The 135,199-nt window shown below is 38.3% G+C and overlaps 5 protein-coding genes across 7 annotated transcripts; 1 reads left to right on the forward strand and 4 right to left on the reverse strand.

The window, feature by feature from the left end:
• Positions 1–5,478: 5,478 nt before the first annotated feature.
• klhl4 (kelch-like family member 4) lies at positions 5,479–31,161 on the reverse strand. Of its 2 annotated transcripts, XM_079479270.1 has the most exons (13): positions 31,025–31,157; positions 28,990–29,325; positions 28,242–28,891; positions 18,340–18,507; positions 17,627–17,763; positions 15,630–15,826; positions 13,265–13,477; positions 12,710–12,896; positions 12,277–12,501; positions 10,340–10,502; positions 8,731–8,943; positions 7,211–7,382; positions 5,479–6,599 (listed from the first exon to the last, which is right to left on the reverse strand). In XM_079479270.1, exons 3-13 carry the CDS (start codon positions 28,658–28,660, stop codon positions 6,540–6,542), a joined length of 2,154 nt encoding a protein of 717 aa, XP_079335396.1. In that variant the 5' UTR covers positions 28,661–28,891; positions 28,990–29,325; positions 31,025–31,157; the 3' UTR covers positions 5,479–6,539. The 2 variants fall into 2 exon arrangements, with proteins under 2 accessions (XP_079335396.1, XP_079335397.1); XM_079479271.1 differs by lacking the exons at positions 28,242–28,891; positions 28,990–29,325 and having other exon boundaries at positions 31,025–31,161.
• A 262-nt stretch (positions 31,162–31,423) lies between these two features.
• On the reverse strand, positions 31,424–64,012 carry ahnak (AHNAK nucleoprotein). Its single transcript, XM_079480545.1, has 5 exons — positions 63,693–64,012; positions 51,201–51,263; positions 50,829–50,985; positions 50,361–50,566; positions 31,424–50,204 (listed from the first exon to the last, which is right to left on the reverse strand). Exons 3-5 carry the CDS (start codon positions 50,983–50,985, stop codon positions 32,418–32,420), a joined length of 18,150 nt encoding a protein of 6,049 aa, XP_079336671.1. The 5' UTR covers positions 51,201–51,263; positions 63,693–64,012; the 3' UTR covers positions 31,424–32,417.
• A 12,747-nt stretch (positions 64,013–76,759) lies between these two features.
• Positions 76,760–87,346, reverse strand: eef1g (eukaryotic translation elongation factor 1 gamma). The gene is made up of 10 exons (XM_079479945.1): positions 87,254–87,346; positions 86,333–86,491; positions 86,196–86,259; positions 85,976–86,118; positions 85,422–85,565; positions 80,624–80,753; positions 79,868–80,084; positions 79,587–79,759; positions 79,297–79,421; positions 76,760–77,056 (listed from the first exon to the last, which is right to left on the reverse strand). Exons 1-10 carry the CDS (start codon positions 87,263–87,265, stop codon positions 76,898–76,900), a joined length of 1,326 nt encoding a protein of 441 aa, XP_079336071.1. The 5' UTR covers positions 87,266–87,346; the 3' UTR covers positions 76,760–76,897.
• Positions 80,004–97,273, forward strand: neurog1 (neurogenin 1). The gene is made up of 2 exons (XM_079479946.1): positions 80,004–80,104; positions 96,539–97,273. The coding sequence occupies exon 2, from the start codon at positions 96,549–96,551 to the stop codon at positions 97,209–97,211; it is 663 nt and encodes a 220-aa protein (XP_079336072.1). The 5' UTR covers positions 80,004–80,104; positions 96,539–96,548; the 3' UTR covers positions 97,212–97,273.
• polr2g (RNA polymerase II subunit G) lies at positions 87,492–90,602 on the reverse strand. Of its 2 annotated transcripts, XM_079479734.1 has the most exons (9): positions 90,452–90,602; positions 90,242–90,351; positions 90,003–90,162; positions 89,792–89,842; positions 89,243–89,308; positions 89,074–89,145; positions 88,951–88,984; positions 88,609–88,665; positions 87,643–88,461 (listed from the first exon to the last, which is right to left on the reverse strand). In XM_079479734.1, the coding sequence occupies exons 1-8, from the start codon at positions 90,461–90,463 to the stop codon at positions 88,652–88,654; spliced, it is 519 nt and encodes a 172-aa protein (XP_079335860.1). In that variant the 5' UTR covers positions 90,464–90,602; the 3' UTR covers positions 87,643–88,461; positions 88,609–88,651. The 2 variants fall into 2 exon arrangements, with proteins under 2 accessions (XP_079335859.1, XP_079335860.1); XM_079479733.1 differs by having other exon boundaries at positions 87,492–88,665.
• Positions 97,274–135,199: the final 37,926 nt, after the last annotated feature.

Raw genomic sequence — 135,199 nt, forward strand, 5'->3', positions numbered from 1 at the left:
CACAATAAATTCCTATATGCAGTGTTAATTAAATAAGACTACCAAATTAAAACCCGTTAACGCACAGGTAGCTCAAGTCAGTTTGATTACATTAAAAATGAACTGACAAAAAAGTCATTTTCACCGGTTTGATCTAAAGCTACACTGTTAACATCAATAACAGCTTTAACTTGGCACATGACCATGGTATAAGCGGGATAACCTTGTTTCCTTCAAACGGCTTCACCGCCGACTTGAAACCACGATGGGGTATGACTTTGTATCTGAATGTGTGCAGTGTGTATTTGTGTTGATGTTTTTTGTGAAACGCTGACAATCACAGAGTTGCTCTTGACCCAATGACATTGCATTAGACAACTTCAAACTGAAAGGAACTGTAGGGGTAAGAATGTAGAGACGCTTCCTGCGGCTAAAACACACGTGTAATGTTTACACATATGGCTAAACAGAGGGTGTGCAGACGTGGGACATTTTGGAATAATAATAATAATAATAATAATAATAATAATGCATTTTATTTCATGGCACCTTTCACAACACCCAAGGTCGCCTCACAAGCAATATGTAGAACACATAAAACAAAACAAACAACAAATCAACAGCATATACATGTACAGTGCAGATAAGTCTCAGTAAAACATGTTATAAAAAAGCCTGTTTAAAAAGATATGTCTTTAGACGCGTTTTAAAAGTAAGGAAGCACTCACTTTTGCGAACATCAAGCAGATTTGCGTGGAAAAGTGTTTTGGACAACTTCGATGAACACGTTTGCATGTTGAAAGATATTTTTCTGTATGATTGTGGCAAGACACATTTCGGATAAACACGCCCTAGCGCTAAAAAATGCAATACAAACTTCCAATAAATCTGTCCTAGCATTTAAAAACTGAATACTAACTGTGATTTTGGATGGTTTTTGATCAAACTGTGCCAGAGTTGATGCAGATAGTCTGGCTAAACGTGACTAATTGGGGGAAAACACTCCAGAATAACCAAATATCTGTGGGAATCAACGAGGGAGTTGTCTTATCCTGTCGGAGGTCTTTTTAGAACAGTTAAGCATTGCATGTAACCATTTATTCAAGCAAAGTAATGGCCTGGAACTTTAATTGTCGTGGGTAGTTCATCTTCACCAACAAAAACAACCAACAATGAGGTCTCTGTAGAATCACCTACACTGATGATTAAGCTCCTTCCTGCCACACAGAAATTAACATGTTGATCCATCGACTCATTTCATAATGTACAAGCTAATATTTAATTAATACGTAATTCTTCCATCGCTGAACCTTCAGCGTCCTTGGTAAAAACATTATTACATTTATCTTCAAGAGGACGGCTCATTAAATGTGCTTATTGGGCTGTTATTGTAACCTATGATTAAAGTGTTCCAGTTTTGATCCTACCTCATAGTTTGACCTCATGGCAGAAAATAGAATTTACTTGCTTGTCTTTTTTCAAGCTATTTATATTTTTGGTTGCTCTGAAAGTGTGAGCGTGAGACATATTCTCCTGCACACCGCTCTTCGCTGTTCCTAAAACTGGGGTAAGACTACAGTAATAGATGATTTCAGAAGGGTGTTCAATTAATAACAGCTGTTTAATGACTCATCTTCCAACCTGAGGATCGTTACTGATATTGTCACGACCCGGGTGAGACACAAGGACAGAGGACCCAGATGCAGACAGCGGGTTAGGGGTTCATAGACATTTATTGACAAAAGTACAAAACAAAAATCCACAAGGGGTAAAAGAACCCTTATAAAACATGATGGGTAAACAGGAACACAGACTAGACTAGACTAGACTAGACTAGACTAGACTAGACTAGACTAGACTAGACTAGACACAGGAACTCACCCACACAAGACAAAAAACACAGGGGCATTAAATAAGTGGACAAATCAAGAGGGTCAGCTGCGGGGCACAAGGTTCTAATGAGGAGACGAGGGGGCGGGAACAGAGGCGAGACCGGAGAGAGTATATGGTAAGCCATAAGGGCCAAAAATGCCTCTCTCCACATTAAACATGAGGTTCTGTCATGATCCTGCCTTTAGACCAAGAGAAATATGACGCGACAGAATCATGACAGATCTAAAAGCATTTTTTCTTTACTGAAATTAATTGCAAAACTGTTAGTGTATTAAACGGTAAACATGTTTATGTTCTTTTATGGACATTTTAATGGTTGATTTCTATAATTTGTATCATTTTTTTCAAGGTGAATTTTGGTATTCCGTTATTGTGCTACCAAAGGATAAAATACAAACTCAGTATTTTAGTAATAGACATTATTTTGTTAAGAGAATGCTGCTTGGTTGCACTCACGAGTGTTATTATTTGTGTTTTATTTATTTCCCAAGATGTTATGAATGAGCAAAAATGCATTGCAAAACAAAATCAAATAGTATTACTCTTTGATACTATAGCCCACAATAGAACAGATCTGTGTTCTTTGCAGTACTACTTTGATGTTACTAATGGACAAAAGGTTAGGTTTAGGGGCGGTTAGAGGTGGGGCTTCAGTATATCTTTTTTCTTCACAACGTACAAATTCATACGCATAAGCCACCTCCTAAAATAGTTACGAATTCCTGTGAGATCAGGTAGGAATGATTTAGCAATCGCTACATAGGCACATTGATGTCAAGCTGTCATACGCCAATGAAGTATCATAAAAGTTGCCATAATTCACTGATCTCTATTCAATTGTGATCATTGTTTTTATGCACTCATTTCTGAAGTGTCATTATTTGTGTGTTCTGCTGTATTTCCCGCATGAGCAAAAATGCATTGCAAACCCACTGTGTTGATTTCAATAGGCTATAAGGTTTCCCGCAGATGTGCTCGATACGCTTGTCATTCACATGTCCCTGTTAAAGTTCAGTTACAAGCTCGTCTCGAAATTGGCATTCGTATTTGTGGAGGTTGAGTTGTCTTGTGTTGGTTATAGTGACTCAGTGTATGCAGTCGCTGAATTACAGAATGTCTCCCTTGGAAGTTGAGGCCCATTAAAATGATAGATTGCGCCGTGTCGTAGTTTATGCTTAGGGACAGTTTACACCCACAAAGCAGTCTAATTGCATTCATTCTGGTGAAAAATCCACAAGCGTTGGATCTGTGCTCTCAGGCGAGTTGGCAGCAGTCTACCTGACATCAGAAAACTTCCTTTGAGGGAGAAGAACGCAAATTTAAATTCTGACAATGAAAAGACAGGGTCTATAACATCAGAAGTCAGTGGACAAGCTTGGCATGCATAATTTCAAAGACGGCACAAAGCCAGTACAGCAAGCAGTGAATGGGTTCATTCCATCTCTACTACAGTGTGTTGATCCGCACGTTCCTGCTGTCATCTTGTTAAAATGAATGACAATCAGTGCATCATTTCAGCCTCTGAGATGAAGTAACTAGTTCACATTTGAAGCTTGAAACATTTAATGAATATTGCAAGCGTGCAGTTTTGTGCAATGCAGGGTAGCGTTTTCTGCGACTGTAAAAAATACAATATGTTTAAATATCAATAAAGACACCCTTGTTAAAGCGATAGTTCAACCAAAAATTTATATTCTGCCGTCATTTACTCACTCTCAAGTTCCAAACGTGCATGAATTTTTTTGTTCTGATGAACAGAAAAGAAGATATTTTGAAGCATGTGGACACCAAACAGTTCTAGGGCACCACTGAGTGTAGGAAATATGCATTGTCCTACTATGATAGTCAATGGTGTCCCAATGTTATCCCAGGGTAACAAACATCGTTCCAAATATCTTTCTTTGTGGTCAGGAGAAAAAACGTAATTTATTTTCATTTTTTGGTGAACTATCTCTTTAATAAAGCAGCTAAGATTAAGACAGTTCTGTCCAACAAAAGCAAAGGACCATAACTTTGTAGAGTTTGTATTTGTTATTTTCTCATGGGCTTTTTGATATGGGAATGGGGATCATTCTACGGACGATTATATTTAATTCAACTAAATGTGTTGTACAGTATACATATCTGAAGTAACGGTATTAGACAAATAATATGATATCACTATTCGTTATTGAAGCAAGTTTGTCTCATGAATGCATTAGAAGAAACAATATTTGTTCAAATGACGTAACGTGAGCTGTCAAAATGAGACGTTTTATATATATACATATATATAAATATATATATATATATATATATGTGTGTGTGTCTAATTTCGACATTTTTCATCAGCCTGGTCTAATAATTATGCTGCATTATTATTTCAATGATATGCCCTTGACCTAGTTGATGCAGGTTGACATTTATTGTTCAGGAATAGCAGGAATAGAGCTGGCCTTTATTTATTTTTCTGCAGGTACTAGCAGTGCAACAGCACCACCTGCTGTAAACACGTATAACGCATGCATGCACATCAGAATGTAAAGTCATGTTCGTGACAGCTGTGTTCAATATTTCTCAGTGTAAGTCATTGCAAGGTCTGCGGCAGCTTTTGCTGGATCTAGTCCAGACTGTCTTGTTTATATTGAATTCTTAGTGAAATCTGTATGGTAATTTGATGGCGCGGGCGATATTGACAGGGCCGTAGATTATGTGTATGTAATTTCTGTTTTCTAGAGATTAAATGAATTGATTAAACGTTTTGTGAGAGTTACTTCGTTTTGATTTCTAACGGACGAATAAAATCACATACATAAGGAAGTTGTTAATAAAATAAATTAACACAAAATTGTATGAGCCGGTGTATGTTTAAATATATATATATATTTATATTCTGTGTGTCTCTCTCTCTATATATATAGCTTTAGGGATTGATTTCTAAGTTGCAGGTTGGATGGAGTAGACAGAGCAATCCGTGAGGGCATGTAAGTCATGTAATTTCAGAAATCTTTTCAGATATTGCAATTTTCAACATATGTAGGGACTAAAACAACACCTGCACTCTTCTTGCCCTTTTATACAGGCTCTCCACTCGCCTTCTGATGCGTTGCATTATAATCAATTCTTATTCCCTCTGAAATGTTTGGTCTTTGTTTTTCTCGTGCTCTGTTGAAAAGCACAGAGTATTGCCTAATTGCAATCTATCAGTTTTTCTTTCGACAGCAAGTCTGTCCTCTCACATCACTTTCATCTCTTGACATTTCAGCACAAATAATGCATTAATTTTTTAAAGGTTACACTCCACCATTCTTTGTGGACTTGAGCCTGCTATAGGTGAACTAAAGTCACTGGGAGTATTGCTTGACGTGCTATTGCCTATTTTCCTTTTAGGTTTAATATTAGGTTTAAATATATATGATTTAAAAAAATAAAGAACGTATTATTATAGCCTACGCGACATAAAATAGCAAAATACACAATTGTAGAGTAGGCCAAGCCCTGTTAATGCTGTACAAACGGCAACCACTGGACGGCAGTACAGTACATATTCAAGCTTCATATAAATAAATATATGGGAAATCCAAGAACATGATATGCAAGAAATTTTCACACATTGTAGAAACAATACTCAGAAAAGACAAAAATCATTTTATTTCCTAGTTTTTCCTGCATGCCATAAACAAAGACAAATGTTTCAGTGAACACATAGGTATTGCAAATGTGTCACTTTAGTAAACATATACCTGATGAAGCATGTTACATTCCAGTAAGTCAGAGACAATAAACCATTTTAGTTTTGGCATGGTCCAAATGAAACATGAATATCAGTACATCACAAAAGCAAGAATCTTAAAGTTTTAAAGGGGCTGATTTTGATGATTTAATTATTTAAATTGGCATCCAGACATATTAAAGCATGCCAAAAAGCTATGATCGAAAATTATATTTAATAAAAATTACAAAACCTTTACATAATGGTGAAATATCAATATGATATAATAGTATATTTTCTACTGTAAACTGTATTACAATTAAAAGTCATTACTTACCAAGACGTGCTAATAACTTTGGCTTTTTTTTCTACTTCAAAGACAAGTTCTTAGAAAGGTGCTGAACCTAGTCTCAGAAAAAAATGTGTATTCAGATGAGAATTGTGCATGACAAATTGACAATGTCCAAATATTGTAGTCAAACCTAGTTTTGTTGCAAGCTTACAACTGGAAGTATTCACAGTGGTCTTTACAATTGCTTATCTAAGATCAAAATACATCTTTCACCAAATGTCACAAGTAAATAAGTATGCCGCTGTCTTTAAAATACGGTTGATTTTCATATTTTTAAAAGATAGAAATGTATGACGAGGTAAGCAAGATGCAAATATTAAAATGGTAAAGTTCAACTCAAAAAAGTCTGTTTGGATACATGTCAAAAGTCTCTCAATATAAAATATGAAATTGTCTCATAAAATTTCATTACCGTAAAATCTTATACACATTATTTATTTTTCAGTTTACAGTAGTGCTGAAATATCTAAACAAAGCAGAAAGAATCGGTTTCAATGAATCCAGTGTTTTCAATAGCTTAGATGAACTATGTGTGTTTTGCTATTCCAATTGTTGACATCAAAGGTGTCTTTCAGCGATGCTGTGAGTTCTTCGAGGGCAGTTCAGCTCAAGGAATCTGAGCCTTCAAGGCAGTTTCACCACCACCACGCACGCCCCAGCCCTTCCAATGTTTAGAGAGACCTCCTGGAATAACAAGAGATACAGAGGTTAATGACCAGTGTGCTACCACAACAAATTCCCTCCTCTGCTCTGCTCCCAGTCGCGCTCTGCGTGTAGTCCCTGTTTACAATCTAATGCATCATCGCAAGGAATGTTATAAAAGAGGGAAAGTTGACTTGTTACCCAAGCTGGCAGAGGAAAGAGTGCTTGACCTGTGCCATTGTGACCCAGTGGAAAATAGATATGAATGGGAGGAAATGCATGTACTTCCTGTTCACAGCCACACATCAACCGAGCATTCAAGGAACATTTAGAAAATGGCCGGTTTGACACGTATCCAATGTCGAAAACATTTCTAGGTACATTTTGTCATTCATCTTTGCTAAGAACACCAAATCGGTTTCAGACACATGCTTAGTAAAAAAGTAGTGTTATGTATTTGATTTCAAGTATAAGTTCAAGTTTAGTGATAGACAGCTACTCTCAATTGATGTGTTGAAACTTACATTGCTACTATAGCAGCCAATACACTGGAAGTTAACTTCACCAAAACAAACTGACTCACTTGGACTGTCAGTTCTCATTGTGTGGTGTGCGTGAACAAAGGCAGCCCCATTTGAACATAATGCACCCACCTCGGTCCATTCGCTGTTCTGTGCATCATAGGACTCAACACTGTTTAAGTAGGTCTGGCCATCGTAGCCCCCGACTGCATATAATCTGTCTCCCAAGAGACACACCCCGACCGCATCTCGAGGGACGCTCAGGGAAGACACCGTGGTCCATGTGTCTGTTTTTGGGTCGTACCTGTAAATGTAGCACAGATCACAGGAGGTGCGAATTTAATGAGATACTTAAATCAACATAAAGCCACGGAGTAACATGAGAGATAACTGCTTTACAGATTTATTTTCCTACTCAATAGTCCTTTATGGCTATGAAAGCCTTGGACACTGAGGTTATCCTCAACAATAAAATCTATTGAGGGTTTAGCACACAGAGCACTGATTATTGAGTAATGAGTTTAATTTCTACTGTGCTGCTCTTGGCTATTGTGCATTTGCATCATTTTTTACTTAATTTCGCTACATATTGTGTTGACTTTTATTATGTTATATTTTCATGTTTACACAGTAACCACTTAAGAGGATACTTAAGCCAAAATGAAAACTCTTCGTTATTTATTTACCTTCATGTCATTCCAACCCAGTACGAATAGCTTCTTTGTGCAGAACACATACAAATATAGTTTGAATAACGCTGGTAACAAAACAATATTGCCCCATTGACTTCCATTGTATGAACACAAAACCACTGATACATTTCTCAAAATATCTACTTTTACAGAGGAAAGAGTCATACAGGTTTGGAAAGGAATGAGGGTGAATAAATGACAGAATTGTTGGGGTGAACTATGCCTATACAAAGTGTGTGTGTGTAAACCTTCATACATTCAAAGATTCATTATTTTGTATGAAATATAATAGGCTATATAATTGTAATATTATCCAAATACAGTATAGTTTAACGGTTAATTTATTATTTATTATAATTTATATTCCAGCTAGTTGTGGCACAATTGTTTCATGTTTTTTTCAATGATTTGTATATTTTCAGATGTTCCACATATAACTGTATTATAGTTCCAGTCATCACCAGCAGGGGGCATCTCACTCCATGTTACTGAACTACTTGCGGCTTCCACCCACATTCCTCTGTGACCATGTAACAATGGTTTCACAGTAGCAAGGCATGTTCAGATTTGCTAATAATACAATGCAGGATTTACAGCACTTGGCATACACCTTCTATCCAACCTCACAGTCTACGTTTTATGGGCTGTTGTTGCTGATCGCAAACAAACAAACAAACATTCACAGACAAGGCTTGAGGCTGCTAGTCCCAGAATAAAGGGAATGTTCTTAACTAAAAAATAACTTGCCCTGACACATTTTAATGTCAGTGCCTTTGTTTTGTATCAAGATGCACACCAGTAATGTTTTTTCGTAAGCTTTTTAAAAAAGCGACTAAAATATCATCATTTAACCAAGGCATAGTCCTGATTTAAACTAAGTCTGGTCTGTAAAACACAGTTTTTATCAACATGAGTGTTTTATGTTTTTTCTTTTCAGAATTCTGTACAGTGGTAAAGTACCTCTCCACACAGTCCGAGAGGCGTGAGCAGTGGCTTGAAGCGGGGGCATCATGGCCTCCAACCGCATACAGGAAACTGTTGTAAGTGGCCACACCCACTCCTCCTCTCCTCTTTGACATTGGTGCACACATACTCCATTTATTGGTGTGGGGATCAAAACATTCCATGGATCGCAGGCAGGAGCTTCCGTCGCGACCACCTACAGCAAACAACCTGTAGACGAACAGATTTTAGTTACAATCATCATGAAAGACATCTTATGTAGGAAGTGACTTGATTTTATCCATCGGAAATTAAAGGAATAGTTCAACTTCAAAATGAAAATTCTGTCATTTCAAACCTTTATGGCTTTCAGATATTTTGAATAATGTTGGTGACAGAAAACCGTTGGTCACCATTGACTTGCATTGGTTTTGTGTCCATACAATAGAAGTCAATGGGTTTTCAAAATATCTTCTTTCTGCTCCGCAGAAGAAAGAGGATCACACAGGTTTAAAACGACAGCAGGGTGAGTAAATGATGCCAGAATTTATCATTTTGACGGTGAACTATTCCTTTAAGAGTTTTGGAGATTTCAAATGGGGAGTTTGGTTATTTAGATAACATTAACCAATAGCCTGCGTGGCCTTAGTGATGTCAATAGGAAAGAATGTAGGGCAAGTTATAACATTTTGATGAAAAAGGACCATTCATTTTTTCCTGTGGAATAACATGTATTGATGAATTGTACAGCAAAAAACTGGAACTTGTATTAACATTTTTCATTTGGACTTTGTCCTGGTAAAATACTGATCAATTAATCACTTTGAAAAGTAGGGCATTGGGCTCTGGAGGAAGCTTGAAGGGTTTTGTCTTTGACCTGCTTACAAAAGTACACACGTGTAATCATTCAATGTCTTCGAAACTAGCCTCTTTTTCTCTCAGACAGTGTCAGTCTCCCTTTTTCCTGTCTATGCCAGCTTACCCGACACTCATGTAACTCCAATGTAAAGGACACTAGAGATTCTTTGGTCTCAGAGCATATTTACTCCCGTCTGGCTGTTACAGCAAGTATTGGAAACAACACCTACAGACCTCACTAGGTCTGTAAAAATGTACATACTGTACAATTGATTGATTTATTAACAGGAATTCGATGTGAGACTGTGCTACTGAATATTGTGAATCATTGTGAATTCAGCCGAGAGTATATTCACAAAAGTGGTAAAAACTTATTGACAATTACTAAAATATGCAAATCATTTAAAAGTAAATCGTTTAAGTTTAGACGTTTTCAGCGGCAACAACATGAACAAACATTATGTGGCCCAAACTTCACTTTCGGTAGAAATCAATAACTGTAGTTTTATTTAATATAATTCAATAAATAGACAACACAATTTTCATATAAATGAATATTCAATATAAATTAAATATCAAATAAATAGTTTTATTATAAACAATTATTCAGGTTTGGAATGACATGTGGGTCAGTAAATGACATGAAATATTCAACATGTAGTATCCTCTCTCTTTAATAGGGTTATTTTAGAGATATTCTCAGTTTGGAACAATGAATAAATTGTATTTCTGCACCAACAGTCAAAAAATAAGAAGTAAAGATCCTTACTTTCCATTGAGAGCTGTGACGCCGACAGTACTGCGTGGGGTGGACATACTGGCCACGTAATTCCACTGCCTCGCCTGGGGGTCCCACCTTTCCACTGTGTTTAAATAGCTCCATCCGTCATGACCTCCCACCGCATACATAGGCCCCTCTAGCACAGCAATTCCTTTTCAAACAGACAAAAGAAAGAAAGAAAACTGGCTTCAGCTTTTTGAGCCACAAAAAAGAACAAAAGCACAATCCAATAGCCGAGAATCCGCCTGCATCTTAATGTGACTGTGAAATGTCAAAATTTAAATGGTAATAACATGGAATTAATTTTGATGAACATCAAAGGGCGCTCTCTCAGACCAGATATCAGGTGTTGAAAAATGTCCTTCCCGTCAGACCCGAAGCACAACGGCCCTGAGACGCTGTGGAAAGCATTAAGAATTCATGGTGCATCTCTCTGCACCCTTCACAGTAAAGGTTCTTCGTGCTTCTGTTATAAATCTCTGGCTCTTGCCAGTTTGGCTCTTGACATATAAATCGTCTCTTGACCGACATTTTGGTTCCGATATTGCAATGACTTTAAAGACCTCAATGTGCAACTTATAGTGTCAGTTTTATGGGGTTATTGTACAGTGCATTTTCACTTCGGCGAGTTTAAATTACCTGTCATATATTTTATTTAACTTTTTTATGGGTGGCCAAGGTTGCCTTTCTTGATTTATACACACTGTAGCTTTGATGTGAGTGCACGGTTACGTTATGCAACTGTATATAACATATATTTACTTCTTAAGCCAATGGTGTTTGTGCCAGTTTCAATAAAAGAATGCATACACTAGCTTGGATGTTCTATTTTCAACATGCATAGCAATAAAGTGTTATTTATTTTGACGTTATTTATTTGAACTTAGGTTAGTAAATTTTGTGCTTGAAATATTGCCTGGAATAAGTAAAAGATCATACTTTGTGAGGATGGCATTTTACATCATAGATTTACTGTTTTACTTTAGTGTTTTTTTATTTTTGTGAAGACTAGACAAATTTCGTAGGAAGGCTTTTGAGAACAGCTTATAAATAGTCTGCAGTGTTATACAATAAAATGTTAATATAAATAATATTAATATATTAAATATAATTAAGGTGGTTAAAGGATTAATCACAATAAATCACATCCAGAATGAAAGTTTGCGTTTACATAATATATGTCTGTGTACTGTGTTATTATAGTTTTGATATTAGTTTTATTTCATATTTAGTATTACGTTAATTTAGCTAAGTGCTTTAAATATTTTATAATTTATTCAAGAATAAGATTAATTACATTTTATTTTAGTTATTTTGGTGTTTGTTAAGTGTTATAATTTTAGTGCTTTAAACTCATTTCAGTTAAGGTTTTCTATCATTTTTAGGTCAATATTTGATTTGATTTCAATGAACAGAAACGTTTTCTACGTTTTCGTTTTAGTAAAATAAAATAAGCTTGATTTATAAACACATACACATACATTTAGAAAATATTAACATGTATTTTTTTATTTTTAACAATAGTAAACATTATATATAAATGTTGATTCATTAAATGTTTTCTTAAATATATGCATGTCTGTGTATGTTTTTATAAATACCAAATTAATATGCACAGTACACGGAAACATATTATGTAAACACGAACTTTTATTCTGGATGCGAATAATCGTGATGTATCGTGAAATAAACAATAAATATAGTTACATTAATAGCCAGAGCAATCATCAAACACAGACCGGAAGTTTACTCTGGGCTAGCCGTGTGTGTCCGATGAAACCGTCTAAATATGAAGCAAATGATGCATGATGGAAGTTATTTCCAAGTAATGTATCACTTTTTTGGTCATGTCATTTGGACACACCACAGAACAACACGCAATAAAAATACTACACAAAAACATCTAAAACATTCAAAGAACCCACCTAATCCATGTCTGTGGGTTGACATTGGAGGCATAGTGGACCAGACTTTAGTGATAGGGTTGTAGCATTCCACCATGTTGGAGGTCTTAAGTCCATCTCTGCCCCCAACAACATAAAGTTTGTTATCAATCACCGCCACGCCAAACTGAAGTCTTCGCCCATTCATAATGCCAACCTGGATCCATCTGTTTGTACGGAGGTCATATTTTTCTATTGTTGTAGATCCTGAAAGCAGACAGAATCTCGGTTTATTGTGCAGTCTGTTGCACGCTGCTAGGCTAATAGCTGACAAACTATCTCTCAGGGGCAAAATCAACAATGATAATGACTTGCATCCTGGCAAACACGTTTTGTTTTGTGATAAACCATATGAAATTTCTATTTAGAGATGCTACTGTGAGAAAAGTCTAGGGAAAGAATGAAAAAAGAAAACCTTTTGAGGCATCCATCCCCCCAACAGCATAGAGACATCCAACTGTGGATTTGCGTGGTTTGGTTCTAGGGCTTTGCAACATAGGACGGCGCTCTGGCAAAAGATGATACTTCATAGCTTCCATCAGGAGCTTCTGGCATTCCAAGTCCTCTGAAAACATCTTGTTGTTTTCCAGATCAGCAAGAAGCTACAACAAAGCAAACCAAAACGGTATTCAATTACAGAGGGAACTCATGTAAACAGTGCACATGGTGAGTAAACACTACATACTTCTATTGTTTATAAAATTGGATTAGCAAAAGTCAAATTAAACTGTTTCCGACCTCTGATTTCTAAACTACAAGGAATGAATAAATAATTCAATTCAATTTTATTTATAAAGCGCTTTTCCCCTGTAAAGCTGCTTTGGAACAATGCAAATTGTGAAAAAACGAAAAACCCAAGAAAGGGTAAAACACACTACATGGTGTTTTATATAGTAAATTAAATTATTCTAGTAAATAATATCTAATATCTAATAAATAAGGATGTTTGACATGGATGTCATTGGCAAACCTGAGGCGGTAAAAGAGGAAGTCGGATATATGCCAGTAACACTCCCAGATCCTGCTGTCGATGCTGCACATCATAGCGAACCCACATCATGAGCGCCTGGAAAATAGTTTCTTCATCTGGAACATTGATGTCATCACTGGCCAACAGCTTGACTATTTCTGTGGTTGGTAACAGCAGAAACTCCTGGTTCTGGATGACTTCTAAAAAGTGTTCCTGAAAATGTAACATAGCTGTTTGCTCATGCAACTTGCCTGTAAATGTGCGATGCAATATGACACAAATATCACCACGGCTGTGGTTCAGCCACAGGCACGGGATAAAGAGCCTAACAAAAGGATTGTGAGGTATTGCTTTATACAACGGTTCAACAGAAGTTTATATTGAGAAACGTATATTTTGCAAACCAACGTTGTGTTTTTACTATATGCTCTGCCAATAACAATAGTATATAAAAGGTTTATCAACTTTTGCTTGTCATTAAAATCCACTGTCATGAAGGACATCCTAAATCCTAGATAAGAACAAGGACAGATGAGCCTGAGTGGGCATGGGCGAGCACCCACAAGTGCATTGGAGAGTATGCCAAAGTCTGCAAGTGAAATATTATTCTTTATATTGGTTTAGAGCATATTTCATACTTCGTTCCAGCAATGTAATGATTTACTCGATTGTGTCCGTTAGGACACCGTATAGGTTGACTTTGATAAAACTGTGATAAGAAGGATGCTGCAAATCTTTTGAACAAGCTTGTTCATTACAAATGGCACTTTCAGAGTTTCCTTTGCGCATCAGACGGAATCTTCATCGATTCTCTTGCAAATAAGGGTAGTAAACATCTTATTGATCATTAATCAGATCTAAACAGCTCTCTCTCTCTCTTGTCTCTCTCGCAAACTCGTGCCTGCGCTCTCGGAGCTTAGCTCACACATAATTAAATAAGTGCCATACATTGATTTTCATCCCCTCCTCCATATAGATTTTTAGTCTACTTCTTCTGGTGACTTTGATATGGATTCATTATTCCCAATTACCATCACAACAACCCTGGCAATTAATTGAATACATTCATTCTGTTTCACTGCTTTGAAAGCTTCTTGCAGGCATATATTTTAGGGGAGGGCATCAAACTGAACAGTGACTAACTGGTCCTGCAGCAATATGCTGTAGGACTGCGCAGAAGGCTTTGCATGAACTATATGATTAGGTTGGAAAAAAAGTCGTGGGAATTTAATGGTTGTGCCAATTTAAGGGTTGTGTGTTCTTGAGTGGGGACCTTAAAGGTCCAGCGTATAAAATTTAGCAGCATCAAGTAGAGAGGTTGGGAACTGCGACCAATGCCTCACTCTTTGAAGAACTCCGGCGGCAGACACAGAACTACGATGCCGTCATGTTTTTGCTTCTTTGCCGAAGGTGATCATGTATTTAAGAAGCACGCTCTGTGCTATGATCTGAGTACCGCGCTGTATGTAGATAGAAATAGCTCATTCTAAGGAAAAAAAACATGCTACACATTATTTAAGGTCTTTATACACATCTGAAGACATATAGATCAATAGATCCTCCAAAAATTATACATTGGACAAGCAGCGTTTTAGGCCATTGATATCTTGAATCAAGACATTAACAGGTTCAAGTCTGCCTCTCTCACAAAAGGACAGAATGAGTCATAAAACAGGAAAAAAGTAAAAGTCTATCAAACTACGACTTTTTAATCTGACACCACAGAGAGTGAAAGGGGAAGCTCTGTTCAGGCTATGTTCATTACCAAAGTGATTGAAGGGGAAATCGTCTTGCTTGTGTTCTATGATTAGATTAACCTCTGTGCTCTGGAAAGCTCTTTGTAAACAGCCTGTGCAGATGTCCTCTCGGAGATAACAGCTATCTTCCTAAGTTGTTTCCGCACTTCGGCAGAGAAATGCCCATCAAAGCAAATGTGCTCTGTGGATCTTTGGGCTCCTGAGAATACTTAATGCATTGCCATTATTTAACCAAAGCCACTTTTTCCTACATTCATAATACATCAAAGAGGTTTGTAGACCACCATGCTGAGATATAAAATGTCACACCAAGTTCTATGCGTGACAAGGTTTAAAATCATGGTATGGATTTTCTCACTTTTTAAATAGACCGAATATAGTAGGAGAGAAGAATAAATTAGCGCTTTTTTCGTTGTAAAATTTTAAACATATACACCAGCCAAATTATCATTTTGTCAGTTTTTATAAATGCAAACCCAAAATGGAGTATAAGCTGCAAAACTCTTCACAAGGTCTTTGTAGTTCTCTGAGAACTGATAAATGTTGGCACTAGATACATCGTACGATATGTATGATTATATCATAGATTCTTATATTCTTGGTCGTACCATAGTGTAGTTGTGAGCAACGTTCAGAAGATCCACGCATCCCTGAGCATCAGCAAATGAGCGGATCCCCAGGCAGTTAGACGGGTGTAGTTGTTTCATCAAAAAGTTGCAGCAAACCTGAATGACTTGTGAGAGCTGGAGGAGACATGCAGCAGCTAAAAGACTTTCAATCGTCTCCTCTTTCAGCTCCAGGACTCCTGTAGATTTAGAAAACAATTATTTAATTAACAAAGGGTTATCAAAATAAACATATGATGTAGCCTATAGTTTTTAAACAATTACTAATGTAATAATGAATGGATTTGTGTAGTCATTAAAGCGGATGTAACACACGCAGTTTCTCCCAATCTCATATTAATCTTGAGCACCTTTAGAGAAGAATTGCATACTTCAAATATTCAAAGAGTCTTAGGTTGATCACATTTATAAAAGACAGATACTGCTGTACGATTATTTCAAAACACAGGCGAGCTGGAGGGAGGGCATCATTGCATTGTCCCTGCATAACCGTTGATTCACTATAAGGTTGTGTTGTGGTTATGCACGAACACGGCGATTGCCAACGAAACACAGACAATTGACTAGCGCACGTGGTTCATGTCTGGCATATTTTAGCGCTGGGATTGCTCCATCTATCAGTTTCAAACGATCTCCAAATCCAGCTTTATATCCACCGTTTATATAACATTCCTCACCGACATACAGTGAACAAACAAACACAGCTGAACTTCAGTACGACGAACGAAGCGCATTTATGGGCATGCTCGATCTTACACTCTCGCTGGTTGACGTGTGGTTTAGCTATTTTTCCCGCTCTCGATGGTTAACGTGATGTCGTGCTTTTCAGGGATAATTGCCCAATAAGGACCTAAGAAATGTTGTTACATTTTCAAAAAAACTTTGTACACTCGAAGTGTATCGAGCACAGAAATACTATGTCATACATCCAACTCATTTTTTAACAAGTTGACCATGTCAAGCATGAGAAGACAACACGTTTAACATTGTAAAATCAGAATGCATGAAACACTGTAGAGCCACCCCTTTAATAAATCTGTTTTCATGTTGTCTTGTGTAGCATAGGCCTAGTCATTCAAATTTGTAAACTGTTAATTCATACCCTAAAATTAGCATACATGGGTCCAAAAATGGTTTTGTAGTACCACTTTATAGTTAAACGTTAGCTGGTCTTTAGGCTACAAACTGTATCCTGGAGAGTGTAGTTCTTCACTACACATTTTGTACATTTTCTGTATGTTCTAAGTTTTACCTTTACATGGTGTTCCTGTCTGTGAGACCTTGTTTCAATGTTTACTAGAAAATAAATTAAATGGTTTTCCAACCTCAAACATCCATATTTCAGAAAAACACGTTTGGGGTTTTCAGCCGTATACTGTATATAAATAATTTTTATAATTATCAAAAATATGAGCCCGCCATCAGATAATCGCCAGTCATTTTTGGACCATTCCTTCAACGCTGGTTCTATATTGTGATTATAATTATAGACGGCTTCAAAACAACAACGTAACTGCGCATGAGCACGTTCGTGGACTGCCCTTAACTTCCGGTACACATTCGCAAATAATCGAGTGCCTGTAGATTAATCCTGTTAACAATCAAAAGAAACCAAGAAGTGTTACTTGACTAAACTTGCGTCTCCAACTTAGACTGCGATACCAACCTCAATCGCTAGATGTCTCATACGGTTTCTTTAAATGCAACTACAGGAACCAAATTGTTTATTTAATAAAATTAGTAAACAACTCAATCAACAAATCGTTTATTTAATACAATACAATAATTTTAATATTATACAATAAAATAATATTATAGATTAATATAAATTAAAACAAACTCAATATATAGTTATATTATTGGACACTAGCCAGACAGCTAGCTGGACAGCAATAAACAATCACAGACCCGAAGTTAACAAACGGTCTATATATGACTGTATTATATACTGCTGTACCAATAAAAAAATATATACATACCAGTATATGCAAAATGAACCAGCGCTCTCAACGCCTCCGGATCAACACCCTCCATTTTAATTTCCTCTTGTTTGGCCTCCAACACATCATTGGTGAACATGGCAGCAAAGTAGTCTGACACTGCGCTCAGGACGAGTCTACAAATAAATGTGCAGAATCCTTTATAGCATGCTTCACAATGTACCCAAACAATTTCTTGAAAGTTGTCTTCGTAGAAAATTCCTCCCCTACGAATCATTTATCTCAACGCAATGTGAGTAAGGCAGCTATTTTCACCAGGTTGTTTCATGCAGCTCTAGGGTGATGCTGATTGAGCTCAGCGTCAAACTGGGACGTGCTGTAGAGCGCCGGCTACAGAGAATTTTCCAACAGAATAGCATCAAAATACTGAGCGGCCGGGAGAATTCTTTTTGTAAACACTGTTTTATATTCCTTGAAGGAAGTTCAAAAATCATTTGGACTTAATACATTATACTGTGGAAGACAAACCGATCAAGCTTTGGAAAACAAATGGCTTCTAGTCCACTCCGATGTTTTTTTTTTGTTGAAAACATGAATGTTCAAAGGAAAGATAGACTATCAAAACAATACCAGTGCTATATAGCCTTGTCAAATGTAGTCTTTTTCCCATATTCCTGTCTTGTGTACCTGTCTTCTTGCAGAACGGCAAATGGAGCATTTCAAAGCATTTCAAAGAATCAGCGGAGACTCACCTGTGTGCAGGGATCTTGTGATCTCCAGCTATCAAAAGTACATCACACAGCTGCTTGTGCTGAAGATAGGTCTCCATCTTTCGGAAGGTCTGTTCTGCATGGTTTGTGGCCTGGAAAAACTCATCGGAGCAGTTGGAGCTCATTCCAGAGAAACTGCTCGAAGCCAACCTGTGGAAAAAAGGAAGACAGGAATTGAGCTGGGACTGAGCGAGGTGCGCCTCTGACAGCTTGATACGGCTATTTGATCTTCACCGGTGACGGGAAGAACTCAATTTACACCTGCACAAGCTTCTGTGACTTTATTAGTTATTTTCTACCCGATTGACTCGTCGGTTATGAAGGTCCACTGACATGCAGTGAGTGATCAAGTTGGAGAAAATGTGTTTAGATTGTCAGTATTGAACATCTATGGTGTTTATAGACCAGTTTTGCACCCCGTTTGATAAGGTGTGCGTGTGAATTCTAGACATTACCACCCCACCCCCCCCCCCCCCCCCATGCATCCCAGTTGGACATGAGTGATTTTCTGTATCTGTCTTTGCACTTGTCAAAGCTTAAATTGAAACCATTAAAGTTAAACTCCGTGAATAAGTGGATTGCAAGTTTTCCAAAGAGGCAGATTACCATTTGCACAAACTTGTTTATTTATTTATTTGTTTGGATGCACAGGACATGGGGATCTGGTCTCTTCATAGAGCTTTGATCATGTAAATTCGGAGCAGCTCTCCCTGCAGACCGGTAGATTACAAGCCATTGTGGTGCATCTAAATAATCCTTCTGACTCACGGCAAACAATCTAAACCCTTTATTTTGTTGTCCTTCACGGGAAAAAGATCCACAGCTGACATTTAACCAGTTCACGCTGTCTGAAAAGTCTGGCTGCCGGAGGGAAGTACAGCAAAGCTGTGCATTTTGATTACATTTTGTAGAGGGACGCCGTTTTACAAAAACTGCTCCGAAATTATGCATGGCTTTGTGCGGATGTTTACGGCTGCGGTTGCATTAATCATCAACAAACAAATTTGCATAACAAAAACTAGGCGTGACCGTTAGGATACTTTATGCGCCGCATTGTATTTTCGACTTCATCTTTTAATAAGAGGACCATAAAGACAAGAGGGAAATTAAGCACCACCTGATAAAATGTTATGACCTCATAAAAGCTTTAATTACTGAATAAATCCCCAGTGAAGCTGTGGTCATCGGATCAATAGTTTTGTGAACCTTGGCTTCGTCCTAAGAGGCAACACAAAAAGCAAAATTCCACCCGTGTGTCCTTAACTTTGAGAGAAGATGTGCTTCATCATTATTAGAAATGAGTTCTTCAGCATACCACAGCACAAATAAATCCAAGATATATTTACAGCTTGTATTATTGAGTTATATTTAGCAGAAATTAACCTGTGACATGTTCGTAGTTGCTCTGATCTAAAGGCTGCTACAGACGGTGCGAATCTGGGCTGTTTCAGACGAAAGATGACAACCGTGGCGATTTTGAGGTCGGGGCTCCTAAACGCTGGTCCTACGTCGTACAGTGAGAGAGACTGAAAGACGGCCATTGTCAGGGTCTTGCCAGACAGCCTGCAATCATTTTCTGGCAGTGTCAGAAATTTAGCTTGATCGTACGACCTACGCCTACTGAGTAGCCAATAAAAATGCAACCTGAAATGACATATTGATCAACGCCACAGAGGCGAAAAATAAATAAGATAATATTGCTCTCTTCCGCTGCCACCTCTTCTTTTTTCTCTAGCACACATGAAAAGCACAACTGTCAAAGTGTGATTCATGGTGCTGTGTTTGTTTGCAATCTGAGCACGCTGATGACGTTTGTAGCGAGGTTCTGGAGGTGTCATCATTGTACAGTGTACGTGCATGTCGTTCCCAAGTCAATCCGATTCATGTCGCGCAGTGTGACCTGTCGTGATATTATAAGGCTTAAAGCACCACATGCAAAGACTAACTGGCTGATGTAAATGTTATATATTTTTCTATTTTATAGATTTACTCTATTTCTATTATTTATCATTTTCTGTGATTATGTTGCTTTATGTAAGGGTCCATCCACTGAATGGTTGAACAGACACACTTTGTGTGTGATCCTTGGGCAGTTGGGTCTGAAGGAATTCAGCTACTGCAACACAATCAAGTGTCGAAAAAGATGTTAAATCTACATTATATTCTTTACATTTTGCAGCTGCAAGACATCTTGCCATTTATTACGGTGTGTCTGTATTGTGAAAAGCTACAAGGCTCATTCTAGAGTTGTTTTTTATGCTAAATAGATGGGTAATTTATCTCACTGACATTATAACTACATTTTGGCACAGGACTGGGTGCACTGAATAAGAAATAAGGCAACATAAGAGGGGTTGTAAAACCTAGAAGCATTACTTTGCTCTAAGGAATGCTGAGAGGACTTTTATGTCTACCAGTATCGTAGAACCAAATTGCTTCTGTATCACTTTCTGAAAGGTTGTAAATTTGCAGGAAATGTTTTGTTTCTGCCTGTGAAATTGGCTTTTTATATAAAGGGTAAGGTGTGTCATTACAAGCCAAAATGCACCTAAACATGATGTATAGAAAATGAAAAAGGAACATTACTGTAATACCTGAAAAGTATCTTTTGATTTGCTCATACAGTACAGTATATTTACATTCATTTTACCTAATATAATAAATAATAGCATGGAGTTCGAAATGCTCTATTGCAGTATGGCTTATATAACACGAGGATGAATGTTATGATGCTTCAGTGTGTTTTATCTGTTTTATCTTTGTTGTTGTAAAAGAATACAGTGGCCTTGGAATACAGCTGCTTAATAAATATGTGTGGTATTATGCACTAGGACCGGATAAAATAAACAGATGATACTATTACATTCATTCTGTTTACCCATCAGTTGCTTGCAGAATAAAGCTATTTGTTGTTATCTTGTGGTGCATTGCACAACCCATCATATCTCTTTATTGGTACGGCGTTTGAACAGTTATTGGACTTAATCTCAGGCACTCAATATAAACTGATCAATATGAAGTAAGCAGTTGGGACAGTTTCTTTGAAAGAACAGGCAACCAACAGAATCTCTGAATGCTGTTTCAAACATGTTGAGCATCTTGAGCGCCACAAGTGAATTTGAAAACATATGCCTATGTCTGAAATCGTATATTTATCTTGACAAATCATATTTTGTTAAAAAAGCTGATATGTATTCATCAAAAACACAAGTGGATACACCTGTTTTGATCAATACTGAATCAATACACAAAACGATTGAGATAAGACAAAAGCCTAACATCTTCAAATAAACAATGTTACAATTTCAGAGTGGAAAAGCATGTTGCTGGCAGGCAGGTATGAAATGATTTTTCAAGCATCTTAAAATATGTGTCAGCATCCCTCCCACATCTGCTCTGTGCATGTATATCGTTGACCTTTTGAGAAATAGCTGCCGGTGGTGAAAACATTCAGAAGCATCTCTAAGCCGTTTCATTTGGCAGGATCTTATTCCTCATAGAACAGCAAGTAAATGTTCCCTTTCGGAATTTTAAAGCATGCATAATTATTCAGAGATGCACAGTGTGGTGAAAGATCACAACAGAACCGGACTGCTTGAAAACAGAACTGTTGCTATTTTGCTTCTCTGCTTCAAAGTGTTAACATTAATCTGAAAATATAATTAATTTGATTTTAATTTGGGGCATTTTAGGTCTCTAAATGTAAGCATAAATATAAAAAAAGTATAAAAACTGCACAAAATAAGAAAAACATTTATCAGTAACACTAATTTATAAGCAACACCAAGGTTGTATTTGTTAACATTAGTGCATTAGCTAACATGAACCAAAAATGAACAATACCTCATTTATTCAATGTATTCGTGTTTATTACGGCATTTACTAATACATTTTAAAAATAAAACGCTGTGTTAATGTTGGAAAAACTATGTTGCTCCTTATCAGTTCATGTTAGTTAATGCATTTACTTATGTTAACAAATACATATTGTCCATATACTTCATAGCAGCCCATGTTTGTAAGAGTGCATCTGATATTCAGTGGAGCCCCGTCACAAGGCTATTCTTGGCAAAATGTAAAATTCTTTATTTTCTGTCCCTTAATGCCTCGCATATCCCTAAAAGGAGGAGGTGTTGTTCGGCATGCCTATAGCTTTTAGGGAAAGTTGGAATGCTAATAGTATGCCTAGCAGACGATTCCATAACAACAAACGAAGATGAATGAACCTCACTTCTAAAAGAGGATTACAGCTATCTGTGCTCCCTCACAGCCGTTAGTAGAAATCATCTTTATCACCCAGACAGCTTAGCTTGAGCTTCATTCCTCCAGCAATTTCACCCAGTGTCCTTTAAGTCTGATGTAGTGAGTACAGTGAGGGCTCAACCTTATTTTGAAGCTGGAACCGTATTCATGTAAGCCTCAGGATTTGTGCTGAAGGAACTGTTTTCATTCAGTGCAATTGCTTTTTTTCCAGCAATCGAAGAACAAGTCTGTTTGAAAAATTCATATCTAGCCATCAGCATTCGGAAAGAGCTCTGCATTTCTTTAGTCATTTATCATATGACCATTTGTCAGAATGGACACAAAGAAAAAGACTGAGTGTAAATGAAATAAACGTTTGCCTTGACTTTTATTTTAAGGTCGTTATTCACATCTATTGTGCAAGCAATATCTTATTTTATTATTTCTTTAATTGTTCTCTTTGTATAAGTAATGTCAAACAGTATGCAAAGATTGTGGCTTTTAGCCATATAAACCTCATTAACAAAATAACATAGCATTCCCCTATTGAATATTTTAGGCCCTTGTGACTAAAATTGATCCTTCTATAGCAATCAAGATAATATATGCGTATTGCTTTCATGCTCATTTGACATGCTTCCAAGCTTTTTGAAAACCACTTGTCAAAATGTTTAGTCTTGCCAACATAATTTTAATCCAGATTAATACATGACAAATGTGCCTGGTGTACCCGAAACCTGCATCTGAAATCTGAGTCAATAATGAAGTATTTCTGTTTGACATCAACAGATGATACAGTATGTTTTAAGATAAAAGGTAATTGTCTGAAATAGGCTTTTAATAATCCACAGTCTGTGAACAGCTTCCATAAATGCATTATTAATGAGATAGCACAAAAACATTATGAGAAGCAATACAGGCCACAGCTCTTCAGCATCTTAAATTAGATTGTGTTGAATATAAACACACTTGTTCGAGGAAAAACGAATACCCTGTGAAACAAAATGACAATATTCCTTTTATACAATTTGTTTCAATGAAGTAGTAAAATGTGTAAAGTGAGAGTTAAAAAATTCACTTTTATTTTATTTCGCATAGCTTTTATACACTCTGTGGAGATCTGGGCCTATTCACAAGAACACAGCACACCCATATACAGCATGTCTGTTATTTTTTCTCTTCTCTTGCCGTTTTAGCTGTACTTTACAGCAAAAAGCCCTTCAGAAGCTGAACAGGTGCAAAGATGAAAGCATGTTTTTCAAAGTGCCATAGTAGCCCCGGGTCAGGCCCTTTCTTATTATCATAAGCATTGCACTTGTTTTTATCCTTAGATGATGTAACTCTCTAGCGTCTCATCACATACAATTGTTAACCGTCTGCAAAAGTGTTCAATCGTGCGTACCTCAAAGATGCAGATTTTGGATAGTACACCAGTGTGGCACTTCTTAGCCTCAAAGGAAGAACTATAGATCAGCATCCAGGAAAGTCACGTTCCATTAAGAATTTTCAAGGAAGGAAACTAAAACGGAATGATTACGATAAATTCAAGATCTCGTAAAACAAATGATGCATGAATCAGTCACATGTTTCTGTTAGATGTGCATTTTCTTGTGATAACCTATACTCAGCAGATGCAAACTGCCATCTACCAATTATGCGGAGGCTAATAGACATGTTGAAAGGCTTTATTATAATTTGATTGAATTTGGAACACTCGGCATCTGTGTTAGGATAATGTATGGCCTGTCTTTAATGTGTTGACCTCATGTGACAACAAATTTTGATTAATCAATAGTTATGTTAATAGATGCATATGAGAATACAGACAACTATTAGCCTACGTGTACAGCATTTTGTGAGAAATGCACTTAGACTGTGAGGAATATATTGTGAGTTTTAACTTTGATTGAAATATAGACAAAAACTGTACTTTTAATAGACTATGTATAGGGTGAACTGAGTAGAGACTAACTGTTTCATTCTTGAATAACTGAATGCACCATATTGTGAAGCCTAAAGAGAAACACACATTTATTATATTATATTATTCTAACATTATGCCCCCTTTCAAAAGCAAACTAATTTTCTTCTTTGTTTTTTGTCCTTTGGTGTTGCTTTTTATTAGCTTTTAAAAACATCCCTTGTGAATTTGTAGGCTTGTTTGATGTTTTAATTTGAACACATTAAAATCCAATTCTCTAAATTATTACAAAAATAGAGCCTCAATCCAAAGTCTATTAAAGACTGAAAAACGATTTCACCTCCTTCAAGAACACTTGTTTAATGGCAATATTGTTCAGTTGTATTTTTTCTACTTTGTCTGATTAATCTTTGATGTTTGATGCTTCAAAAGCTTTTTCGCTGACACATTCAGCTTTCATCTAACCTGTGTGGTGATTTTTTTCTACACGCTCTGCTTTTCAGTTCTCTGTCTGGACAATATCTCCTGACCTGTCAATGCTTTATGAAGACACTACAAATCTCTCCATTTAATGAAGATCTCTAGGACAAGATGGTATCATTATTTTCCAAGGCAATTGACAGGGAATTGAGATATCATTCAACGTAACAGCTGCTGACTCGAGTATCTGCTGTTTCCTTTTTGTAGGGTCAGGGCCAAAAAAGTCTCAGATCAAACACAAAAGATGATATGCACTGAATTTGTTTTATACTTTCTTTTTGTTAGACAAGAGTTTTACGCAAATTCTAATTCAGGCAAACACAGAACTACATGACCTCTACGATTTCAGCTTATATTATATACATTTTCATCTCTCTTTCTGTTTGAAAAATTAATATTTAAAAAGATGGATATGTCATCAATCCCTTTTAATTATTTATGATAAGCAGGTCTGCAGCCTTACTCTGATATTACAGAACAGAACACAGTATTCTGCAGTTTTCATCCATTCCTGTAGTGATAGAGCTTCAGGCTGAATCCTGATTCATTTTTTTACCTACATCTTTTATTCATTACTGCTTTGGCCGCCTCGTAAGATTTTGACATCCCACTGTTTGCTAATAATCAAATCTACTTAAGGTGTTATAGAGGGATAGATGCATGATAGATAGATAGATAGATAGATAGATAGATAGATAGATAGATAGATAGATAGATAGATAGATAGATAGATAGATAGATAGATAGATAGATAGATAGATAGATAGATAGATAGATAGATAGATAGATAGATAGATAGATAGATAGATAGATAGATAGATAGATAGATAGATAGATAGATAGATAGATAGATAGATAGATAGATAGATAGATAGATAGATAGATAGATAGATAGATAGATAGATAGATAGATAGATAGATAGATAGATAGATAGATAGATAGATAGATAGATAGATAGATAGATAGATAGATAGATAGATAGAATGGATAAAACTGTGCACTAGGGAACTCTATCTGATCTGACTATTTACACACACAGCGATTTGCAACAAAATCGTCAGTCTAGAGGCAAATGAAAGGTCTAATTTCCATCACATTGTGCCTGCAAGGCACATTTACACTTTATTTATGCATACTAATGTTAAAAAGAGAAGAAAACACAGAATAACATATAAACGTAGAAGCAGATGTATCATTATATTCGTACCTAGGGGCTCTAAGAGCTGTGTTAATGTAAAACTCATGATGGGGAATCTTAAGGGATCGAACCTCTATTGTTTGTATCTAATTCTGATTAAATATTCATAACACAATCTCTAACAGTCTCACCATGCGGTTCACGAAAACAGCACTTATTTATCAGGGTAAACAATCATTTGTGTATGTGTGTGTGAGTAAACCTATACAATTTGTTTTCTTGTTGTAGCTAATATAATTTCAGTCAAACAGGAAGGAAGAGTGCTTAGGTAATTCAAAAGATATATCAACCTGCAGACAGATCTATTAACACTAAGAACGTTTCTGGGATCGCAAAGTGCTTAACATGTGCCTTTAAAGGGTCAAGATGTGATGCTTAAGATCTCATGCCCTTTGTTTAAGCATGTGTATAGTGCAAAGTGACACGAGGATGGCTCGATGGGGAGGAATCTCGACAAATCTGCTTGTTGAATTTATTGAGTTTGACCTGAATTGACTCCATACTATTAACATCCCGTCGTAAAGATAAAAGGGCAAACTCCTTAAAAGCAACACTGCGCACACTGAAATATTGATAGACTCGCAAATATCAATATGACACGTGGCCTAACTAAACATACAGTATTTGACTATAACTGATCATTTGCTCATATTCAGACAGAATTTCTATCTTTATGATAGAAAATCAACTGCTTAAACTATATTTGTAAATTTGCACTTAGAACTAAAATTTCTGTCATCTGACTGACCCTCATGTTATCCGAAATACAAAAAATGCTGGGTTATTTTCAATAATATTTCCAATAAAAGCTGGGTTGCTTCAACCTAAAATGGAACCCAAAATAACCCATTCTTGGCGTGTTATTTTGACCAACAACTGAGTCACTTTTCGACCCAATTCTGGGTTGTAAATAACCCAGCATTTTTATGATTATATTTGTTCAATGCAAATTAATTTTAGATTTTAAGCATTCACTTTTCCAGACAATATTTTACCTTTTGCTTGAACCATCGTTTTGAAATGTCTATACATATAGGGTTTACACAATGGCACACATTAAGATGCATTCATTGTATGGGCACATTTCCTTAGAGAGGACCCAGAGAGGAAAAAGATGATCTCCTGTTTCATCATCGTTTAGTGTTGCCACTTCCTTATTTGAGAAAATGTTTGCTTCCTGTTATATTAGACAGAGCCACTCAGTAGATAAAATACACAGTCTCTCTCTCCTAAAGATGCTGCTCTTTAGACGGGAATAGAAAGCAACTGCCCGAGCAGAGCTTTATAATCTCATAAATTTCCATCGATCTATGCAAGCAAATGAAACGTTCTCGTTCTCTGACGTGTAAATATCATCCCCACTAAAGATAATTCATCCAGGCCAAATTTATAGCCCTTGCGCCAATGGCCTCTGATGTAATGACGTTCTCTCCATAACATTTATAACACGTGACACGTGCATTAACACGACGTGAAATATTCCCGCTTAGGGTTACGAAAAAGCAGAGTGCTAAAATAAATGGAGATTTCTCTGCGAGCCACCTCGCGGCTTCCAGAACGCCCATATTGCAAGCTATATCGAGGCGCCTCTATGTTTTCCTCTGTGTTCTGCGAGATGCCTGCTTGCTGAATAATTTATCTGGGGATATTTCAGAGAGCTGTGCTTCTACAACCCGTATGCCATGTGAATGAAGCATTCCCAGGTGAGCTGTGGTTGCAGATGCAACGGTGGAGTTGATTGAAAAAAGATATTCTCTGAAGACCTAACCGATGTGTAAGCTGCACTCCTGAGTACTGAGAAGCAAAATAAAACACGCTGTCGGTTTTGAGTGAATTTCCCCGATGTAATGAACTCGACTGAAGTGACAGTTAAATACTGTACTTGCACTCAAAACCCGACACTCCCCGGAGCTTAATGCAAATCCACTCTGCGTCAAAATAGCAACTCATTCTGTTCATTACTACACGTCGGGCAAAAATAGGATTTTCGTCTAAAAGCTGCATGTATCTTACACCTTCTCACACATCACACAGCCTTTTACCTGTCTGTGGCTTCCTCCTCGGAGGGATCCTCTGTATTGTTTTTCAAATCCTCATGGCTACTCTTCGCCTCCTCTTTCCTGGCACTGCAAGGTGAGTCGCTCTTTGGGAGCTCCTCGCTTGCGTGGAGGTTCTGGATGATGTTTTGCTGGTGCCATGATTGATTGCCCGGCCTGACGTAAACTGGCGTGGGTCCAGGGTTCGGAGCCAGAATGCTGTGCGCGGGGCTGTTGCTCTTGCGAAGTCCTCCCCTGTCCCGGGAGTGACCCTTCAGCCGGACTGGTGTTCCCCGGTGGTCAAAACCTTCCTGTTGGATATAGCCACCGTTCCCAGCCGGGTTCTGGGTGCTGTGACTAAACCAGCGCCAACGAAGCCTGAGGATCTGCTTCACGTCAAACTCCTTTTTTCCAGCCACAGACATTGTATTCGCCCTGGACGCGATGCCACTGGCACATCTGTGTGATAATAGCCGAGTCTCTGCTTTAGATGCTTTTGTCTTTGTTGCTGGTTCTGGATAATAAAGGAACAACGTCTGCAGCTTCTTTCTCGTTTCTCCTCGTGTCCGGCTGCGTCTTGTCCTCAGTTACAGCACATGCATGACAGCCTCTGCCCGTACCACCCTGTTCCCTCTTCTTTGTCGTTCTGTCTCTCTCTACACGTACGGCACACAGATACAAAGCACAGAGAAAAATGAGGAAGGCTTAGGGCAACCTGCTCAGTTTCCAGCAGCAAATAAAGAACAGCTCTTACCCGAGAAGGTGAGGTGTCGAAGAGACAGGACGCTGAGGTCAACGCTTACTGAAGGAAATCTCGTAGCACAGGAAGGAAAGCCAGAACCAGCACCATCTCCCCCAACGAGCAGCATCATCTGCGTTCGCTCTCACACTCTGCCCCTTTCCTTTATGTGTGCGCACACATGCTCTTCCTCTCTCTCTCTCTCTCTCTCTCACGCATGCACATAGACATGTCTCCTTGCACAGTCCCTTCATCTGATGGGATCCCGAGGGAGCCAGTCTCAGCTTCTCAATGAGGCAAACCATGCAGAAAAAGTATTCTTTCCCTGTCTGTCTCAAGCCACAGTGACAGCTGAACATCAATGAAACACCAGAAAGAATCACTGTTTTAACTGACACCAGTCTGTTTATGGTTTCGCAGGTAAATGTTCAGAAAAACATTTGTACATGAGACTATGAGACCGGTCTTTAAATTAAAATATACTTCATCGATACCGGTTTAGCACTTGTACTCAAGTGTCATTGCTTGAGATTGCACATTATTTTTGCTTTTAATAAAACAACCAATGAAAACCTCTGGTAATATAAATGACACAATTCATTTGAAACTCAATTATAATATTTGCAGATGTTTGAAAACTGGAAGGTGGTAATGTGAGCATGTTTTGTTTAGATTATAGATTCTTGAGAAAAAAAAGCAGATTTAAATATGCAGCTGTATGGAATGACGTGCTGTTCATATACTGCTGACAGTCAATGATTTAATCATGTGTAGTTCCTTCGCTTAAATGTTGTCAAAATATGGGTACAGTTATCCTTAATGGTCTCCAGTATGGTGAGGAGGTTCATTTTTCAGATTTTATTGTGTCCACTTGTTTACATAAGAGCTTTTGTTAAAAAAACTGTATTTATATACATAATTTTAATAACACACAAATACTGTAATTATAATGAAACTAGTTTGTAGGAAAAAAGGAACCGTAAATGCTCTTATTTAAAGGGACAGTTCACCAAAAAAAATGACAAATTTGGCATCATGTATTGAGCAATAGATGTTTGCAATACACAAAACACTAAAACAAATTTGTCAAATGTATAAGCTTTTGGATCTTAATTCAGTGTTTTTGATAAGAATCCTGCTGTTTGGATTTTCTCGCCCTGGCTGTGGTAATTACAGCCATCCTGCATATTAAAAAAATGTCTAATGTTTGAACAGAAGGAGGTAAAGGCCACATGAAGGATCCCTTTTGAATACACAAATGAATGTCATTTGGAGCTACACAATGACTGGTAACATGGATGAAATACATTGCCCAATGCAATTAATGTTTGGATGTTGATTTATAAGAACATCATACAACCGATCAGTTATAGTTTATCATAGTTTAACCTCGAAGGCAGTATAGTTTCATACAGCAAAGAGGACACAAAAGGCTTTAATATTAATACAATTGTATATTTCATAAAGGCATGGATATCGAAACCATGTTAGCCATCCATAAATGCATTTCAGAATCAAGTTTCTTGACCTTTTTTTATGTCGAACTGTTTGCTTTCAACATTGCTCACTTATATGCCCAAGCATCTTATAAAAAAAATCAGATTTTGCCTCATGTGTCAATATTTATTATACCATTTGAGAACGAAACACACCGAACCTACTCCGATCCTTATGTTGTCCCATTTAAAAAAATACAGTTCCGATTTTTGTAAATATACAGAAACAACAAACTTTGACACAGTGCTTTTATATATGGGACAAAGGGTTGTTATCCAAAATTTAGCCACAAGCTTCGTGTAGTCTAGCCAAATAAGCCTATTTTATTCAACATAGACAATAGAATACTTGCAAACCAAGCTTTGGAAAGAAGTTGAATGAAGCAAATCAAATCTGATCCCACTTTGACAAGCCTGCAAGTAAAGCACTGACCAGTAAATCAAACAAACACATTTAAAACTGTAGATGGTGGAACGTCATTTCAAAACTAAACCTAACTCACATGGTCAATTGCTGGCAATATCATTGCAGATTAAAAGAACGTTTGTCTTACCTTTCAAACAAAACAAGGAAACTGGTGTTTCTCTGTACTCCTTCAAACTTATAAGTTGCCTAGACTTCCAGTGAACTAAAGCTTGCGCCTTCACTTTTCTCATCCCAGTTCTGCTAAAGTAAATACTGCATTTGCATGCAAAATGAAACGCACGTTCCACCCTCAAAGGAATTTCCTGATCATTTCCTTCCTTAGCACTGGTTGAAAAACTGGAACAGGAAGACCCACCTCCTGTTTTCCTATAGTGGTGGCTCTAATCAAAATATTCATAGAAAGCTAAAAGCTCATATTACATTAACAGAGTTTGAAAAGCTATTGAAATCATATTGGTGCATACAATGTTATTAATTTTAATGTTCAGTAGGTGCATTCACATACAGTAAAGGACACACACTGATGTATTGGTAATCAAACACTTTATTTAAATTTTTGCAATTGACATGAAAAAAGGCAGAAATTTCCAGCCTAAATGTCCCATTATTTACAATGGCAATGCACATTTTATTCAAAATATATGTCTTAATAAAGGGCATTATCATTCTTGTAGTTATATCACCACATGGCAGCACATTTCAAAGGGTGGATATTTAGTGAGAGAGATTTGATTCGAAATGTGGAAGACATAACTATGAATAAATACCTTAGAAAAATTAAAATCATAGCAACCCGCTGCTTTATTCAGCCACGTGCTGGTACTGATTGTGCATTTTAAATTGAGTTTTTTTTAAAGAATCTTAGATATAAATACTTTAGAAGATTATAATCTCTGTATAAATTCCATTAGAATAGAATATTCAAACTGTGGTATTATTTGGGAGACAAATTTACGTCATACCATATGAATCTAAGTATATTTACAGTTTGTACAGCCCTTAAACGTCATTGTGCTTAATAAATGTTATAGATCTGTCACTGTTAAAAATTAGTCAGCTGTGAAAAGTAAATGCAGTACAGCAATGATTATTTAATTGAAGCTTTAACGTTATAAAATCCTTTCATATCTAAGTAAAAAAGTATTTTGTTTAGCATACATGTGCTCAGAAAAGGTTTACGAAAGACAGCAGTAAGAGTAAACTTAACCATTTCCCAAAACTTTCAAAAGGTACAAAAATATAACAAGATATCAGATGAAAAGCAAAATCGGATACAGACTTTTAATCTCACTACACACATGGTGGATTTGGATTGTTTTTCTTATCTACAAAAGGTAAAATACAGATCTCTCTTATTTACAGTTAAGCTGGAAAAAGATATAAATGCCTGTAAAGAACATTTGGAACAATCGAAGTGTATAGCAGTGCACGATTGCTTAAATGAGACAGATTTATATTAGCTGTCTAGAAAACATACTTGATGTGTGTGATTGCTCTTTGTATTGATACTGGTATGAACATCATTTCTTTGGTGAAACTGCTATTTCTAGTTCTGGTAACCGAAAACTACCTTTTGAACCACTATCAGTACTAGATGACGACGACATTCTGGATTTTTTTGAAGGCTGAGCAATTCCACCACTAGCACCCCCAATCTTAGCCTCACTTTCTCCTCCAAGTGTCACTTCATATGAGCCTTTACTTTTAGAGCCAAAACCTCCAATTGTAGCAAACTTGATCTTTCCTTTCTTACCTTTGACCTTTGTTTCTCCAACATCTACTGAAATGTTGCCACCCTCTGCCTGTAAGTGCCCTTCAGTAGAAACAGGGGAACTTAAACCTCCATCATCACTCATTGATGAAGAGCGATGCCGTGATTTTTTGAAGAGGTCAAGCGAGGCAGATTTACTTTTTGGTGAAACTTTTAATCCTTCTGCAATTCTGCCACTTGCCAATTCCCCAGAACTAAGACTCAGCTCCTTAGACACTTTTGCACCACCTTTTATGGCAACATCAGTTTCTTCTCCCTGAACAATAAGATCAGCTGCGCTACCACCTTTAGTTTTAGATTTTATAAACATTTTTGGCATTTTGACTTTCATTTTTGCACCACTGTTCTTCACATCTGTAGTGTCCATTTCCAGATTCTGGGAACTGACATTACCACTAGCAGCCAACTCTCCTGAACCTAAACTTACTCCCATTTCTTTTCCTTCTGCTCTAGGCAATGCAATACCAAACTTGGGTACTCTGATCTTGGGAAAGGTTACATGTCCTTCTTGGTACTCGATCGCACCTGAAATATCTCCTGACTGTCCACTAACATCCAAGTCTGACATTTCCATCCTGCCTTTTACAGCCTTTTGTTCAGAAAGATTTAAACCAGCATTTACATCACCCCCTCGCACATTTACAGATGGCACTACCAACTCAACATTCTGTGTTCTTCCTTCTACATCAAACTTTGCACTGCCCTTTCCATTAATGCCAGATCCACCAACTGCTGGAGCATTCAAGCTAACACTCTTTCCTGATGTGCAAATCTTTGGTACACCCCCTTTTAATTTCAAATCTGGGCTCTCCATACTAGTACCTGGTGTCTGAATATCAACACCCTGAATATCAGTTTTAAGGTTTGGTGATTGCAAATCAACAGATGATTTACCAGATCCTTTAACTTTAGGAGATTTTATGTCAAATTCCACATCAGGAAAGTGCAGCTTTCCAAAAATAGATTTTTTAACTTTGGCTGATTTCAACTGCAAGTCTGGATCATTCGTCTCCAGCTTAATATTTCCAGTTGTCACATCACTATCGAAAGGTTTCGACTTTGCTTTTACCTTTGCAACTTTGAATTTACCCTTCTTTCCTTTCACATCTATGTTTATATCAGGTCCTTCTACACTGCCACCAGCATCAGGAATTCCTACATCTAATTTCGGGCTTTTACCTCCAAAAGTAAATTTTGGTTTCTTTGTTTTAGGCAGTTTGATGTTTGCATCTGGTCCACTTATGGTGACATCAGGGCTGGCACCTTTAATTTTAACCCCAGAAACGTCAACATTTGGAGACTGTAGTTTTAAATCCCCCTCAATATCAATTTTAGGACCTTTAATGTCAACATCAGCTTTTGGCAGTTTTACATCAATCTCTGGACCTTCAATTTTAGGACCTTTGAGTCCAAAGGATGGCATTTTGATTTTTGGCATCTTCAGATCCCCTTCTGGGCCCTCAATATTAACATCAGGACTTTCAATGTCTAATTTTGGAGCCTTCAGATCTCCTTCAATCTTCGGCACAGAAACATCCACACCACCCTTGACTTTGGGGCCTTTAAGATTCCAGTCTACATCTGGCATGGAGATCTTCGGACCAGATATCGATGGCATTTTAAACTGTGGTCCCTTAATTTTTCCCTCAGGTCCCTCAAAGTCAAGATCTGGAGTTTTAATGTCAAATTCATGACCTTTGATGTCAAGATCAGCTTTCGGTAAGCTTACATCAATATCTGAACCCTCCACTTTAGGACCTTTGAGTCCAAATGATGGCATTTGGATTTTTGGCATTTTGAAAGCACCATCAGGACCTTCAATATTTACATCAGGACCCTTAATATCTAATTTTGGAGCCTTTGGGTCTCCTTCAAGCGTTGGCACAGACACATTCACATCACCCTTGACTTTGGGGCCTTTAAGATTCCAGTCTACATCTGGCATGGACATTTTTGGACCAGATATCGATGGCATTTTAAACTTGGGCCCCTTGATTTTCCCCTCAGGTCCTTCAATGTCAAGATCTGGAGTTTTAATGTCAAATTCAGGACCTTTGATGTCAAAATCAGATTTTGGCAGATTTATGTCAATCTCTGAACCCTCGACTTTAGGTCCCTTGAAACCAAAAGATGGCATTTTGATTTTTGGCATCTTGAAACCTCCTTTAGGACCCTCAATATTAACATCAGGGCCTTCAATGTCTAATTTTGGAGATTTCAGATCTCCTTCAATCTTCGGCACAGAAACATCCACATCACCCTTGACTTTGGGCCCTTTAAGATTGAAGTCTACATCTGGCATTGAGATCTTTGGACCAGATATCGATGGCATTTTAAACTTGGGTCCCTTAATTTTTCCCTCAGGTGCATCAATGTCAAGATCTGGAGTTTCCATGTCAAATTCAGGACCTTTAATGTCAACATTAGGTTTTCGCAGGTTTATGTCAATCTCTGGACCTTCCACTTTAGGACCCTTTAGTCCAAATGATGGCATTTTGATTTTGGGCATCTTGAGACCACCTTCTGGGCCCTCAATATTAACATCAGGACTGTCAATGTCTAATTTTGGAGACTTTAGTTCTCCTTCAATCTTCGGCACAGAAACATTCACATCACCCTTGACTTTGGGCCCTTTAAGATTGAAGTCCATATCCGGCATGGAGATCTTTGGACCAGATATTGACGGCATTTTAAACTTGGGTCCTTTGATTTTTCCATCAGGTCCTTCAATGTCAAATTCTGGACCTATAATGTCCACATCAGCTTTTGGCAGGTTTACGTCAATCTCTGGACCCTCCATTTTAGGACCCTTTAGTCCAAATGATGGCATTTTCATTTTTGGCATCTTGAAACCACCCTCTGGGCCCTCAATATTAACATCAGGACCTTCAATGTCTAATTTTGGAGACTTTAGTTCTCCTTCAATCTTCGGCACAGAAACATTCACATCACCCTTGACTTTTGGGCCTTTAAGATTGAAGTCCACATCTGGCATGGAGATCTTTGGACCAGATATTGACGGCATTTTAAACTTGGGTCCTTTGATTTTTCCATCAGGTCCTTCAATGTCAAATTCTGGACCTTTAATGTCCACATCAGCTTTTGGCAGGTTTACGTCAATCTCTGGACCCTCCATTTTAGGACCCTTTAGTCCAAATGATGGCATTTTCATTTTTGGCATCTTGAAACCACCCTCTGGGCCCTCAATATTAACATCAGGACCTTCAATGTCTAATTTTGGAGACTTTACTTCTCCTTCAATCTTCGGCACAGAAACATTCATATCACCTTTGACTTTGGGCCCTTTAAGATTGAAGTCCACATCTGGCATGGAGATCTTTGGACCAGATATTGTTGGCATTTTAAACTTGGGTCCTTTGATTTTTCCATCAGGTCCTTCAATGTCAAATTCAGGACCTTTAATGTCAACATTAGCTTTTGGCAAGTTTATGTCAATCTCTGGACCCTCCAATTTAGGACCCTTTAGTCCAAATGATGGCATTTTCATTTTTGGCATCTTGAAACCACCCTCTGGGCCCTCAATATTGACATCAGGACCTTCCATGTCTAATTTTGGAGACTTTAGTTCTCCTTCAATCTTCGGCATTGAAACATTCACATCACCCTTGACTTTGGGCCCTTTAAGATTGAAGTCCATATCCGGCATGGAGATCTTTGGACCAGATATTGATGGCATTTTAAACTTGGGTCCTTTGATTTTTCCATCAGGTCCTTCAATGTCAAATTCTGGACCTTTAATGTCAACATCAGCTTTTGGCAAGTTTATGTCAATCTCTGGACCCTCCAATTTAGGACCCTTTAGTCCAAATGATGGCATTTTCATTTTTGGCATCTTGAAACCACCCTCTGGGCCCTCAATATTAACATCAGGACCTTCAAGGTCTAATTTTGGTGACTTTAGTTCTCCTTCAATCTTTGGCACAGAAACATTCACATCACCCTTGACTTTGGGCCCTTTAAGATTGAAGTCCATATCTGGCATGGAGATCTTTGGACCAGATATTGACGGCATTTTAAACTTGGGTCCTTTGATTTTTCCATCAGGTCCTTCAATGTCAAATTCTGGACCTTTAATGTCAACATCAGCTTTTGGCAAGTTTATGTCAATCTCTGGACCCTCCAATTTAGGACCCTTTAGTCCAAATGATGGCATTTTCATTTTTGGCATCTTGAAACCACCCTCTGGGCCCTCAATATTAACATCAGGACCTTCAAGGTCTAATTTTGGTGACTTTAGTTCTCCTTCAATCTTTGGCACAGAAACATTCACATCACCCTTGACTTTGGGCCCTTTAAGATTGAAGTCCATATCCGGCATGGAGATCTTTGGACCAGATATTGTTGGCATTTTAAATTTGGGTCCTTTGATTTTTCCATCAGGTCCTTCAATGTCAAATTCTGGACCTTTAATGTCCACATCAGCTTTTGGCAAGTTTATGTCAATCTCTGGACCCTCCATTTTAGGACCCTTTAGTCCAAATGATGGCATTTTCATTTTTGGCATCTTGAAACCACCCTCTGGGCCCTCAATATTAACATCAGGACCTTCAATGTCTAATTTTGGAGACTTTAGTTCTCCTTCAATCTTCGGCACAGAAACATTCACATCACCCTTGACTTTTGGGCCTTTAAGATTGAAGTCCACATCTGGCATAGAGATCTTTGGACCAGATATTGTTGGCATTTGAAATTTGGGTCCTTTGATTTTTCCATCAGGTCCTTCAATGTCAAATTCAGGACCTTTAATGTCAACATCAGCTTTTGGCAAGTTTAAGTCAATCTCTGGACCCTCCAATTTAGGACCCTTTAGTCCAAATGATGGCATTTTCATTTTTGGCATCTTGAAACCACCCTCTGGGCCCTCGAAATTAACATCAGGTCCTGAAATGTCAACTTTTGGCGTTTTAAATTTGGGACCGTCGAGTTTTCCTTCAGTACCCTCAAAGTCAACATGAGGACTTTTTATGTCAATGTCTGGTGTTTTTATACTGATATCACTGCCAGGTAGACTTGCATCAATATCTCCTTTAGGTGACTTAAATCCAAATTTTGGCATTCTAAACTTTGGCATCTTGAACCCTCCATCTGGACTTTTAACATCAACATTTGGAGATTCAACTTCCAATTTTGGTACACTGACATCACCCTCCATACTGACTCCAGCTTGACCTTTCATTTTTGACCCTTTTATGTTTAGGTCAACATCAGGTAAAGACATTTTTGGAGCTGAAATTGATCCCATTTTAAATTTAGATCCTTTAGCTTTGATATTAGGTGCTGTGATATCAACATCTGGACCTTGAACGTTCATTTTTGCTCCTTTTGGCAGCTTGACATCCACATCAGGGGCATCAATCTTTGGCCCTTTAAATCCAAACTTGGGCATTTTGAACTTAGATTTTTTCACACTTGCTTCTGGAACATCGAAATCCATATTCGGGGCTTCTATGTCTATTTTTGGCGATTGGACATTACAGCCTTCAACATTTGGAATGGAGACATCTACATCACCTTTCAGTTTGGGCCCTTTAAGGTTGAAATCTACATCTGGCATAGAGATCTTTGGACCAGACATAGATGGCATCTTGAATTTGGGGCCCTTGATTTTTCCCTCAGGTCCCTCAAAGTCAAACTCTGGACCCTTGACATCCACATTTGGTGCTTTGATATCCACTTCGGCCTTGGGGATTTTCACATCAACATCTGGACCTTCTACTTTTGGCCCTTTGAGTCCAAACGAGGGCATTTTGATCTTTGGCATATTGAAACCACCCTCAGGACCTTCAATGTCTGGGCCTTCAATTCCAACTTTTGGTGGTTTCAAATCTCCCTTAACTTTGGGAACTGACACATCAACATCACCTTTCAGTTTGGGCCCTTTAAGGTTGAAATCTACATCTGGCATAGACATTTTAGGACCAGAGATAGATGGCATCTTGAATTTGGGGCCTTTGATTTTTCCCTCAGGTCCCTCAATGTCAAGCTCTGGACCCTTTATATCCACATTTGGTGCTTTAATATACACTTCGGCCTTGGGGATTTTCACATCAACATCGGGACCTTCAATTTTTGGCCCTTTGACTCCAAACGAGGGCATTTTGATCTTTGGCATCTTGAAACCTCCCTCAGGACCTTCAATATCTGGTCCTTCAATTTCAACATTTGGTGCTTTGAAATCTCCCTTAACTTTTGGAACTGACACGTCAACATCACCTTTCAGTTTGGGCCCTTTAAGGTTGAAATCTACATCTGGCATAGAAATCTTTGGACCAGACATTGATGGCATCTTGAATTTTGGGCCCTTGATCTTTCCCTCAGGTCCCTCAAAGTCAAGCTCTGGACCCTTTATATCCACATCTGGTGCTTTAATATCCACTTCGGCCTTGGGGATTTTCACATCAACATCAGGACCTTCGAATTTTGGCCCTTTGACTCCAAACGAGGGCATTTTGATCTTTGGCATCTTGAAACCTCCCTCAGGACCTTCAATGTCTGGGCCTTCAATTTCAACATTTGGTGCTTTGAAATCTCCCCTAACTTTGGGAACTGACACATCAACATCACCTTTCAGTTTGGGCCCTTTAAGGTTGAAATCTACATCTGGCATAGACATTTTAGGACCAGAGATTGATGGCATCTTGAATTTTGGGCCCTTGATTTTTCCCTCAGGTCCCTCAATGTCAAGCTCTGGACCCTCGATATCCACATTTGGTGCTTTAATATCAAATTCGGCCTTGGGGATTTTCACATCAACATCGGGACCTTCAATTTTTGGCCCTTTGACTCCAAACGAGGGCATTTTGAACTTTGGCATCTTGAAACCTCCTTCAGGACCTTCAATGTCTGGGCCTTCAATCTCAACCTTTGGTGCTTTGAAATCTCCCTTTACTTTTGGAATTGACATATCAACATCACCTTTCAGTTTGGGCCCTTTAAGGTTGAAATCTACATCTGGCATAGAAATCTTTGGACCAGACATAGATGGCATCTTGAATTTGGGGCTCTTGATTTTTCCCTCAGGTCCCTCAATGTCAAGCTCTGGACCCTCGATATCCACATTTGGTGCTTTAATATCAAATTCGGCCTTGGGGATTTTCACATCAACATCGGGACCTTCAATTTTTGGCCCTTTGACTCCAAACGAGGGCATTTTGAACTTTGGCATCTTGAAACCTCCTTCAGGACCTTCAATGTCTGGGCCTTCAATCTCAACCTTTGGTGCTTTGAAATCTCCCTTTACTTTTGGAATTGACATATCAACATCACCTTTCAGTTTGGGCCCTTTAAGGTTGAAATCTACATCTGGCATAGAAATCTTTGGACCAGACATAGATGGCATCTTGAATTTGGGGCTCTTGATTTTTCCCTCAGGTCCCTCAATGTCAAGCTCTGGACCCTCAAAATCCACATTTGGTGCTTTAATATCCACTTCGGCCTTGGGGATTTTCACATCAACATCAGGACCTTCGAATTTTGGCCCTTTGACTCCAAACGAGGGCATTTTGATCTTTGGCATCTTGAAACCTCCCTCAGGACCTTCCATGTCTGGGCCTTCAATTTCAACCTTTGGTGCTTTGAAATCTCCCTTTACTTTTGGAATTGACACGTCAACATCACCTTTCAGTTTGGGCCCTTTAAGGTTGAAATCTACATCTGGCATAGACATTTTAGGACCAGAGATTGATGGCATCTTGAATTTTGGGCCCTTGATTTTTCCCTCAGGTCCCTCAATGTCAAGCTCTGGACCTTCGATATCCACATTTGGTGCTTTAATATCCACTTCGGCCTTGGGGATTTTCACATCAACATCTGGACCTTCAATTTTTGGCCCTTTGACTCCAAACGAGGGCATTTTAAACTTTGGCATCTTGAAACCTCCCTCAGGACCTTCAATGTCTGGGCCTTCAATCTCAACCTTTGGTGCTTTGAAATCTCCCTTTACTTTTGGAATTGACATATCAACATCACCTTTCAGTTTGGGCCCTTTAAGGTTGAAATCTACATCTGGCATAGAGATCTTTGGACCAGACATAGATGGCATCTTGAATTTGGGGCTCTTGATTTTTCCCTCAGGTCCCTCAATGTCAAGCTCTGGACCCTCGAAATCCATATTTGGTGCTTTAATATCCAAATTGGCCTTGGGGATTTTCACATCAACATCGGGACCTTCGAATTTTGGCCCTTTGACTCCAAAGGAGGGCATTTTGATCTTTGGCATCTTGAAACCTCCCTCAGGACCTTCCATGTCTGGGCCTTCAATTTCAACCTTTGGTGCTTTGAAATCTCCCTTTACTTTTGGAATTGACACGTCAACATCACCTTTCAGTTTGGGCCCTTTAAGGTTGAAATCTACATCTGGCATAGACATTTTAGGACCAGAGATTGATGGCATCTTGAATTTTGGGCCCTTGATTTTTCCCTCAGGTCCCTCAATGTCAAGCTCTGGACCCTCGATATCCACATTTGGTGCTTTAATATCCACTTCGGCCTTGGGGATTTTCACATCAAAATCAGGACCTTCAATTTTTGGCCCTTTGACTCCAAACGAGGGCATTTTGAACTTTGGCATCTTGAAACCTCCCTCAGGACCTTCAATATCTGGGCCTTCAATCTCAACCTTTGGTGCTTTGAAATCTCCCTTTACTTTTGGAATTGACATATCAACATCACCTTTCAGTTTGGGCCCTTTAAGGTTGAAATCTACATCTGGCATAGAGATCTTTGGACCAGACATAGATGGCATCTTGAATTTGGGGCTCTTGATTTTTCCCTCAGGTCCCTCAATGTCAAGCTCTGGACCCTCGAAATCCACATTTGGTGCTTTAATATCCACTTCGGCCTTGGGGATTTTCACATCAACATCAGGACCTTCGAATTTTGGCCCTTTGACTCCAAACGAGGGCATTTTGATCTTTGGCATCTTGAAACCTCCCTCAGGACCTTCAATGTCTGGGCCTTCAATTTCAACCTTTGGTGCTTTGAGATCTCCCTTTACTTTTGGAATTGACACATCAACATCACCTTTCAGTTTGGGCCCTTTAAAGTTGAAATCTACATCTGGCATAGACATTTTAGGACCAGAGATTGATGGCATCTTGAATTTTGGGCCCTTGATTTTTCCCTCAGGTCCCTCAATGTCAAGCTCTGGACCCTCGATATCCACATTTGGTGCTTTAATATCCACTTCGGCCTTGGGGATTTTCACATCAACATCGGGACCTTCAATTTTTGGCCCTTTGACTCCAAACGAGGGCATTTTGAACTTTGGCATCTTGAAACCTCCCTCAGGACCTTCAATGTCTGGGCCTTCAATCTCAACCTTTGGTGCTTTGAAATCTCCCTTTACTTTTGGAATTGACATATCGACATCACCTTTCAGTTTGGGCCCTTTAAGGTTGAAATCTACATCTGGCATAGAGATCTTTGGACCAGACATAGATGGCATCTTGAATTTGGGGCTCTTGATTTTTCCCTCAGGTCCCTCAATGTCAAGCTCTGGACCCTCGAAATCCACATTTGGTGCTTTAATATCCACTTCGGCCTTGGGGATTTTCACATCAACATCAGGACCTTCGAATTTTGGCCCTTTGACTCCAAACGAGGGCATTTTGATCTTTGGCATCTTGAAACCTCCCTCAGGACCTTCAATGTCTGGGCCTTCAATTTCAACCTTTGGTGCTTTGAGATCTCCCTTAACTTTTGGAACGGACACATCAACATCACCTTTCAGTTTGGGCCCTTTAAGGTTGAAATCTACATCTGGCATAGAAATCTTAGGACCAGATATAGATGGCATCTTGAATTTGGGGCTCTTGATTTTTCCCTCAGGTCCCTCTATGTCAAGCTCTGGACCCTCAAAATCCACATTAGGTGCTTTAATATCCACTTCGGCCTTGGGGATTTTCACATCAACATCGGGACCTTCGAATTTTGGCCCTTTGACTCCAAACGAGGGCATTTTGATCTTTGGCATCTTGAATCCACCCTCAGGACCTTCAATGTCTGGGCCTTCAATTTCAAGATTTGGTGCTTTGAAATCTCCCTTAACTTTTGGAACTGACACGTCAACATCACCTTTCAGTTTGGGCCCTTTAAGGTTGAAATCTACATCTGGCATAGAAATCTTTGGACCAGACATAGATGGCATCTTGAATTTTGGGCCCTTGATCTTTCCCTCAGGTCCCTCAAAGTCAAGCACTGGACTCTTTATATCCACATCTGGTGCTTTAATATCCACTTTGGCCTTGGGGATTTTCACATCAACATCAGGACCTTCAATTTTTGGCCCTTTGACTCCGAATGAGGGCATTTTGAACTTTGGCATCTTGAAACCTCCCTCAGGACCTTCAATGTCTGGGCCTTCAATTTCAACATTTGGTGCTTTGAAATCTCCCTTAACTTTTGGAACTGACACGTCAACATCACCTTTCAGTTTGGGCCCTTTAAGGTTGAAATCTACATCTGGCATAGAGATCTTTGGACCAGACATAGATGGCATCTTGAATTTGGGGCCTTTGATTTTTCCCTCAGGTCCCTCAATGTCAAGCTCTGGACCCTCGATATCCACATTTGGTGCTTTAATATCCACTTCGGCCTTGGGGATTTTCACATCAACATCGGGACCTTCAATTTTTGGCCCTTTGACTCCGAATGAGGGCATTTTGAACTTTGGCATCTTGAAACCTCCCTCAGGACCTTCAATGTCTGGTCCTTCAATTTCAACATTTGGTGTTTTGAAATCTCCCTTAACTTTTGGAACTGACACGTCGACATCACCTTTCAGTTTGGGCCCTGTAAGGTTGAAATCTACATCTGGCATAGAGATCTTTGGACCAGACATAGATGGCATCTTGAATTTGGGGCCTTTGATTTTTCCCTCAGGTCCCTCAATGTCAAGCTCTGGACCCTCGAAATCCACATTTGGTGCTTTAATATCCACTTCGGCCTTGGGGATTTTCACATCAACATCGGGACCTTCAATTTTTGGCCCTTTGACTCCGAATGAGGGCATTTTGAACTTTGGCATTTTGAAACCTCCCTCAAGAGCTTCAACGTCTGGGCCTTCAATTTCAACCTTTGGTGCTTTGAGATCTCCCTTAACTTTTGGAATTGACATATCAACATCACCTTTCAGTTTGGGCCCTCTAAGGTTGAAATCTACATCTGGCATAGAGATCTTTGGACCAGAGATCGATGGCATCTTGAATTTGGGGCTCTTGATTTTTCCATCAGGTCCCTCAATGTCAAGCTCTGGACCCTCGATATCCACATTTGGTGCTTTAATATCCACTTCGGCCTTGGGGATTTTCACATCAACATCGGGACCTTCAATTTTTGGCCCTTTGACTCCAAACGAGGGCATTTTGATCTTTGGCATCTTGAAACCTCCCTCAGGACCTTCAATGTCTGGTCCTTCAATTTCAACATTTGGTGCTTTGAAATCTCCCTTTACTTTTGGAATTGACACGTCAACATCACTTTTCAGTTTGGGCCCTTTAAGATTGAAATCTACATCTGGCATAGAAATATTTGGACCAGACATTGATGGCATCTTGAATTTTGGGCCCTTGATCTTTCCCTCAGGTCCCTCAAAGTCAACCTCTGGACCCTTTATATCCACATCTGGTGCTTTAATATCCACTTCGGCCTTGGGGATTTTCACATCAACATCGGGACCTTCGAATTTTGGCCCTTTGACTCCAAACGAGGGCATTTTGATCTTTGGCATCTTGAAGCCTCCCTCGGGACCTTCAATGTCTGGGCCTTCAATTTCAACCTTTGGTGCTTTGAAATCTCCCTTAACTTTGGGAATTGACACGTCAACATCACCTTTCAGTTTGGGCCCTTTAAGGTTGAAATCTACATCTGGCATAGAGATCTTTGGACCAGAGATAGATGGCATCTTGAATTTGGGGCTCTTTATTTTTCCATCAGGTCCCTCAATGTCAAGCTCTGGACCCTCGATATCCACATTTGGTGCTTTAATATCCACTTCGGCCTTGGGGATTTTCACATCAACATCAGGACCTTCAATTTTTGGCCCTTTGACTCCAAATGAGGGCATTTTGAACTTTGGCATTTTGAAACCTCCCTCAGGACCTTCAATGTCTGGTCCTTCAATTTCAACATTTGGTGCTTTGAAATCTCCCTTTACTTTTGGAATTGACATATCAACATCACCTTTCAGTTTGGGCCCTTTAAGGTTGAAATCTACATCTGGCATAGAAATCTTTGGACCAGACATAGATGGCATCTTGAATTTTGGGCCTTTGATCTTTCCCTCAGGTCCCTCAAAGTCAAGCTCTGGGCCCTTTATATCCACATCTGGGGCTTTAATATCCACTCTGGCCTTGGGGATTTTCACATCAACATCAGGACCTTCAATTTTTGTCCCTTTGACTCCAAACGAGGGCATTTTGATTTTTGGCATCTTGAAACCTCCCTCAGGACCTTCAATGTCTGGGCCTTCAATTTCAACTTTTGGTGCTTTGATATCTCCCTCAACTTTTGGAACTGACAGGTCAACATCACCTTTCAGTTTGGGCCCTTTAAGATTGAAATCAACATCTGGCATAGAGATCTTTGGACCAGAGATCGATGGCATCTTGAATTTGGGGCCCTTGATTTTTCCATCAGGTCCCTCAAGGTCAAGCTCTGGACCCTCGATATCCACATCTGGTCCTTTAATATCCAATTTGGCCTTGGGGATTTTCACATCAACATCGGGACCTTCGAATTTTGGCCCTTTGACTCCAAACGAGGGCATTTTGATCTTTGGCATCTTGAAACCTCCCTCAGGACCTTCAATGTCTGGGCCTTCAATTTCAACTTTTGGTGCTTTGATATCTCCCTCAACTTTTGGAACGGAGACGTCAACATCACCTTTCAGTTTGGGCCCTTTAAGGTTGAAATCTACATCTGGCATAGAGATCTTTGGACCAGACATAGATGGCATCTTGAATTTTGGGCCCTTGATCTTTCCCTCAGGTCCCTCAAAGTCAAGCTCTGGACCCTTTATATCCACATTTGGTGCTTTAATATCTAATTCGGCCTTGGGGATTTTCACATCAACATCAGGACCTTCAATTTTTGTCCCTTTGACTCCAAACGAGGGCATTTTGATTTTTGGCATCTTGAAACCTCCCTCAGGACCTTCAATGTCTGGGCCTTCAATTTCAAGTTTTGGTGCTTTGATATCGCCCTTAACTTTTGGAACGGACACGTCAACATCACCTTTCAGTTTGGGCCCTTTAAGGTTGAAATCTACATCTGGCATAGAGATATTTGGACCGGAGATCGATGGCATCTTGAATTTGGGGCCCTTGATTTTTCCATCAGGTCCCTCAATGTCAAGCTCTGGACCTTCGATATTCACATCTGGTGCTTTAATATCCACTTCGGCCTTGGGGATTTTCACATCAACATCAGGACCTTCGAATTTTGGCCCTTTGACTCCAAACGAGGGCATTTTGATCTTTGGCATCTTGAAACCTCCCTCAGGACCTTCAATGTCTGGGCCTTCAATTTCAACTTTTGGAGCTTTGATATCGCCCTCAACTTTTGGAACGGACACGTCAACATCACCTTTCAGTTTGGGCCCTTTAAGGTTGAAATCTACATCTGGCATAGAGATCTTTGGACCGGAGATCGATGGCATCTTGAATTTGGGGCCCTTGATTTTTCCATCAGGTCCCTCAATGTCAAGCTCTGGACCTTCGATATTCACATCTGGTGCTTTAATATCCACTTCGGCCTTGGGGATTTTCACATCAACATCAGGACCTTCGGATTTTGGACCTTTGACTCCAAACGAGGGCATTTTGATCTTTGGCATCTTGAAACCACCCTCAGGACCTTCAATTTCAACTTTTGGTGCTTTGATATCTCCCTCAACTTTTGGAACGGACACGTCAACATCACCTTTCAGTTTGGGCCCTTTAAGGTTGAAATCTACATCTGGCATAGAGATCTTTGGACCAGACATTGATGGCATCTTGAATTTGGGGCCCTTGATTTTTCCATCAGGTCCCTCAATGTCAAGCTCTGGACCCTCGATATCCACATCTGGTGCTTTAATATCCAAATTGGCCTTGGGGATTTTCACATCAACATCGGGACCTTCGAATTTAGGCCCTTTGACTCCAAACGAGGGCATTTTGATCTTTGGCATCTTGAAACCTCCCTCAGGACCTTCAATGTCTGGGCCTTCAATTTCAACTTTTGGAGCTTTGATATCGCCCTCAACTTTTGGAACGGTCACGTCAACATCACCTTTCAGTTTGGGCCCTTTAAGGTTGAAATCTACATCTGGCATAGAGATCTTTGGACCAGACATAGATGGCATCTTGAATTTTGGGCCCTTGATCTTTCCCTCAGGTCCCTCAAAGTCAAGCCCTGGACCCTTTATATCCACATTTGGTGCTTTAATATCCACTTTGGCCTTGGGGATTTTCACATCAACATCAGGACCTTCAATTTTTGTCCCTTTAACTCCAAACGAGGGCATTTTGATTTTTGGCATCTTGAAACCACCCTCAGGACCTTCAATGTCTGGGCCTTCAATTTCAACTTTTGGTGCTTTGATATCTCCTTTAACTTTAGGAACTGACACGTCAACATCACCTTTTAGTTTGGGCCCTTTAAGGTTGAAATCTACATCTGGCATAGAAATCTTTGGACCAGACATAGATGGCATCTTGAATTTGGGTCCTTTGATTTTTCCCTCAGGTCCCTCAAAGTCAAGCTCGGGACCCTTGATATCCACATCTGGTGCTTTAATATCCACTTCAGCCTTTGGGATTTTCACATCAACATCTGGACCTTCGACTTTTGGCCCTTTGACTCCAAACGAGGGCATTTTGATCTTTGGCATCTTGAAACCTCCCTCAGAACCTTCAATGTCTGGGCCTTCAATTTCAAACTTTGGTGGTTTGATATCTCCCTCAACTTTTGGAACTGACAGGTCAACATCACCTTTCAGTTTGGGCCCTTTAACGTTGAAGTCCACATCTGGCATAGAAATCTTTGGACCAGAGATCGATGGCATCTTGAATTTGGGACCCTTGATTTTTCCATCAGGTCCCTCAATGTCAAGCTCTGGACCCTCGATATCCACATCTGGTGCTTTAATATCCAATTTGGCCTTGGGGATTTTCACATCAACATCAGGACCTTCGAATTTTGGCCCTTTGACTCCAAACGAGGGCATTTTGATTTTTGGCATCTGGAAACCACCCTCAGGACCTTCAATGTCTGGGCCTTCACATACAACTTTTGGTGCTTTGAAATCTCCTTCAACTTTTGGAACTGACATATCAACATCACCTTTCAGTTTGGGCCCTTTAAGGTTGAAATCTACATCTGGCGTAGAAATCTTTGGACCAGACATAGATGGCATCTTGAATTTGGGGCCCTTGATCTTTCCCTCAGGTCCCTCAAAGTCAAGCTCTGGACCCTTTATATCCACATCTGGTGCTTTAATATCCAATTCAGCCTTGGGGATTTTCACATCAACATAGGGACCATCAACTTTTGGCCCTTTGACTCCAAACGAGGGCATTTTTATCTTTGGCATCTTGAATCCACCCTCAAGACCTTCAATGTCTGGGCCTTTAATTTCAACTTTTGGTGCTTTGATATCTCCCTCAACTTTTGGAACTGACAGGTCAACATCACCTTTCAGTTTGGGCCCTTTAAGGTTGAAATCTACATCTGGCATAGAAATCTTTGGACCAGAGATCGATGGCATATTGAATTTGGGGCCCTTGATTTTTACATCAGGTCCCTCAATGTCAAGCTCTGGACCCTTGATATCCATATCTGGTGCTTTAATATCCAATTCGGCCTTGGGGATTTTCACATCAACATTAGGACCTTCAACTTTTGGCCCTTTGACTCCAAACGAGGGCATTTTTATCTTTGGCATCTTGAATCCACCCTCAAGACCTTCAATGTCTGGGCCTTCAATTTCAACCTTTGGTGCTTTGAAATCTCCCTTAACTTTTGGAACTGACACGTCAACATCACCTTTCAGTTTGGGCTCCTTAAGGTTCAAATCCATGTCTGGCATAGAAAACTTAGGACCAGAAATTGATGGCATCTTAAATTTGGAGCTCTTGACTTTTCCGTCAGGTGCCTCAATGTTAAGCTCTGGACCCTTGATATCTACTTCTGGTGCTTTAATATCCACTTCCGCCATTGGAATTTTTACATTTACATTGTGACCCTCGAATTTTGGTCCTTTCACTCCAAATGAGGGCATTTTGACCTTTGTCATCTTGAAATCATTCTCAGTACCTTCAATTTCTGAGCCTTCAATTTCAACTTTTGGTGCTTTGACATCTACTGTGTGAACTGAAAGGTTTCCATCTCCCTTAAGTTTTGGACCTTTAAAGTTGATGTCCATATCAGACATTGAAATATCTGGACCAGAGATTGATGACATCTTTAGTTCGGGGCCTTTGATGTTTCCATTAGGTCCTTCAATATCAAACTTTGAATCTTTAATGCTGACCTCTGAGCCTTGTATACCAAATGATTTAGTCTCTGTGTGACCCTTAATCTTTGGAAGTGACACATCCTGACTCCTATTTATTTGTAAACCTCTATTTTCTGTGGGGTTCTGATTGCTAAAATTTACTTCTAGACTAGAATTATCTGCAGTACCAGTTGTTTGCCATTTGAGATGGGGTTTCTGGAATGCGCCACTAATTTCCATGGTGGGGACTGATTGAACAGATTTGCTAGATTCAAGTTTTGGTAGTTTTACCTTACCTTCTAGCCCATGCATGGTAACATCAGAACTCTGACTGATTTCACCCTCAGAACGTTTAATATTAATCTTGGGTCGTTGAATATCTATGCTAAATTTTGACAATTTGGTTTTATCATCAGATTCATCTTGAAGGGCAACAGACGCAGAATTTTTGCCTATTCCTGATATGTTACCGACCCCTGTACCCCCACTAAGGGAAAAACCGGAAACATGAGTGTCCAAAACTGGGCCCTTTGTTGTAGAAAATTCAGTCCCACCTATTACACTTGAACGTCCCTGTAGTTTTCCCTCTAACAGTCCTGTGTCTGATACATTAATTCCAATTTCCCTCTCACTCCTATCTAATTCGCTTGTTGTTTTGACAGATCCACTGCTAAAGTGCTTCACATAAGAACCAGTAACCTTGGGTTCTCCAAGAGATATCGCTCCCATTTTTATATCTCCTTGTGCACTGCCATGTGGTAATCTGATATGGGAAGAATCGCCCTCCAACTGCTCATGCTCAGGGACCTGAAATTTGATCTCAGGGCTTGAGTAATACATTTGCTCATCAGTTCCCCCAGGCACATCCACAGTGTAGGTAGTTATTCGCCGTGTAACTGTAGTTACAGTGCAACCATCACTACTTGTGCTGCTATGACGTTCTGTTCGCACATCAACACCCTCAGCAAGATCTTCTGATTTCAGTCTGGGTTTAATCTTCTTCGTGTAGATTCTCCTGTAGTCTTCATCATCTCCACTCTAGAGGGAAAGTTTAAAATACTTATATTACAAAAAACATCTGAAACAATGTTTGCTCTTATATACTTTTGTCAAAACTCAATGAAAATATTAAGCTTAAAAAGCTTCATATGGTCACGGTCCATTACACCTAGATCAACACCTAGATCAACTTACCAGGAGAATGTCTGAACTAGACCCCCCAAAACCTGCACGCCCTTCCCAGGACAACGTCCCCATTGGAGAGCGGCAAGGTGACTTTTCTCCAGTCTTGTTTTGCAATTTGAGTCCAACCTTATGTTTGTTTAAAGTCTTTAGTAGGTCAGCTGTTTCCTCTGAGGACATGTTGTCAAAGTAAATGGTAGCCCCAACTATTTGGTCACCTGTGACATGGGCAGAAAACGAGAAATGAATTAAAGAACAATTATTATCTAATGCTGTTTCCAATAGATAAATCATATCTGGAAAGACTACAAAACCATTAGAGTTCAAATTATGCTCTAAGAGCAAACTTTTGGAAAAAAAATTTAATAACAGACTGACGGTCAAGAATATTCTGCACTTAAGCAAGTCATACAAAGCTTACATAAAACATGAGTTTACTACACTTTTGCTTCTCGACACATTCAATTTGACTTAATATACCTTGATATACTTTCCCAGAGTGAGTAGCAGGGGACTCTTCTTTCACCTCTTTGACAAAAATCTCTCCTTGACCTGTTTGTTCTATGGTGAGCCCATGTTTATCAGGGCCCATCCACTGAGGGAAAAGAACTTCCCTTGTGTCCTGCTCGTCATCCATCTTAAACAAAAATGTGTACTTAGAGGTGAAAAATATGAACGTTTGAAAATACCTAAATATACCTAACATAATGGGTACATAATTCAAAACTTTACATTTAAAAATGAGTTGAAATGAACAGACAGAACTGAAAGAAAACACATTAAACAAAGCATTTACAATGACTTATTAAAATAAAATGAAAAATTACATTTACAAATAGCTACACAGGATACCTCTTAATGTGTTGTTTCTTCACCCGTTCCCTACAGTGGACCGTTGTCTGCCCTAGTTCTGTCCTACACAATACACAAAAATGTAATGTTAGTGTCTTGGTATGTTTCTATGCTTACTGTAAACATCAATATAATATCATATTTCTATGCTTACTGTACACATCAATATAATAAAATATTATGCATTATAATACAAAATCATTTGAGTTCAGTTTGAATGAATTCAGCTTTTAGTAAAACAAATTAGTAAACTTAAGCTGATAAATCTGTGTACCACTAGATGGCAATAAAGCTGTCCACAAGATGTCAAACTAAACCAGCACGAGTTGCTCTTAGATTTAAGATTTTAGAACCAAGTCTTCCAAGACCTACATCTGTTCATCCGTTCTCACATACTTCATCAGAAAAATCATGAATTAAGCAGAGACACACCAGCTAAAAACCTAGAAATATATATATATATATTTCTATACAGCATAAAACGCCTTAAACGCATTAAACGACAGCTAAAAACAAGTCGTCTCTGTCTGATTAACATGAGGCTTATTGAGTTGACATGTGGGCCTGTCATTCCAGGATCCAACGCAGAAAGCTCATTGTTTCAAAGATATCACCCCCTCATTCTTCTCCCTGCAATAACACACAGAACCTCTTGGATATGAAAACACCTACTTGCATATTTCAGAGAAATTGCAAAAGACGATCTAGTTTCTTATAACTATGAAATTACTTGACAGGAAAGCAATACAAAATAACATGGCAAATGATATCTTGGATAAACACCATGATTCACTGAAGCCAATAACATTTATACATGCATAAATACAAAAAATTAAATGAACCATTATAAAATTTTGCAATCAAATCAGCATCCTCATGTTATCCAAATCATCTCCAAACTTAAAAATTAGTAAGCAAAACTCATTCAGCTACGCTCTAAACTGTGAAAAGTTTTAAAAGTGGCCTGACAACAAAATCAATTGAAGCCAACTCTGGAAAACTATGCTAACAATGCAGAACATTTCTTTAAGACAAACAGATGGGATGAAATGTTCTGCATATATTGCATGATGACATATGACCACTAAAGCAATGGAAAAAAGCTTTGTTTCATGTTACCATGCATTGGGTGGGATGCACAAACATTTTTCAAGTAATTTGAACCCTCTTCCCTTGATTTAAAATAGCGAGTGTACATACTTCTGAAAATTGCCTGACCCTGACCTTAGTGGATTACAGAAGGAATGCAGGTTCAAAACAATATGCACATTTACACCCAACAATTGTGTCATTTAATTACCCTAAAGTTGTTCCATCTGATGAACACAAATAAATATATTTGGGAAAATGTTAAAAACTGACATTTCTGGGAAATCATTGACTGCCATAGTAGGAAAATTCCCAAATATCTTTTAGTGTTCAACAGGACAAAGAAATGTATGGGTGGAGTATCCCTTTATTGCTGCATATCACAAATATGACTTGAAACCAGCATTTCCCCTCCCATTACCTTAGGGGGCGCCACTTCAGTTGTTACATTTAGTTGTCAGTAGCTTTTTAAAATATTAAAATTGGCCACTAGGACTTTGCTTCAGCACCAGATCCTACAACACCTTTTCTCAGTTACCAGGCCTTCTATGTTTCATACTGTGTGTAGAAGAATATAAAATAAATGGCCTGATAAAACATAAGAAACACTGGAAACAAATGACTATTTGCGATTCTCGCAAATAACGGCATTAACAAATTATTTTCAATTCATTAAAAACAAGGTGTGACATGTTTGATGACATTAATGACAAAACTTTTAGGAAAACTATTTAGATAATTTAAAGGCCTTCCGTAACCATCCAAAACCATCAATCCCATAGCATGTTTTGCTAAAAGAGACCTAACCCCTGATGCCAAAGCAAGTTTATATTAATCATACACGATACATCATGACACAATCATACATCAAAAGTAACTTTTTAAATGCAGAAGTCATGTACACAACGTGACGAGAATATTAATTCTTTAACTTAATACCATATTCAGTTTTTTTGAGAATATTTGAATTTTACTCAAAGAAATCTATTGACGCATTACAGTAATAAATTAGGATTAAATGCATATTTCAATCCTGTGTTAAAATTATGTTTTGTGCACGGTAGAGGACTGAGCGCGTTACTGAGCAGAAATGCATTAAAAACAAAGAGATTTTTAACATGAGATATTTTGCATCAACTAGAACTACAACTCTGCATCATTACTCTTAAAACTCTTTTTAATCCATCAACTGTGAGAGAAATTGAGAGAACCATTGATGTTCTATTATTGTTGGCTGGATCAGGAATTTACTAAAAGAAAAGGGGAAAACCTACAGCACTGTGTTATTAACAACTCCCTAGCAAGCATAACTAGACTCCCTGCCAAATGCACGTTCGGCCTCTTAACATAACACCACGCCTTACTCCTGTACAGTACCACCACTGCATGTCCCACCTCCTCCAGCCCCTTTTAACCATTTGATGTGCAGACCTGTTTGGACAGTACTTGTTCTCAAAGCTCTGACATATTCCTGGCAGTGTGCCTTAGGAGCAAAATGGGTGGGAGGGTAACAGAAAAGGAAATGTGGGGAACTCCGATTACTATTCCTAAAAAGTGGGGAACAATCTTAAGAGAAAAATCACGCAATAACCATGCCTCAAAGATCCAGTAAACCACAGGGCTCCATATGCAGGCACATATCACTCATCGCACAGATTTTTTAGTTGCGAAGTGGTGGGTGATACAGGCAGACAAACTTCCTATGAAGAACAGAGACAGCCTTTGCCTTCACAAGACTAACAGTGTCACTGGTTACCAGCTGGGTCTTACTAAAAAATCATATGATGCTAGTGTAAGCAGGCCTTTATTTATACCCTCCACAGTGTTTGTGCAATCACAAGACAGTAAACACTCCCAAACTAAAACTCGAACACATGCTTGTGATCTGTTGACTTCTAATAAGACTGTAAACAGGCCATTAACAGTCAAATTAAAAGTAAAAAGCCATGGCTATTTATTACTGTTATGGGGGTCATGCAGTTAACATAAAAGCAATAGAGGTCAAACCACACTATACAGCCCCATAAAGTAAATGTGTCCACTCACCAGGTCTACAAACTTTTCTTACGTATTTTTTATTATTGGAGGGGAAAACAAGCAAGAGTGTGGCATTGGCTGGTCTGGCAACAGAGGGTAAATATGGACTATGAATGCCATTCTAAACAAAGAGGACTTCTGTAGTGTCACAGAAACTCACTGTGGATTTTATGATTCACTAAAACAAACAATTAAAAAATGAGTCAGATTTCGGCCTTGGATCATTTTAATGGGATGTTGTTGACACTGAAACCGTTGATTCGTAGCAATACATACAGATCAAATCTGATAAAATAAGTAGAGAAGTTTAGTATAGCTTTTATTCAAATAATATGAGATGTGTTGGTCAGTGCCAGTGGTTCTCAAACTGGGGATCCAGTGGGCGACAGATTTTGTGGCATTTTATGAAATGCATAAAATGTATGATGAATATTTACAAGTAAACATAAGAAAAAGAACACCAACCAAAATAACTGATGTCAGAGAATTGTATAACGGATTATGTTTTTGGTTTAATAAAAATTCTAAGACTATAGACAGTTTCATCAGATGCGCGTACGCCTTCAGTTAACTTCCGGTTTGTTTGGCTAGTGTCAAATATTATATAACTATATAATATGTTAATATTCATTTGTATTATTTCACTGCATAATAATTGTATCAAATAAACAATGTGTTGAATTTTGTTGCTCATTTGATTAAATAAACAATTTGTTGAATAGGTCCTGTAGTTTGGTCGCATATGGTGCAATCACATCTAACGGTCGAGTTGGTATCAGAGTCCAAATTAAAAATATTGGACACATAAGTTTAGCCAATTAACAGTACTTCTCTTTTTTTATTGTTATCAGAAATCTTTTACAGGCACTCTTTTGTCAAGTTGGGGTCACAACAGTGCGCATGTGCAGTAACTTTTGTTGATGTTGCTAAGATGAAACGGTGTAGAAGTCTGTATTTAAACCACTGAATTAGATTGTTATGATTCTGCATGCACTGTAAGCAAGATCTTTGCGTTACTGTTTTTGTAGGAAGACAAAAGACGTACTAAAGTGCCCAGGCTAATGCTCACTCTCCCGTCTTCCTTTATTTTCTGAAAGAAAGCAGAAATAATTACTGGGATAAATGTTACATTTAATTTCCTTCCAAGTATCAAACAGTTAAGTCCATTTTGTGTAATGCTTGCATAATTCCAGGACTTTTGCTAGGGAGTAGGTAGACTTTATTCCTCTTTTCCTCAAAAAAGAAGCCCCACCCTAGTTGTTTAACATTCTCTGGCTTACCCTAAGAGGGCGACAGTGAAACCGTTACAGAATGAACACACAAAACAGGGAGTTTTCTTTTATGTGAACCCAAGCTAAGAGATTAAATGTGCCTGCACAAGTTTAAACATTTTCTCTGGATGTTTCTGTTCAACAATTGTCAAACTAGTTTTCATTCACCGTACTGAAAAACAAGTTGCTTGGTTTAAATTCTACACTTTAAGTCGCTTTGATACGCAGCTAGCTAGATCACAATTGATAAAAATGGTTAGCAACATCAAAATAGAAATCCTCACATCTCCGAGCTAATATTTGAAAACTGAATATATTGAATAAATGCATTTCCTGATATTGAAAAGTATTTCAGAGCGCAATAGTAGCTCATTCATAGTTAGCATGCTAATGCCGACTGACACTTGCCACAAGCAAAATGAAGTTGATTTGTCACAGCAAACATCAAACCATGTGTATATCAGCATCTGATAACCTTAGAGCTCCAGTGTCTTCAGACCAGCCATGTGACTTAAATACACACCATTTCACTTTACAGACACTGAATAATCAAACTTCTTTATACGCCCTTATCTAACACACACAAAACAATGAAAGGCACTGAATCCCTGCACATTTCATGAGTGCAACTGAAGCAGCTCAATGTTTTCTCATCTCAGTATTTGTTCTGACATTGTAACTCCCTTGTTAACCAAATAGCCTGACCTGATAAGTGTAATTGGTTCACGAGTCATACGCTGGAAGGTTCTTGTCAAGCATAAGACACCTCCTACCAAATGTCAATCCTTAACATTAAGTCACAATTAAATTAGAGTAACACATTCTCATGTTCTTAAGTGGAAAAACAAGAACCTACCACAAGAGCCACAAAACACCCGTGGATGAGATTAAAGAACAAAATGTTCTATTAAAAAATATTTATGAAGTCATTAAAAAATACACCACAAACTCACAATTAAAGTTTTAAGTTAATGTGAAATGAGCATGGACACTAATAAAGCTAGAAAGACGTTTTAGTGTTTACGGTTTACCCTCCAGCTACAACTAAATTCTTGCCATAGTTGAATATATAAACAAATTAAGTCCCTTACAGATTGCCTTCTTGGCTACACTATATTTACATTATTTTAAAAACAGACAGCATGTATAATGAATAAGTATAATTATATGCCTATACATGCAGTCAGAGTAAAAAGCTTGAAAGACTGCATGTCTAGAGATCAGACTGACAGATGCAATACGGTTTTAGCACTTTCACTGTCTCGCTTGTCTTTCTTGTCAAAAGCGTCCCTGTGTTCAGAACAAGCTCCACTGCACGCAGCACGCCCTTCATTGATTTTAAATGCGCGCAACAGTTTTATTGTTATTGCATCACAGACGTGTCATGTGCGTTTCAAATTAATGTTAGTTTCACTTTAAAACTTAAAAAGCCTGGTTGAAGTTAAAGCCTGGTGATGAATGCTGAACTCGCAGAGATTGAGAGAGAGCCACATTGAAACTGTCTTTCACAATGATGAATCCATGGGTCATGTGCATTCTGAGCCGTTCAGATAACAGATCATTTGTGATCCATTCAACCATTGTATAAGATTCTTTCTTATGTGTATAAGAGCTTTCCGACTTTCGTTCTCATGAATGAGGTCAAATGTCTCAATCGACGGCTCAGTTAGCATTTAAGTGGCACCAAAATCTGCTTCTTGATTTGGTCCAATTATATACTGGATACATGGTACCCAACCCTAGTCCAATTGCCAGGCTTTTAACTTCCAATGCTCCAATCAATGCCAAACTGTAAAATGATTTCCCACCCTATATTAGTTGTCATCTCAGAAACCGGTTTACTCGGATATACATTACATCATAGAAAAACACAAACACAACTTCTGTGTAATGCAGACTTCAAACTGTTGAATTGTCATTCTACACTCCTCTTGAATTTGCCTAAAGAGTCCTTTCCAATTATGTGTTACGGTGATATCATATTTGCATGCACCCATTGATTAAAAAACTAAACTTATCAGTTCGGGCACAAAGAGATTTTTGTTCGATTCCTGTCAGCCTGGTCAAGAGCAATGTTGGCAATGTTCCTTTCATAGACATGCCTTTCAGGAACTTTAAAGCACCGATGCATGACAAGACAAGACGCACGTGCAGAACACTATGATTAAAGATCAATTGTGTGGGGGATGAACGGTGATATCATCATCAAAAAGACACATGACCACAGTAGGATTAGAGCTGTGGTTAGTCAAAATTGTGAGGTTCTGATCACAGCAGCAACACATTAGATGACCTCTCATTTAAGTGAAATGCCAAAATAAGCACAGACAGCTATGCTTGTCAGAACCTGCCCAGATATTTGCGGTCAGTCCTATTCCACCATTGACACTTAAAACTGCTAGAAAACAACAGTTAACCGTAAATCATGACTTTGTTTAAATACACCGTGCTCACTGGGCAGTTTCACAAAGTTGGTATCTGTATCTCTTGAGCCCCTTCAAAAACAAACAGCCAATAATAAATCTTAGCTACAAACATTTAGAAAACCCAGACACTCAATGACACGTTTGCACTCTCTTAAAAAATTACCTGTTATTTGGTGGGGAGGAACAACACTATGGGGAACAAAAAAACCTGCAAATGTCATGTTTTCTCTCAGGTTGTTTAAACTGCATTGTCTGTTATTCGTAAAGCATCGCTGGAACCTCTTGCTAACCTGTTGTTTCATTAACCGAGGGGTATTTCTGAGCTGCGACTGAAATAGTCTCGGGTCGTGGTGATAAAGGCCAGTCTGGACGGGGCTGTCACATTGTTTACGAAGAACAACATTTGGCAGAGCAGCTGTGTACACTCAAAGGAGTAACATCTATGAAGCGTTCCCACTTAGCTGTAACACTTTGCTGTCACCTAGCTAAAGGTGGAGCATGTCGAACAAAACGTCTACAAAAGCAGAGATACAGTTTTATAGACGGTGTAATTAAAATTCTGATTATGGAGAAGCCAACAAGTCGTGTGCTTGTAAAACTGCTCTGAGCTATAAAAAGTTCCATATAGAAGCTTTGATAAAAAACATGTATTAAACGATGTTTAATATCCTTGTGCAAAAAGAGCTTCTAAGGTGAACCAAAGCTGTTGATCGAAATTTCACATCTCAAGTCTGAGATGCGACAAAGTTCAGCGACATCTCCACAAACTTTACGATAAACTCAGCAAATGTTGCAAATTCAAAGTAGGGGACACGCCCTTCATCCGACATGAAAAAAGAAACTCCACACAGACCATCTTTCAGCCCGCACAGAGAACAGTGAGCTGCGAGCCCCACCCAGGCCTCCAGTCACACACATTCCTTGATAGAGCCGTCAGGCCAGCTGGAAGAAAGCCCAGCCTATCCTGCAATGACTAACTCCAAAGCAATGTCCTACACCCAACCACTCAACTCGCACCGTGGGTCCGAACTGGGTACAAAAACAGGGTACACATTTTCATGCTTTCCACAGGCTTACAATGCAATCTGAGCCTTTTTATTGTTTTATGGCAGGACGCTGGTTGAACGCTGAAAGAGACAAGCAGTAGCCCTTGTAACATTGATGAATACATGGTAAAAGAAAATAAATGTTCAAATGTCTTTGCAGGGTTTAGGGATTAGTATGACAGTGCAAGTGACAGCTCTTACACAACCAAAAATGTAAGACTCGCCAATGTAGCGGGTTACACAAGAGATCGCAGAATTGTTGGGCAGATAACCAGACCACTAATTATAGAAGAGCCAAGGCTAAAGGCTCACTGTTTCCATTAAATGGTTGTAATGTTTAATAAGAGACACGCATACACACAGTCAGCAATTAGACAATGCAATAAAATAAATTGTGGTTTTGCTTACAGTTTGCTTACTCGCCATTTTGTAAACACTTTATTCCCTGACCCATATTTTTTTATTAAATTTATATTAAAGGGATAGTTCAACCAAAAGTAAAATTCTGTCATTTATTTAGTGAATTTGACTCGTTGTCTAAAATTGTGATTAAAATCAAACGTTGTCACTATTATTAACAATAACTGTATTGACATGAACCAACATTAACAAGGATTAATGAACTAAATGGTTAATTATTAGCTAATGTTAGCTAATGCATTTACTCATGTTAAGTAATAGCACCTTATTGTAAAGTGTTACCCAAAAGCTAATATTTTGAGGATTGTTTCTGTGGTTTGTATACATGCAATGGTAATCAATGGGGTCCAGTGTTATCTGGATACCAACATTCTTAAAAACATCTTGTGTTCTGCAGAAAAAGGGAATTCATACGTTTGGAATGACATGAGGGTGAGTAAATGAAGGAATTTTGATGAACTAGCCCTTTAATGATTCATCTTTCTGGCGGCAGCTGGGAAATTTCTGATGTGAAACAAGATCCGATACATTCGTGGAAAAAAAAATCAAGGAAATCTATAATTTGGTTAAATGTTCCATTTTCACTTCCACGTGGACTCGATTCAAAACCCACATCTGACCAAGCGCGTGCAAAGACGAGCCATGCTTCAATCCAACTGTGAAGTATAAAGATGTGCAAACTAAAAGAGCAGAAGAATAGCTCTATTAAAAGCTCCCTTGGAATCGTAACGACCTATTTAGGCAAGCACTACATAACATGTTGATGAATTAAACGTTAGATGTCCATTTACTCTATGTGTACAATAGATAAGCGGTCTCAGTGAGTGAGTCACTTTTTCTGTCATGGTTTACTTATTCAGTAAGTCTGTTCAAACCAAATCAAAGGATATGAGTCAGCAATGCAACACATTGCAATTTCTGTTGTGAAAAGGTGTTCTCTGACCAGTAGGCTGTATCATAATTCAATCACTATCAGATGGTTTTCTAGATATGTCTATCCTCCCACTGAAAATAGTTTTGAAGAAGTGAAAAAGCATGTGGTTTGATGCGCCCAAATATCTAATTAAAGCTACTCAATATAAATGCAACAAGAAACAAACATGTGTAAACATGCACAGAGATGAATAACCTATGCCCTTTGCAGGACATCTACTCGTGCTGTTGTACACAAGTGCATCACTGCATTGCTGGCATACAGGCATAGCGTGATGTAGTATGAGCTGTGGTCAAACACTTCGTATACGTCAAGTAAAGCCGATCATTGAATCCCCTTAAAGCACATTTACAAATGCCACTATTAAAATTCATGTTTATTTTACTTCTAGGTAAATACTTTTTGTACACAGGCATTGCCGTGATGCATGTATTTTCACAAACAGACCTGTTATTGTAAGCTAAAAAATAATGAATCATGTGCTATGCATATTTGCTGTTGCCCTTTGATTTGATATGAAATATAACTTTGTCATTTGTATTACATCACAGCTGCCTGTGGCACATTGTAGTTACACCCTGATCAAACGTATTTGGAAAAAATATGTACTTTAACTACTCAACACTTTTTAAACTACTTTCTGCTTCCACTACTGAATCATGCAGAATTCATGGGTGTGGCCAACCGGAAATCATAGCAACTTATGTCACACTTGTCACTGCATGTGTGGGTGCTTTAAGTTTGCATACGTGTCTACTTGTATAAAGTACGGTTCTTTCATATGTAGAAAACAAGTATATATGGCTAAAAATACCACTTAATCAAGAGCATTACGTGCACCCTCGTAGTGACCTTGAAGCCAAATGAACATCTATACACAGCCTGACCATCCTACTGTCATGTGATTATAAACCCTAAACAAATGCAGTCTGTGTTCTCCATTCATAATCAAATAATCCAGACTGAATCATAGAGGAACAGTGGGACAGTCTGTCGAAGCAGTACTCCAATAATAACAATTATAAACTAAGAAAAATTCATTCCATGTACTATCTATCAATTTACTAAAAACATGTGTACTTTGGGCAACTGCAAAACTGAATTGGTAATTGACTATCAAACAGTAAAATACACTAAATTATAATTGACCAAGAATGATCCATTACCTCAAATCTATGAATCTGCTACCTATGCCAGACTAGGTCTTACAACACTTCATATCTTACACATCGAAAAGTTATGAAATTTGGATGTCTGACTCAGAGCAATAAAGTTGGCAAAGGCTTTGTTTTAGCTTCAAGCCAAACTTTCTCAATCGTGCAACACCGATAACTCCAGGCTTAGTCTGAACAGGAAAGACATGCACTAGGATAATGCAACGCAATATTTCATAAAGGTTTAAATGATACGTACATCCTATAAACTATTATCTCTAACTCAAGCAGCGCCAAACGCTTATCCTTGATGGATAATCTGCACAATTTTGTTGAAGACAAAAGAACATTTAAGATGTGAGACACAAACCAAAATGCAAAAAAGTATTTCTTGAGCATGGCAAGACTCTGACAAGCGTCTAAGGAAATGACAAAGGAAGTGTGCATGAGTCCAGACTCTTCCCGTTTCACACTGGTAAAGAAAGACCTATACAGCACACCCTAACTCTCCGACCCATCGACACAGAGCAGGAGAAAGTTCTGCATTCACGGAAGACCTCCAGGGAAGACGCCCATTTCTGTTGTTTCGACTCAACATTAAAAACCTAAATAAGATAAGCAAGATGCATTCCGTTCTGTTTTAAACAAAACACTTTGCAACCTTCAGATATAATCAAGGTTAAAAGAACAGCCATTGTTAGATTTGACGAAACCCCAGAAACCTTAAAAACTTTAAGGATGAACTTATTCAAGTTGAACAATAACAAAAATGAAAACATGTATAGCTTTGAATAAAGTATTGGAAAATGTTTTACTGCTTTAATCTGCTATAGAGTGATCTCTTCTGCCAAACCCAAAAGAGAGCTTTGGGTGTGGCAGGCGAGGGGGATGGGCTCCAAATATTCTTCTCTTAAACACTCTATGCATAAACATCCACATATATCATACATGACACCGGTCCAACAGAAATTACATTATTCTATACAAACAGACACATTTTCAGAGCCAATCCGAAATGCCGCCCTTTCTGACCCTCTCCTTTTCTTTTATCTATTGCTGTCATTTGGTTATATAACATTCTGCAAAAAAAGCTTCATAACTTAAGTCACGCAGCATTCGGGCGTGAATAAAACACCTCATTCTTTCTCCTCCAAAGCAAGCCTTGCTTTCTCCCTCTGTGCTTCAAACCTGGTTTCAATTAGTAAGACTTTCCAAACCACTGCATTCCATTACCCCCTCCTCCATCGCCCGCTTACTCACACCCCACACCCTGACCAGGACTCCAGGTTAAGAAAACCAAGGCAAAATTTGGGATTTCCAAAGAACGCACACTTTCTACAGACAGTAAAAAGTTTAAACACAGTACACATCTGAGGATAAATTATGAGAAATCTATTCTTTTGGGCACTACACCCACGATGCAGAATTTGTGCTGACGTTGTCCCAAACTCTTAAGCTATGACCAGATTTGGTAGGGCAGGGCAATATATTTATTTTAAGAGGAGCGTTAAAGTTGGAAGGAATTGCACTCATGATAACGTTACATCTTTAAAAATTAAAATATTTATGAAGGAGTAAAACTCTCTCTTGTGGCGAAGTAACCAAATGCATTTAGTTCATTTTAAATAATTCTCAAAGTCAAACAACCGAAGTGAGAGACAACCATCTTATCCACGTCCCACCGTTTTAACTCCGCGCGCCTGTACTTGGGCGTATCTTTTGCATGGCATGCAAAACGCCAGAAAATTTCCCTTATTGATAAAACGAAGCCTGTAGCTCTCCAGTAACCTTTCACGTTTCCAGTTGAAGAAATAAAACCCTGAAATCTGGACAATCTCAACGTTTAATATTGTTGGTAAACGCGTGCGCAACAGATGGCCATTGAGAGGTCACACACCCACCCTCTGCAAGTACGCACATACAGACAACGATATTTTGAACTTTGAAGATTGTAATATACTTTCTTAAAAACACATAAGCGCATATATATCATAATGTATACGTCATTAAACACATCAAAAGTTCCCAGACAGTTTAATGACTATCTCGCGCATGGCGTTGCACGCCAGAGTTGCACGCTGATTGATCGAGGACGAAATTACCTCAGAAACTCACCTGGAAACGTCAACACTTTTGCTCGGGCATCCTATGCGGTCCACGTCGTTCTGCCACAGCCCAGAAAAGTTTACCACCAAACCGCTTTCTAGCTTAATCGTGTACTTTTTCTCTCTTTCTCGAGGAGTGAAAGCTTCGCTTCAGTTTTTTTTATTTTTTATGTATACTTTATGCCGCACTCGCTCCCTCTCTCTCTCTTTCTGTGTTTTCCTCTCACTTTCGTGCTGCTTTGTCGTGTTCGCGTGTAACTCCGGGCTATGGAGAATGGCAGGGTTTAGGCTGGCGCTGCGCAGTTCTTCACTGGAGAACAGGGCGGAGGTAACGGTGTGGCAGGGAGTGGTCATTTATAATTTTAGTCCATCCCACCCGGAGTTTGATTGACGTGCCGTTTAAGCGCACTGTTTAACGCGCACATCGAAGAACAGTTTTGTCTTTCTTTATTATCCTGTCGACGCTTAGTTTTTGTTGTTTAGGAACTTACGGAGTGTTGCTGTTAAAAAACACTTCCAAAATACAGTCATTTTAAATGATGCTTGAATGCAGAAACTAAAAAGATTAATTTTAAAATGTACATCCTTGAAGTAATGGCATCAATGTCTGTTTGTCATCCATTGAGATGTATGTGGTCTGCTATTATCTCAGTAGAGGGGTTTATTGAGTTGCTCATTGGTAATTGTAGATGTCGTCCGCCCATCATGTGTTGCAACACTACTAAGTCTCCACTACAAGGTTTTGCTGTGTATATTGTTTATGTTGTCAGGTGCACAGTCTCTCATATTGTTCATGCCCTTCTGTGCTGCATTGAATGATGTCTTGTGCTCAAGTTGTTTTTTTTGAGTGAACAATTTCCTGTTCACTCGCGTTGCTGATTTAAGTTGATTGTTAAATGAAATTATAGCACCAGAAGAAAGAATGGCAATAGTAAATTACAATACTGTGCAGACTGTTGTTCGGCACTTGTAAAAATGTTGTAGTGAGGATTTTTTCTTGTTTTCAGATCTAATGGACAGCTGTCTGTTGTTGTACCCCTTGTTCATACAAAAAGAGTTTACATGTGCTTCCTCTCTCCCTGTGGGTTTGCTCCATGTACTCTGGGTTTCCCACATTTCAAAGACATGCAGAATGTTATTAATATGCCCCTGCGTAAGTGTTTGTCTGTGAGTTTGAGAGCTGCATGAACTGTCATCTGCCCCCAGTGTTTCCTGTCGATGGTCTTAGATGCTGTGATAGGCTCCAGTCCTTCAATGACAATGCAGAATAAAAGTGTGTTGGAAGAATGGATGGACAATGATAATGATAATAAAAAGTTGTTCATTTATTTGTTTATTGATTCATACTTTTTAAAACCTCTTATCCATAAGTTGTTCAATCACAAATTTAAAAGAGCAAAGTCTGTTTTAAAATACTTTTATTTTCTTAGTCATTTTATGGACAAAATACGATTTATGAGAAAATTACGCGTCCACCCCCAATGCATTTTGCAGTATTTTAAATTAAGACTTTAAAAAGAAAACAAAAATGTTTGTGAACTTATAGCAAACAAAACATTACAAATTGAATCAGTATCTGACATGTCGGGTAGTACTGAGAAGTATGCATGTACAGATGCAACATTCCTATCACCACACACACCCACTCATGTGAACATGTGCGTTACGTGCGTCTACAGTCATTGCACTCTATTGCTCTGTTTGTATATTGCATTAAAGAAGTTTTATTATATAAATGATAAATATACTGAATGGAAATTTGTGCATGATGATAAATGTATATTTGATTATAAAACATTACTGAAGAAAATTATATTCTACTCTTCAACTACTTTGTTTGTGATGTATGTGTATTTATATATGCCTTTATATCATCTAGAAATATAATTAAGGATCGTGGCTTTCAAAATAATGTCTTTCAAAATGTTTAATGTAGTCAGTATCATGCATTGGACGGTTAATAGACAAATGCCAACCATTTAGCCGTTTGAAAAACACATCTATGATCATGTGTTCATTGTGTCGGTAAACACAGAGATAGTACTTTCTTTCATCTAGGCCAACATAATTTCCATACTATTTTCATACTAGAAAATCCAACGTAAATCTCTGAGCATAGTTTCTCATTTTGTGATGACTGCATTGAGCAAACACTGCCCCTGTTAAAAGGAACAATGCATCATCTTTTGTAAACTTACTAATTAATATTACTGTAAATATCATGAAGCTTGTTAATGGCACGGGTGGCCCTCTCAACATTACACTTGGTTTTAACGCACCCATTGTTTAAATAATAATACAAATCTACCAAAAGTATCTTCTTGCTAAGCGTTAACATATTAACAAGTAAAAAACATATAAATCAAATAATAAAATGACTAAATGACTAAAAAAATGTAAATGTAAAACCAACAGCTTTAAATTCAGCCGATATTTTTCATCTTTTTCTAATTTACTAGATTGTAGTAGTAATGCCTAACTTTACTAACAAATGCAACAAAGCTTCCACAAACAAAGAAAAGCATTATGTTTTTCTGAAAATCAAAAGTGTTACATTAGATATAAAATAATATAAGATGAATTTGATAGAATTTAGGTTGTGCTAAGTGAAACGTAAAAAAAATAAGAAAAAATTGCCCATTTGGCATAGTCAATGGCAACAATGAATTGATAAATAAAACAATGAGAAAAATAACAGGTGACCACAATGATATAAAAACATAAAAAGAAATACTAAAGTTGAAGTAGAATAATTAACCCAATTAACTTAAATGTGTTCTTCACTGTGTACACATCTAATGCTGACTCCCCACATACAGCTCACACGTTTGCAATATTTAATAAAACAAACCAAGAAGCTTGACCACCCTGCCCTACACTTGTTTTTATATACAGTAAAATGTAAGAATCTTAATCAGTAATGTAAACAAGCAGTGGTTGTTTTCTCACGGGTTGCATGAGTGCTAAAACAAATGTTACAAATGTCAAGGTAAGTGCACACATGCATACGTGCCCATGTTTGTGCGTCTCGTTCATATTTTAATAAGCAAAAGAAAAAAGGACGCCCCTAACCTATAGCAACACTTAAACTTCACACGATTTACATTGCTGATGAGATACTTGAAAACTCCAAATGCTCATTTTCACCTACCTGATATTTAACATTTTCAGTACTGGCGTATAGTTTAGAGACTTTAGAGCTTCGGGTTTTGCCCTGCAGTTATTAGATCAATCAATCATTCCCTAAAGCAGTGGTTCACAAACTGTGGGTCCCAAGATGGATCCAGTGGGTAGAGATTTTGTGGCATTTCATGAAATATAGACAGTTGCATATAGATTTTATGCAATAAAACATTAGGAAAAAAAGACCATCAAACCAAAAGAATTGATGCAGCATTGTAATACTGAATGAACGTTTGGTTTAATGAAAATTTTAAGTTTAAGATTATAAGTCTTTATTTGGGCAAAGCAATGAACTCTACACAAAGGGGGCCATACAACAAAAACATTTGAGAACCATTGCCCTAAAGCATCTCGCATTTTTGTCTCTCTCACTGTGAATCCTTTGCTTTGTTTTTACTTGCATGGGATCAAATACGTTTCACAAGGTTTACTTTACATTTGATTGAGTAAGATGTCTGTGGTTGTTCTTAATAACTATTTCAGCTTCCTTAGATATCGCTCTTTCCAAAAAGGCAATAGGTGTGTAAACACGGCCATGGGGTGGGTTGGTTGTGAGGCAAATAGAACGACAGACAGACTGAGAGAAAACCCTGAGGCGCTCGGTGAACAAATCCACATGTCACACCCATATTCAGAGCAGTGTAATGGTAAGCAGTAGATGAATTCTCCAAACACAAAATGGAGTTCTAGTGTCCGTCTTGTAAAGAGGACGGGGAGTGGCGTGAAGAAAACTTGCTTTGTTTCATACAATTCAGTAATTTTAAACAATTAGGAAATGTTACCAGAAGAACAAACAAAAAAGTCAAGAATGAAGTCCATGTTCCAGTGTTCTCATTCGTTGCATTCTTGGTGTAGGAGTTCTGTCTCCCCAATGCAAAAAAAAAACTTTTGGATCACAAACAGGCAAAGAATGGCAAGGAACAAAACAGTCATGCTTTTCTGTGGAGATCTGAAACCATGTGTGAGGGAAAAAAGACATGAAACAGCCAATGCACCAAAAAGCGCTCTGGTTTGGGGCATGTTCATATTTGCGAGATTAGTCACTATAATCTAAACAAGAGGGTCCCATGCTTTAAATTTGTATGAGATGTGTAATGCGTGATGTTGGAGGGCACATGAAAAATATCTCTATATAGCTTTAGCTCAAAACTAGGATATGTGGTAACGGGTGTTTCCTGGTGAGTGCCTCATAGGTGTGTCTGCCTGTGTGAACTAGTGCGAATAACACCACCGAGTGTTGGTGTGTCAGGGTGAGTCATCCCGTATGACTACAATGCACGCAGTGCTATACCAAGAAGCGAAGGAAGGGAAAGAACAAGGAGGGGCAGAGAGGATGAATTTATTGGGTGTGTCCTGGGATAAGCCTCGGAGGATAAGAGGAGCCACTTTATTTGAAGTTTAAACAAAACAAAGTGACCTTAAATGCACATTTCGAGTTGGGTTTCTGCTTGTAAATCTGAGAGTGGCTAGTTTTAAAACAGGCACTGTGTATATGTTATGTTGAGCTTGAAAAGATTCAGTTGATTCCACTGCAGCCGCACAATGAGCACAAATCTAATTCCCATCCGGTGTAACAATGCAAGCAGTGTTGTTAAAGCGGTATTATTTCATGGCTGAGTAGCATTTGTTTCTATAACAAAGATGCTATAATTGGGTTGGAAAACATGATCGTGGTTTCCAGTTACAAGTTTAAAGAGCTTTCCTGGATGGGTTTTATTAAAGGACGAGTGTATGAACTTTAGCGGCGTCCAGTGGTGAGGTCGCAAATTGCCACCAACGGCTCACCCTACCCATCCCTTTCGAAGCACTACGGTGGCTTAAACAGAACTAAGATATCATCAACTATTTTATGAAACGCGCTCCATCCGTTTAAGGCCCGTGTAGAAACAACATGGCAAATTGTATGTAAATAATAAAATATAATAATGTTATTAAAAACATTAGGCTTCATTATGTAAGGTCTTAATACACATTTGAAGACATGGTTATGTTTATGACGTTGCATTTTTGTTAATAGATCCTTCAAAAAATTACACATTGGACCTTTAATCTTTGATAAAAAAATGCCATGCAATATAACTGTGTTCCTTCAAAATAAGTGTGCAAGTTCAGCTCCATGGCAGGTGTGCATATTTATTTAGAAATGTCAATTAAATCCACACACATTAGTGCCAGGTGTTTTCAAACACTACACAAGCATAACAGGTTATTGTATCCAAAGCACAGTACAAACAAAGACAGGGTTCTTGCTTTATCAATAGGTCCATCCTGTCTTTTGAGGGAGGGTTTGTTGCATGAGATGAGGGCGTGTGCTACCTGTGCATTTGGGTTAACTCTGAGGACAACTCTTATTATTATAGTCGGCACATCTGGTTTGGAGAGTTCTTTGTGTATGAAAACAGAGATTTTTGCTGCATGTGTTATCTGAAAAGTGAGGGAGACGGGCTGAGTATAAAACGCAGGACTTTTGATAACACCTAGAATATCTAAATCCACCAAAGGGGGCCGAGCTTTCTCATACGTAGCACCTAAACTCTGAAATAGCCTTCCTGACACTATTCGAGGATCAGACACACTCGCCCAATTTAAATCTAGATTAAAGACACATCTTTTCAGCCATGCATTCACTTAAAGCAAATATGCTTAATAAACCACCAGGAGATGCTGACATTAGATATTATTTACTAGAATAATTGGATTTATTATATAACACACCATGTAGTGTGTTTTACCCTTTCTTGGGTTTTTCGTTTTTCCCCTGTACAGCTGCTTTGGAACAATGCAAATTGTGAAAAGCGCTATATAAATAAAATTGAATTGAATTGAATAAAGCTTTAATAAGCCATAATAATTCTACTGTGCATATCAGTTTTTAGTTGTTTTATTTACTGCAGGGTATAGCAACGCTGTAAATTTCGCGTGATCCTAGAAATTCCTGTGAGTGGAAAATCTTGGCCCATCACCCGTTAAAATTCTCTGTGGTCTCCATGGCCACATTTTTGTATGTTTTCATGGAGTTCCCCTTTTCGAGACCCAGCTCTAATGTTCTAGTAAAAATGCAGCGGAGGAACATCATGAGATACACACTGTGTTGTGGTTTCCCCTGCAGGTTGTGAGTCATAAACACGAGGGAGGGACAAACTGAAAAAGACTATTCCGGGATGGCTGCCATGGCAACATAATAAGCAAGGGGAAGGTTATTGCAGCGATGTTTCCATAGCGATCTGCTGTGTGTGTTTATAAATATGAAATGTCAAAATGTTGTTTGGAAAGTAGTAACACGTTCTGTTATTGTGTACTCGGCACAGTCAGCGGTGTCGTAAAGTGATGTCAATTGACAAAGTGGTGTTAAACTGTTTCATTTCGGAGAAAATGTGCCTCCAGGCCCTTTATAACTCAGAGCTGGTGTGTATTAAAATATTGTTGGTTTCACTTCATTAAGATCATTCATATCTGCAGTACAGCCACTCTGCCAAAAATAGACAGACTAAAGATGCGTATAATGCTTTAGATCAGATTATTTTCATATCTAGATCTGATCTAGAGACTTAGTGCCCTTCCTTTAAAACCTTTATAAATAAATAAATAAATAAGGATGTACAAAACACGATTCTGCTGTCTTCTTAAAGTTATCAGAAACATTCTTACAGCAGGATATATATATAAATATTATTTTTACAATGTAGCGAAATGACTAAAAACATTCAGAATAACATTAACTTAACTCGATAGATAGCAAAACTTTTTTAGAAGACATTTTTGCTAGTTGGGATGGATTTCTCTTTATACAAACAGCACTGTACGTGTAAACTTTTCACTATCCCATTTCTTTGTTTTCTTTGTTTTAAGATGCAATAGGGCACCTATCATCAGGACATTCCTATCATATTCGTGTAGTGTTTCGACAGTACAGTCTTTTTTGAGGTGGGTTTCAAAATGAATGCACAAGTTAATACAAGAATGACAGCAACCTTTTACAAACAGAACAATACGTACATTAACAGTAGGCCTCATTGCAAAAGCTCAGAGAACATTGCATCAGAATAACTAATACTAGCCAATGTGTTTTACAATATATAGCTACAGTGTATTAAGTGTTTTAAAGGGTTTTAAAACGATGCACATTTGTTTTAATGTTATGAGTGTATTTTAACGTATGAAGAAAGTTAACACCTACACTGACTAATATATCAATGACTAACAGTAAAGTTATAGTTTTTAAGTTTGTGCCTGGAAACTGAACCACTGAACTAGTGTTGAATTTTGCCATTCAACACTAGTCAAACATGTTGTAGTTTTTCTATAATTTATAGATTTTGAAACAAAATTCTAATAATACAAATATAAAAATTTAATTAAAAGTATGTATGCGCTTTTATATGTTTGTGATATATTTTTATTAGTGAAGCCGCATTGTATACAGATGGCACAGATACATAGAAAGGCATCAAGTGTCAGAAGCAGGGATTCCTTTGAGGCCAGAGTTATTTAACATGTGAAATGCCTGATATGCAGGTTGCTGGCAGACGACACTGTGTTGCAGACAGAGCAGATGCACAGGCAGTAATGAATGGTTACACTTCACTGGATGAGCTGGCAGCACTGGTAAAGCCTATAGCCACAAACACTAAGGGTTTATTCTTGTAGATTACAAGGGTCCTGAAGATGTCTGGATTGTTATAAGACTGTATGGAGTATATAAATTATACATTTTTTAACTGAAAATTATTATGGTCCATTCGTGAGTAATTTTGCTTCAGCTTTTATTTCTCAATAAAACCATCAGCAAATATATTTCTTAACAATGCATACGCTCGTGTGATCCAGAAGTTTGTTGTCCCTCTATGGTTTGAGAATCTTCCAAGAGGCATTTTGTGCGACTCAATGGAATCAAACAAATGTGACCTTTAATACAAAGGAGGCAGTTCAACACAGGCAATGTCACACATTTGAAACATTTAGGTTTTTTTTAGGTTTAAATAATCTTTTGTATGACAAAAACACAAGACTGTTGGGCCACACTGTATATTTAAGGGACAGTTCACCCAAAAATGAACTCAAAATCTGTATCCATCCATCCATTTTCTACCGCTTATCCGGGGCCGGGTCGCGGGGGCAGCAGTCTAAGCAGAGATGCCCAGACATCCCTCACCCTAGACACTTCCTCCAGCTCTTCCGGGGGGACACCGAGGCGTTCCCAGGCCAGCCGGGAGACATAGTCCCACCAGCGTGTCCTAGGTCTTCCCCAGGGTCTCCTCCCGGTCGGACGGTCGCACCAGTAGGCATCCGTAACAGATGCCCAAGCCACCTCAGCTGACCCCTCTCGATGTGGAGGAGCAGCGGCTCTACTCCGAGCTCCTCCCGGGTGACCGAGCTTCTCACCCTATCTCTAAGGGATCGCCCAGCCACCCTGCGGAGGAAGCTCATTTCAGCCGCCTGTATCCGGGATCTTGTCCTTTCGGTCATGACCCAAAGCTCATGACCATAGGTGAGAGTAGGAACGTAGATTGACCGGTAAATTGAGAGCTTCGCCTTGCGGCTCAGCTCTTTCTTCACCACGACGGACCGGTACATCGACCGCTTTACTGCAGAAGCTGCACCGATACGTCTGTCAATCTCCCGTTCCATCCTTCCCTCACTCGTGAACAAGACCCCGAGATACTTAAACTCCTCCACTTGAGGAAGGAACTCTCCACCAACCTGAAGTGGGCAAGCCACCCTTTTCCGACTGAGGACCATGGCCTCGGATTAGGAGGTACTGATTTTCATTCCAGCCGCTTCACACTCTGCTGTAAACCGTCCCAGTGCATGCTGAAGGTCCTGGTTTGAAGGGGCCAACACGACAACATCATCCGCAAATAGCAGAGATGAGATCGTGTCGTCCCCAAACCTGACACCCTCCGGCCCCTGGCTGCGCCTAGAAATTCTGTCCATAAAAATTGCGAACAGAACCGGTGACAAAGGGCAGCCCTGCCGGAGTCCGACATGCACTGGGAACAAGTCCGACTTACTGCCGGCAATGCGAACCAAGCTCCTGCTTCGGCCGTACAGGGACCTGACAGCCCTTTGCAAAGGACCACAGACCCCATACTCCCGAAGCACCCTCCACAGGATGCCACGAGGGACACAGTCGAATGCCTTCTCCAAATCCATAAAACACATGTGGATTGGTTGAGCAAACTCCCATGAACCCTCCAGCACCCTGTAGAGGGTGTAGAGCTGGTCCAGCGTTCCACGGCCTGGACGAAAACCACACTGTTCCTCCTGAATCCGAGGTTCTACTATCGGCCGTATTCTCCTCTCCAGTACCCTGGCATAGACTTTCCCGGGAAGGCTGAGAAGTGTGATCCCCCTGTAGTTGGAACACACCCTCCGGTCCCCCTTCTTAAAAATCTGTATACATTTATAAAAAAATATATTTGTTAGAATGTTAGTTACCAATGTTTGTTGGACACAAAAGAAGATATTTTGAGGAATGGAAAGCAAACAGCTCCGGGGCACCTTTGACTATCATTGTCATTTTTTCATCAATGGTGCCTCAGAAATGTCAAACGCTAACATTTTCCAAAAAATCTTTCTATGTGTTCATCACAACCAAGACATATATATAAATTTGGAACAACTGGAGGGCGAATAAATGACAAAAAAAATTCATGTCTGGGTGAACTGTCCCTTTAACACACAATGTTTGTAAATATATATACAGTATGTGTGTATAATAGTTCATAAAATCATAAGAAAATTGGATGTGGCTTCATGTCACGTCTGGATTTTGATCAGTCATTTAAATGCTCTTGCATTTCCTGCTTTGACACTGTAAAGAATCAATACAATAACTCGACAATAAACACAAACTGAATACTTGTGGCACAAATACTCTGTTGTGATTTGTAGGTTTGGGCTCAAATAAACAAAAACAAATACAGCAGAAAAGTGACAAATTTCAGTCCTACGTATGAAGTATGAACAATGAAAGAGTAATTCTTACGTCTGACATCTCTAAGCATTGTAACAGAGCTCTGGATGAAACCAATGTCTATGCTCCACCTCCCCCCAATGGTAATCTGAGCTTGCAGAGTTATGTATGGGGTCTCATGTCCAAAAATGCAGGGGCTGTCTGTTTTCGCTCTCCCCTCTTATTCCTGCTATGGCTTGCACGAAAGCCATCCTGTATATTTCTCATGCAAGCACGTTAAGCAAGCCTGTCGGGTGTGGTACGCTGCAAATCGTATGAATGCAAGGAAGGGGATGTCACGAGTTGAAATCATCAGATGCTGTGATTATGAACCTTCGTGTTCGTTCCAAATGATTGACAACACCACATTCCTCCCTTTGGCACCCTGAACCTTTGACCTCTGCTATGGAATGCAATAATTCTCTCAGTTCAGCAGGAGGAAAAATATGAAGGCCATCCTCCGTAGACACGTGCATCCGAATACCTGTCTTCACATTTCCCCTAAGAAACATAACAATCGATATAGGTAAAACACTACACAGAGGATCATCCTGATTTACATTTTGTTTTTAGAAAATTGTGATTATTAAAGACGTCCAAGTTCTGTTGCGTCCGACTGCAAACCAGCCTGGTTATTTTTTCCTGGCAGAGGACTGTGGTGACTGACTCCAGGGGAAAAATCCCATATCAGCACTGTAGCAAACCAGTTTCAAAGCAGATATACTTTCATAGCCTGGTTTCTGTTCTTGAGTTCCTCTATTAATTCGGGGATTCATGCATGACTCATTGTTGCCATGAAACGTTATATGACAGTACGTGGCAGCGTTCTAGAGTTACCGAACTATAAAACACTGTGTTGAGGCGAAATCTTTCTCTCCAAGTGCATTGTTGTTTTTTTTACCGCTCACTCTTTCCAGATGTGTGGAACAGATTCCTGACAAAAGCATATCAAGCTTTATTCTTCACATGGGCATGTACCTCGGGTTGTTACGTGAACCCAGTGTAGCCTAATAAAATCAATCCGGAAGGAATTGTGCGACGGGAGCTAAAGGAAGAGCCGGGGCAGGAAAAACAGCAAGAGAGCGAGATCGCTCAGGGGAACTTCAGGGGGAGCTGGCAGAAGTAGTGTTGTGTTGCTGTTGGCATTGCAGCAACGTATTGTTCTTGAAGCTGGTTTAGTTTAACCGTTTTAACAGTAAAGTCTCTGAACCAACACAAAAGAAGAGTTGGTTTTCTGGCGTGCATTTAAGCTGGGTTTCCTAACTCGAAACGTATTTTCAACCGCCCTCTCGCTCGCCTCCCTCGATGCTTCGAAACCTAAAGGATTACAAATGGGGTTCGCAAATATGAACAAATAGCATTAGTCAAAGTAGCCTCAAAGTGAGGAATATTCTTGCACTGGTAGAATCAGACAGACTTTCTGTCACGCAAAAATTTCTTTAAGAGATCACAAGTGAGGCTGTGTCATGCGAGTGAATCAGCAATTACACTGTGGCAAATACGTGCCAGTGTCCTAACAAACAAACGCACAAAGTTAAATCAGGTCAGCACCACCTTTCAGTGCCTGATAGGCTTGCCGTGGGCCTGGCCACACCCCATGCTCACCATTGAGCAACAGAAAGGGGGATTTTACCTCTCTAGCATTACATCCATCATGACATTTGCGCAACTCACAGCAGGCGTAGGCCTATTTGCTAAATTACTTGATGCCATCGATCATTTGCCGGGTCCGTTTCGTCACTGTTCCCCCTGTATGCGTGTAATGTATGTGCACCCGTGCGTGTTTTTTTCGATTTGACCTCTCCCACATAGACCAAGGTTGTTGTTTTCCCACCTAAATCTATCTAGGGGATTAGTAACAAGATTTAAGGGTATTAAATGATTTAGGCTTTAGGATGAAAAAAAACGGATAGGTTACCAAGATACACCCAAAAGTTAGGGCGTGGCTCTTTTGTTTTTACTTTAAGTTTACACAGTCTTACCTGAGGTGTGTCAAACCGACATGTCAAGCCAGCATGCTCTTAAGTAAACAATTGTGTGTGCTTGGACACTGCAGTTGGTTCCCATCACAGATGAGAAATATACAAAATAGTCAGTGTATTTCAGCACAGATGGCCTACTTGAAAAACGTGCACGGGGTGGCTGAAGTGGTTTGCAACTTATGTATAGTTAAGAAAACTTGAGTTTGTAACTTGAAGCATGTCCTGGATAACTTTTTTTTAATTTTCTCATATAAAGCACGCATGGACGGACTTGCATTACATGTGCAAATCAAATTGCTAGTGAATACAGGACATTTAAGGACATAACTACAAAAATATAAGTCTGGTCTTATTATATTGTAGTTTTCAGGTGCTTCGGTTAATACGATTCCTGTAACACAGCCTCAAAAGTAAATATTAATGTAAATAGGTCACCCGATGATATGATCCAACATCCCTGCAGGCTTTCAAAAAAAATTTAGATCCAACTTTGGGCAAACCTTAAACGCTTTCATGGGATGTTTGAACGTTGGCGCCCTCTGGTGGATTCATTTCATTGCTATCCAAAATAAATATTTAAAATAGGCAAACATCCCCTAATTTAATGGGTGAGACGCCATTTTGTTACCAGATACACAATGATTTCCAGATTTGATGAGAACATTACAATTGGTTTGCTTTATAGCAGATGCCTGGAAATCAAATATGCACCGAGGAAATGTATATTATTACGCAGGAACAATAAACCAAGTACTATCAGGATGAGCAGCAAATTATACTATAAACTCGCTAGTTTTTACAAAACATTTTACTGTTAAACATTTATAAATATAGCATACTCTTAGTAGCTGAAGTAGAATTATTTGTCACTATTCAAAAACTAACATTACAATTTCCGTTTACTCATTCACACCAATTATTAGGACACTTATAAACAAAAACATCCAGAGGTGAAACTGTGGAAAAGAATTTTTTTATTTTCCCTAACTGAAATCTTCCATCCATCATGGCACACAAACTTTTACATGAGATACTCGAACTGATTTCATGTCCATCGTTTCTGATGTTGATAAATATCAGGCGCAAGATCGGTTTTCACTTGAAAATCTTGCCCTGGTTGAAAGGTTTGCCTACATGCTTGAATTCACCCTCCCATGCAAAGTACTCCTTCACCATGGTCTTGCACTCCTCACTGTCCACATCCAACTTGCGCCAAGTGTATGACTCGTAGTCGATCTGCCAATCGTCACTCAGCTAAAGAGAGAGGAGAAAAACATTCACAGATAAGTTCTCATTTGTTTCAATTCTAGCTGCATGGATCAAGAGTCACATTAACCGTTAAAATCATGCTTTAACTAAAGTTGTACCTAGTTTTAGGATTGTGTAAAACTTCGACTCAAACTAGTGGCGACTCTTTACGTTTAACTGCAGATTAACGTTTTTACAAATATTTAAGCGATTAAGAGAGTTTGTTAACTTTGACGACGACAATATTACATTTGAAAAATTGTCTTTCTCCATTTCCTGTAAAGTGTAAGTTTTATCAAACGTCATCTTTTCAAATGCTTATTTACAGGCGATCTAAGTGGGCTTATTTCCTATTTTACGATGGATATAACTGGCATCTAAATGACTGGCAATACCCAAGGACATTTGTTCACTTTTGGTGAAGAAAAACCATTGAACAAAACAGGAAATAATTCTCCATAAGCAATTTTGAATCTCTAATGTAATATGGATCTTTATGACTTTTGTGCATAGTTTAAAAGGCGAAGCATGTCATGCAACATGGTCATAATTTACCAAAGTAACAACTTTACAGCGCTACAGTTGTATCTACAGCCCAAAAAAGATAAAGATCTTTCTGTAAAATCTTTCAGATTTCACAGATGTGTTTGTCTTCTGATATGCTGGAACACCCTCCCCGGATGCATCAACTTCCTGTTTTTAATACAAAATGTTCTGACATTTACCTGAATCATGCATTCCATCCATTACCTTCAGTTTGATCAAAACAGTCTTTGGATGTTGCAACAATTGGCCAATATTCAAAGTACCTAATGCTTCCTTCACTCAACGTTTAGTGCCAATATATGACGCAAGGCACCAAATGTGTCTGGCAGTTTTTAATGTTTTTAAAACAAATGTTTCTCTATCAGAAAGATGTAATATGACAAAATACAACACTGTAAAAACATTACCACATTTAGCATAAATCCCAGTGGCTCTATTTAAAACTGTCACTGTTTGTGTGAACATTCTGACCAGCACGCCACAGAAACACAGGCTTAAGCAATGGGTTGAGCTTGAGGTGGAACTACATATTTGTCCATAGCTTAACATTTATAAGGGAATATGCATAGAATTAGGGATGGTCATTTCAGTTCATTTCGCTAACCGAGAACCGACACACGCTCATTATCCGGACATTAATTGATAAGATATTGAATATTAAATTGGAATTAAATAAAAATACACACTGCATCTCTTTTCAAAGGGCGTATTTTGCATTTGTCAGCAGCATACGCCTTCACTTTAGACATCCGGAGGACACAGTATTCGGAATATACAGCTACAGTCGACGAGGCTCTGACACGTTAAAAATCCCACAGATTTATTTTAACATGCAAACAGCAGCATAACGAATAGATCAACAACAGCACCTGGATTCACATGCGATCACATTTTCACGAAGCTGAAGCGCTTTGGGTTTTATTTTTTCTCCGTTGTCCGAAGCATTAAATAAACATGTAAGAAAATAACTAACACAGAAGAACCGGCAAAGTTTATTCATCAAATAAAAGTAGCAGGCCTCAATCCAAAGCTTGACTAGTTTTTATTTAATAAAGTAACATGTAAATGTGTTGTGCGGACAGTCTGGTGCCTGTTGACTGACCCACCGCAGATAACACCCTTTCAGATGGCACGGATATCCCGGGAACGCACTGAGATTCCCTTGCAGAAGCTCTGCTATCAGCTTTGCTGAGATTAACATCGCTGTTGTGTGGACACCCCGGGAAGACAGAGAATGTCACAGCACATTGCGAATGCGATTGTCGCACATCTACATTTAAAACAAAATTCAAACTAGAGTTTGAGCATGACTGCCGCTGACACTCCGTTTGGTGGAGTAAAACCCTTACAAATGTGGCCTCAACAATCAGATAAATTACACTTGTCCAGTTTCATCAAGTGGTTAACGCGATCGGATTTGTATCAGTCTCAAATGTTTCGGAGGGCATTTACACCTGGTTGCGCACGTCTACACGCTCTGAGTTAACACGTACAGCACATTTTTCTTTCATTATACAGAAAACATTTATGATTTAGTCATTTCACAACATAAAATTATTATTACGACAAAATATTAATATTTCAAAATAAACATGCCTTTTTACTCGTTTAACTGAGTGTTAATCTGTCAACATTTTTACTATAGTTAACGGTCAAACTGTCTATATGAACATCCCTACATAGAATATGAGTTCACTTACAGGAAAGGCAAGTTCCTGGCCCCTGAAGACCCAGATACCAGAGATACAGCCGTTATTGTTTGCACCGAAGAGGATGACGCTGGCAAATGCGTTCTTGCGCAGTTTATCGAGCCGCTGGAACATTCCTGAAGAGACGAACATGAGAACATGCACATGCTATAAAACACGCAAAACTCTTGAGCAAGTACTAAAAAATACAACAAAAACAAATAACATTCCTGGCATTTAAGGAGTGTTATTGAACAAAATAAACTCCAAACAAGACTCAAGTCAATGCGTTCTAACCATACCTGTGATAAGATTACAGCTCATGAAGGCCATGGTGAGCTCTTCAGGGAAGCGGTACTCCGCATACCAGATTGAATAGCCCTCACGATCAAAATTATCATAGAAGTACGGCAACGCCACAGTCAGGGTGTCCTCGTTGGAGTATTTTCTCTTAAATTCATCCAAGACAAAGGAGCTAGAAGCAAGATGACAGAATCCTGATCAGAGTGGTTTAAACAGACTCTTGATTCAGAACGTTTCCATTGGGCTGTAATAATAACAGTGCTGGAGGTGCATCAAGTACCTCTTTGGAAGGTGAGCATATGGGTCCTTTGTTTTTGGCTCAGCAGCCAGTGCAGCTTCACATTCGTCCATCTCCTCCTCAGCGGCAGGGGCGGGCTTCTTATCCTCCTTTTTCTTCTCTTTTTTTTCCTGCTGCTGTTGTTTGCCTCCTTCCTTACCAACCTTCTCCTTCTTTGCAGGAGCCTCCTTCTTGGGCTGCATATCTGCAAACTTCTTGGCTAGAAAAATGAAATGAGTGGTAAGACATACTTTATTATATAAGAAACACTACCAAAATTATACAACGGATTCCTTTTTTCCTTTAGATTTATATCATTATACCAGCATGCAACAGTGCCTTGATAAAATATGCCAACCCAGTAGGTCAAAAGCGTAATCCTAAACAATTTGCATCTCTTCACTGACCTCAACATTCAAATCAAATGTCAGACAACACCATTTTGCTCTTCAAAGCAGTTTTTAATACTAAATTTGCTCTACAAAAAATAACACTACCTCCATCAGGAGCCCGTTCCAGTGATTTGTCTGGATAGTTCACAAAGTTGCATTTACGCATCTTTAGCCTCATTCCAAACCTGTACGACTTCTTAGAACACAAAATATATTTTGAAGATTGCTGGCAACCAAACACCACCGGTCCCCATTAAAGGCATAATTTTGGGTAAACTATCCCTTAAAGACATTTTAGCAACTGAATCCAGGTATTTTGCTCTAAACTTTATACTTAATGTTACAGGATAAAGTTTGAGAAACTTACCATCAAACTGAGCCATTTTCTCACAGAGTTTGACCTCTCCCAAAACAGCCTTAAACTGAGGTTGGTTGACACAGGTCACAAACCAGCGAGTGACATTGGGGAAGGGTTGACGGAAAGAAGGCTCAAGAACCTGAAGAAATGTTGCAATAGCAATTTTAGCATCACAAATTCAGCTGGTCTGGAGAATGTATATTTTAACTGCAAATCACAAGCAAAACATGTTTTGGTTCTACAAGTATGAAGAGTCACAATTCGATAGTGATTATGTTAACAATTTGATTCAGTATCACAATGCATTGAATCATCTATTTTGCACATGTGTTTTCCACTGCATACGACAACCAGCACGTATCAGAGTGCCGAGTGCACGCCACAGGTCATTTAAATAGAATAGGCAGCACGACTCGTGTTTTTAGATGAGAAATGTGTATCACCACTTAAACGTGCACCGCACGTTTGTCTGTTTACAACAATCGCTAGTTTGCAATTTAAAATACTCTGATGCGCAAAACCTCTTCAATGTGATTTTACTGTAAAACAAGAACTGCCAGTGTAAATCTTTACATTTATTCAATACACCGGGAATTTGTACAAGTATATGTTTGCTTAAGAGAATTTATGTTTAAAAAGTTCAAATTACATTTTTGAATAATCTATTTGTTTTTATGCATCTATGCAGATGTAAATGATTCCACATCGCAAAAACAAGTTTTCAACAGCCCTACTGCCAATTTTTTACCATACGCTACACTAAACCATACATTACATGACTAGCAGTCGCTTTTATCCAAACTGATACGCTTTTCAGTACGAGGAGTGGTGGAAATGAACGAATTACAAATATTCAAATTACTGCGAGTAGTTTGTTTCAGGAATTGTACTTCAAGTAGTTTAAAATTGTTCTTTTACTTTTTCTTACACTTTAAGTCAGGGGTGTCAAACTCATTTTAGGGTTAGGGCCGGATGGAGAGAAAAGTGACAATGTGCGGGCCGAATCACCTTTTTTAAACCATATTGCACCAAATTACAAATGAATTAGCAAAAAAACTAGAAAGACATACTGTTCTGTAAAAGGTGCATTTAATAAATCCTCAGAACGGTTCAATAACACTCTTATTCCTCTTTGAAAAAACTATTTTGTTTAGGTAAAGGCAATCAAAACCCTTTCCTTTGAATATGAATATTTTTTGTCAGATACTTTTTAAACTAGTAATGACAAAAATGCAACAGACTCTATTTGTGTACAGACGGTCACATTAAATATGAACCATACAAGCTATACAATATAATTCACTAATAGGAAAAACTGCCTTAACATATTTAACAATTAGTACAGTAGTACAACTTCACTTTGGATATGAACATTAAATATATACTAGAAATTTCCTTTAACAACAAAAGATCTAGATCGCATCTGCATTATGATTTTAATTCCTGACATCTCTTTTCTTCAACCACATCAATCTCATAATGTCATTTATCTGTCTGTTTGTGAGTCGAGAGCGCAGGTTGTTAATGTTCATTACCGATTCTTGACGCATTCTCCCTCTGAAAACGGCTGCGATTTCGTTGGCAATCAAATAGCTTTACAGCTTCATCAGTCCCTGTTGTTTTTGTGATCATTGACTGCTTTTTTCCGAGGCTAAAGTTAAATTATTGACTTTTCGAAGTTGTCCAGTGTATTTATCATATTTCTCTGCGTGTGTGCCGTTTAATATTCTACTCGTTTTGCACAGCCACGGCTTGTGAGCAGATTAAACATACCGGCCTACCGTTGAACTCACAGAAGAAATACGTCTTCTTCCGTCAGTTTTCTTTATTTGGACATTTTTAAATCACTAGTCCTTGCCGCACAACTTAGCCGACTTTGTTTTCGAAATGTAGGCGGCGCTTTAGAATGCGCATGCTTGTTAGGGGTTCCGGCAGAAGCCCAATTAAATGATCAATGATAAAATAAAAAATTTAATAAAACAAAACATAATATGGCAGCGAAAACCTGATTGTATTAATAAACTTTAAATTAATTAAAATAATAATAAACTTTTATTTCATATTTGTATTATTTTTCAAATCTTCCCTCGGGCCGTATTGGACGCCTTATCGGGCCGGATACGGCCCGCGGGCCGTATGTTTGACACCCCTGCTTTAAGTGCTGTGACGGTACTTTTACTGCACTCACATCCTCACAATGTTGTCGCTAATTTATATGTTTAATTTTCATGTGATTGGCTAAGGAGGATAATCAGCCCTGTCACGTGACCCCGTCCACTTAAATCACGCATAGGAAACTTGCGTCACACAGATTCAAGACATCCACCATCAGTTAATCCTGGAGAATGAACGTGTTCGGCAGGCAGGGCGGGTGTCAAACGGCGGTTTTGCCTAATAAAAGTCACTGTGGGAAAGGGACACAATACAAAGGCTCATCCAAGATATGCAGGGCTCTACGCTAACTTTTTTCCCGAGGAGTACATGTGCTCTTAAATGAAAAAATTTAGGAGCACACAAAGAAATTTAGGAGCACAGTACAAAATTATTATTTTTTAATTAGTTTATTAAACAACTGAACAAATTTCATGCATATACTTCATGCATATACTGTTTCTGCCCTCTACAATATTTGCAGAACATTAGGTTGTTCTCAAAATCCAGCCATGGGAAAATCTTAAGCCAATTGACATTAAATGTATATGATCTCCCTTTGCCAGCTCCAGTGGATGTTGACGTGACAGCGCTAGTCACCACAGGTTCGCTAAAGTTGTTCTCAACTTCTTGTAAATCTTGTGAAGAAACCTCGTTAAAGTTAGTTGAACCTTCCATATCCCCCTCCCCTGATTCTTCTTTCTCCTCATCTCTTTTTTGCTTAAAATAAAAACGTATGTTCTTCATTTTCTTTCCAATTTTATCTTTCCAGTTTTTACCTCACTCGACTCTCTTTCCGCTTAAAATCCAGCAGTTCCTGCACATTCCCACACTAATTCAGTGATTGGCTCATTGGTTGCGAATCGTCGCTCTCATTTGCATAATGTTAAGCGCGTCATCATGCTACCAAGTGATCTGCTACTCCTCACAGTGTTCCCACTTAGCGTAATTCTCATCTCGCTTGTATAGTGGGACATCTACTGGTATTTCCCTAAACATAAACATTTGTTAGGATCTATTTGTTATCTTTTTTTAATTGACTAAAGTGTCCAAAAAAACATTGCCAGGCCTAGTTGCTGGTCTGTGAGTCTTGCCCTATTTGTGTTTGATCATGTTCTCTTGGGGCTTGACCCTTCCTGTTTTATAAGTGTACTGTATATACTGAGTTTTGCATTGTGAATAATATATTTTATCAAAATATTTGTTTTGAAATGCAAAATAAATGTAGCATATGATATTGGTTAACCAGTACACAAAACAAAGTTTTTTCCACAAAATACTATGTTTAGTAATTATACATTAAATTATTTATATAACAATATTAAACTGTATTTTCGCCATGCTTTTAAGCAAAATAAAGGTCGAAAGAGTCAAAAGGAAGGTGTAGTTAAAATGAAATTAATTTCATTTCTTAATGTGACTTTTAGTTTGACAGCGGAAGTTTGGGGTTTACGCGTCTACACGCAATTACGCGTCTAACGTCTGTACGCGTAATTACGTCTTTAGGCGCAATAACGCGTACACGCGTTATAGCGTGTGAACACGTTATGTCTAAAGACATTTCTGCCTAAATGGCCTTCCATAGTTCATCGCGCTGTTGTTCAGTTTGAGGACAGCCCGTCACTCGCACACTGTGCTCGTAAATTATTTTTCAAGTTCGCACATAACTATTTTTAGGCGCAAATGCGAGTGAAACACTCGCACTGTAGAGCCCTGATATGGAGAAATATTGAGTTCCTTTATCACTCCTGTCGCTAAGTTTCATCCAAACAGCTATAACTTGAGTGAGAAGCAGTTCTGCAAGCTGTGCATTACCAGTTATAATCTTCTAAATAACGTTCAGTTTCTTGCACAGTTCGATCGATCCGCTTAAATAAGATGTCATTAATACATCGAAAGAAGCCGCAGGGATTACTTTTAAGTTGCCTCTATCTGTATTTGAATTTAAAAACCTTGGATCACAACTCAGGTAAAAAATCTTCATTGTGACATTATTTCTTGGGGAGGACATACATCTTGGATGGCTTGAGGTTGAGTAATTGATCAGACAGCTCCTCTACAGATATGACTTAATGCTAATCCAATGCAATTTAAGTTACAAATGTTCTGCATTTTTTGCATGCAGTATTTTTTTATTTTTATTAATTTCTGTTTTGTGGGGCCTAGTACACATGATTGAAGTGTTGGAAGCGCATAAATGGTTTTAACTTTAAAACTGAGCTCATAATAGACAGACCGATCAACACATTGAATGGTTATTTTGTCGGAGTTGTATCCCGTTATATGTTTTATCAGCAAGGTTGCCTAAAAAGAAACTAGTAACTAGTACTCCGAGTAGTTTATGAGAATAGAAATGTTTACTTTTACGCAATTACGTTTTTAACACCAGTACTTTTACTTGTAATCGAGTACAATTACAGCAATGTAACAGTTCTTGTACACATTTCCACAAAGGCAATGGTTACACATTTTGTGTGATGCTGCTTTCATTTTGCAATAAAATTTGAAACTGTCAAAAACCACCTTTAATTGTCTTCTTGCAATCAAAATCTAAAACACACGTTTGGTCTCCTCTAAACTGAATTTTGGTTATTTTAGATTTGCCTGTTGACGGCATTCCACAACCTGCTTTTCAACAGACAAAATGAACACTCACCTGTTTGTAGAGCCACAACAGTGAGCAGGCAACGGTGATGTCAGCCAGACTGATTCTCTCCCCAACTATGAAAGTGCGAGTGTTCAAGTGCTGATTCAGGACGGTAAAGACTCGTTTCAGCTCTTCCTTGGCCTGCTCTGTGGCCTACATACAATACAACAAAACACTGAAAGTCCTAAACATTCAACAAACCCTGCGAATCATGACAGAACAATTTCACATTTTTAAAGACCATGATCGTGCACGCATTTACACTGGTGTGTTTTGAGAATAGGTAAACGAGCAATGTGTTGTACTTTATGTACTTTTACGCTTTGGATAACGTCTGCTACATGAATAAATGTAAATCAAATTTTACAGTAGTACATATAAATTGTTGATGGTGCCCAAGGGCCACAAAAGAGTTTAAACTCTCCATCTTACATACACGACGTATAAAAACCACTGCCGATGACTGCGAGCTGAGGTTAAGGTCAGTTTCTGACTGGTGCGTTTTACCTTCAAAGTACCTGTACGCCCAAAAGCGACATCTCACCATGAATTAAAAAACCAACCTGTTTGTTAAACTGCATGATACCCAAAGTAGGGAACACCCAAGCACTGGCTGGAGGGATGATCTCGGAGTCAGCAAAGCTAACCCACTGCAGCACCTGGGCAGCAGCCTGGGGAGTGCTACCACGAAGGGCATCATTGCTCACTGTCAAAACGATAAATTAGAATGAATTACATATAATCACTACTAAAAATCCTGCATGTTTGTAAAAGCGTACTTACAGTAGTGAGCAATGGCATTGCTCTCAAACAGACAGAAGCCATCATCACCCTGGTATGCTGGAACCTAAAGGAACAAAAATCAATGAATCGGGTCTATGTCAAAGAGATACGCAGATGTGGAGCTTGAGAATGCTGACCTTGCCCAAGGGAAAGTTGCTAAGGAAGGCAGGGGATCGGTTCGTCTGCCCAAAGGTGAAGGCAGGGGGGATGCTCGCAATTTTCAGACGAGCTCCACTGTACTGGGCCGCAATCTGAGCCTTAAAGGCCCTCCAGTTCTCTGGGTACGTGTAGAGAGTCTGCAGACAGAAAATAGTTCATTTTACACATCGCTGAAATGCCACGGTTTCTCTTATATCCATTGTCTTCGTAGGAACGAGGGAATATGAATGCATTTAACATAAACCTGTTTACTACGCATTACACAGCTGACAGTTAATTCCTAGTAGTAAATTGGTTCATAGACAGCCAGTTTTGGACACTTAATAATATCTGAATGATGCAATAGCACATTTGGAAACCACATTGTGTTATCAAGCTTAACAACGTTGAGCCGAATTTGTTCTCAATGTTTGATATCACAATAGGATTAAAAACATAAATTGTTAGTATAATTATCAGTCACGTTGTTCTTACTGACTGCCACAGAGAGTTTAACTCCGTATGCTTAATTCACCCGTCTTTTGTTGACATGTGAACGAACATATGACATGCGAGCTACATTTACAATTAAATGATCACGTATCGCAATATTCTAGACTTAAACTGAATAAATGCGAGACCGGTACACTATGAGCTACATATGCCGCACACAGACAGGCAAACGTGGCACAAAGGAGCGCTGGACCGAGCTCCTGTATTTCCTCCCTCTAACCACCAAATAAAGGGGTGTGGAGGTATATATAAAAGAAATAATCATTCCGACAGGCCAGAATCAGACTATCAAACACGACGGAGTGAAAGTAAAGTTCCGATATATGAGGATTGGGGTGATTTTGAGATGATTGCAGATGGAGATGTGCAGTAATAGCAGGTCTACGGGTTTCTCCCATTTTACTCACCCCTGCCGCCATCTTCAGGACGAGAGAAAGGAGGAACGCAGTCGCGTGGCTGTGACGTATAGCGCATTGTGTCGCAGAAATAACACGCGAGAAGGGCGCGCTGAGAGCGAAAGACGAATGCGTTGTCATCATCGAGATTTTTTTTAAATATATTTTCATATGCGGAAAGATTTGATAGGTTTGTTTACAAATGCTCCGTTCGCATTTAAGTTATATTAATCTAATATTATAATATATACGATTTTATATTTCTAATTTAGCCATGTAAAACCACCATACAATGTATCATTCTTCATTAAGAAATATATAATAATATGAATTATGTATTTCTTTTTTACTTTAGAGACCCCATCCCATCTGCTTCAGGGTGCTGGGATATTTTTATAAATCCTTAAAGCAACACGCGCATGTTATCTGAGAGATATGGAGTTGTGTTGTCATTTCGTATTTTCTTATATGCGGTCATCGAAATGACCAAGATCACTGGAGGAACTCTAGTAGTTTTATATTTTAAGCCATAAATGCAAAAATACATCCCCGTATAGACCCCTTCATAAAAACGTGAACGATGCTGGTCTGGCATTTTCCTCCTTTCAGTTTTTTGCACACCAAACAAACGTTTGCACTTGTAGAAGTGTTAGCGCTCAACAGAGATGACGATCTTTGAGTTGTCATTACCTTGGAGGTCTAGTGATAGCAAAGCAAGAAGTAGCTAGAGCTAAAACTTTTGGCATATTCAAAATTGGATCTATTGATATTACTCAAAAACTGCAGCATTGCCACTGACTTTGGTATCCTAAAAACATAATTGCCATAATACATGTTCATAACATTGTTTTAAAACATTTTGTGCAAGCTGTTGTTGTAAGTAGCTGTAACCCAGGTTTAGTTGTGGGAAAATGTATTGAGTAATTGCTTGACACAAAAGTTCCAAGTGTGCAAATTAGACTATATGGATTACAGATGGAATATACAAAAGGCAAAAATATATATCACAGTGCAATGGGCACATTGAAATTTACAAAAAATTAATCATTCTAAAAGCAATTGATGAAAGACAGCATTGTCATCTCTAAACGTGTTTTCCAAATAGTCATTCAAATTCAATCAATTGCTTTCTCAGCTGCCTCATTATAAATTAAACTCTTCATTTCCTGGTCTTTCCATTACTTAGAATAACTGCAGCGTTAGATTATGTTCCCATTAGACTGGATCCATGACGATGTTCCAAATGTAAAATAAACAGAGAATGAGAGCATAAAAGATAATGTTTAAAAAAGGCAAGAAACTATGCATAACTTCTTGGCATGAGGACACAATTACAGTATATACAAAACAAAAACATGTGTCATCACCACAGAAGTAAGCTTCGTATTTCCAACATTCTTGGCTGAGGGATCAGCTGACAAGACCTGAAAAAAAACATCAAAATGTTTATTCAATATATACATAGCAAAAGAAACAATGAATGTAACAGATGCAACAATTTTTGCCAGTCAGAAGATTTCACAAGACTGACAAATCTGACACTTAATATTAGATTTTAAGGCTATTTTTGGGGTAAGGATTAGCCTAAATAATTTTAAATGTTTAATGGTCTGCTACAGAGAATTACACATTCTTATTACAGGGAAAAGTAAGAAGCCTAAACCGTTTTTTTACAATAAAATGTCCATAAAAGTGTACAAAATACCTACCCAAATAGTCATCCATAAGAGACCCAATAGCAAACTAAAAATAAAAAAAGAATAAGTTAAATGCATAATTTAAAGATTTTTGTTAAGTATTAGTGAACACTGTCATCCAAAGTCAACAATTACAATATCGTTCTTATCCACTCGAGTTCCCACAATCTTTAGTCGAATTTCATCATCTTGTTGGATCACAATGTCCTGTTAAGAAGAAAAAAAGAAATAGTGTATATTTGTGGTATTTTAATAAGCATTCCTTTCAACCAGCATTTCTTAATGATGATTTACCAAATCTTACCTCATCAACTGTTTTATAGCAGGGAGGATTTGAGTTTGGGTCAAACTCCATCTCAGAGGGAATAGACTAAATACAAAAATGACAGGTGTCAAGTAATAATTACATCTTGTGGTCAAATATGACGTTTTGTCATATGGCCTTAAGCAAGTTTGTAATTAGATGACTAAGAAAATATTGACTGTGTAACTGACTGAACGTTACTACACACCCGAACAGAGCACATTATAATTTTGGACAATTACACGGCTGGCTAGAAACACCTCAACTAAGCACATAAGTATTTACATTTACACATTTGGCAGACGGTTTTATCCAAAGCGACTTACATTGCATTGCCCAATACATTTGTTTCTGACTATGTGCAATCCCCTGGGAGCGAACCCATGATCTTGGTGTTGCTAGCACCATGCTTTAACCACTGAGTCACAGGAAAGCTATTAAAACATGTTTATTACTTATTAAACAAGATATTAAACATGTTTTAATGTACATGTAATGAGTGGGTATAACTCTAAACATAAACAAAGACCTTTCTTATTGGAAACCTACATGACGAGAAATGAAACAGGACATGGGGCCAATTTCAGTAAAGAGCCCAACCTGTAATTAGAAAGAGAAGACAAATATATAAGATTAAACTGTAGCAGGTTAAAAGAGATCATGAGCAGTCCATGTCTCAATGTTATTTACTATTCCCATACACATCAAGTTAAACTACATTAGAATAGGGTGCACACAGTTTGAGTTAATTGGACTGTACTTTGTTAACTTGTGTGACAACTGCATCCACCACTTCTCCTTTGAATGGACGAAATACGATTGCTTTGTATTTGACAGGGTACAAGACAAAACCTCTGCCAGGTTGAATCACACCGGCTCCGATATTATCAATTGTAGTTACTGCAATGACAAAACCATACCTGCGAAACAAAAGACACATAAAAAATCAACATCGTTGAACATTATTTATTAACACCTTCACCTTTCAGTAGAACTTACTTTCCCGTACACGTCCCCTCCACCTCTGTGAAAAGCTTCTGTTTGACCGTGTTCAAAAGGTTGGGTCCAAAGTACCTTGGATGGAGGAGAATCTCATGCTCCAAAGAGATCTATTGAAAACCACAATAAACAGGCATGGGTATTAGAATGTCCATTCGTCGAAAATTAAACACTAAACAGTTACATACTGCAAAACAATTGAGAACCTACGTGATAAAACATCTCTTAAGGCGTTGTGTCTCTCAAAAGTACAAACTTTATACAAGAAAGAAGAATAAATGAACTAGTATTATTTTGCACGTTCGAGCGCCGATCTTCAAAAAGCGATTCCCTGCTGCAAATCGGAATTTCCGGTTACTCCGATTTCATATTAAGAGTCTTTAAACATATTCGGCAGAACGAATTTTTCTACTCAAAGATTGTAAGTAAAGGGTTGCTTTAAGTTTACTTTTTTGTGTTGTACGACGTTTTAAATGTAATATTTTGAAATGTTACATTCTCCTCAAAAAGAAAAGATTAACAAACCCTAATATTGATAATCAAATTAAACAAAATTAAATATTTTATAAATATATTTATTCAATTGTTGATCAACATTTTAAATTGGTTAATATTATCTAATTACATATACTGACCTTTATCACTAATATGTAATTAATGCTTTTCCTAGTCCGGTTTTCTTTCTTCAAACACGTGTTGAAGATCATAACAACATACAACCACAAGAGGTCGCTATGATCCCTAAAATATAGGCTACTGTACGTTTCTGTGTGCGCTGTTGTTCCAGGTCCGCTCAAGTGAAAATGAGTGCTAACAATTGTGGCAAGCATCGGAATTCAGATTTTGTGGAAATGTTATAATTAAAATTGAACAATTACTAATTCTAATTGTTACTAAAAGCTAAATTTATTATTGTTGTTGTTGTTGTTGTTGTTTGTTATTATTATTATTTGTAGTAGTAGTAGTAGTAGTATTATTATTATTATTATTATAGTTTATAGTATAATTATTACTAGCCTGTGGTTAAATAAACAAATAAAAGTATCATGTATTAGAATGAACCAGCATTCTTTTAAACATGTTACTGTACATGCTCACGCTAATATGCAACGAATAAAGTTTATACCTAAAATGCAGGATAATCTTTCCTATGGGTTTTGTTGTTGCTTTAACAGCGCGTTTTTAAAAGCGTCTCTTTCAAAAGCATTGCAGTAGAGTGCTATAGATCAGACTGTCTCACTATTGTTGCTCAGGCAGGTCAGATATCCTAGGACTAAAGCCATGCATGTTGATGAGCATGGGCAGATGTCCACACATATCTAAGCATGGTGGATGGGGTTTGTATCATGCATGTCCAAAATGAGGACGGTCCTTGGGGACTTTGTCATTCTGTCTGCATTCTTGCAGAGTGCAGGCACTCACATTAACCTTAATATAAAAAAACTGAGAGAATGCCTACAGATGTCCTCACACTCACAAGTTCATGGCCTTCATGTAATACAGACAGTTGCTTTCATTTAATCAAACCGAAATCCTTTTATTCCCATTTTGTTTCTGTGCTTTGTGACTTTGGCTATATATCAGGTCAATGGAAAGAGAAAATCAATTTCTTTGTGCAAAAGCAAAACACGGGGATCAGTGCAACTGAATCGTGCTGTCTTAGAAGATATAAAAAATATACAAAAATATGTTTTCCAGTTGTCATTGTAATGCAGAGGAATACATGTGCTAAAAAATGATTTAGACTAACTACTTTTAGTTTTCCAATAATCTCAGTGTATGTGTTTTAAAGTGTTACTAGATAATTCAAACATGTTAGAATACTGCTAAAAACTCTGTTTAATTTGATCACTTAAAAAACAAACAGACATTTTCGTCTTTTAATTTTGTGATTAATTTCCTTTAAATGTTTATTTAAAACTATTATACATCAAAAATTAAACATATCTACACAAACAGATAATAGTGTTTTACTGAGCTACATGAAAGAATGACGCTGAGTGTTTTGTTTCGACCACCATGCTATTTTCAAATATATTTCTCGTCTGTAGCTTTCATTTTGTGCGCGTAAAGCCCCTCCAGTGTTGAACTGAGTGCTCTCAGAGCTGATGGATAGAAAAATCCTGTTCCTGGAGCCACTACTTTGCTTCCCCCTCTCCCCCTCCTCTCACTAAAGGTAGCTTTCAGATGCAAAATAAGCAGACATATGGAGAGGAGGTCTTTCTCCGGCCCTCCTAAAGATTCAGATTGTATGACAAATCACGTCCACCACCAGCCTCCCAACCCCACACAGAATCTCCAGACAACAGCTTCATTAGGGTGAAAGAAGGAGTTTTTGCAGCTTTGTCGAGTCAAGCTCGGACCCCTTTCCCTTCTCAATTACTCCATTGTTGCCTAGAGATTCAAGTTATTGCACTCAAAACCATATGGCTGATTTGAACACCTTCTAGTGATGCCATCACCCAAACCTACGTTTCATCAAGTTTCTTGAGTGGGCACACGCATTAAAACATTTTTTATAGATTGCCTTGACACATTTTTATCAACAGATGGATATGTGTTGATGAACAATGTGTGTTGCAAAATGAAAAAAACTCAAACAAATTGACCTGAAAATTGTGAAAAAAGCTTGAAAGTCTACTAAGAAAAAGTCCACAGTGTGAACAGTCTGGTGAGGTCAGGTGGATGAACATATCATTAGTCAGAGAATCGCTGTATACTTCCTTCCTTTTAACGGTGATGTTGCTTGTGCAAAGCTTCTTCTCATTTTACCAAATAGTTGCCCTGGTTACTTTCAAATATAAAGTCCTTAGAGACACAGCTTTCATTGTTAACACTGATCCAGGGTAAACTAGAGGTAAATTATGCACTTGCACAAACACATGAAGACAAGTGAATGCCCCACCGTAGGGTTTGTATTTAGACTTGGACATCTGATTGATAGTACAAGGTTCACGAACTGGTACATTATGTGTCTGGCTCACAATGAGAGGCTAAAATTTACATTCGCATAGCTTGTAATGAGATTCCATTGGATTCTGATAATAGCACCTGTTCCAAAATCTCCAAATGCATACAAAAATACATTAGAGGTATGTTTGACAAACAAATTGACTAAATCTAAACAGTAATGCAATGTTTGTAGCTTTGTATTAGCATAAATGCATTTCAAGGAGGGCACTTGTCACAATTCTGGAGGAAAACAGAAATTCGCCAACATATTACTACCAATAATAATAATAATAATCATCATCATTTTGAGTGGTGACTGTGAGCCCATTTATGAATTTTGTTTTGGTAAATATGATCAAGTTATATTATAAGTATTAATTATATAATAATATTGTTATTTTTTAAAACAATAATACTAAAGTAGCCAAATTATTGAAATTGAATTGAATGAACAAAAAATGTTTATAAAATCTTATGAAAAATAAATGAAAGAAAGAAAGACATTTTAATATCCTACAGTGGTAACAGGAATTATATTTTATTTACCCCAAAATAATGATTGCACATTTAATGAAAACAAAAGTTGTATATCTTTAGATTATATGCATTATTAAGCCTCTGAGAGTCTTTACACAAGAAAGTGACAAAGTTGATGCTGTCTTCAAACATTGTAGTAGAATTTATTTTCAGTCTTTTCTTCCAATGTCTGCACGAGCTTGTGGGGGTGATTTTCTTATTTGGGGTGTGGTATCCCCGTACAATTGAAGCACTGGAGTAAGGAATTAATTATCATTCAAAAGTAATGGCCCTATTCTGCCCTGCTTGAATTCTGAACAAGGAGAAAAGGTCCCCTGGCCCCGATCCTGCCGCAACGCCAGGGGAAAGGATTATTCCGGGGATTACCATGTGAAAACTTCTATCAGACTTTCTGACTCAAAGATCTTTTGCGAACAGTAATCGCGTTAATACCCGGGGATTAATGCTGGGCCAAACGCAAAATTGAATTTTAATACGAATTGCATAAATAGATATAAAATAAATTAAAAGCCGAGGATAAAGAGAGTTCTATCGCTCACGCGTCACTTGCCAAGGCAGAAGTATGACCACGGGTCGAACAAGACCAAATGCATCTTTTCAGTATGAAAGTGCTTCACACCTGCCATGCAAATCTTTAGCCAATCACGCTGCGTTTTACTGCTCTCTTTTCATTTCCTTTTCTTTCATTTTTGCAGTATTAAAGTATCAACTGCATTTTAATGTTTGCTTGAAGCTTATCTATAAACGCTTTGTTGCATTGCGTTCTTATAATGTGCAGTGCGCACGACTCTCTTATAGGGTTTTAGGGTTCAGATCAGACCCTCTTTAAGTAATTCAGTTGTTTCATTTTCTCACGTGTTTCTGCTATTGAAATGCAATCAGGTCTCGTGCACTTGTGCCTAATCCTGTCAAAATCTCCTTGGCAACATCTCTCAGCTGTGGGCAAAACCCTCCTTCCTTCCCTCCGCCCCTTTTCTAAAAAAAACCCCTGACCCATCCATCACTTTTGTGGAAATAATGTTAAGTAACATTGTAAAACAATAACATTTTTATGACTTTATAAGAGCAATAAGTGTATGGCCCGAACCAGATCACTAATGCCCTGACTGGAAGGAAAATTGGCATTCAAGCTGTTTTCCCTCTTTGAAGTTATTACTGACAGGTTGGTGTCGTAATAGTAAAATCGATCTCTCCCCCATCACCCCAGTCTGGACCTCCGAAGAGCGATCGTAAGGGCTTTAAAATGAACGCATTCGCCATAAAATCCTAAAGCCCAGACAACAGATAAAGCCAGTTTTTTTACATTCATTGCAACAGTATCCCACATGCTGAAGCCAAGTATCTCGTTTGCAAATACATCTCCATCTTTATGACTCAATAATAGTTTATGTGTCTGAAATTATGCATCCAGCCACTTGTGCTTCTTTTCACGCCAGCGAAAGCACAAACGTGTCTCAAAAGCGGGGTGTTTTTGTTCACGCTGGGACTATTTGAATAAGAATAATGCTATTGGAGTGTCGCAGGCCGAGAAAAATGAGTGACAAAAGCTCAGAGGCGCAGAATTTGGACGGGGTACAAACCGTATAGAGCTGAAAAGAAGAGAGAGGAGAGGCGCACAATGGAACAATTCACCTTATAATCGCTTTGATATATCATACATGCCTGAAGACTCTAAACATTGTGTAATTATTTATAAATGACTGTGCCCCTATCGCCATAATGCCAAAAGGAGAAAGGCACCGCAGGTCTCTCCCCAAACTATTTCTAAATAGTGCCCCCTTCATTTTTTTCTATAGAGGGGCGAGGTGCTAGCAATTGAATAAATTGAATAATTAATGAACAATTGTACGGCTGTCTCATAAAGATGTCTTTAAATAAAACTTAATGCACGACGCATAGTGACAGCAGTTTGATTGAACTGTATCTTTCACCTTGTGAGTTGTAATAACTCAAAACGTGTGTTGGGTCAGCGGTGTGGAAAATATCCCTTTCTCGAAATAAATTACGTGATATTTACTACTTTACGTTTTCTATTTATTGCGTATAACAGAAATATACTATAGCTAATATAAAATTCTAATGACACGTTTAAGCCATTATAGCTAACTAAAGTTATCAAAATCTAATGCGCACGCAAACACGATGAGTTTCGCACGTCTTCCACAACGTTCCGAAATAGTTTCAAAAACGCGTAAACCCTTCAAGACATGTACTATAACTTCTTGCTTTGTAGTTTCTATAGACTTCGTAAAGTCCCCTCTTTTCAATGTCCTCTAGAGATTTACCTTAAAGTGGGCTTGGTCCATGTTGGACAGATAGCAACAGCTCTGCTCGCGTGGCTGGACAGCTCTCCGGCTCTCTGATTGGCCAGTGGTGATTACAGGCACGCTTCAGAGGGCGAACAAACAACAGGCATAAATTATGCTAATGAGATGGTCGTGCGGCACGGGGCAGACCTGATGCAAACCATTCATTCATCCTTCACAAAAATGCCAAAGCGAGGGGGGTTTGTCCATTGTCCCACCAGGGTATATAAGGTGTGTGAGGCCAGTCGTGTGCCAAGCTCACTTGCTCACACGAGCTGATTGAGGGGTAAGAGCAAGACAGACGCGTGCCTTTAACTCCAACACAAACTATCTGCAGGACTTTGCCACCGTGCAAGCCTTCAAACACATTGTTTCATCGCCCAGCCATAATAAGGTGCGTATTTGCAGCAGAAAACTTACCCATTGCATGCTCAGAATCCGAAATGCCACATTATAGACCCTTCTTGGTATATTTCTAACGTTTCCTTCATTTTCTCTGCAGGTTATCAACAATGTGCACTGCCATGGAGACTCTGTACTCCGACATGGATAACTCCAGCTGTGACTACTCGTTTACGCAAACGGATGACGAGGACTCGCGCAGCAGCATCAACGCCGGGTCCCCCTCGTCCTCATGTGGAAAGCCACCCGCGTCTCCAGCTGACAGCCTGCAGGACACCAGCGCTGAGCTCCATCAAAAAAAGAGGCGCAGGGGGCGTGCGAGGAACGAAGCCACCGTGCCAGTCGTGAAGAAAACCCGCCGTCTCAAGGCAAACGACCGCGAGAGGAACAGGATGCACAACCTCAACGACGCCTTGGATTCTCTGAGAAGCGTGCTCCCTGCCTTTCCCGACGACACAAAGCTCACCAAAATCGAGACTCTGCGATTCGCGCACAACTATATCTGGGCACTTTCCGAGACCATCCGGATCGCAGACCAGCGGCCAGGCACAAAGTCAAGAGACGCATCGCTTTTGCTCCCGGGACTAAGCTGCATTGGAGAGGCACCTAGCACGAGAGGCAACTCTTGCTCTTGGGCATCCAGTGCCTCTTCGGCTTCATCTCCGTCTTATTGCAACTCAGACCCCGGCAGCCCTGCAGCCATTGACGATTTTGGATATTTGAAGACTGATGTAGTTTACAGCTACCACAACTTCGTGCCCAGCGTCTTCTAAACCAATAGACTCGAGCATTTCCGTGTCTGTACTGAGCCCATTCTCATCAATCTGTACTATAGCTGCAGAAATATACAGTGAAATAACAGAGGATGTTTCTCTTACTCTTTCCATAGAACCAAGAAGCACAGAGACAACATAAGCATTCACTGTTTGCCTTAACGACTGTTAGAGTTCACAAATGAGAATGTTGTTTTATTTTTGTACGTTTTGTATCATTGATATCAATGTATTTGCACTTTCCCAGCGCGTTGCATTCCTTGGAGTACCTATGACCTTAACCCCAGTTAGAGAAAATTATAATTTAAACGAAGACAGATTTGGCTTTGCAGTCCATAGGTGAAAAGTCAATATTACAATTTGTAGAGCGATAATGCAGAAAAACGAGCGTGAAAATTCAGTGTCAGGCTGGGACAATAGACTGAAAAGCCATCACGAGACAAAGATCTGGCCTTATGCATTATGTATTTTGACCCGAAGAAACTCCTCTGTCTGGCTTATTCATATTAAGAGTACAGTCAACTAGCTGTCACAACTTTGTTTGCTTATTACTTTTATTTATTCAACCTGTTTCTTTCTTATTCTAATGTATTGTATTTTTATTGTATATAAAGAGATTTATTCTATTATGTATTTACCTCAAAATGTAAATCGGGTGCAAATATGTTTGTACGAATAAATATAACGTTTTCTAAAAAAACCTTCCTGAGTTTGCTTGTTGTCTTTATATGGCGTGTGCTTTACAGGGGCTCTGGATGAAACAACTCAGAGATGACTGGAAACATGACAGGCATATTTGTAATTAGTAGAGCCATTGTGGCGTCACTCTGGGTCACAGCGCATAATATAACGGTTACAGCAGCAGGTGCATGGCTAAAGATTTGCGATAGCGCGTAAGCGTCATCTCATTTGTCAACAGAAATGCGTACTGCGTTTGCGTATTTTGAACACACATGAGCCCTCCAAAACTCAAAATTCAGCAGTGCAGTGTTCATGCAAGTGTTGAATTATAGCTATTTTTAATCTTTAAACAACTACACCATTTATTACAAATTAAAGTAAACAACAAAACAACAACAGTAATAATATTAATTATTATTATTATTTTAAAACATTTTGTATGTTTTTTTGTGAAAGAATATACATTCCGTTGGTGCTCATCCTATCTCATTTTCGCGCACTTGATCAAATACGACATGAGAGTTTTCGTGCACGTTGTGAATAAGCTTCAGCAGATTTATGAAGGGGTTCAGGTTAAATCCTCTATTTGGGAGTTCCGCATGAGGTCCAGCCAAGACTCTTGTATCTGCACGTGGCGGGGATAGAAAAGTATAATAGCACGTGCATGCTGAAAGCCTTAGGGAAGGGCGCATGCCAGCTGAAACGAGAAAAGGGGCACAGACATGATGTTTATCACTCTCTCTCAAGTTCATTTTAATGAAGAGCATTCAGTGAACATCAAACATCCCCGATGGTTCATGGTGGACAACCACACAAGTGATAATCTGCACTGGACTTCAAAGTAAAGCACTTTCTTTTAGAAGTTTTTTCTCATATTTATTGCTTTGCTGACATTATGACTACACTTCTTTGTTCTCATTCACAGATGCATAAGCTGTATACTACTATCTTAAAATGCACCTGCAATGTGTAGTCCTCGTGTTAATCTTCAACATGCCACAAATTAAATGTAGTGAAAGGAATGCAATTATATGTGATAAATTATCACCAATTATCACCAATTATTACACATTTCTTTATATAATTTAACATTTTAACATGCTGATAAAGAAACAAAAAACAACAACCTTGAATCTTTGTTTTATAATATCACGTTTCATTGTTTGTATATTTCTATTTACATATAATCTCAACTCAATATTTAGGAAATAATTGAAAAGCATGAAACTTTACAGATGAGTGCAATCCCCCCCTCTCACCCCTTCCCTCAGGGCTGAAAGCCTGTATCAGTGGAGAAGGGCTCACGCAGGTCACAGGTCACTCAAGGGCAGGAGACCCCTCACCTCCCAAGGAGACGGCCTCCCATGTCAACGACCACAGAAACATCAAAACACCCCTCATGTTTGTACAGCCATTTGCACACAGCTACATATCAAACCCCTTCTGAGACAAGGTCTTAGACATTTTGCCTTGGGAGGTAATGTTATGATTTGACATCTTTTAGTTTGTATTCCTGAGTTACTGTTTCCCCATGTCATTTTCTTTGTAGTTTCTTTGATTATTGGTTCAATATTAATTAGAGTCAGGTGTGCCTTGTTTTCCCGTTTGTTATATTTAGTCTTAGTGTTTTACTTCTTCGGTGTTGTCCCGTTATCTCTTTTGTCATGTTTCTATTTTTCAGTTCGTCATGTGGATTATTAGTTTCTTTGTTCTGATCTTTATTTTGTTATTATTTAACAACTTTCAAAGCCTGGTTACTCCCTTGGTAGAGTACGACTGACCAAAACATGGATCCAGCAGTATCCCTTGTTAGTATGCAGAAAGGTAACTGTACCCTCAAGAACCGTATTTAAGACTTTCTGGACATTTCTTTTTACTTTGGTCTCCAGGACTAGGCCCTCATTGATTTTTTCTTTTTAAACCAATGGATTAAACCAACCAGTTCAAGAACGCCTCATCCGCAATGGTCCTCGAGGGTCACTAAGGGAATGTTTGGACTACTCCTTGTTGACGATCGGGTCACCATTTTCTGTGGGTGAGACTGAGTAGGGTGCAGGCCTCAGGCTCCAATGGCCAGTCCAGAGCCTGCTCGGAAGATGGCCGCTAACCCAGAACCCGTTCGCAAGGTGGCTGCCAACCCAGATCCTCCCGCCATCATGACCGCCTTGCCCATGTACCCAAGTTTTGTGGTCCCAAGTTCAGTTGTCCCAAGTCCGGTAGTCCCATAGGTGTCTGAGGTACGTCCCCTGTCCACTGTACTTCCTGTGATGGCTACAGCTCTGTGGTGTGTGTGGTCTATGCTCTGTTCCTCAATTTCCCCGGAGGTTGTTGAAGCCTACAACTCCAAGAGTCCCTTCCTGGGCCCAGTCAAGTTCAAGAGTCCGTTCCTGAGCCCAGTCAAGTCCAAGAGACTATTCCTGAGCCCAGTCAAGTCCAAGAGTCCATTCCTGCAGCCAAGTCAACCAGTCAAGTCAAAGAGTCCATTCCTGAGCACAGTCAAGCCAACGAGTCCGTTCCTGAGCCCAGTCAAGCCAAAGAGTCTGTTCCTGAGCCAACTCAAGCCAAAGAGTCAGCTCCTCAGCCCAGTCAAGCCCAAGAGTCCGCTCCTGAGTCAAGTCAAGTTCAAAAGTTCGCTCCTGAGTCAAGTCAAGCTCAAGAGTCCACTCTTGTGCCAAGTCCAGTCCACGAATCTGTTCCTGATCCAAGTCCAGTCAACGAGTTCGTTCCAGAGTCTGGTCAAGTTCAAGAGTCTGTTCTGCCGTAGCCACCAGGGGCTCCACTGAGACCACCATCTGCGTCACCAGATGCTTTAAATTGTGGCACACAGCAGTAGTATGTTGAAGTGCTGTTCTACTGTATTTTATAATGTTATAACGAAATGTTAATTTATGAAAGTATGATTTAAAATACGGTTGAAGAGCACTTCTATATACCACGGCTGTGTCCCGCAATGTACAGCATCTGCTAAATGTGACTATTTTCAAATTTTCAAAGTCTCCCCAACCAGAAACTGCTAAGGGTTCTGAACGTGAAACGCGGAAGTCACGCATGCAAATAGCCCATTAGGAAATATGTTGCATTGAATTTTGGTTGATGTCTATTTGAAAAGGAGTCATCGGATGAAAACACCAATTGTTCTGTGTTTTAGTACTATAAATGGGTCCCAAATGCATCTACCAACTCAGAAAATGTGAAAAACAAGAACCCAGTAAGATTGTTTCGGTGTGCCTTTCCCTGCAAGCATGTATGAAATCGAGCTGTTCAGATTTCACTCCTGTTGTGACGTAAAAAGAAGATCTTATTATAATCTTACCGCCCCTTCATCTACACAATTCCACCCACCGGTGTACGTGACGCCATGGCTAAAGTTCGTGGACAACATGCAACATGAAATGTCCCAACCTCGGAAGAGACAGGAGTGGATTTATTTGATTTTAAGTGGAAATCCATCAGAAACCATAAGTAAAAACCTGCCTGTTTGTGCAAATTACTTCGGCCGGAGTGCTTTATCAATATGGTCTAGCACAGGCAGAATTAGCTATACAAAGTTGTTCCTCAAGAAGGATCGACACCAATTGAACGAGACAGAGCTGCCGATGTCAGTCACAGGCTAATTAGAACATTCAAAGCAAGTGTTAAACTTACTATTTATATGTTATTTGGCAAATGGGCGTTTGTAGTGTAGCTTTATCTATGTTAATACATTATGTGCATTCATATGTTTAGCTGCGGCAAACTGTTTTGCCAAAGGACAGGGGCGAACACTGCGCAAAACACGTTCCAGACATTTCATGAAGACCCTAATACCTTTAAATAAAATTGGTATTATTCAATAATGGGTGTTATTTTTTTATCATGTCCTTTAATGGATTCTACTGTCAACATTTTAATTTCATTCTTTCATTTTATACAAATATATTAATTGTGATGTGATTTTTTTGAAGAGTTGCGGCACATCTCTCTTGTCTGTGAAGCTGTGAAAGGATAACTAAAATAAAAGTCCCAACTCAGGAGAAAAAGAGGCGGCAGAAGATGGACGAGGTTTCTCTGTGAAAACTTAACCAGATACCACAGAGAGATACACGAGGGTACAAAAAGCTCAATTCAAAGTCCAATTAAACTATAACTGCCAGTTAATGACAAACAGAAGGTAGAAAAGAGGGGGGATGAGGTTATTCAGAGTCTAGGGAAATAAGACTCAAAAGATCATCACATCATAAGGTTAAATAGATGTGTTACTCTTTAATTACCAATGAGAACGAAATCATAAAATATTCAATAAATGTTATTTAAAATGGTTACAAATAAATCATTAAATGTAAAATTTTGAAATGACAACCATAAACCAACAGTCATGCACCATAATTAGAGATTTAATTGTACTTTATATCTCAATTTTATAAACAATATAATAAATAACGTTAGCAAAATTAAATCATAATATCAATAATAATATAGAAATAATAATTCAATCAATAATATAATTTGTACATCTGTATAGCCCATTGTGTTTACCTTTGGTCGAATTGCTTTGAAATGGTTGAAAATGAATAATCTATAATATATTAATCTTTCATGGTCTCAAATTCAGAAGTCATCAGAAACTTCAAATAGCTCAGGTCTGATCACTTGTTTTGGGTTGTAGACTGCCTCTTTTAACCCTGGAGATCTGTGACTAATTCTGTTTGGGGATTTATCCTAAACAGAGATTAACAGATGAGTGCTGAAAATTGCATGGTCCTGCCTTCTGCCAAAATCACCTTAAGATCAGTGCAATCCTTCCCCTTAGCACCTCTACAGAACACCTTCACACCTTGTCCCCTGATGGCTCAGAAAGAACAGCAGCAGAGGATCATTATGGTAGCTAATGGTTTGTTTGGAAAATAGAGGATTATTTTAAGTCTGATTGGAAAGACAGGTGTCACATTTTTTTTTTTTTTTCGTTACTTAAAAAAATAAACAAATTTAATTGACCTGCTCTTACAATCCATAATTTACAAAAGTTTTAAATTGAAAATGTTCCTTTAATTTTACAGCAGGTTTGCCAGCAATTAACTTTATATTTAATTTACAATTTTGTTTTAAACTTACCTTTTCTTATATTTTCTTTCATAAAACAAGACTAAATATCTTAGTTCACTTTTTTGTTATGTAAATGTATCGTCATTTAAGAAGTTAGAATGTTTTTTACTAGAAAACAAGAAAAAATGGTTTGTAAGAATGTCATGTAGTGTTGCTGTGCTAATATCAGTAATGAGACCAGTCTCTTCTTGCTCATTTTGAATATCAAAAGTCAACGTGTTAACTCAAATTGATCATTGAAGTAATTGAAGTAATCAGGAAGAAGTATTAAGTAGTAATTAAATTTACAGTAAGCTACTGGCAAACCTTCTGCAAAACTGGCAAAGTTTACAATGTATTTCTGGATGTATTGTGGTCATTCCAGTCAGTGTCTGTTGAATTTCCAAAATGAAACCTCAGGAGTGACATAAAGAGACCCAACAGCAATGTGAAAGACCGGCAGCATGACAAGACAAATGAAAACTGTAATAAATATCAAGGTTATCATTTACAAATATTTGGGATCTTTCAGATGTACACATATTACTGTAGTATTGCTTAAAGTATGAATATGAATAGGGGCCTAACTTGTTTTGCAGTATTTGAAGTCTGAAAAAATAGGGGGCATTTTTATGTAATTTCACTTGTTTTCATTTTCTGCAAATGCAATTAGAGCAATTAGGAACAATATTTTGAAATATTGTTAGTAGTTCATTTTATCTGAAAACATACATATAAATAGTAAATTCAGAAATATTATAATTTAACTTTTTTTAATCATTTTGAAATGTTCTCTGTACAATGATAAAGTTCCTACGCTATTTATGGCACAAAGCAAATTTGTGAAATCGACCATGTTAATTCCTAACAAAACAATTAAAAAAATATTTCTTTACATCCGTCGCACAAGATGGTCTTTGGAACATTTTCAAATCATACTGGGATAACATCCGATTGAGGACAAACATATTGAGCTCATGTCAGCTCAAGTGCATGCTTTCAAAAAAGCAAACTAAAGAACACTAGTTCAGTTTAATATCTGTTACACATGATAACAGAGGTGGCCAAAAATGATGTCCAAATGGCAGATTTGTATTCAATATTTACCTTTAATGGCCCCTTGGATTAGATCAAACTGAAAATATGAGGTTTATCCAAAATGGAAAAAATACAACTTGGATACGGTATTATTAAAAAAAGCAAATTAGATCATGTCAGAGAATTTGCGTTTTATGCATAGAAAATCAAAAGTCTCAGAGAAAATAATGCACACGTAGACCAAGGGTTAATTTGTTATTTATATTTTGCTATAAAAAGGAATATATATAAAGTATAAAAGGACTGTATTAAATGTAATACATTGATAGATGCCTTTGTACAATTTTAGAGCCATACTGTATATTATATCTATTTTCTAGCCTAAAATGTATATCATCAGACAGATTGAATGTCTCCACATTCCAGTTAAAACACTTCAGCTACACACCATAGCATTAAGGCTTTCAGCAAACCCGTTCAATGGGCACAATAGGATAGTATTGATCTCACTGTAAATTCCTGAACATTGTTCTCAATTTGTAAACCCACTTTATATGCTTTGTCTGTTCGAACTAAAGCTCCACTTCTCCGGACCCTCCCTCTGAATCCTCCTACAGTCAGTTTTACGACAGTTCAACCTTTGTTTTGTCCTCTCTTGTCCATGGAGTGGAACCACAGAGCGGCCGGAATGTCAAAAGTCAAAGAACCTCTTGGCCTTCTTTAATATGATGACAGGAGATTCAATCCCAGCTCACTGTATTCGGCCACGGGCTGCTTGGCTCATCCTGTTTATTTCCCTTCACCTCAAGCTTTCCCTCAGTTTATGAAGGTGGAAATGGGTCCATTAGTGTTTTATTTCTAGCTAGGAGCAAGCAGTGCTTTCTCGTGGATGTATCATAATGGTGAATTTAGCCTTAAGCACGCAAACCTTTCCTCAAATCAACACTTGCTTTTTGGGATGCTAATGCCACGAGTCATTGCTTTGATTTGCAAATGCAAGAAAGCAAATGTTACTCAGCGCTGGAGCTTGAAAGGGAAGAGATGGATAATCTATATAATAGATTAAACCTTTATATGCCAAAATGTATGTTCCTGAAAATAATGTGGTTCAAATGTTTTGATGCTGCATGCCATAAAAATGTGTTATTTAAAATAAAATAAAATGTTGTAATTACTCAAATTAAGCTAGTAAATATTTTGACATTGTTTAACTTGTTTTATAGAAACGTGTACTCAGTTGAGAAAAACTGCAACATTTCAAGAAATAAATTACAAATACATTTATTATGTACCATGGTACAAAAACCCACAATTAAAAATACACTAAAACACTGAAGTAGCAGGGCTCGTGTCTTTTAAGTGGGCACTTACTACGCAAATTGATTCCATTTTGTGTATCCTGTGCTTTGGCGACATCGTAATGCATTGCCACAGTGGCCGCCTCATTGCTTCAGTCATTTGAGAAGAACCTACACCTGTACTGAGGCAGTGAGTGCAGATGTTCCTCTATGGTAGATTAGGCATATATCACCCATAACCTGAGGAAGAGGCCATCCCTCTGGTTTAAGGCTTGAGGAGTCCACTTTAGAACGAGAGGCAGACAAAGGGACAGAGGTCCCTTCCCTAAGGGCTGGCGGTTCCAAGTGGTTGCCTGCAGAATGTAAAGATATCTTGTCTTCATTTGTAATGGAAAGCCATGACACACACCTACACTTTGCCTCCGCCTCTATACACACACGTATGCATACATCCTCATTTGTACCTTTTTCGTGTGTGACCGTATGACGGTTTGTCCTTAAAATATTTCCTCTATAATTTTGGAACCTATTTGAGGTATTATTATTTTAAATTGCATTTATTAAATTGAAGAGGAATATCTTTAACAAATAAGCATTACAATGTATTGATTTTGGCTTTAACGAAGGTTCAGCAGATCAGTAGTTTGTAAAATACCTGATGGTACATGTTATCCCAGCATTTCAGATAATTCCAATGAATGCAAGGACATCTGATCTTTTAAGTCCTTTTACATATAGTTTATATGGTAAATATCACAGATTTGCTTACGGTTAATCATTGAATATAGAAAAATGTATGAGATTTATTTCTTTAGAAACTTTCTTTTAATTCCTTAACATTTCAATTTGTCTTCCCATGCTGACATATTTGAATTCATTCAAAATGATCATTTTTAACAACACTAGCTGTCTCATTTAGCTATCAGTCACACGATCTTATCATAATATGTTCTCTTGCCAATACACTAACAGTGTGCTTGAAACAGATGCGTCTTAAAGTGGTTTAAAGTGGAGGCCACCGAGTTACAAGTGCCGTAGACGATGTTAAGTGCTGTGTCTGATTAGACCGGAGTGGCGCTGAGAGCACAACTGCGGCCAGAGGAGGGGTAGCTCTCGCCACGCACTGTCACCTACGCCTCACCTGCCCCCTCTATCTACCTCCAGGCTAAGGAGGAACAACCTGATGCCCCCCAGCCCACAGCAACAGGAAAGTGTCAATCAAAAGGGAAGCCATGCAGCTGCTCCAACACAAACTGTGATTCTCCACTAAATAGATGGGCTTTTCTCCCGCTCCCACTGCTGAGCAGCTCCTCCGAGACCGCAGATAAAAATCAGGGAAATTCAATCCAAGCCACAGGTTTGGATAAACAGATGTGATTTTTCTCCTCTCGGTGCTGCACGAGATAACCTCTCCACCCTGCTTCCATCTCTCTTTGACCCTGCACCTGCACCAACGCTATGTCGCAGTAAGACTGATGTTTCGTTCTGCTCTCCTGTGACCTCAAATCACAGATAACTCTCCAATGAATCAATTGAGTGGCAACTGGCCATTTTGATTATATCGCTTGTCAGTTAAGACTAATGTTAGTTGGTGGGCATAAAACAAACATTGGTGATTGTGTTACCATTGACAAAATGTTAAAAGGTAAAATTCAAGGTTATTCTCTTGAATTTTAGGTGGAGTCCATATATTTTTTTATTTAAATTACATAAAATAACTTAATAAATAATGTTTTCCTGAAACAATTTATATAAAGTATTAAAGCATACAATTGTTCTTGTTTTTAAGATGATTTAAGCAAAACCACATGTACTGTAAACAATGCACTTGACTTTTTTTTCCTGAAGTTAGAGCAGGGGGTTTTAGACACAATAGAAACAGTCCCTAAGGGCTTCCCGATATTGACTGCTAAATAACAACAGAAGTACTTTCCATTAGAGTTTTTCTCAGTTACTTTCACGCATTTCTCAGATGAACAACTGATATTGTCAAAAGTACTAGTTCGACATCCACATCATCTCACTTGTGCACATCAAATGCTTTGTTTCTTTTTCTGTTTTCTATCAAATGCTTCTGTCATGTTCATCAAAATATAACAAGATTTAAAATGCTCACATGTTGCTTTTACTGTAAGAAACTTAGATCACTCAAGGATCCCATTTCTGATAATTATTCACCAAAGCATGCAATAATTTGGGATATTGTGACTTTTATTGCTGCATTGCAATGGTAATATGCTGACAGCCTGGGACATCAGGAGGAACAGAACAGCTACACTGTGATTCCCAATATCGCACTCCATTTACAATTTTGCCTAAGGGGTCTCTCGCATTTTGTCCTTGTGTATAGTCTTGTCTTTTAATTACATGTAATTTGTTGAATCCTGTCAGGAAGTGAATCGTTGTATTGCACATATAGTTATGTGTAACTTTATACTGCTGAAAGTAAAATATGTCATGCAGGAAAAAATGCATGAAACTGTAGCCATAGTTTACATTTGGGAACATTTTAACAGTGTACTTTTGTTACATTGACAACATGGCTAAATTCAGTCATTTTGATATCACTGACATGTTCATTGATGCACTGAAGAATTAACTAATCGAATTTACTTTTATACCGCAAGTTTTTGTACACAGCTGTATAGGTAAAATTAACAGCTGCAACTAAGTAAAATCTACTTAGTTTTTTTAAGTAAATCTAACTTATCACAAGTACTTTGAGAATAACGTTAGAAGTTATAAGTTAATATGATTGGTAAATTTTATCTAAAGAAATATAAAATTGTATTAGTTAATATAACTAAATCTCTTTACTAAACATACAGTTTTTGCTCTCATGCATTTGTACTCAAACAAAACCATTTCCTCATTTTATAGACATCAAGAGGGCAAAATAATTCAATTTCACTGATCACACAAAAAATATACTTACATTAAAGCTGGTTAGAAAATAAATACACTACAACTGTACAATCAATAACTTTAATTTAATTTAATAATTTTTTTGAGAAATGCACTTAATATAATGCACATTTTATTCATTTTTTTTATTTTTATTCATTCGTGAAATGCACCAAAACGACTGAGAAAAACGGTAAGGCTAATACGTTTTCAATGAATATAAACATTCACTTTCTCAAGACAGGCCATTAATGTAATTAAAACCAAAAATATAAAGCTTGAAGCGTCAGCAAATCTTAATAGTATCAAATGATAGTGTAAAATATCTGCTTTAATTCTTTTTTATTAAAAGCATGTTAAAATATATGTGTAAGTGAAATGAAAACACACAATAAAGCATATATCTAATTCGCCGATTTAATCTTATTGTCAGGCCCACTCCCCGAGTCTTCTTGAAAGACCAATCTTTTTTTTTACTGTCTGGGCCATCAATAGGGCCAGGCTATAGTCTTTTTATAAGAACTCAATCAGGGCATTGGAGGTCAAGCCCTCCTCCTTGTCTTCAACAATTACCATGAAATTCTTAATGTCCACACAGCCGAAGGATCCCCAAAATTCAGAGTGTCATCCAGAGGGCGCGGACTCTGACTGTGCGTCTCCCCGGCTCCCTCGCGCCTCTACCCATCATCCCCTGCCATGGTGTGCAGAAGTTGAAGGTGCAGCCGTGCTACAGCTGAACCCATGACCCCTGCAGACTGTGGAGAGGAGCAATTTCCAGGGCAATAAAAACAACCATGGCAACAGAGATGCTGTCTGTGACTCATGGCCTTTAGGCGGCTAGGACTGGCTGCTATCAACTTCTCAGAACTAAGAGCACTTGCGAAAAAAGATTCTGCCGTTTTTCAAAGTGCTTATTGTATGATCGTCGAAGAGTTGGTTTATGGGAACGACTGGAGCATATTGTCGCAGTGAAGCCAAATGTCACAAAAGCGATAAACAATGATGTCTGGAGATGACTGAAGGCTGTTGTATTTTCTTCCAGCGTGACCCAACTGTCACTGAAATAATGAAGCCCATTTTCTACCTTATAAAATAAAGTTGAATCCCCCCCATTCATTCCGGCCGCGCTTCTGGTTTTTGCATTTTTTCTTTTTGTTTAAATACACCGTGAAGAAAAGTATAAATCAGACATTTAAGTTGTTCAGCTACATGGCAAAACAATGCCTCGTGGAGAGGAGATGAAGAGGGTAACGCCATAATGTAAAATAGTTAAAAGCTTATTAGAGTCATTGAAAGGCAGCATGATTTCCACTTTGTTTCGGAACACCCTGAGCTCTGCCTTTCAAGTGATTGTGAAGGGGGCAATTCAAATCTCTTTGGGTCCATATGAATGAAGGCCTCTTAAAGCTCTTTTATAAGCCAGCAAATTCCCCACAGGCTATGCCCTTTAGCTCTATTACTGATTTACCAAAAGCATTCATCTCAAGCCTTCTGCCTCTCTTCTCCCATTGTTCTCTCTGGTCACCCCAGCACCTGACAACTCTAGCACCGGGCTTACTTCGAATGTTCAGGCCAAAACAACTGCGAATATTGCTATATATCTTTTTACACCGCTGCACATTTTACAACGCTTAAAAGGGAACGAGGGCCGAGTTGAAGTGATTGATTCAGCTCACCCACGGGGTATAACATTCGCTAATGTTAACATAAATGGGTGAATGAGGCGGACTCCTCGCCAGACAGAAAGGGCAGGCCTGATCCTTTTCTTTTTCCGCACACAGAAAGAAGGGAAGAAATTCCAAGAGGGCCCATTGCCTCTATACTTAGATTAATTAGGCCCCCTTTAAGAGCCATTCAAGCCCTGTTCTAAAATAGGGCTCTGAGTTACATTATGTAAAGTTTTCGAAGCCATTTGCATTTGTTTGTGTGGCTGAGAGCCGCGTGGAGGAGCACTCGTGGAGAGACAGAGAGAAATAAAAACAAAGACAGGGCAAAATATTCTTTTAATGGCTTTACAATGGTCTGTACTGTTTTTCTTGCTCATTGAAGTTGATGGCACTCAGAAATAAAAGTGGTTTTCAAAGAACGAAAGTGGAGGATAACAAACCTAAAAAAGTTTATACCTATAGAGGAGGAAAATGAAATCTGCTCCCTGATAAAGAATGTAAGACGTGCAATATACATCCAATTAGTCAAAATAGAAGCTATTATTATCATTAATAGGTATATAAAGTTCTGATTTACCAAACTGTTACGTCTGTGTAACAATGTTTTTTTATGATACAGTGTGGCTGAGAAAAGTTCCTCGAAAACTTAATTTAATATGCATTCCTTCAAACGCTTCAGGAATTTATCATAAACAAGTTTCCTTGTTTGCTGAATTATGTTACACGTTTGCATATTTTTGTCATTTAAAGCATTAAGACCCTTATGTTATTATGAATGCATCTTTTTATGTCATCCAGTTTTACATCATCTAAATCTCCAATAAGAAAAAAAGGAAAGTAAGTGAAATTTGTTTGGAAAAGATGACTGTAACCAATACATATAGCTAGACATAAAATAGACATAAATAGACATAAGCTAGACATAAACTTCAATTTCAATGAATAAAAGCAAAGTTGTGCCAAATAAACATGCTGTCTCTATGTTTTAGGTTACACCTGAAACCATTAAACAGTCACGTTCCGAACACACTGCATTTCGCATTTCTAGCCGCGAGGGCAACCGATGTCCGTAATAATTGAGAAGTTCATAAGATCGCACATTTGAGTCCCTTTCTTGCTATCCGCGGGTACACGACAGGCACGTGAATCGACAGGGGATAAGCCGTGCGTTGTGAAGAGGGCCTCTCGGGCAGGATAGGGGCAGCGGAGGGGCGGCGTGGGGCTCAGAGAATGGGGGTGATGTGCAAAGGCAGGCCTGAACCTAACAAAGCTCGGCGGCTGTGTGTTCGTAAGGGGATTGGGCTGCCAAGGCTGCTTAATACTGGGGAACGATTAAGAACACAAAAGGGCAGGATGATGCGGTTTGAATGGGAACCGTGTGTCCCAGATCACATAAGGGTCTTATAACTGGGGGACGGATTAAGCTCTGAGTGAAAGTGTCTAGAACAGAGAAAGAGAAGGCAGGCTCTTTAATTGCATTTTGTGTGTCGCTATTGGCATGCCAGGGATGAACCCCAGACTGGGCAGAATCTGAAAGCAAGGGTTAAATCAAAGGAGATGGAGCGCAACTTTTACTCTTCACCTTGCTGATGAATGAACCGCAATGATGGATTTGGTGGAGGCTTTTAGATTTGGAAATAGCCAACTGTTGCACATTTGTTACTGGGTGTCTCGGGTGATGTCGGCTGGGGATTCTGTGGCTGTTTGATTTGGCACATAATAGAGAAGTGTGTAACACCTGCTTCTTCTATGATCCTTCCTGATAGCACTGAGACATCAGAGAGACAACCACTGAGAAAAGAGAACTGCCAGCATTGCCACCCAGCATCCTAATAGTGCTTTATTTTACACGGTTAGCACATTTCTAGTGTTTATACTTTTTGGCAGTGTTGTTTTTAACTTGCATTATATTTCTTCAATTAAGTCACAAAAAATAAATAAAGTTGTTTCTCTTTTCATCTGTTCAGATTTGTTTTTTCCAAAATCTTGTTTGTGCATTCTAAGTAATATCAATCAATCTGCAATTGGTTTGTTTTAATTAAGTAATAATGACCCACAATTTACAGCGAACAATAATAACAATAATAAAACATGAATTGTTTTGGCAAATCAACTCTTTTAGTGCAGGAAACCAAATGTTCCTTAAACAACACAAGCAGAATAATTCACTTTAGAATAAATGACATAAAAAATGTAATATTCAAATCTTTTATAAGCCTGTAAGACTTTTTGAAGAATATTTGAATAACACCCTGGATGCTCTTTTCTATACCAGAGAGCTGTCAATTGTTTTTGCAGCAAGTTTGCCAGTAACTTACTGTAGATTGAATTTACAATTTGTTTTAAACATAAACGTACCTACGGTAGTTCTTATATTTTCTTTCATAAAACAAGACTTCATATCTTAGGTGTTATGCATATGTTATGTAAATGTATCATAATTTAAGTTTTAAATAGTTTTCTAGAAAACAAGGCAAAAAATGTTTGTCGAGTTGCTGTGCTAATGCCAGTAATGAGACCAGTCTCTTCTTGCTCATTTTGAAGTGTTCTCAAATTCAAAAAAGTACTAACAGGAAAGTAGTATTAAGAAATTAAATTCACAGTAAGTTACTGGCAAACCTGCTCAAAACTACAGCAAAGTTTAACAGTGTGAGGTAAGATTTAAAAATCGGACTGAAGGAACAATAGTCTATTCCCTCATGAAGGAGAGCAAGAGCAATGTTCGCACATTTCAAAACTCACGGCTTCATAAGACAAAAGACATATCACGTGGAATAAAGAAAATGTTTAGGTGTTTTATGATATCTTGCCACCTGACAGGTCCAACTCTTTTTATTTTCTATTATGTTAAAAAGAATGGGCAGTCATTTTCCTACAAAATAAGGTCACATTGGTTTGAAACATGAGTGGCTGATAATTTTTTTTTTACATTTCTATTTTAAAATAAATAAATGGGAATATCATTTATATTTGTATGGGGCCGTGGAAGGGACATCGCTCGAGAAAGTATCGTAAATATTCTAAAGTCTTCTGATTTATTATTCTTGCCAATGACCCTTCCACGGCTCTGTATACAGCATTTGCCCCAAAATCCAAGAACCAAATTCATCTTCTTTTCTTCCTCAAGCATCTGATTTTCCAACTTGATCTCACGTGAGTTCATGCCTATTTCACGAGGTAGATAATTTGTATGAATTCCTAGTTGTGCAATGTACAAAAAACGACAATTTACTAGAAAAAAGCAATAGTGAAGCCCTGCCCTAAACCTAACGATACAGGCGTGAAAGCAAATCATACTTAAATGTACGAATGAGAGCAATTTCATACAAATTAGCCAGAATTAGCAACATTGTAAAATAGTTACACGTTTTTGCCGTGAGACGTGTTGGATTTTCTTTCTTTACCTACAAGCATCCAAAGAGCATGAAAATACTCAATTCTCTACTCAATTCATTGGAACTTGTTGCTATACGAGAACTATATAGAGAGAAGACATAGCTCTACAAGCAAAGTAAAACAAAGAGAGAATAGGCGCTGTGTATTACAGCCTCGCAAAACAAGGAGGTCGCCTAAATCTTTCTGCCGCTCTGCCTCTCTCATGTGTCCGATGACAACTCCCCTGGTTCACCTTTGTGCCGGGTCCTCACCCCAACCGCTCCTTGGGGACTGGCGGTCATGCGAGTATGAACCCTGCTTCCCTCGGACGACAATACAGAACGCCCTAGATCCCTCTCCATTTCCATGAAGGGCTAAGCATGTCCACAGTGAGGTCAGCGGGGGCATCCCAAAGTGGATAACAAAGCTTTGAAAAGCTTTGCCACTTGAAGATTGCCTGACAGAGCTACTGCATCCCCCCCTCCTATCGGCAGCAACTCAAAGTGTGGCCTGTCAGATTTGCCCACCCTCAGATCAAGCCCTGCAGCTCTCTCTCTCTGGCCGTCAAAGGAAGGCCTCGTCACAGAGAATGAACCCACTTGTCTATATACAGTACATGCTGTAACAACAGACATGGCAAGACTGATGAATGAACAAGTGTGTGTGCCTGCGTGTGTTCTCGTGTTATGCTAACAGACAGACCGACTGAACGCTGCTCGAGGTGACAGTTCTCTCCAAATGTGGATAGAATAAACCAAAAGAAATTGCATATTGAAATTTTCTATTACTTTTAGTGCTTATGTTGTGTTTGGTTTTGCGTTTTATTCTTAAAGGGATACTTCACCCAAAAATTCTGTCATCATTTAGACAAACTCAAATTGTTCTAAACCCGTATAAATGTCTTTGTTTTGCTGAACACACAGGGAGAAATTTGGAAGAATGTCAGATCTCATCCCCCATTGACTCCCAGTATTCACTCCAGTGTTCAGCAAAATGATTTTATTATTGGGCGTCTGTCCCTTTAACTTCTGTATTAGTTGATCTAACACAAAAACTATTTTACAACTTTTTAAAAATTAGCTGAAATAATTTCATTTTTTATTGACCCACAGTTAATCAAGAATCAAGAAGCTAATGACAATATTAACTTTAGTGTACTATACTGATGTACTGTGGAATTACTATGTTAATCTTTGAGGTACCTTGCACCATATAAACATCTTTTCAATGTGGACATTTTTTTTTCCCTGGGTGTGAGGCATCTTTTTTGTCCCAGTAATTGGTTTTATTAAATCTCACAGAATAATTTTGTTGCTTTTTAAAGGTGTTGTGTGTAATGTTTGGAAGTTTTATTGACAGAAATATATATACATAACTATGTGTTCAGAGATCTTACATAATGAAGCATTATGTTTTTATCATATTGCTATTTCTATCTATATACACCGGGGGTCCCCTTACATGTAATTCACCATGTTGTTTCTACAGTACCCCTAAACTGAGAAACTGCTCCACAGAGCGTGTTTCGTATATACTTTATCTCCTTAGGCAAAGAAACGAAAATGAGACGACATCTTATTCCTGTGTCAGTAGTGCTTCAAAAGGTAGGTGCAAGGGGTGGAGTGAACCGTTGGTTGCAACTCCCAAATCTGACTGCTAGATGGCGCTAGATTTATATTGTAAATATTGTAAAATAATTAAAAACAGCACAAAAAATTAACAATTAATATTGTCCTAACTGAATGGTATGGCATGATGTGAAGCATTTGGTTGTTGACCAGCCGGCAATAGTCACAGATGCTATATGCAACGGTTCAGCTCACTTTTCCTAATGACGGATCCTCTGTGCATTAGCATCACCTGTAGCTTTGACCTCCGAGGGAGGCTGATCTGCTCCGGAGCGGGGGGCCTCTCTGTGTGCACCAGGAAGAGCTGGGGGGCTGAAGTGTGCCGTCCGGCTGCCAAAAGACTCTGTGAATGGGCATGCAGGAGATCAATGCAAGCCCCTGAAATCCCATTAGGTCCCAAAGCCACTTGTTGCCTTTGCTTAGACCTTTGCTAGCCGTTCTGCCCAGGGCTACATCTTTGTCTTTGTCTACCTTGTCTTTTTCTTAGATTTTATCACATTAGTTCCAGGGGAAGTTAAAAATCGCCCATTATTGCCAGTTCTGTGATGCTGGCAGGACTAAAGGAGAGAAGGGGAGGGCGAGGTGATCAGGCCAAAAGGCCATATGAAGAAGAGCGCTAATGGTATATGGTCAAATTGGAAAGGCATCTCTGTTTTACACACTTAAAAAGGTGGAAAATGAATTGAGACTGCATATTGTGACCAAGCTGAGACATTTCTATGGTGGAATTTAGAGGATTTGTCACACAGGACCTTTGAGTGCATGAGGCCGACACTGGTGCCACAGTTCTTCAAATGTCAGAGATTTTTAATGTGTTCATTGATAACTCTCTTAAAGGGTTTTCAAAAAAGATGTCAAAATTGACTTATCCTTATGTCGTTTTAAACCAGTATGATCTACTGCGAGACAAAGCAGCTTCAGTCACCTTTTACTTTTTAATGTATTAAAAAATGTGTGTTTCATGGAAAACCTAAAGTCATAGAGGTTTGAAAAAAAATGGGGGCAACCTTCCTTTATGTGCCTATGGAAAAGCTTTTAATGATGTGGACAAAAAGATCACACTTTCCTTTAAATGATTTAAGCTTTTAAGATCAGCAGGACTTCATTTTGGCCAGGGCATGATAATGTAAACAAAAAATAAAAGAATTTTAAGTAAGCAACTAGTAGGCTTGACATTTCCAATGACAAAAAGCTGTTAAGAAGAACGATTGAAAGCATGAGACTCTTCAATATTAATAAATGCCAAATTGCTGAATGCTAAATGCCAACAGCACAGTAACAAATACCACTGAATAAGCATTTGTATTAACTAAATTTAGTCAACCTACAAGTAGAATAAAAAAAAGGATTTGGATTATTAGGAACACCATACTAATACTGTGTTTGACCCCTTTTCGCCTGCAGAACTGCCTTAATTCTACGTGGCATTGATTCAACAAGGTGCTGAAAGCATTCTTTAAAAATGTTGGCCCATATTGATAGGATAGCATCTTGCAGTTGATGATGTCTTGCAGTTGATAGATTTGTGAGATGCACATCCAGGGCAAGATGCTCTATTGGGTTGAGATCTGGTGACTGTGGGGGCCATTTTAGTACAGTGAACTCATTGTCATGTTCAAGAAACCAATTTGAAATGATTCGAGCTTTGTGACATGGTGCATTATCCTGCTGGAAGTAGCTATCAGAGGATGGGTACATGGTGGTCATAAAGGGATGGACATGGTCAGAAACAATGCTCAGGTAGGCTGTGGCATTTAAACAATGCCAAATTGGCTCTAAGGGGCCTAAAGTGTGCCAAGAAAACACCCCCCACACCATTACACCACCACCACCACCAGCCTGCACAGTGGTAACAAGGCATGATTGATCCATGTTCTCATTCTGTTTACGCCAAATTCTGACTCTACCATCTGAATGTCTCAACAGAAATCAAGACTCAGCAGACCAGGCAACATTTTTTCAGTCTTCAACGGTCCAATTTTGGTGAGCTCGTGCAAATTGTAGCCTCTTTTTCCTATTTGTACTGGAGATGAGTGGTACCCGGTTGGGTCTTCTGCTGTTGTAGCCCATCTGCCTCAAGGTTGTGCGTGTTGTGGCTTCACAAATGCTTTGCTGCATACCTTGGTTGTAACGAGTGGATATTTCAATCAAAATTGCTCTTCTATCAGCTTGAATCAGTCGGGCCCATTCTCCTCTGACCTCTAGCATCAACAAGGCATTTTCACCTACAGGACTGCCGCATACTGGATGTATTTCCCTCTTCACACCATTCTTTGCAAACCCTAGAAATGGTTGTGCGTGAAAATCCCAGTAACTGAGCAGATTGTGAAATACTCAGACCGGCCCGTCTGGCACCAACAACCATGCCACACTCAAAATGGCTTAAATCACCTTTCTTTCCCATTCTGACATTCAGGAGTTCAGGAGATTGTCTTGACCAGGACCACACCCCTAAATGCATTGAAGCAACTGCCATGTGATTGGTTGATTGGATAATTGCATTAATGAGAAATTGAACAGGTGTTCCTAATAATCCTTTAGGTGAGTGTAAATGAGTGATGAGTAGAGTGACCTAGGGAAGACGAATAAAATGTTGACCAATTAGAAATGTTGTCACAAAATGGGGTAGGTTGCCACATTTTGCCAGGTTAATTGAAATAAATCAAATGTAAAAGGTAAGATATTTTAAAATATTTAAGCATGTTTTTGGACATAAATAGTGTAATCAAGACGTTTGATACATTAATGTAATGTAAGCATGCACATTTATTTAATAAAACATGTTTTAAATACTTTACACAAATAAAATAAAATATAAAAATCAAAATTTTGTTTGATGTCACACATTTTCATTGAAAATGTATGCTACTATTGTATAACAGTCTTAGTTCAAATATCCAGATTTTTTTGCCATTGGACACATTTTCTCTATAATTTTTTCACTTTTACAAAACTCTTCACACTTGTCAGGTGACAACCTTTGCTAGTATTTTGGTAGTTTTAGTGCTTTGTAAATGTGAAATCTACTGTTACAAGCTTTAATTGGATAAGGATAACCGTGGGAAGAGTTTTGCAAAAGAGGAAACAGCTTGTTTCTAATATACAATAAGTTACAGTTCAAGTATAAGGTCATTATGTAAAGCCACCAAAACTCAGATTTTATATTTATTTATTTTGCTATTTCATTTGCATTTTGAAAACTACATGGGCAGAACTTGCCTGCTTTAGTATGTTTAGTTCCACACAACCTGTTGGCTTGTCTTGGCGCGAGCATGTGGTGTAACCCACAGGTGGCAAGCCTGCTTAAAGACGCAACGAGAAACATTCACCGATGTTTATTGATGTGTCACGGTTCTTACGTAACTGCTGCAGGTAACGGTGATACAAAGCAGCAAAACGTGCCAGTGATGTTCTGGGTCTTAACCAGCACTTCTAGTCCAATCAGATCCGAGGATTGAATGATAATAACAACTTATTTATTTCCTCAAATGAGACACATTAGCCAACTGAATTATAAAACAATGCTTAGAGGAACTATTGAAAGAAGTGAATGACAAACAAGCTGTATCTCGTTTCGGAAGGCTGCATACATTTGAAGACTGCTTTGTCATCGAGACTGTCTTGTTTCATAATAGCAACAAATGAGCTGACGAGGTACAGGTGCAGGTGTAATCAGAAGTCCGGTGAGCTTGATCTGTGCGGAAAGTGAGAGAGCGCTGTTGTAGGGGGCGTGGTCGGCGGAGCCGGTGTTACAGTCAATCTCGTATTCCGTGCAAATGTAAAATATTTGTCAGCTCGCGTCACTCTCGCAGAAATACTTTTTTTTAAATACTTTTTATAATTTTGATCCTTTTTTCCGCGCGTAATAAAGAGCGTTGAACGCGATTGTTTGTGTTTGGTGTGAACCCAGCATAAATTGAGAATCCTCCTTATACCGCATCCTTTAGAAGATGGTAGCTCTGGAGGCCACAAGGACGCAGCCCTACGAAACGAGACACAGCTACAGACTCACAATTGTGCACGTCTGTAAACCACACTGGAACAATTTCCATTGGATCATATTCAGGGCCGGATTATCCAATGGGCATAATCATGGCCAGGGGCCCATGTGCGCTTGGGGCCTAAGAAAGGGGGAGACATTTTCACATAACAATGTTTTCGCTTTATATATTCTGCAGTAGCCTCTCAGGGCCACAAACACGCAAGTGCGCACACAAAACAGTGTTTCTAACGTACGTAAGTCTGTCTCTTGACTTAGTAGGCTAACTTTTACAAGCAGCTTTTGTTCAGGAGAAGCACGAAGCAAAATATCCTACGACCATTTCCGATAAAGCTTTCATTCAGTCGGAAAATGCCGCCAGTGCTGTCCAGCGAGTGCCGTTCCCCGCGCAGTGATCGCCTCACGAAATGAATACAAAACAGCGTTTCCAACAACCTGTCACTGTTATCGACTGTTGAATGTATAAACATGAACACATTTCGAATGTAAATATGCACGTGGTTAGAGGCTGTGTGAAAGAATATAGCCAAAATCGCTTTTTATGGTGATTTGTTAGATGTTGCGTTAAGTCAGAATTGACGATAGAAACAGAAAATATTAAAATAAAAATGGCCTTATTGTTGTAAATATAATTCATAGGTTACTGTAACGTAGGCCAGCTAGTGAAGAGCTGTGCAGTGTTTTTAGTGAGCCAGTCTCCCATCTTGACAAACGCCGGTTCGAGGCTTGCGCAGAGCGGGGCGAATAGAACCGGTGACACTAAGGCCACGTTTACACGATGAAAAACGGAAAAGTTTTTCTTTTGCGGTTTTGAAAAGTTTCACGTACACACGTCACCGTTATTAACAATCCGCGTTTACACAGATCCGCAAAAATTACTAAAACGCTGTATTACGACATCACTTTGTAAAGAAAAAATAACCGAGTCCCTGACGATTGATTGACGGTTTATTGGAAGGCGGACCTCCGTCGCTAAACAGACCATACAATAAAGAGCGCTGCATTTCTCCTCATTCATAGTGAACATTAACAAAATGGCGAAAAGTTTGGACATTCGAAAGGTTTCCCTCCATTAAAGCTCGTCAACAACGCCATCAACAAAGTTGTACCACCATCTACTTGGTCTGATCCAAAAGCGCCGTTTAGAAACCCTTCGTCGCCGTGAATGAGTGTTAAGATTTTGCTGTAGGTCTCCGCTGGTGGTTACTGGTATAGTAAATCTACACTTTGCTGGAGGGGTGTTAACAAACTATTGCCCAGCGCAAAAAAACCTGTGATCGATGTATTTATTTCTCTTTCATTTTTCACATGTATTTGATGGTGTAATAAACAATGAATTTTGACATCATGTCTAAATGCCATACCTTACTTAATTTTAGCCTAGTGCTTTTACATTCATTGCAAAATGTTTACATACACAGACTCGTAACATATAGGCTAAAGAAGTATACCTATAATATTCGTTAATGCCATTTAACACATTACACGCTTACAACGTGAGTCGCGAGGTACTTTGTTCCACAAATAAAGTTTTTCTCTTTTCTCAAATTTCTCTTATAGTATAATCATTGACAAAGTGTGTGCTTTTATTCTTAGAAAATATAAATATGTTTATAAGAAAATATAAGAAGGTCTTAAGAAGGTCATATAATTTATCTTAATGACGTTCTTATATTTTCTCTTTAGAAAGTATCCACAGTATCCACAGAAATGTCTTGATATTGTTGTTGCTGGTCCAGAAAAGCATTGTGGTGTTTCAAACTCTTTGATGGAGAATGTGTACAGCTGTTGGTATTGTCCTTCAGTTTGTGATCATAATTTGTAACTTGGCAATGTTATCCTGTATAAGATACAGTAGAGGTGTTTCCTACAAGTAATTCCCTGGAAGGGGGGTTCTACAATACACTTGTGCCCCTGGGCCCCTGAATTCTTAATCCTGGCCTGATCGTATTGATCTTGAATGGATATGCAAACAATCTGTCTGTCAATAACAATCATTTCCACGTGGTTGAGTCTGTAGCCTGGATAGGAGTTTATTAACAAATGTGGTTATATGCAAGGGTAACAAAAATATTCAGATGAATACAAATACTATGGCCTTGTTACATACAAAGATAGGGTAAACAATCATTCTTCTGCAATAGACATACAAAGTTTAATTTGTTTGGTTTTTTTTGCACAGGTTTCTCTGTAACTTTCCTGCTAAATAGATTGTGAGAAGCTTTACATGACATGACATATGATGGTCTCCGTAATTCTTAGCCTATGTTATTAGTCTGTAAATCTTAATATATCTTTATATATCATGAATAAACATTCTCCTCCAATAACATTTGTGCTATTGTTCTTTCCAGCGCATGCTAAAGAGGCTCGTGTCAGAGAAATAATGCTGTGAGAGGACAGTACCTGCGGTGTGACATACGTGCGACGCCTCAGCTGCTCCACACACCTCCAGATTGGCAAAACAGTGGGAGCAGTGATCAATGAAGATGCCGATCAATTGCAGCTTCTCTTTTTCTTATTCAGCACAGAGGAACCCACTCCACTCTTGACGTAGCACTTCTTTTGCAAACCAGGCTTCCTGTTCTTATTATTGAGAAGCCAGAGGAGATGGTTGATCACTCCTCTGGAAGCTCAGAGAGGGGCCTGCATCCATCACTCGTCCTGAGGACATGACAGTGTGAGTCTTTTGATGGGTTCATGCCAGTACTCTGTCACGAGAATGATTAACACAGTACCGATTAGCCTTTCTAACCTAACTAGACCTGCCACCTCTCTTTCATAGGGTAATGCTGAGGAATCATCAGTTCTTCTTCATGCCTATTGCCACGCCAATGTGAGAAGATGAAGTAGCTTCAAGGTTTTGATGTGAGAAGTTTATACAGTTTAAACATACTTACATTATCACAACAAACTAATTTGTTGTCGGCTCCTTGCGAAGTGTCTTTTTCTTTGACATGTGCACCCTAACTCAGTAAAATGCTTGTTTGTATCTAATAGACTCACTACTGAACTAAAGAAGCTTCGTCTACCTTCTTTTTGACCTCAGAAAAAAGTCTTAACTTTGGTCATAAAAAATATATTCATATAGCCAAATGGAATATTTAAAGATTTTTGAAAAGCATTTAATATATGAGTATATAAACATTACCAATGAACAATGCTGATGATATTAAAATGCCCCATTAACCGATTTTAGTCAATTTGGTCAGTCTCATCTATGCTCATTAAAAAGTCTTTTTTTTTCATAAATCCCATAGGAACAGAATTCCATTTATTTATTTTAATAATATGTGCACACATAATTATGTTTAAAAGTCATTTCTAGGTATAAAGCAAATCTTTTTTGCGGTTACATTCAGGTAATTATTTTGTTCATTTATTATTTGTTATGATACTCTTAACATTACTGAAAACAGTGATACAGTTCACAGAAAAAAATCACTTCAGTCATCATTTACTCACCCTCGAGTTGTTCCAAATCTGTATAAATGTCTTTGTTCTGATGAACACATAGAAAGATATTTGGAAGAATACTTGTTACCAAATAATTCTCTGTGCACCATTAACTACCATAGTAGGAAAAATAGCATGAACACTGTTTAACACAGAAGAAGATATTTAGAAGAATCTAGTAAAGCAAACAGTTCTGCTTTGGACTACCATTGTCCTTTTTCCTTGGCCAAGGACTGTTTACAAGCATTCCTCCAAATATCTTTCTCTGTGTTCACCTGAACAATTAACAGGATTTTTTTTTGAGTGATCTGTCTCTTTAATATCAAGCCATGCTAGAATTATAGCATGGAACAAAAGATATCTATGCTATTGTCACATTTATGATTCTGCTTTTCTCCCAGTAACAATTGTGAACTGGCAGGTTTATCAACATGAACTTCTGAACCCATTATTTTGACCACTGTGTAAACACACAACTAGAATCTCTGATACCATAGAAACACGTATCTAAACAAAAGCTTAGTCTCCTTTGGTTATTAACTGCATTCAGTGAAAACTGCAAATTTCCAGAAAGTGTGCGAAATTGTCACTTTTGTTTGTTTGTTTGTTTTTGATGAAAATTCAAGACAAATAACTTTTTCTCATGTATCTGCAAGTTTTATTCTAATGCAACGCTTATTGGTAAATTTGAGTTGCATATTACTTTCTACATGTTTTTCTGACTCAGATCTGATCAGATCAGCAGCAATCAGAATATAAACTTAATTCAGCATTATCCTAGACGAGGCTTTAGACACTTGTCATCTTAGCATTTTTAAGGAAAAGATTAAGGATGTTTTATTATATTTTTGCTAATCCGTTATCTGTTAAAATATAAGGCCATTATTTTAGCGTATTGTAAACTGGATTTTGTATTAGAATTAGAAAGGGATGCTTTGAAAAAATTTAAGAAAATTCATTTTAAATTAAGAGACCAAATTTTGGACCAAATTTTTGTGTACTGTGGCCATTCCAGTCCAGTGTCTGCTGAATTTCAAATTCAAAAACAATTGTTTCTGCTGAAACAAAATCAAACCTCAGGTGTGACAAAGTCATCCAACAGCAATGTGAAAGACTGACAGCATGACAAGACACAAAAAATCTCTGAAGAAAATCAAGGTTAACACATTTTTTTTTTACTTTTCCTAAATACAAATAAAAAAAGAATTATACAAACATACAAGCATTACTGTTGTATTTTAATGTGTGAATATTTTATTTGTTAGAAGTTCACAGAATGAAATAAAAAATAAAAATTGTACCTAACAACTCACCTATTAAATAGTAAATTAAGACAAACAGAAGTAATATTGAAATTATCAAAAAATTTCTACGGGTCAATATTTATTTTGTACATTTAATTGACAACCACATTGTTCATAAACAATAGATCAAGAATAAAACGAAAACTCAGCAGGGAGGTCAATGGCGATCCAAAGTTCCTTGTGAAACCTGACCTGTGTGCATTGGTCCAGAATGCTTGGTTTTCTAATAGGAAGATTTCAGTGGTGCCACCTTCTTACCATTCTATTGTGTATTAAGAGAGGGAAAGGATTATGTGGTCATGTTTAAAAAGCTTGGGGAAACAACTCCCCTTTGCAAAATGCTTAAATGGTGGCCATAGAATGGGATCCTGCTTTTTTCTGCATTAGGGAACGCAGGACTATAACCTTCAGGTTGCACTAGTCACCTGGTGTCTTTGCCACCCAGCAGGACATGCTTTCATCTTTTGTTGTTGAGCAGGGAATGGGCGGCGTTTTGCCATGCAGCTGGTTCAGACCGCCGGTTCCCAAACCTCCCTTCCACCCCATGCAGCCAAAATAACCCCCAATAACTAGCCCCCAGATATCACGGTTACACAACGTTTAATGCGTTAACAAACCTCAAGGAGATGAACGATATTCATTAAATATTCACAAATTTCTGCCTCTAATATTTTAATAAACATTCCAGTGCCAATATGTCACAGAAATCCCCCCCCCACTTGCTTGACACTCTTAGCGCCATATCTAAGGGCAACAAGCTACGGATACAGAATGTGGGACTCTTTATTGGATAAGTGGAGTTCTTTTGTGCTTTTGAACTGCAGATAGCCCGTCGGGATCTTAATCACTGGCTTTTGGAGGTAACCAGTGTTCAGCGGCTAAAGGATAAAGAAGCCACTGCCATTCAAGGAGCTGTTGATCTAGACCTCATTGTTCTCACTACTATGGCTTGGGCAAGCAAGGTAAATAAATGGCAAACAAAGGGCGGTGCTTCACAGCAAAGCAGGCTCTGTGGGGGGCTCACGTCCTAAAACCTGGCCGAGGCCTCCAGCCTCCATTATGAGCCCCAGTGATGATCGCACCTCTGAACTGTGTCTCACTGTCCCCTGTCAGACGGTCTGTCATATAGGGACTCTGGTGGCGAAAACGGCACAATTAGCACAGTGCTCTCCTGATAACTGCACTCATAGGAATACAGCTCGAAACAGCTTATTAAGACAATTTAGCCATGACCGAAGACGTTTAGATTATGGGGTAAGCATGCTGTGAAACATGCACAAAATATATTACTCTTACCTTAGGCAACCCCTGTGACCGTATTAAAGCCATGGAAAGTGATCATGACGCTGTCTGTGTCTGGGTAGTATTATGGTCTATTTGTCAATTAGGTTCTTTCTCTAATTTCAGCGGATTAAGCTGTGCCATCTGGTGTAAATGCCAAAGAGGGTGAAGATCACAAGTATGAGTGCCAGAATAGTCAAGTCATGGAACCAGAGATGCTTTACACACTGGCATGTCTGAGAAGTGCAGCTGAAAATACCTTTTTCCAGTGGTCCAGTGTATGAAAATTAGTGCCATCGAGCGGTGAGGTTGCGAATAGGTTCGCAACGGTGTACCGGTGCTACGGTAGCATCGCGATTATAAAGCTTCCCAAGATACCACTTTGTTTTTTAAACGGTAGTATGGTAGTGCCGTAACTAATGTTGCATTAACGCATTAACGTTCATTCGAACACTTTTATCTGTCTTTTTGCTGTGTGTCTCTCCTAAATGAATCCGTGTTTTTAACGACTCGGATGAGATGATGATTCAGTGAATCTATCATCAAGACACTTGCTTCGTTCTTGAATGAATCAGCTGTTTTGAAAGAGTTGGTTAAATGATTCACTGACACAAAAAAATTGCCACCACATACGGTTTTAGTCACATTAAAAGTGAGCGTAACATATTTTTTATAAGCATTGCTATAAATACAATGTCTCGCACATTGATTGAATTAGTTCCAATGTTAAAAAACATTCTTTAGAAGTTACCACAGTAAACGTGGCTCAAATTACTAGACACCTTAAACCTTATCATGGGAAATTTAAAGGAAATTACAGTATTTGCTCAAACTTATCCAATTACTACAGTTTATACTACAACTATTGTAGTGTGCAGTATAATTTATTTAATTAAATACAACATGTTTCATTTAGATCTCTGTATTTGAAAATTTTGGTCAATTTTGTAGATTTTAATGATGAACATGACAAAGCATCGCAATACTTGCATCATGATATTTCATAAGGTATGGTACCGTACGATATGTTTATGGTACCATGACAACCCTAGTCGCGAATTGCAACGAACGGCTCACTCCACCCCTCCCTTTCCCTTTCAAAGCACGACGGTGGCAGACACAGAACAAAGATGTCATCACGTTTTTGCTTGTTTACTGAAGGAGATAATGTATTTACGAAACGATCTCTGTAGAACGCTCTCATAGTTTGGCCGTTTAGGGCTTCTGTAGAAACAACATGGTGAATTCCATGCTAGGGGACAGACAGTGTATGTAGATAGAAAAAAGCTCGTTCTAATGTAATGAAACCCTAACCTTCGTTATGTAAGGTCTGAAGACATAGTTATGTTTATTATGTGGCATTTCTGTCAATAGATCCTTAAAAATCTTTATGTAATGTCTGCAGAACACCAAAGAAAATATTCTGAGAAATCTCAGTGGGTTTGTGTCCATAAAATGGCGGCCAATGTTGTTTGGTTACCAAAGATATTCAAAATATATTTTGTGTTCTGCAGAAAAACACAACGGTCAACTATAATGGCATGAATTGAAACCATTCAGGAATTGCAAAGCGATTCGCTATGAGCAAAAGTTACAAATAAAAAATGTTGAACACCTTTGCTGTCGGGCAAGTGGAATCATTGATGTGAGGATGTGGATGCCACAACTCGTATCCTCACGAAAACACTTCCCAGATGGCAGAAAAAAAGTTAGACATTCACCTTTTTACAAAGGCATCTAATAGAAAGCAAACAGTTTCTGATTTAGATGGGACCATGACGGAGGGCCGAGGTGGGCCGTGCTCCAGCTCATGTGCATTTTGCTGTAAGAGTATGAAGTGCTGCAGCACCATGGGCCCCTCAGAAGACACGCTTGTGTAGTGGTGCATGCTTGGTGTGTGGTCAATGTGTGGCCCACAGCAAAACTTAAGGTTTAAATCTTTTATTGTTATTTTGCTTAAGCAAGATGTATTTAAAATTATTCTCTTAATAACTTGTTTTTCATCAGTTGTTCAGTTTGATGACACAGTGATTAGACCTTTTTTGGAAAAAAATTAATCTTTTAAATTCTCAAAATATATAATATAAAGTATCTAGGGATTGTTATATCATAGAGACTTGCGAATGGACACTTTTGAATGCACAAACCACCCAGAAACCTTTGGGAACATGTTAACAACTTGTTTTTGAAAGATATTTTTGAAAGATGTTTAATGTTGCTAAACTATAAAATATATATATTTTTTAACTTCTCTTAAAATGTTGGATTGGGTTTGTTTGGCTTAACTTCTGATTTAAAAAACACACTTTGAGTCTGCTTGTTAAAGGGATAGTTCATCGAAAAAAAGATTTACTCACCCTCATGTCATTACAAATCTGTATACTTTCTTTCCTCTGCAGAACACAACAGAAGATATTTTGAAGAACGCTGGTGACCAAACAACATGGGTCCCTCAGAGACATTTCTTAAAATATTCTCTTTTGTGTGACACAGTACATAAAGTCATACAGTACACAGGTTTTGAACTACATGGGGTGAACTATTTCTTCACGCTATTAAAACATTAATACAATTCCAGAACACCCGATTCGAACCAAAGCTCTTATCTCAAACACTGTTAGCCAAAAATATACCATAATGTGTTTGGAATAAGAGTTTAAATAAAATGAAGCAAAGGGAATCATTTGGACACATGAACTGACACAACTGCTCACTGAACCCTCCATAATAAGGGTTTGAACGGGTGACAGTGGCTTCACACATCTCACACCCTCATTTTAGCTTGAAGACAAAGAGCAAAAAATAGAAAGAGCTTTGTTTGCTAGAACAAAAGTTGCCCCTCAAAATTATGAAAATGCACCAAAAAGGGAGTTTCCTTCTCTCCCAATGCACCATCAATCATTCTGGACTCTCAATCCCCATGCCAATACAATCTATGGGTATTTGGAAGTTGACATGTCACTCCAAACCTACGTTCTGTTCATCTGTCGCTTTAAGAGTAATTGCTCTGTCTGTCTATTTTGGCCTGTGATCGCCAAAGCAAGCAAAAGTTTTGGTCATCAAAAACAGAGGAATTAGACAAATACGAATGATCAACATAAGGTTGAGCTATGAAAACATAATTGTTGTAATCATGCAACCATGACACAGTTTGAAAGAACTCATTCATTTCTATCGAGACAACAATGGTCAAATTGGTGCTTTTTATGATAAATGGGAACTGAGAACATTTCATTACACTGTTTATAATTTATTTAAATTGGAGAAGGACATAGACTCTTTTCTCCAACATCACCAATAACTACTATACAGAGGAACAGTTTAGTCAGTCCATTAAAACTAGTAAACTGTCATCAATCATCAATAGTAGAAGCATGTATGCTAATTTTGACAACATCAAGGAATATCTGACACAATTTACGAAACCATTCACAATTATTGTGATATCTGAAACATGGTCAATACTGATAAAGGTATGGATTATGAATATTGTAAGAATATTTACATCATTATATAATAAAAACGTTACAACTATACAATACTTTAGTAAACAGAAATAAACAGACCAACCATGGATCAGAAAGGGATTACAAAACATGTAAAAAAAAACTGCATAGAGAATTTATAAAGCAAAGAACTAAAGAGGCAGAAATATGAATTGTTTTAATAATTTATGTCTTTTGTGAGTGTTGGACCAAAGTTGGCAGGAGAAATTCCTGATCAATTGTCATGTGAAGATTGGAATGATAACCATTAAAGGAATCCCAACTCAATGTTCCTTACAGCTGTGGAAGAAAAATAATTTATTGATATAGTAAATAAATGTAAATACACAACATCTACTGACTGCAATAAAGTTTATATAAATTAATTTGTAATTGAGAGGATCTTAAATCCAATTACATACATTTGAAATTTATCTTTTCAAACTGTTAAATTTCCAAAACAAAAAGAAAATAGCTAAAGTTGTGCCACTGTATACAAATTTACACAAATTACAGGCCCGTTTCTCTTCTTCCACAATTTTCTCAAATTTAAGAATTTCTTTTTAGATTTGACAAATCTTTAGATAATCATTTAATACTTTTAAAGTCAATATGGATTTAGATCAAACAGCTTAATGTCTCTTGCATTAATTGATTCTATTGAGGAAATTACAAAAGCTATAGATATAGAATATTCATCTTCATGTTTGGATATTGTTTGTGGTGTCCCCCAGGGGTCAGTACTCAGTCCAAAATTAGTTTTTCTTTATATACAAATAATTTATATTTTTTGTAAATTAGTTATTATTTGCAAATGACACAAATATGTTTTTTTTTCTTGAGGGGGTTTGGATTGGAGACTACGAATTCAGAAATGTGCAAATTAAAAAGATGATTTGATGGTAAAAAATTATCATTAAACATCAATAAAACTAAATGTATGTTCTTTGGTCATTTAAAAAAAGAGTACACAAGTTCAGATACATGTAGATGGTGTAGAAATATAATGAGTTTATGAAAATAAGTTTCTTGGGGTGATAATAGATGATAAAATAAGTTAGAAATCTCATATAAACCATGTACATAATAAACTTTCTTAAAGCCTTGCAGCACTGAATGAGAAACGAACCTTCTGAACTAGAATTTTTCTCCACATTCTTTTTTGTGCACTCATATTACTATATTTAAAATACTGTGTTGAGTTTTGGGGTAATACTTATAAAAGCAGACTATCATGACTATTTTACAAAAAAAGAGTAATTAGGATCATTTACAATACCGGTTTCAGAGATCATTTTAAAAATCAAATACATACAATTTTATGATTCGGTTAATTTTCAATCCGCACAAATAATGTATAAAGCAAAATACAAACCTGCTACCTGGCAATATTAAAAAATATTCAAGGGATATATAATATTAGGGGTGAAGGTAACTTCAAACATCTTTGTGCCCGTTCCATTTTTTTGTATTTCTCATCAACTATTTATTTATTTTCTGTATTGTTGTTGTGTTTTTGTTTAGTTTTTTCTAGTTTTGTTTAGTTTAGTTCTATTTGTTTTTTATTGTTTTTGTATGGCGATAAAAACAAATCTATGCAGCAAATTAATTAATAAACTAATATACGTTTATGGTAACATAATTATGAAGATAATAGGTAGATAATATGATGATTAAAATTGAGTAGTGGAGAAGGGATAGGACCTAATAAGCTGTTGCTTCTTCCTACTCTTTTTTGGATATGTATATGTTAAGATAATTTTTTTATTATAAGCAAAATTGTTATTATTTTGACATGTTAAAAATAAAGCTTTTCATTCATTCAAAAAGTGTTTTTTCCATTTCCTGAAAAACAGTGAATTTGGACATCCAAGATTTCAGAAGGACAGCGACGGAATTATAATTTGATATAGTAGTGGCCAAAAGTGATGTCTGTGGGGGCATATTTATATATACAATATTTGCATTTAATGTCCCTTCAGGTCAGAGTAAGCCACATGGGTTGTATGGTACAAAAAGGAGAAAATACTAAATTGTTTTCTATTTATTGGACAAAAGTATTTTGCAACGGAAAAAAAGGTGCGACATCACTTTTGGCCTCGACTGTATTATATATATACTTGAAAGAATAAAGGTGTGACGGGGCACACCTGACAAGACAGAAGTAATTTGCCGGCTGATACGTCACGCACCATCTGCACGCACTTCACAAATTTGAACTATCCAGACACGGCGCAAGTCGGCGGGGTGGCAGCCATTGGTGGAGTGTCACACGGCCCATTGAGAGGATTTATGCTTGTGTACTTTATTCTGTTTTGTATAAACAACGGCGCAACGCACTACCTTTATCGGCTGCACCACGTTCTGATTATTCCACCCTAAAGTCTTCCCATCTGTCCACGATCCTGTGGCCTGAGCCTCTTTCAGAAGCCTGACAGGGAGTATCCGTGGAAAAAAGTAAACTAGTAGGGGGCCCTCATTTCACACCAACCCTCGATTGTGCCCTTCCAAACCAAAGCACTCTTCTATAGCTTTTTGATAGGCTTTCAATCCCAGCCCCACTGACAAGGTTTTCTTTTGGAGGAGTAGGAGTTGTGGCTTTTTTTTGGGGCGGTGGGGTGGTTGGGGGGTGGCTTACCGCAGAGACTTAAGGGAGAGCAGAGGTGATTTTTTTTAGATGGGAGGGGGCAATGGTGGAAAGGAAAAACTGCAGCAGATGGGGCTGATTGTGCTCCTTACGCAAATTAAGGAGAGAGACATCTGCAGCCGAAACATACTGGTGGTCTGGGGCAATTAAGGCAGGGGTACGAGGCGGAGGGGTGGGGGCAGTGTGGAGCGTTGGACAGGGGAAAAGACAGTTCTGCCTGTCGGTGCATAGGCTCACATTACAATGAGGCTGGCTACAATAGAGGGAGCCGTCCAAGTGAAGATGGGGGGGGCAACTGGGGGGTTGAAGATTAATGAACGGAGAAGCCCGCAACAACACTTTGTACAGGCAAAATAAGAGGTGGAGCCTTCGGGCTGAATTGAGCCCGAGTTATAAAGTGTGTCCTTTTTGGCCGTCTTCTCCCATTTGAGCCTCGGGGTCATTTAAAGAGGTGACAGGATAGCTTAGATGTGCACTGTTGTGAATTTAATGCGGACTATTTTTCCCCATTTTTGGGGGGCCCGCCCCCTTCAGCTCTGGAGAGGTGACGTGACAAAGCGGGGTCATCCTGAGGATTAGACCCCTTTAACGTTGCCTTTATTTATCGACTGGGCGCTGAGGGGGAAATTTGGGCTGAGGGAAGAATGCCGCCATGGTGTTTACCGGCTCATCCCTTCAGGGATATGTGTGCAACAATGCAGCCCCGTTGCACATTTGCATAACTTGCTCTCATCTAAACAGGCTCAAGTTGTTTTAAATAATTGGGGCAACTAACAGGATGCAATTGTTTTGTAACGGAGGTTCTCTCAGTGGGTAACCAAAGACAAATCATATTCTCATTAGCATGCACGCATGCCGCCATCATGAAAAATGTGCAGGTGCACCTTTTTATCAAGTTCACGTAGAAATGTATTTAAGCATGTTTTCTACGGATCAGAGCTATTTATTTACATGGATCTTCACATTTGTTAAGCCACAGGTTAATGCGAAACATTTTAGATGTTTATTTTTCTGAAATGCCCACTCAAGAATTGCTGACAATTTGGATTTTGTTGATGTAATGAGTGACAAACTGTGTTTGGAGAAACACTGTTCAAACATTCAATGGTCCCACCCGGAGATTATTTTGACACTTTATTAAAGGGTTTTTTATACATTTTATTTAGATGCTGCTCTTTCATAGCTCCAGAGATGTGATGGAGTTCTCAATTGTTTCATTTAAGTATCAAATTTGTCTCTGAAAATGCAAAAGTGAAATAAATCAGAAACAAATGAGACAAATAGATTATACAAATACATGTTAAAATACATTAAGAGTATTCAGGTGTAAAATGAATGTAGTTTGTAAAGGTAAAATAATCTGGATTTGGTAAAGTAATTTGACGAGTTTGTAATAAAATCTTTAAAAAAAGACTTTTGGTTGCAAATTTGACAAATCTGACATTGCTGAGATCTCTAAAGAAACTACAATAGAGACATTTGTGACATTTCCAGGTCATTTCCATATCTGAGAGAAACTTAAGCAAACATTTTCTGTTTTTATGCATAGGAGAAATAACTGACATGTTAAAGATCACACCTTTATTTTTATTTTTTTCACAGACAGTTAAGTCACATATAATATCACCTTTCATTATAGACGCTTTCATTGGATGTACTCACCTGGCCGTCTGTGTTTGGTTATAATATAACAATCATTTATTATAAAATCTTGTTAATATTTGATTGTATATTAATCCTATTGAATTAAAACTAGTCAACAGTATTGGTTCTTTACACTGTTCTACCGGATGTTACATTTAAGCCACATAACACACATTTTGTTGCCGCTGAAACCATCTATATGACAAATTATCAACATTTATTTAAAGAAAATATGGTACACGTGCAAATTTTAAACAAAACCATGGACAACAAAAATGATTGTGACACTTTGCAAGGTGTCAGAGGAACATGTAAATAGTCAATAATGTGATAACCCTGTGTGAACTTAAGGGGAACTCACTTTATGCATTCACTAAAAATAACCTTGACACCAGTTGGTTAAAAACGACACTTAGAAAAGTAGTTCGATCTCAAAAGTTAAGCATAATTTCTTCGACAAATGTCGCTATTTTGTAATTGCATATAAATGTGATTCAATGTCCAAATTTGTTTTGGATTTTACGATACTGTTTACATACTAGACAAGTGTATTCACATTAGTGTATTGTTATTATAACCACTGTTGCCCCCTAAATCAGTCCAACTGTATACCAGGCCGAGTCATATTAAACCAAGTCGAGAGCTTTGGTTTGTGACTATCCAATCCTAATTGCTAGGCCAAAGGACAACTATGGTGGAGGTTATCTGAGAGGCTGCCTCGTCTTTGAAGAAATGCAACTCGGACAAAAGTCCCAATTACTCCCAATTGTCGTGGGTCTCCGAAAGATTGAAACGAGATCCCGGTCTGTGGTAATCCTGCGGTTTCTTCGCCTTTCTGTAGCTTCCACCTCACTATTGGGTCAGACACCCCGAGTGTGAGGCTTATTTCAAAAACACTATTAAATGGGTCTGGAGTCCCCCTTCAGATTCATGCTGAAGGAGTCTGCTTTCAAAGACACACTAGAGGATCCTTTTGAAGACGGAGCGGACAGTTCACAGCAGCCTGAGGTTACTCATCCATGGACTCAATGAATCCTTTCAGAGCGGGGTACTCATACACAGACAGACTCAACAATAAGATGTTTGCTCACAAGAGGCTGCCCGGCGCAGGAAGACCTACACCCGTGTATTACATCACTTGACAACTGTCCATCATCTCAACATTAGCTTTTAAAGCGATTCACCGGGCCATTAGAGAAAGTTAGCGGCACTTGACTATTAGAGGTCAGCGATGCATCCCAATGATCTTCAAATATCTGCCCTTGTGTATGTGCGGAATGTGTTTGTCACACAAGCATTACATTGGCGAATAAATCTTTCTTTTCTTTAGTCATACAGAATTGATAAATTAAGTTTTACTCTAAAAAAGGAACAAAGGCACACTTAGGATCCGGTCGAGGCCCAAGCGGCTCGCACACAACTTCATGATTTAGAGCTTTTTTGTCCCCTTGTTCTCAATGAAGGCCTAAAACCCCGAGGATATTTTTCCTCCTGCTTTCGGACGAGCTGATGTTTCTTATAATTGTTCACTGGAGTGAATCGCGCACCACAAAACACTGCAGCACATTGAGACCACTAGCAGAGGGCACTAGGAAGGTGACGAATTGGCAGTGAGAATGAACTTAATCCCCTAAGCTCTTGTTGGGGCTTGTCTTTGCTGTCCCTTCTTCCCCAGAAAAGACCCCAAACTTACAAAGCAACTCAAACAAGAGGTCCACTCTGAGCAGGCTGAATGCTCACAGAAATAAAACCCTCGCACACATCTGTGTGCTCTTCCGAGCGTGTGGGAAATGAATGGAGCTGCAATATTCCTGTCAGATTCTGAGATGATCAGTTTGGAAAACTGATAGCAGGAAAGAGTCAAGACAGGATATGGCATGTCACTTGCAACTAAATAGAAACTGTTACTTATTTATATAACATTTTGTACGCGGTTTGCAATTTTTGCTGAAAATGCAATTTAAAACTTTTCTAGAAACAAATGTGATTAGATAAATATAGAAAGTTAAAAAAAATCACAACTATAAAATAAAACACACATTTGGTAACGGTTGGTTGTCAGTTAAGGTTTCACTAGACTGAATGAAATGTTTGTTGTAGTTATTAAGAAACTGTAATTGGAGTTACAGGGTTGAAAAATGGATCCTTGAAAAACACAGTGAACGTTGTAATTTGTGCAAGAATTAAGGAACCGAGTCATTTGTTGAAAATAACAATAGCTAGAGTTGCACAGATGGACACAGCAAAATAATTCAGATTTTTTTATTTACTAATTTCTGTCGACTAAACAACAAAAACATGGAATTTGTGCATGTTATGTTTCTGGAAAAAAATACATCTTTACATCAATACAGCCTCATATATGAGCCACAAATATAAATATAACAAAACTTGCCTAAAAATGCGAATTGTTTAGTGTCTTACGCCGGCATGACTTAACTTGTGTTGAGGAAAATATTCTTCGTTAATAAAAAGTATAAGAAATGATTTCCTATAAAACCTAATCAAATCAAACATAA

The sequence above is a fragment of the Barbatula barbatula genome (assembly GCF_947034865.1).
Source record: "Barbatula barbatula genome assembly, chromosome: 18".
Classification (NCBI taxonomy): Eukaryota; Metazoa; Chordata; class Actinopteri; order Cypriniformes; family Nemacheilidae; genus Barbatula; species Barbatula barbatula.

What these genes read in the sequence shown, in the direction of transcription:
- neurog1 (XM_079479946.1), top strand. Translation starts at nt 96,549, where the DNA reads ATGTGCACTGCCATGGAGACTCTGTACTCCGACATGGATAACTCCAGC.
- polr2g (XM_079479733.1), bottom strand. An exon ending in CCTGTTTCATTTCTCGTCAT is followed by an intron (nt 89,309 to 89,791) that starts GTAGGTTTCCAA and finishes TTTTGTATTTAG; the next exon opens with TCTATTCCCTCTGAGATGGA. An exon ending in GCTATAAAACAGTTGATGAG is followed by an intron (nt 89,146 to 89,242) that starts GTAAGATTTGGT and finishes TCTTCTTAACAG; the next exon opens with GACATTGTGATCCAACAAGA.
- ahnak (XM_079480545.1), bottom strand. Translation starts at nt 50,985, where the DNA reads ATGGATGACGAGCAGGACACAAGGGAAGTTCTTTTCCCTCAGTGGATG. An exon ending in CTCTGGGAAAGTATATCAAG is followed by an intron (nt 50,567 to 50,828) that starts GTATATTAAGTC and finishes CCCATGTCACAG; the next exon opens with GTGACCAAATAGTTGGGGCT. An exon ending in CTAGTTCAGACATTCTCCTG is followed by an intron (nt 50,205 to 50,360) that starts GTAAGTTGATCT and finishes CTTTCCCTCTAG; the next exon opens with AGTGGAGATGATGAAGACTA.
- eef1g (XM_079479945.1), bottom strand. An exon ending in TGTTGTGGCTCTACAAACAG is followed by an intron (nt 80,754 to 85,421) that starts GTGAGTGTTCAT and finishes ACATTTCTTCAG; the next exon opens with GTTCTTGAGCCTTCTTTCCG. An exon ending in TATGCTCACCTTCCAAAGAG is followed by an intron (nt 79,760 to 79,867) that starts GTACTTGATGCA and finishes TCTTGCTTCTAG; the next exon opens with CTCCTTTGTCTTGGATGAAT.
- klhl4 (XM_079479270.1), bottom strand. Translation starts at nt 28,660, where the DNA reads ATGTCTGTGGCTGGAAAAAAGGAGTTTGACGTGAAGCAGATCCTCAGG. An exon ending in CACAAGATCCCTGCACACAG is followed by an intron (nt 17,764 to 18,339) that starts GTGAGTCTCCGC and finishes ATTTATTTGTAG; the next exon opens with ACTCGTCCTGAGCGCAGTGT. An exon ending in GGGGATGGATGCCTCAAAAG is followed by an intron (nt 12,502 to 12,709) that starts GTTTTCTTTTTT and finishes GTCTGCTTTCAG; the next exon opens with GATCTACAACAATAGAAAAA.